The 112,676-nt window shown below is 56.9% G+C and overlaps 1 protein-coding gene across 1 annotated transcript; it reads left to right on the top strand.

The window, feature by feature from the left end:
- The first annotated feature begins 14,126 nt into the window (after window positions 1-14,126).
- ACACB (acetyl-CoA carboxylase beta) lies at window positions 14,127-108,418 on the top strand. The gene is made up of 52 exons (XM_056114498.1): window positions 14,127-14,733; window positions 31,149-31,281; window positions 31,862-32,000; window positions 34,048-34,157; window positions 34,290-34,371; window positions 35,934-36,032; window positions 38,509-38,618; window positions 38,728-38,838; window positions 39,527-39,736; window positions 40,009-40,179; window positions 42,587-42,748; window positions 43,916-44,079; window positions 45,002-45,152; window positions 45,234-45,337; window positions 46,642-46,723; window positions 47,816-47,961; window positions 48,203-48,353; window positions 52,922-53,056; window positions 53,348-53,494; window positions 56,031-56,219; window positions 57,182-57,282; window positions 61,457-61,545; window positions 61,640-61,764; window positions 64,272-64,385; window positions 64,482-64,595; window positions 65,225-65,314; window positions 66,223-66,341; window positions 70,377-70,514; window positions 71,623-71,722; window positions 71,819-71,926; window positions 75,004-75,060; window positions 75,268-75,309; window positions 76,098-76,313; window positions 77,251-77,406; window positions 78,209-78,412; window positions 79,619-79,774; window positions 84,164-84,286; window positions 84,375-84,644; window positions 86,051-86,148; window positions 87,471-87,591; window positions 90,133-90,243; window positions 92,309-92,452; window positions 96,132-96,252; window positions 97,122-97,218; window positions 97,533-97,629; window positions 98,013-98,148; window positions 98,901-99,078; window positions 102,268-102,380; window positions 104,140-104,294; window positions 105,792-105,962; window positions 106,048-106,184; window positions 106,993-108,418. The coding sequence occupies exons 1-52, from the start codon at window positions 14,135-14,137 to the stop codon at window positions 107,117-107,119; spliced, it is 7,323 nt and encodes a 2,440-aa protein (XP_055970473.1). The 5' UTR covers window positions 14,127-14,134; the 3' UTR covers window positions 107,120-108,418.
- Window positions 108,419-112,676: the final 4,258 nt, after the last annotated feature.

The raw sequence follows: 112,676 nt of genomic DNA on the forward strand, positions 1-112,676 counted from the left end.
TGGGTCCGCCAAGCTCTCCTGCGAGGAGTCACCCAGCACCCCCAGGGGTGGCCCAGAAACCCCAATGGAAATGGCAGCCGCCCCGCCCTCTGTGCCGGACACCACTCTGTCGGTTGGTGCAGCTGCCAGAACTATTCGTTGTTGGAAAAGATCCCTACGCAGACAGCAGGAACTGTGGCAGGGGCTCACAGGCCCCCACAGAGGGGTGTGTGTGTGGGGGAGCCCTCCTGGGGGTCCTCATGCTGAGGATATTATGATCCCCAGGCTTGGGCCAAGGGGAGACTGGAAAGATCATGAGGAACAACGGAGAAGCTGTTGTTCCGTCAGGGGCCGGTGGCCAAAGTGGCTTGGGTCAGGTTCACCTTCTCCACCCCCTGAGCTTCCTCCTCCGTAAAGGAAGGCTCTCTCGAGCACTGCTGCCGAAATGCCCCGATAACAGGAGTTGATAGTATCGGGGAGGGTGTTTGCCTTGCATGCGGCCGACCCAGGTTCAATCCCCCGCATCCCATATGGTTCCCTGAGCACCGCCAGGAGTCATTCCAGAATGCAGAGCCAAGAGTAACCCCTGAGCATAGCTAGATGTGACCCAAAAAGCCAAAAAAAAAAAAAAGGAAAGAAAGAAAGAAAGAAAGAAAGAAAGAAAGAAAGAAAGAGGGGCTGGAGCGATAGCACAGCGGGGTGGGCGTTTGCCTTGCACGCGGCCAACCTGGGTTCAGTTCCCAGCATCCCATAGGGTCCCCTGAGCACCGCCAGGAGCAATTCCTGAGTGCAGAGCCAGGAGTAACTCCCAGTGCATCACTGGGTGTGACCCAAAAAGTAAAAAACAAACAAATAAACAAACAAAAAAACCAAAAAGAAGAAGGTAAAGGTAAAGGTAAAGGCCCTCCCGTTGATCGTCGATTTGCTCGAGCGGGCCCAGTAACGTCTCCATTGGAGACTTTGTTGTTACTGTGTCTGGCATATCCAATACTCTCGGTAGCTTGCCGGGCTCTCTGAGAGGGGCGGAGGAATCGAACTCGGGTCGGCCATGTTGGCTGCATGCAAGGCAAACGCCCTAAGAAATTAAAGAAAGAAAGAAAGAAAGAAAGAAAGAAAGAAAGAAGGAAGAGGGGCTGGAGCAACAACACAGCAGGGAGGGTGTTTGCCTTGCACATGGCTGACCAGGGTTCGATTCCCAGCATCCCATAGGGTCCCCCGAGCACCACAAGGAGTTCTGAGTGTGGAGCCAGGAGTAACCTCTGTGCATTGCCAGGTGTGACCCCAAAAGCCAAAAGAAAAGAAAAAAAAAGAAAGAAAAAGAAAGAAATGCTCTGAGGGCCAGATAGTACAACAGATAAGGTGCTTGTCTTGCACACATTCCCAGAGCCCCGTCTAGCCCCCCTCTGCCAGGTGTGACACATAAAAAAATAATAATAATGAAAACCACACAAACAGGGGCTGGAGCTAGAGCACAGCGGGGAGAGCATTTGCCTTGCATGTAGCTGACCTGGGATCAGTCCCCGACATTCCACTGAGCACTGCCAGGAGTGGCCCCTGAGTGCAGAGCCAGGAGTAGCCCCCGACAGGTGTGGTCCCAAAACCAAAAAAATAAAACAACCCCCCCCACACACACACACACCAAACATCATTATCTCCAAAGCATGGCTAACGTCCTCAGCGATGTCTCTGAACAGCCAGACGGTCCTGGTGGTCTCTTACCCTGCATTCATCTCTGTCTGCCAGTTTCTGCGGGGAGAAGGGGATGGTGTGTCCTGCCGAACTGGCCACATTCTGGGCTGGGCCGGTGAAGCTCTTTCCAGGGATCCCTCTCCTGACCCTCTGACCTGCACATCCATGTTTAGAGGCTGGACGGAATCAGGTGCAAATCCCCGGCGGGACGCGTCAGCGGTATTGCCATGCGCCTTCCACGTTCTCGCGAGCACCTGGATTGTGTTACCCCTCGGAGGGACGGTGCCCGGGAGGTCAGCCTGCAGGCTGTGAATTCCCACCCCCTCGCACCTGCGGCTTGCACCCCAGGACCGCGGTGGTCATTATCGCCTTGAGTACTGGACTCTTCCTTCAGCCACCCTGCGCGTGTTCCTGTCACTGTTCCCTAACATCTGGCATTCCTCCGCCCCCCCCTCGAGACTCTGAAATGCTTTTTTCCTACAGGAAAGTCAGGAGCAGGGCTTGGGGCTTAATGGGGGCGCGGGGGGGGGGGGGAGTTGATCTTCGGAGCATCGATTCTCATCCATCTCTGTCGTGGTTCCCAAGAGGGATGAATGAGGCTTGTTTGGGGTCACTCTCTGAACTCGTGATTTTTTGCGGGAGAGGATGAAGGAGTTGGGGCCCCACCCGGAGCTCCTCCGGGCCTACTCCTGGCTCTGTGCTCAGGGGCCACTCCTGCAGTGCTCGGGGCACTCGGTGGTGCTGGGAAAGGAAGCCAGGCGGGCCGCATATAAGTCAAGCACCTCTCTGGCCCGACCTTGTGCAGTTTGAAAGCTTGCGTGACAGATTTCAGTCCACTGCAGCCACCATCCTATTTGTGATTTTAATCCTTTCTTGTTGTTTAAGGGCTAGAGCAATAGCACAGCGGGTAGGGCGTCTGCCTTGCAAGCAGCCAACATGGCCAACCCAAGTTCAATCCTCCGCCCCTCTCGGAGAGCCCGGCAAGCTACTGAGAGTATCTCGCCCGCACGGCAAAGCCTGGCAAGCTACCCGAGAGGTATTGGATGTGCCGAACACAGTGACAAGTCTCACAATGTTACTGGGCCCGCTCAAGCAAATCGGTGAACAACGGGAGGACAGTGACAGTTGTTGTTTAATGGTTTGGGGGCCACCGCCATGGGGCTCAGGGGCTGTTTCTGGCACACTGCTTGCAGGGGTGAGTGGGGGGGCTGTCTTCCCTGGTGATCAGGGGACCCGAAGGTGCCAAGGATTGAACCCAGGTCTCATACAGAGCAGAACATGTATGTCAGCTCTTGGAGCGTGCTTCCTGGTCTCTTAATTTGTGAGTTCTTATTTGACTCATCCCCTCTGGAGGAATTTTGCTTTCTGGCAGGACAAGATTCAACCCAAGAGAATTTTTTTGGTGGGGGGGTTCACAGCCAGCAATGTTCAGGGGTTCCTCCTGGCTCTGCACTCAGGAATCACTCCTGGCGGTGCTCGGGGGACCCTATGGGATGTTGGGGATCGAACCCGGGTTGGCCGCATGCAAGGCAAACGCCTTCCCCGCTGTACTATCGCTCTGGCACTCCAAGAGACCCTTTATTTTAAAAAAATTTTTATTAGTGAAACGCCATGAGGTACAGTTGTAGCTTTACAATTTTTTGTGCTTGGGTTTGATTATACAATGATCAGATACCCATCCCTCCACCAGTGCCCATTTCCCACCACCATGGATCCCAGTGTTCCTCCCACCCCCATCCCCGCCATCCCACCCTGCCTCTGTGGCAGGGCATTCCCTTTTGTTCTCTCTCTCTCTCTCTCTCTCTCTCTCTCTCTCTCTCCTTTTGGGTGCTGTTGTCTGCAAAGCAGGCATTGAGTGGCAGTCATGTTTGGTCTATAGTCTACTTTCAGAATGCATCTCCCCTCCTGGGAGGATCCTCCCAACACCCTTGATTTGGTGCTCCCTTCTCTATCTGAGCTGCCCTTTCCCCTAGAATGCCCGGCTGGCCCAAGAGACCCTTTTGAGGTAGCCCCAACTCTAGATGAGAGCGCAGGCCTCCAAAGTTCCATACTCCCCACCAACGCCGACACTCCTGCCGGGCAGCGATGCCAAAGTTTCGAGATCTGTGACCTGAACTGCATTTTATTTTTGGACGTGGAAAGGGGGTGGGAGAGTGAGTTCAAAGGGCTGGAGCACAGGCTGTGTGTGCAGGAGGCCCAGATGTGCTCTCCAGCAGGACCTGGTCCAGATACAAAACGAAGACGGGGAAGGGCAGGCGAGAGGGGAGGATGCGCCTCTAAAAGTTTCTGTTTTGTTTCGTGTCTGGGCCACACCCCACAGTGCCCAGGGCTTACTCCTGTCTCTGAACACAGGAATCCTGCCTGGCCGGCTCTGCACGGGAGACGCGGTTGGTCCCATTAGTGAACCCATTTCACAGACGGGAACACAGAGGTCTGTGTGAACTCTGCCCATGGTGCCTCCACCCGCTTTCCTCCTCGGCTCTGCGGTGCTGGGCATGTTGCAGGCCCCCTGTGTTCTGCTCCAACTGCCCCCGACACAACGCTTCCGGGGCCACAGCCATAGACGCAGCAGTAAGACACTTGGCCTTGCACTGTCCCTCTGGGTCCCAGACCCACCGGGAGTCATGTATGGGTCAGCACAGAGAGCCAGGAATTAGCCCCGAGCACCGCTGGGTGTGGTCCCCACCCAAACAAGACGAAAGCCACTTGCTCTACCTGCCCTGCCCCCACCCACCTGGCTCAAGCCCCCTGGCAATGCACAGGGGCGACTCCTGGCTCTGCACTCAGGAATTCCTCCTGGTGGTGCTCAAGGTGGGGGGGAGGGGGAGGGCGGGGGACCACACGGGATGCTGGGAATCGAACCCGGGTTGGCTGCGTACAAGGCAAACGCCCTCCCCGCTGTGCTACCGCTCCAGCCCCGACGCTCCTTACCTCTGCGCCCTGCCAGGGGCTTCCTCCTGGAGGCCAGCACGGCGGGCCGGACTCAGCCCAGCGTGCTCTAGTCCCCAGCGGTCCGGCTGGAGCCAGAAATCGCCGCTGACTGGCCGGGGACCAGGCACCGCCAGGGGCCAGGCCCAGAGGGAAGGCGGCTCCGTGGCTCTGTGGCGGCCTGGCCCTCTGCGGGGGATGGCTCGGCGGCAGGTGGAACAGATGAGCCGAGAGATCGGCTGAGACCGGGGAGCAAGTTTTCCACCCGCCGGACAGGTGGCGGCTCCGCTTACATTTCTCCCAGGCAGGGCTGGAGCTTTTGTCCTGCTGGACCAACAGGACCGGGCGAATCTTACCAAAAGTTTGGTCTGGCTGCGTCACGCTCCTGCTCCTGCCACGGGCCCGGCTCTGAGCCTGTGCCCGCTCCAGAGGGCCCCGGACCTTTTCCTCTGCCCCGGGAGAAACAAAGTCACAGGCTCGGCTCAGGTGGGTTTTTCCTCCTTAGCTGGGGGCCTCTGGTGCCACGTACCCGCCCCCTCCTAGACCCGTGTGGTTTGGAATTCGCCACAAGCCCCCAGCAACGTCCTCTGCAGCCTCCAGCCGCAGAGGCGCGATGTCCCCCCGGGATCCTGAGATGCTGGGGTGAGTTTTGGGGACAGCTCCCAGCTCACCCCTTTCCCAAGTCCTCTTGGTCCAAACCTCGCCTCTGGAGTCAGGCTTCCGGGCACGGGAAAACGTCCCTTCCTCTGCGTGACTTTGAGTAGGTCCTCCTTCTCTGCGCCTCGGGCTCTCAGGCCCAATCTGTGAAATGGGCTTTTAATCTACCTATCTATCTACTTTTGCTTTTGGGGTCACACCCGGCAAAGCTCAGGGGTTCCTCCTGGCTCTGCACTCAGGAATTCCTCCTGGTGGTGCTCGGGGGACCCTATGGGATGCCGAGGATCGAACCGCTCTGCCCGCTGTGCTATTCGCGTTGACCCCTGGGCTTTCCCACCCCACCCAACACCCTTTGTTGGCCGTGTGGGGAAATCAAACTCAGAGCCTCCTGCTTAGGAGAAAGAGTCCCCTTTTTTTCCTTTTCTTTTAAACTTTAGTTAGTGGACAAAGGGTTGGGTCGCACCAGGTGGTGCTCAGGAGTGATTCCTGGCTCTGTGCTCAGGAAGAGTCAACTCAGCAGTGCTCCTGCGTGGTACCAGGGATGTGGACCCCTCAGGGCAACTGCCACTACGTGCAAGGCTAGTGCCTTGTTTCATGGACTCTCCAGGCCCGAGTCCCCATTTTTGACAAGAGTCCTCATTTTATTTATTTATTTATTTTTGGACTTTTTGCATCACACCTGGCGATGCTCAGGAGTTCTCCTGGCTCTGCACTCAGGCAGGAATCACTCCTGGCAGTGCTCCGAGGGACCATCTGGGGTACCGGGGATCAAACCAGGAATGGCCTTGTGCAAGGCAAACACCCTCCCTGCTGTCCTGTCGCTCCCAAGAGTCCCCATCTTTGACGATCGTCATGAATATCACCATCTGGCCCAAAGCCAAGAGCAGATTCTGGTTTTTTGTTTATTTTTGTTTTGGGGTCACGCCCTGCACTGCTCAGGGATTCCTCCTGGCTCTGCACTTAGGGATCACTCCTAGCCCTGCTCAGGGGACCCTATGGGGGACCGGGGGATAGTGCCCGTTCTACTGCCACTCTGGCCCCCAGGTTATGGTATTTTGTTGTTGAAGTAGTTGTTCTTTGTTCGGGGTCACACCTGGCTGTGCCCCGGGCTTACTCCTGGCAGGCTCAGGGGACCCTATGGGATGCCAGGGACCAAACCTGGCTCAGCTGCGTGCAAGGCAAAGGTCCCTCCCTGCTGGACTATCTCTCTGGCCCAACAGATTCTATTTGAGATGTGACCCTGCCCAGCAGCCAGTCGAACTCCTACACGACCTTCAAAACCCAGAGCAGCAGTCTACCCCTGAGCTCTTCCTCCTGCGATTAGCATCCCTGGAAGGAGTCCTCTCTGGGGGTGGGGGTGGGGCGGAGTGTTCCAGATAGTTCCGCCTCTTAGCTCAGGATGCCAGCTCAGGAGGCCTGGAGGCTCAGGTCAGCTCAGGATGCCTGGAGCAGAGCTACCAGTGGCTCCCCGCTCAGTGCTCATATCTCTCACCCTCAGTCCCGGCACTCTCGCTCACAGCTACGCCTTTCCCCTACTTTGCAGGTGATCAGCAGGGAGGGCGATGACCTTGCCCAAGCCTCGCCCCGCTTGTGGGCGGCAGAGCTTCCCTGGGCACAATCAGGATATCTGAGGCCGGGAGGCTTATGGGGGAAGGAGGCCTGGTCAGGAACGGGCTGTGGGTGAGGTGCTAGGTGCCAGTCTCGGCTGCGTCCCTGGTTCCCGTGTGACCTCCGACCTCGGTGCTCCCCTTTCCCAGTCCCCTGGGGTCCCGCACAGCCCGTCCCCCGGAGGCCCTGGGCAGGAGCAGGCAGCTTTGGGGGGCTCCTGAGATCCATGACCTCACCTGGGGAGCAGGTGAAAACGTCCCTGGGAGAGTTCAAACGCCCCCGGGGGCTCATGTGGCCACTCTCTTTCATGATCCTGGTTTGCACAAGGGTGTTGCGTCACTGCCCCGTCGGCCTCCGACTTTTGGCCCGGGATTCCGCTGCTTCTTTCCATCCCTCCCAAGTCGCCCAAACCCGGCCTCTGCCGAGAGCGCCCCCCTCCCCCGGCGTCGGTCAGAGGGGCGCACGGGCACCGGACACGGCGGGGTGCCGTGACGGAGCGGCTGGCACACGCTCGGCAGCCACTGAGTTGGGCAAGGAGTGATTGCATGATGACCAGGTTGGCCCGAATACAAAACTGTGGCAAGACGGAGGGGGTGACCTGTGGGCCGCCGCCGAGCCCCTAGGAGCGTGGTCAGGCCCTTAAGTAGCTGAGCTGGAGGTCAGGGGCCAGCTGGTGAGGAGTTTCGAATGGCTAAGATTGGCAGGTGACGGGTCTGGGCGGGTTGCACAAGGTCTGGTCGGGGAGGGGGCAGGGAGGGGACAGCTCACTGGCCGTCCCGAAGCACCCGCTGTCCAAACTCCTCCCCCACCTCTGTGTGGCCTGATGCATGACACCCAGCCTCCTCCTGAAAGGCGACACTCGGCCAGCCAGCTTCCCTTAGTCACCCCCGGGACACCCAGCCGATCGAACGCAGGAAGGGCAGGAGAATGGAACTGGTCCCTCGTGTCCCCAGGGACGGTGAGTGGCAGTGAGCCCCTGGCAGTTTAATATCTGGGCTTCAGGAGCACGGGACGGGAGGGATAGATTCGGTGGGGAGGGCGCTGTGCGGTGGAGGGGTGGAAGAGTGGGGGACTGCCCCTTGTCCCTCTGAGCAGGATGGGCCGGCAGCCAGTGCTGCTTGGAGCCCAGTTGGGGTTTGCGGAGTCTGCCCAGAGCCAGCAGGCCAGGCTCTGGCCCCCGGTAGTTGCCCCTGGGCTCTGTTTGCTGAAAATAGAAATAGCTGTGGTTTGTACACAGCCCGGGGGTTGGCTGAGTGGGGGAGTCACAGTGGGGCAGGACCAGCCCCACAAGAGTCCCTGAATAGGCCACGGGACCCTACACACACAGAACCCTTCCAGGCAGGAGTGCCCCCCACCCCCAACCCCCGCCACTGAGGGCGTGAACCCTGACCTGACCCGCAGCTCTGCGCTGTCTGATTTGAGGGTCCCCTCCGTGGGTTCCCGCACACACTCTGCATTCAGGGCTATCTTTTTCAGCTTATTTTGGGGGTTGGTGGGGGCACACCTGGCAGTGCTCAGTGCTCCCCCTGGTTCGGTGCTCGGGGAACCCGGTGGTGCTGGCTGAGGAGTGAACCTGGGTCCCGGGCAGGCCACTGCACTGTCTCCGTGGCCTGCTGGGATTTATTTCGATCCTGTTGCGGTGGGAACAGGTCTTGGTCTGAGCAAGATCGGGGACCCAAGTTTCTCTCTGAGCCCCCATGAAGAGTGACAACGGAATGAAATGGGGACAACAAGGCAGGGGCAATATTTGGGTCCACTCCCTGGCTCCGAGGACTGGGTGCTTGAAGGCGGTGTGGACTCTCGATGCTTTAAGCGTCGGGGACGCTGTGTGTGTGGAGACCTTCCTTGAAGAGCTAGAACAAGCCTTGGTCCTAGCCACCCTCCTGCTTCCACAGTGGCGGTCCCCTTGCCTTTCGGTTTGCTTTTCCACAGGACCCAGAACATTGAGGATCTTTCCATGAGCTGGTCACTGCCCATCCTCTGGGGAGAAGCGTCAAGTCCTTTGCTCACTTAAAAATCCCCTTGTGGGGGCTCAACCTTCAACAACCTGTTAGTGACCTCCTAGAGAAGGGCTTAATGGCCCCTGGGTGACATACAACAGTCTTCACAACACTTTCCTCAAAGGAAACATTTTGGGATCACTTCCAGTGGTTTATTCGTAGCCAACACAAAATGAATTATTTCCGTCCCGTTTTGGGGCAGGGTTTGGGGTTTGGGATGAAAAAAAATCCCTAAAATGGTGGTGAGAAGGTGTTATGGTGGCGGGATTGGTGTTCAAGCATTAAATAGAATCAAATATTGTGAACTACTTTATTAAAAAAAAAAAGAAGGATGTAAATAGGCAAAAACAAAACAAAACAAAACAACACCCTTCACAGTCCAGAGTGATAGTCCAGAGGGAAGGGCATTTGTCTTGCATGAGCCCGACCTGGGGTTTGATCCCCGGCATCCCATATGGTCCCCCGAGCACCACCAGGAGTAATTCCTGAGTGCAGAGCCAGGAGGAACCCCTGAGCACTGCTGGGTGTGACCCCAAAAGCAAGATAGATAAATAAATAAATAAATAAAATGATTTGGCTTGGAGTTGAAGAGATAGGGGTTAAGGCACTTGCTTCGATCCAGTACTCAGAGCCCGGGACTATTGGCTTGTCTGACTGAGAACCACCAGGTTCCTCTGGCCTTCACTTGGGAGACCCCCCACCCAATAACATTCACTTCTTTGCCTTTATGCTGTTAAACTATGCTCCTTATATATTCTGGATATTTGACAATTTTCAGATGCATTCTTTATGGATCTTTTCTAGCGGTCTTTTGACTTTCTTGGTAATGCCCTCACATGTATAATTCTGAGCCTAATATGAAGCGTTAAATTCTTTAATTTCAGTGAACTCCATTTGATCTATTTTTGTTGCTGTTTCTCATGCTTTGAGTGTCATATCTAGGAATCCTTTGCTAAAATCGAGGTCATGAAAATTTACCCCTGTTTTCTTCTAAGAGTTTCATGACTTTATCTCTTACATTCAAGTTCCACATTTAGTTAATTTATCACATGAAGTATGGTCAGTATTAGGACTACTGGTTCATTCTTTTGCCTGTGGAAGTCATTTGTCCCAGAACCACACGTTGAAGATATTTTTTTCTCCAATGATTGCTCTTAAAGCCTTAGTTGCATCAAAGGGCTAGGCACTTGCTTCGCATGGCATATGGTCTTTGGGCACCACCAGGAGTCATTGTACCCATTGCAGAGGCAGGAGTAATCCTTAAGCACTGCCAGTCATAGTCCAGTCCCTCTGTGCCCCCCAAGGAAAAAAAACAAAACAACTTTTGTCAAAAATAAAGTAGATGCATGGACTTATTTTGGACTCTCAAGTCTATTGTTATATAGTCTTTATATTAGTGCCACACTGTTCTGATTATTGTATATATATATTTTGGCCTTTGGGCTCACACCCGACAATGCACAGGGGTGACTCCTGGCTCTGCACTCAGGAATATTTCCTGGCAGTGCTCAGGGGACCATATGGGATGCTGGAAATCGAACCCGGGTTGGCTGAGTGCAAGACAAATGCCCTACCTGCTGTGCTATCACTCCAGTCCTGATTATTGTATTTTTGTAGTAAGTAGTAAGTTTTGAAATTGGAGAGACTAAAAAGAAAAAGAAGATTGAAAAGTGAAATTGGGAAGAATGAGTTCACCAACTTTTTCTTTCTTTTTTTTTTTTTTTTTACAGATTAGGTTATTTCCGGAAAATTGTGTTCTTTAATCTTTAAAGTAATCTGGCTTTCTTATCATTGTGTTTTAGTCTTTATGGAACTAAAAAAAAGACTAAAGTCTTTTAGCCTTTTATTCATTTAGGTCCTTCTTTCCTTTCATCCGTGTTTTATAGTTCTCCGGATAGGGCACTTTCATTTCCTCTGGTTAAATTTATTCCTGGAGGGGCCAGAGTGATAGTACAGCAGAGAGGGGGCACCTGCCTTGCTCGAGGCTGACCCGGGTTCCACCCCCAGCATTCCATGTGGTCTTCTGAGACCCACCAGGAATGATCCCTGAATGCAGAGCCACAAGTCACCCCTGAGCACTGCCAGGTGTGGCACAAAAACAAAAACAAAAAGTTGATTCCTGGGTATTTCATTCTTCAGGCCGCCCCCTTTTTTTTTTTTTTTAGCCTTTGGGTCACACCTGGTGATGCACAGGGGTTACTCCTGGCTCTGCACTAAGGAATTACTCCTGGCAGGGCTCAGGGGACCATATGGGATGCTGGGAATCGAACCCGGGTGGGCCGCATACAAGGCAAATGCCCTACCCGCTGTGCTATCACCCCAGCCCCTGAAACACCAATCTTTATATGATGATCATGTATTCTGCAACTTGGCTTGCTTTATTACCTTTAGGGGTGTGTGTGTGTGTGTGTGTGTGTGTGTGTGTGTGTGAATTTATCAATTTTTTTTTTTACGTAGGAGTATGCATTCACGGCCGCGCGATATCTTATTGTGTCATTCCTACTTTGGACAAACTGGCAGGCTATTGAATGTAACCTGCCCACACGGCAGAGTCTGGCAAACTCCCCGTGGCGTACCCGATATGCCAAATACCAGTAACAATGATGGGTCTCATTCTCCTAACTCTGAAAGAGCCTTGAATATGGCACTTTTTAAAAAATCTCAGGGCTAGGACGAAGGAGACGTTACTGGGGCCTGCTCGAGGCAATCGACGAATAACAGGATGGTCGTGATCGTGATTGTGATCGTAGGAGTAATGTTGAAAAGGACTTCCTTGTGGGTTTTTTTTTTTTTGGCCACATCCGACAGTGCTCAGGGCTTACTCCTGGCTCTATGCCCAGGGGTCACTTCTGATTGAGGCTCGGAGAATCATCTAGGGTGCCAGGAATCGAACCCGGCTTGACTGAGTGCAGGGCAAGCTCCCTACCCACTGTGCTCTCTCTCCGGCCCTGGCTTCCTTGCTTTCCCATCTGAGGCAGAAGCTCTCACTCTCTCACTGAGGGTTTGTGAGATGTGGATTTTTCCTGAAGAGGCAGGAGAGCATTCATGTTCCCTTTTTTTTTCCCCCTTTTTGAGTCACACCCAGCCATGCACAGGGGTTACTCCTGGCTCTGCACTCAGGAATCATCCTGACGGTGCTCAGGGGACCATATGGGATGCTGGGATTCGAACCCAGATTGGCCGCATGCAAGGCGAACGCCCTACCCGCTGTGCTATCGCTCCAGCCCCCTCCTATTCCCTTCCAGTCTTGGTTTTCTGAATGTTTCTCATTCTGAAGGCCAGCTGGACGTTGTCAAGTTGTTCTTTTCAGTGTCAATTGAGATGATCACGTTATTGGCTTTGTTCACTGGGTGGGGTTTGTGACACTCACGCTCAACCACCTTGGACCAGGCACTTTTCCTTAAAAAGAAACTTGAGACTCATTAAAGGAAAAACCTCCTGACCCCATGGATTACTTCGAAAACACCCTTGACAGCATTCCAGCACACGCTGTCGCCTAGGCTTTGTAAGCAGTGGCCTGATCTCTGACTTCTGGGAACTCGAGAGGGCCTTCCAGCTTCTCTGAAGAGCATTGTGTTGAAATTAGAAAGGAAAAACACTTCAACCGTGTTGAGACACTAAATTGAAATGCTTGAACTTAGTGGTCCCGCTCTCTCTTCCTTCCTTTTTCCCTTTCCACATAAAATCGTGGCAAAATTGGTTCAGAAATCAATGTTCAATTCTGTTCAAAACTCAAAATCCATTTCCACATTGATTTGGGTTGCATTTTTGTGTGTGTGCTTTTTTCGGCCACTCTTCCTTTCGTAATGGGTTCATTATCAGAGCACGGGTAGCGTGGTGGAAAGGGAAATTAAAATGAAATTAAATTAGAAATTAAAATTCTGGGGGCTGGAGCGATAGCACAGCCTTGCTCTGCATGTGGCTGACTCAGGTTTGAACCCCAGCATCTCACATGGTCCCTACAGCACCCCCAGGAGTGATTCCAGAGTGCAGAGCCAGGAGTAACCCCTGAGCATTACCAGGGTGTGTCCCCCCCCCAAAAAAAAAAACAAAAAATTCTATTTTGTGGATATTTTGTTTGTTTGTCTGGGGGACACACCCAGCAGTGCTCAGGACTTACTCCTGGCTCTGTACTCAGAGATCACTCCTGCAGGGCTCGCATGTGGGGATCAAACCCCAGTAGGCAGTGGGCAAGGCCAGAGCCTTACCTGCTGTCCTATTGCTCAGCCCTAAATTTCTGAATCCATGATTTGAACAACATGAATTTTTTTTTTTTTTGGTGGGAGGACTCGTTTTTGCTTATTTTTGCAGGGGACTTCCCAAACAGTGTTCAGGGTGACCCCAGGGCCACACCCAGTGATTCTCAGCCAACTGGGGCAGTGCTGGTCTGGCCCTGTGATGCCAGAGACCACCAGAACCCCCTGGGAGTACTAAGGGGCCACTAGCGCCGCAGCTGGTGGTACTTGGGGGCACAAAGTGAATTTTTGCCAGCGGTTAGGTTTCCACTCTACATCATGAAGCAGGGAACTGAACCCGCGGTCCTAACACGTGCCAGGCGAGTCTCCCTCCGTCCACTGAGCCTCATCCCTGGTCTCTCTCGCAGGCTTGACGCACGTTCCTTCTCGTGGTGGGTCCACGCCACATGTGTACATGCTTCTCAGTATGAACAAGCCGAGGAAAACGAGCCCAGAGTGTCCCCCCCCCCCCCCCCCCCCCCGGCTATCCCAGCGCAGGACGAGGATTGTGAGAATAACAGGACAAAGCAATGAAGGCGGTCACGGTGGCAGTGAGGAGTCAGTGTCACAGTCCCTCCATCCCCTCCCAGCTACAGGCTGTCTCATCATGTAGAGGTTTAATTTTTTGTTTTTTTTTTTTTTGCTTTTTGGGTCACACCCGGCGATGCACAGGGGTTCCTCCTGGCTCTGCACTCAGGAGCTACTCCTGGAGGTGCTCAGTGGACCCTATGGGATGCTGGGAATCGAACCCGGGTTGGCCGCGTGCAAGGCAAACGCCCTCCCCGCTGTGCTATCTCTCCAGCCCGAGGTTTAATTTTTTAAGTGACCAGCTTTAGGGCTGGAGAGATAGGACAGGAGGTGAAGGCACTTGCCTTGCTGGTAACTGATGCGGGTTTGATCCCCGGCCTCCTCTAGGGTCCCCGAATGCCCTTAGGGGTCACTCCCAGCACCAAGCACATCCCCTTGAGCATTGCTGGGTGTGACCATAAAAAAATAACCCCCCACGGTGTTTCTCTCTCCCTCCTTACAGGTTATTGAATGATCCTCCTGCTTCTCCTGTCTGGCCTGCTTTCCTACTGCCTGACCTTTTCCTGGTTAAAAATCTGGAGGAAAATGGCTGACTCCACACCTGGCACCAACAACCCACCGGAGGTGAACTTCCCCCCGATGCAGGAGCCCTCGGCAGCCTCAGGAGCCCCTCAGCTGCACGGAGAGGACCACAGCTCCCCGCCAAAGACCCCCCAGACAGCAGAGTCGGTGTCCCTCAAAGGTGCCAGAGATGCCCGTCGCCAAAAGCCCTCCCGGCACCCCACCTACCTCAAGCCCCCAAGGACCCCCGTCGGCCCCGACAGCGCCTCGGATGCAGGGCCAGCAGGTTCCCCGGCCCCAGACACCAACGGCCTTGTGACGGAGGAGAATCTCCCCCAGGGCTCGCGGGCCCGGACGCTGTCCAGGGAGGACGAGAAGCAGGCACACATCAAGAGGCAGCTGATGACCAATTTCATCCTGGGCTCCTTCGACGACAACTCCTCCGACGAGGACACTGCTGGCGCCTTCCAGCATTCGTCCCGCAAGGGCAGCCGGGCCAGCCTGGGGGCCCCGTCCTTGGAAGCCACTCTGCCCGCGTCTGAGATCAGGTAACGTGGCCTTGTCACTGGGGAGAGGCGGGGCACAGGGGTGCACGGTGAGCCCCGAGCACAGGTGGGTGCAACCAAGAAACACAGCTGGGGGCTTAGGCCTCCCCGTGGGGGTCAGTCTCGCAGGTGTCTGTGAGGGTCTGGGCCTGCTCTGTAGGCCTGTAGGCCTGCTCTGAACTCTGGCCACCCACTGGAATTTCTTCTTGACTTTTCTTTCTGATTTTGGGAGGGGGTTGGCCTACCCAGCGGTGCTCAGGACTTCGTCCTAGAGGTGCTCAGAGATCATATGGGATGCGGGGGATCAAACCCAGCTGGGTGTGAGGCAAGTGCCCTCCCCGCTGTCCTCTGGCTTCTGACTTTTCAACACAGGGTGCCATCGTTTCATTTGGCTTGGGACCCTGCAAATTCTGGAGTGGGCCCGCCTTCCCTTCTAAACCTTTGCCCCCCAAAGTCAATCCTCAGACTCTTCTGTATCTCTTCCCATCTCTCCCTCACATGCCCCTGGCTTCTTGATGGCCACTCTGATTTGTGAGTTCCAGAACATTCCGTTGCTCCTGGAGCTCCTTCCTTAATCACTTCACTTAATCACTTAATCCCCGTTATTCATCGATTTATTCGAGCGGGTGCCAGTAACGTCTCCATTCATCCCGGTTGCGTGCTAGCGTAGCCCAATGGTATCTGTTCGTTCTAGGAACATGTAGAGCCTCAAACCGATCATTTAGGGTCTTGACGAAGAAGTCTGACCATCTTATAGGTGGGCGTCCACGTGATCTTTTGACATCCCGTGGAATCCAATCAGTAATGGCTCTAGTCCAGTGGTTGTCTGTAAACCTCATTACATGTCCAGCCCATCTGATTTTTGATGTCTTGGAGCTCCTTCCTATCTGTATTTATTTGGCTGATACCTTTCTCCCACTGGACTGCAAGAATTATGAAAACTGCACCAGAGAGAGACAGTCCAGGGGTGGACTTACCTGCTATGCACAATTGCCAACCCCAGCTGGGGGCACGGCCATGAGTGGCCCCAGAGGACAGAGCCCGGAGTAGCCCTTGGGCACCACAGGGTCCAGCCCCACCCCTGACTCCCCACCAGAACCAAAATCATCAAAACAGCCTTATTTTCCCAAATACTACCCCCACTACCATCCCCCTCTCTCCTCCCCGCCCCTCCCTACGGCTTGGCTTAGCATGCATAGTAGATTTTAAATAAATGTGTGCCAAGCGCATAAGTGAAGTGAACCACCCAAGCTTGCCAAAGATAGAATTTTGGGTCCTTGGAACGTCCCAAGCACTTGATGAGTCTGGAGGTGGGTGCGTGCAGGAATGGATGCATGAACCGGAGGAGGAGTGGGGGTGTGTTGTTCTTTATCAACAACTGAATTTCTGTTTTCCTAAAATTCTTTTTTTGGGGGAGGGGTAGGTTTGGGCCTCATGCTGGTGTTTAGGGCTTACTCTGGGCTGTGCTCGGGGGTCATTCCCGGTGGGGGCTCAGGGGGCCATATGAGGTGCTGGGGATCAAAGAGGCTGAACCGCAATCAAGGCGATCACCTTACCCTGCATTGTCTCTCCAGCCAGCCCGTTTTCCTCTTTTTTGGGGGGGCACACCCAACAGTGCTCAGTGGTTACTCCTGCCTCTGTACTCAGGAATTACTCCTGGCGGTGCATGGCAGGGGGCGGAGGGCATGGTATATGAAACACTGGGGATTGAACCGATCAGGCGCATGCAAGGCGAACACCGGACCCACTTCCAGCCCCAACCGGCTCCCGTTTTCCGAGGCGTGATCACAAACATCTTTTTGCACGCTTTCGTCAGCTGCCTGGGAGTTCAGCTGAATTTGTAGTCCCTGGATGGCGTTCGGCGGCCCCCTCTCTCCCGCCCTATTCCCACCTGCCAGACAGGGGCTGGTGAACACTGGGCATCTTTGGACTTTGCACCGTGTCTTCTGGTCTCTGTTCTTTGTTTTGGGTTTGTTCCCCATGGCCCTCAACGCTCAGGTTCCTCCCGGCCCTGCACTCAGGAATTATTCCTGGCGGTGCTCAGGGGGCCCCATGGGATGCCGGGGATCCAACACAGGTCGGGGTGCATCACGGCAAGTGCCCTCCCCTCCCCGCCCCCCGTGCTATCTTCTGGCCCCCTGGACTCTCTCCTTGCCTCTGCCCTTTTGAGTCCATCTCAGGCCAGGGTGGGGACTTTCCTGCAAATTTCTCTTCCAACTCGATGTTAATTCCCACGCAATGCTGAGAAACAGCTGTTGGAGCTTTCCCTGCTGGGCCAGGAGGGCAGGTGCTGGGGACTTGCACGAGGACCAAGTGGCCACACACACGGGGGCCTCTGGGGTGGACTGGCGGTTGGCGTGGGGGCACGGTCAAGTTCTGAAATGGGAAGTTGTGGGGGTGTATTATTTGGTGTTTTGTTTGCTTTTGTTTGGGGGCCATTCCCGGCAGTGCTCAGGGGTTACTCCTGGCTCTGCGTTCAAGAATTACTGCTGGTGGAGCTCAAGGGGCCCTTCTGGATGCCAGCGATCGAACCCTGGCTGGCCATGCCTTGTGTAAGGCAAACGCCCCGCACGCAGTCCTATCTGTCTGGTCCTGGACTGGGAAGTTTTAAGAAACTGATGTCCTATGTTGATGAAAATGTCACTGAGCAGCCAAACGAGCTTTGAATAGGTGTGAAGTCTTGAGAGGGTTTTTATTTATTTATTTATTTATTTTATTTATTTATTTTTAAAATTTTATTTATTGTATCTATGTATTTATTTTTTCTATTTTTGGGGTCACACCTGGCGATGCACAGGGGTTACTCCTGGCTCTGTACTCAGGAATCACCCCTGGCGGTGCTCAGGAAACCATATGGTATGCTGGGAATCGAACCCGGGTCGGCCGTGTGCAAGGCAAACGCCCTACCCGCTGTGCTATCGCTCTGGCCCCGGGTTTTTATTTTTATTTATTTTGCTTTTTGTAACCCCGGCAATACGCAGGGGTTATTCCTGGCTCTGCACTCAGGAATTACTCCTGGTGGTGCTCAGGGGATCATATGGGTTTGCTGGGAGTCAAACCCGGGTCAGCCATGTACAAGGCAAACGCCCTCCCCGCTGTGCTATCTCCAGCCCCAGGTTTTTAATTTTGTTTTTATTTTCGGCCTATCCCTGATGGTGCTTAGAGATTACTCATGGCTCTGTGCTCAGGGATCACTCCCGCTTGGTTCTGGGACCCTATGGGGCACCAGAGCTTGAACCAGGTCAGCTCTGTGCAACGCAACTACCCTACCCGTTGTCCTGTAGCTCCAGCCCCTAAATGTCTATTTTCTTCTAGAGGCAGGTGGGTGGGTCAGGCCCTGTGGTACTGGGACTACTCCTGGCTCTGTGCTCAGGAGTGACCCTTGAGGGGACCGTAAGTGGAGCTGGGCATCAAACTTGGGTCAGTTGTGTGCAAGAGCCTTCCCTCCTGCACGGTCTCTCTTGCCCATCACTGTTTGGGTTTGGGAGCGACACCCAGCAGTTCTTGGGAGCTTCTCCTGGCTCTGTGTGCGGGGATCACTCCTAGGGGTGCTCGGGAGCCCACATGATGCCAAAGATCCAAGCTGAACCTCCCACCAATAAAGCACGAGCTCAGCCCTTTTTTTAAAATCTTTTTCTTTTGGGGTCACCGTCCCCCTGCCAAAGAAACTGAAGTATAGACTGAGCCACAAAGGAACCCAGAGAGGCCAGTCCAGAGATTCCCCCCACCGCCAAATGCAGGCGACACCCCTAACATCACATAGCTTCACGGCACACAGCTCTGGGAGCACAGGGGTTACTCCTGGCTCAGGGGACCCTATGGGATGCAAGAACTCGAACCCAGGTCAGCCGCGTGCAAGGCAAATGCCCTACCCGCTGTGCTATCACTCCAGCTCCAGTTCAGCCCTTTATTTTTTTTATTTTTATTTTTTTTTGGCTTTTTGTGTCACACCTGGCGATGCACAGGGGTTCCTCCTGGCTCTGCACTCAGGACTCACTCCTGGCGATGCTCAGGGGACCATATGGGATTCAGGGACTCGAACCCGGGTCAGCCACGTGCAAGGCAAACGTCCTACCCACTGTGCTATCTCTCCAGCCCCCTAACTCAGCCCTTTAAGCAATCTCTGCAGCCCCTGTTCGTAAAAAGTTTAATAACATTCCACAACAAAACAGAATGAAATAGTATTGGCAGTAGGGAATGGAGTGATAGCACAGCAGGTAGGGTGTTTGCCTTGCACGCGACCGACCTGGGTTCGATTCCCAGCATCCCATAGGGTCCCCCGAGCACCGCCAGGAGTATTCCTGAGTGTAGAGCCAGGAGGAACCCCTGTGCGTCGCTGGGTGTGACCCAAAAAGCAAAAAAAAAAGTATTGGCAGCAATGCAGGGGAGTGGGGGGTGTTTGTCATCCAGCTTCCTAGCTAGCTAGATAGCTGTGAGGTCTGTGTGGCGGGGTGTACCCAGTGGTCATCCTGTTCTTTGGCACCGAGTCCCCCTCCACCCTGAGCTCCAGCAGAGGTGCCTGCTGAAGACTGACCTGCAGACCTGTGTCCACGGCTGCGAGCCCTCGGCCTGCCCCTGGGTCTGATGGCCGTGATCTCACAGAGGGCCCCACTTTAGGTGCTAGGCTCCCAGTCACCCCGCAAACCTGGACGAGGCCAGCCACGCCTGGTTCCTTCTCCCCTCCTAACTATTCTTGCCGTGGTGGGGGGAAGCTGGGGGACCGGGCAGTGGATCGGGATGCTGTGAAGCTATGTGATGTTAGGGGTGTCGCCTGCACTTGGTGGTGGGGGGGTGTCTCTGGACTGGCCTCTCTGGGGTCCTTTGTGGCTCAGTCTATACTTCAGTTTCTTTGGCAGGGGAACGGTGGAAGAAAGTTTCGGGGGAGTTGGGAGCATTTGTTACCTGAGAGCCATTGTCTCCGTGGTGATGACCGTGATGGTTTGGGGTCCCGGGAACGTGGCAGGACAGACGCAATGACGAAACAGTCCCAAGGAGAAGCTGGGGCTGGTCCTATCCGTTCGTTAGCTTGGGTGCCCCCATGGCGACCCTGCTGGACGCCTGACCCCACAGGTGGGCACTCCAGGTGCCGCGACAGTGAGACTTGGCCCCACCTTCAGTGGAGACTGGGACAGCACCCAGGGGAGGCGGAGGGAGCAGCAGGGGTTTGAGAGGGAGTCCCGGGCTGCCACTGGCTCCTCCACTCGGCCATCGGCAGCCCATAGCCAAATTCATGCCTCTGCCTCCTCTAGAACCAGGGCTGGGGGCACCTGTGGGCTGACTGTGAGCACAGCACCCAAAGCCCTCTGTGAGATCACGGCCATCAGACCCAGGGGCAGGGGGAGGGTTGGCAGCCCTGGACACAGGTCCAAGCCTTCAGCAGGCCCAGGAATGTGGGAGCTGTGGTTGGCTTCTAAGAGCAGGCAGATGTCTGAGCCGGGCGGGGGCACATGGGCCTGTGCCCCCAGCTGTTGAATGGGCAGAGCCTCCACCGTCATTCTGCGCCCTCCTTTAAGGTAGAGTGAGGGCCAGTAGGGCTCACACTGTGAAGGAGAGGAAGGCCCTGTGGGGAGGAACCCCAGGACTCTGGGGTCTGGCAGCTCCTTCCTTTGTGTCCCTAGTAGCAACCCAGTGGGTGGGCTAGGTAGGGGGCAGCCCCCCACGCGCCCATGCACACCCCAGTCTCATCTCAGTTGCCTCTCTGCTCCTCTGTTCCCAGGAAAAAGTAGGTTGTAAAGCTTCACACTGTCTCTAAAGTTCTCTTTGGCCCTCTACGGAATGCCGTGAACTTTGATTGTTTATACATTAAGAAAGGGGCAGGTGGAAACCCCCTTTTCTAAAGCTCTCCGTGTTTTCTGGGAGTCAGCTATATTTACTTAAGAAAGTAATGGGACCGGAGCGATAGCACAGTGGGCAGGGCATTTGACTTGTATACGTGGCCGACCCAAGTTCAATCCCTGGCATCCCATGTGGTCCCCCAAGCACTGCCAGGAGTAATTCCTGAGTACAGAGCCAGGAGTAACCCCTGAGCATTGCTGGGTGTGACCCAAAAAGAAAAAAAAAAGTATATGGAGGTCAGAGAGATAGTACAGCAGGTAAGGGTCTTGCCTTGGATACAAATGAACTGGGTGCAATCCCTGGCATTCCATATGACCCACTGAGTCCTGTCAGATGTGATGCCTGACTCAGCAGTAAGCCCTGAACACTGCTAAGGGAGGCCTAAAAACAAAAGGAAAAAGAAGAAAACAAAGTAACATATGCATTCAAGGAGTGTCCTGGTAACAGTAAAAATCTGTAGCAATGCAAGTAAATAGTGAGCGTTTCCTCCTAAATCATCCTAATTGACTTGATATTTTTTGGTATGTGTGGTGCTAGGGAAGTGAATTTATTTATTATTTTTAAAATTTTTATTAGTGAGACATCATGAGGTACAGTTGTAGACGTACAAATTTTGTGCTTGGGTTTCAATTATACAATGATCAAATACCCATCCCTCCACCAGTGCCCATTTCCCACCACCACGGGTCCCAGTATCCCTCCCATCCCCCCTTCCCACCCTGCCTCTGTGGCAGGGCATTCCCTTTTGTTCTCTCTCTCCTTTTGGGTGCTGTGGTCTGCAAAAGAGGCATTGAGTGGCAATCACGTTTGGTCTATAGTCTACTTTCAGCATGCTTCTCCCATCCTGGGAGGATCCTCCCAACACCCTTTATTTGGTGCTCCCTTCTCTATCTGAGCTCCCTTTCCCCTAGCAATGTGTGGTTGGCCTCCAAGCCATGGAGTAAAATTCCTGGTACTAATCTCGGCCATTCTTGGGCGTTGGTCTCCTATTTTGTTACTTTATGGGGAAGTGAATTTAGACCCTCACTTGCACAAGGCCAGTGCTCTACCTCTGAGCTATGCCCCAAGCTCCTAATTGACTTTGGGTAGAGCTGGAGAGTTTTTTTTGGGGGGGGGGGGGGTATACACCGGGCAGTGCTCAGAGGTTATTCTTGGCTCTGCACTCAGGGATCACACCTGGCAGGGCTCAGGGTGTACCGCATGCGGTGCCAGGGATCAAACCCAGGTTGATGGAGCACAAGGCAAGTGCCACATCCGCAGTACTATGAATGGCTCCGGCCCTGTACAAGGCAGGGATTTGGTTTGTCCTGGCGATGCTCAGGGCTGGATCTTAGCTCTGCACTCAGGCGGGGCTCAGGGGACCGTGTGGGATGCCAGGGATTAGCTGCGGGCAAGCAAGCCCTACCTGCTGCACTATCTCTACGGCCCACGATCACGTAAAAAAAAACGTGTTTAAAAAAAACACCTCGGGGGCTGGAGCGATAGCACAGCAGGTAGGCTGTTTGCCTTGCACGCTGCCGACCGGGGTTGGATTCCCGGCATCCCATAGGGTCCCCCCAGCACCGCCAGGGGTGACTCCTGAGTGCATGAGCCAGGAATAACCCCTGTGCATCATTGGGTGTGGCCCAAAAAGCAAAAATAAAATAAAATAAAATAAAATAAAATAAATTAAAAATAAAAAAACACCCCGGGGGCTGGAGAGACAGCACAGAGGGTTTGCTTTGCACGCAGCCGACCCGGGTTCGATTCCCAGCATCCCATAGGGTCCCCCCCGAACACCGCCAGGACTCATTCCTGAGTGCATGAGCCAGGAATAACCCCTGTGCATCGCCGGGTGTGACCCAAAAAGCAAATATAATAATGATAAAAAACTAAAAATAAAAAAACACCCCGTATTTCCCACCTCTTCCCCGCTGCGCGGGGACCGCAGCGCTCTGCTAGCTCACGAGTCCTCCCCGGCTTGCCAGCACGCCGGGTGCGCCACCAGCAGCCCCCCAGCCCGAGCGGGGGAGCAGCCCAGGGCGGGCGGCGGGTCCCAGCCGGAGCCCCGGGCCGGCCCCGCTCGGCGATTGGCGGCTCCGGGGGCAGGACCCCGCCGCGTCCCGGGCGCTGTTTGGCTCCTCGGCCGGGAGGGGCGTGGCCAGGGCGGGGCGGGCCCTGTGGGCGTGGCCAGGGGCGGGGCGGGCCTGTGGGCGTGTCCGGGCGGGGCCTCGGCGGGCGCGTCCGCGTCCGCCCGGGACACTCGCTCGCCGGGCGCCGTTCGGGATGGGGGAGGCGCCGCGCGGGGCTGGGCGCGACTTGGCTGCACGCCCGGGTCCCGGGCCCCGAGTCGGCCTCGGGGTGCTGGCGGGGTGCAGGCTTTGCAGCTCGGCGGGGAGCCGGCGGCGTTGGCCGGCCGGGCGGTCCTGCCCAGCGCAAGGGCCGTGTTCTCCCTGATCGCAGCGCCAAGTGAGTGACCCGCCGTTCCAGTGACCGTTGGTTGATTTGAGAGTCCCCTGGCCCTCCTGGGGGCACGGGCCGCGCGTCCTCCTGGCACCGCCGCCGCCGCTGCCCGCCCGCACCTGAGGACATGCGGGCCTCGGTTGGTGGCTGGGAGGTGGAGCCCGCCTGGCCTTGCAAAGCCCCGCGAGTGGGAGGAGGAGGAGGAGGAGGAGGAGGAGGAGGAGGAGGAGGAGGAGGAAGAAGAGAAGAAGGAGGAGGAGGGAGAGGAGGAGGAGGAGGAGGCTGGTTTTAGGAGTAAAAGGAGGAGGAGGAGGAGGAGGGAGAGGAGGAGGAGGAGGAAGAGGAGGAGGAGGAGAAGAAGAAGGAGGAGGAGGAGGGAGAGGAGGAGGAGGAGGAGGAGGAGGAGGCTGGTTTTAGGAGTAAAAGGAGGAGGAGGAGGAGGAGAAGGAGGAGGAGAAGGAGGAGGAGGAGGAGGAAGAGAAGAAGAAGGAGGAGGAGGGAGAGGAGGAAGAGGAGGAGGAGGAGGAAGAAGAGAAGAAGGAGGAGGAGGGAGAGGAGGAGGAGGAGGCTGGTTTTAGGAGTAAAAGGAGGAGGAGAAGGAGGAGGAGGAGGAGGAGGAGGAGAAGAAGAAGAAGAAGGAGGAGGAGGGAGAGGAGGAGGAGGAAGAGGAGGAGGAGGAGGAGGAGGAGGAAGAGAAGAAGAAGGAGGAGGGAGAGGAGGAGGAGGAGGGAGAGGAGGAGGAGGAGGAGGGAGAGGAGGAGGAGGAGGGAGAGGAGGAGGAGGAGGAGTGAGAGGAGGAGGAGGAGGAGGCCGGTTTTAGGAGTAAAAGGAGGAGGAAGAGGAGGAGGAGGAGGAGGAGGGAGAGGAGGAGGAAGAGAAGAAGAAGGAGGAGGAGGGAGAGGAGGAGGAAGAAGAGAAGAAGGAGGAGGAGGGAGAGGAGGAGGAAGAAGAGAAGAAGGAGGAGGAGGGAGAGGAGGAGGAGGCTGGTTTTAGGAGTAAAAGGAGGAGGAGGAGGAGGAGGAGAAGGAGAAGGAGAAGGAGGAGGAGGAGGAAGAGAAGAAGAAGGAGGAGGAGGGAGAGGAAGAGGAGGAGGAAGAGGAAGAAGAGAAGAAGGAGGAGGAGGAGGGCGAGGAGGAGGAAGAGGAGGAGGAGGCCGGTTTTAGGAGAAAAAGAAGGAGGAGGGGGAGGAGGAGGAGGAAGAGAAGAAGGAGGAGGGAGAGGAGGAGGAGGAGAAGGAGGAGGAGTGACATGAAACCTGCAGCAGGTGGATGTGACCGGGCTTCGCATTGGAAGTTGTTCTCTCAGCAGGAGAGTTTAGTATGAGGGTGTTTCTGGGGCCCAGCGCCTCTGGGCATTTCACTGCATGAAGGGTTCAGGTAGCGAGAGAGCGTTCAAGAGGCTGGAGTGTGGTTTTGCATGCAGGAGGCCCAGGTTGGATCTGCAGGACTTCCTGTTCCCCCAGACCCCAGGCGGAGCATCACCTGGTATGCCTGAGCATGCCCCCCCCCCCCCCCCATTTTACCAAAGTGATGGTGTGTTGTTGAAAATTCTGAAAACCATAGCACTGTCCTCCCGTTGTTCATCGATTTGCTCTAGCGGGCACCAGTAATGTCTCACAACAAATTGTGGGACTTGTTGTTACTGTTTTTGGCGTATCGAATACCTCACAGGTAGCTTACCAGGCTTTGCCGAGCGGGCGAGATATCCTTGGTAGCTTGTCGGGCTCTCTGAGAAGGGCAGAGACATCGAACCTGGGTCGGCCGCAGGCAAGGCAAACGCCCTCCCTGCTGGTATCGCTCCAGCCCCTGAGAACCATAGGTAAGCAAAATAGAGAACTAAAAGTCATCCGTAATTCTGCCTCTCTTCCTCAGTGTCTTTGTAAGCACTTGCTGTATACCTTACCATCTTTTATTTTTTTTTCTTTTTGGGTCACACCCGGCGATGCTCAGGGGTTACTCCTGGCTCATGCACTCAGGAATCACTCCTGGCGGTGCTCGGGGGACCATATGGGATGCTGGGAATCGAACCCAGGTCAGCTGCTTGCAAGGCAAACGCCCTCCCCGCTGTGCTATCGCTCCAGCCCCTTGCCATCTTTTTTGAGGTGTGTCTGTAAGCAGGTGTATACTTGCTTATCTATTTTGGTTTGAGGGAAACAACCCGGTACTGATCAGGGTTTACTCCCGGCAGGAATCGGGGTACTGTATCTGGTGCTGGAGGTTGGGTTGAACCTGGGTCAGCCGTAGGCATGGAATACACCTTTACCTGCTGTACAGTCTCTCCATCCCTAGCACACTTTCTTTTTCACTCTGGATTAAGTAATCCACTCTCAGGCTCAGTCCACGGCCTCTTTATAGGTGAGCAAAGAATGGGTCTCACTTTTATTTTTCTATTTTATTTTATTTTTTGCTTTTTGGATCACACCCAGCGATGCTCAGGGGTTACTCCTGGCTTTGCACTCAGGAATCAATCCTGGCAGTGCTCGGGGGACCCTATGGGATGCTGGGAATCGAACCCAGGTCAGCCGCTTGCAAAGCAAATGCCCTCCCCGCTGTGCTATCGCTCCAGCCCCTGGGTCTCACTTTTAAATGGTTGAAGAAACGCTGAAGGGAGAATGCTGTTGGACGCCATGTGAAGATCACATGATGCTCCAGGATCAGCGTCCACAAATAAAGTTTTATTGGAACGTAGCTGCCCTCTAGTTTGTGCATCTTCGAGGCGGCCTCATGTCTCACTTGCAGTGGTGGAACAGACTGACAGTCTGGGCCAACAGAGAACATTCCCCGTCACTGTTCTGCGACGTGTTGTTTACTAGGCCCATCATTGTCTTTTAAACAGAGCCGCTATTAAGATAAGACTTACTGGGGCCGGAGAGATAGCACAGCGGGAAGGGCATTTGCCTTGCACGCTGCCGACCCGGGTTCGATTCCCAGCATCCCATATGGTCCCCTGAGCACCGCCAGGAGTAACTCCTGAGTGAAGAGCCAGGAGGAACCCCTGTGCATCGCCAGGTGTGACCCCCCCCAAAAAAAGATAAGACTTATTGGGGCCAGAGAGAGAACATGGGGTTGGGGGAGGGCACTTGCCTTGCACGCTGCTGATCCAGGTTCAATCCCTGGGACCCATAGGGTTCCCTGAGCACTGTTGGATGTGGCCCCCAAAATTAATGAGATCGAAAGACCTCCTTCCCTCTAAGAAGCGGGTATTTGGGCTGCCTCTCTTTTCCTTCTAACCAGCACCCCGAGTGCACGCTACCTCGTAGCTCAGTCTCTGCTGCACCCTTTGTTCTTTTTCTCAGGATATATATATATATTTTGCTTTTTGGGTCACACCCGGCGATGCACAGGGATTAATTACTCCTGACTCTGCACTCAGCAATGACTCCTGGCGGTGCTCAGGGGACCCTATGGGATGCTGGGAATCGAACCCAGGTCGGCTGCGTGCAAGGCAAACGCCCTCCCCGCTGTGCTATTGCTCCAGCCCCCTCAGGATATATTTTACCTGCTTCATCAGCACTTCCTGACCTTCGTGTTTGGGGCCTCTACAGAAAGGCCCTCTCTACCCGACTCCCCACCCATGCCCTCTAAGGACATTTTTTTTTCTTTTTGGGTCACACCCGGCGATGCTCAGGGGTTACTCCTGGCTCATGCTCTCAGGAATCACCCCTGGTGGTGCTCAGGGGACCCTATGGGGTGCTGGGAATCGAACCTGTGTCGGTCATGTTGGCTGCGTGCAAGGCAAACGCCCTCCCCGCTGTGCTATCGCTCCAGCCCCTCTAAGGACGTTTTTTGGGGGAAGAGTTCTCCACACAGTATGGATTGAGCCCAGGGACAACTTTTGATGATAGATTGTGAGGGTCCCCAGGGGTTGGGTCCCTGGGTGGTGTTTAGGGAACCAGACTGTGCTCAGAATGAAACGACCCTGAGTCATCTCCCTGGCCCTCCCCGCCAAGAAATTTCTTTTTTTTGGGGGGGGGGGGGAGCAGGGAGGGCACAGCCAACAGGGCTCAAGGCTTACCCCTAGCTTTTTTTTTTTTTTGCTTTTTGGGTCACACCCAGCGATGCACAGGGGTTACTCCTGGCTCTGTGCCCAGGAATCCTGGCTCTGCACTCAGGAATCACTCCTGGTGGTGCTCAGGGGACCATATGGGATGCTGGGAATCGAACCTACGTCGGCTGTGTGCAAGACAAACGCCCTCCCCGCTGTGCTATCGCTCCAGCCCCACCATTGCTTTTTTTTTTTTTTTTTTTTTTTTGCTGTTTGGATCACACCTGGCAATGCTAGGGGTCAAGTCCTGGCTCTGCACTCAGGAATTACTCCTGGCAGTGCTCGGGGGACCATAAGGGATGCTGGGGATGGAACCCAGGTTGGCCGCATGCAAGGCACGCCCTACCTGCTGTCCTGTCACTCTGGCCCCTCCCACTGTCTTTCATGCTGTTTCCCCCCAACTCCCACCAAGGGACTGTTGTGTCCTACTTTGCTGCAGGCTTCGTTGCTCCGTTGACTTGCTAGGGATGGGGATGGTTCTGGCAAGTCGAAGCCCCGTGGCCGCAGAACTTCTAAGCACAGGAAGCTGCTTCTTGGGGTCACTGCTGGCTCTTCTCTTCTCTCGGATCTGCTCCCCAGGAGACGTGAACCCCGCTCAGCCTGGAGTCTGTGTCTGTGTGTTGGATCTGGAGCAGGACGTGTCACCCCTTTCCTTCTTCTGGGATTTTGGGCCACCCTCTGACGTGGTGCTTGGAGTGAGGGTGGGAGTGCTCCAGGTGGTGCTCCAGGACCAGGCCGTTGGGGATCAGACATTGAGCCCCGGCAGGCAGAGCGGCACTCGGCCCTTGGAGGGAGCCCAACGGGCTGCCACCGACCCTTTGCGCCTCAGTTTCCTCAGGTGTCCCTAGGTCCTGCTAGGCCTCGGGTTCTGGGAGCGTCCCGCTGCAGAGCACGGCTCTCGGGACGTGCTGGCCTTAGCGCCATCCCTGTTAGCACTGACTTCTGTGAAAAGAGTCACTGGCAAGAGGCCTCCGAGTTGGGGCACTGGGGACCTGGTCCTGAAGGCCTGGGCCATCGGCAAAGGAGCCGGAGCGAAGAGGAAGGTGAGGTCTGAATGTCTGAAAGGACACCCGCCTCCATCCTGGTATGCCAAAGGGGTCAGGGACAGAGACGGGGACAGCGATGAATGGGGGTTGGGGGTTGCACGGGGCTTGTGGGAAGATCCTGGGCGGGACAAGAGGAAGTAAAGTCAGTAGAGGGAGACTCCGGCTGCCCGTTCCTGTGGCTACTCCTAGCTCTCCACCTCTGTGCTTGGAGATGGTTCTCAGCAGTGCTCAGGGAACTGTGCCTGCCAGGGATGGAGCCGGGGTTGTCCACATGCAAGGTATGCGCCTGTATCTCTGTCGTCTCTCCCGGGCCCAAGACCCGATCTTCAGTGAGTCATGCATGCCCGTTCTCCTTCATGGGGTTCGGCCCAGACACAAGTCTGGCGTTTAAGTCCAGATGTTGCTTCTTGCCCTGTGGTTGGTGGCACTCGCCCTCCCTGCACGTCCGCATTTCCGGGGCAAGACCTGAAGTTTTGGGGAAAAAACATAGTTGTCGGGCTCCCTGCCCCCAGGTAATGCTGAGGAGTGCGTCCAGGGAGCCTTGGTTGGGTATTTTGCAGGGAAGGGACAGGCAGAGCTAGGCCGGGGGGCCTGCAGGGCGGGGGATTGACCTGGGGCCTCGTGCAGAGCAAGCGTGGACTCCAGCCTCGTATTTTCCACGAACTCTTCCTGTGGCGATGGTGCATCTTCTACTGTACAGGAGTGAAACCCACCCGCGGAGGCAGAGAGAAGACTTTTCAGAAGGAGCAGGAATGAGGTGTATGAGTGTGTGTGTGTGTGTGTGTGTGTGTGTGTGTGTGTGTGTGTTTAGGGTGGGGGTGGGTACCACACCTGGCAGTACTCCCGGCTCTCTGCTCAGGGGTCTCTCCTGGAAATGCTCAGAGGACCATGGAAAGTAGTAGAGGAATTCGTGGAACCCTACGTGCTGTATTCTTGTTCCAGCAGAGAAAGGGAGAGGAGAGAGGGGGAGAGAGAGAGGAGAGAGGAGGAAAGAGAGAAAGAAAGGAGAGAGAGAGAGGAGAGAAGAGAGGGAGAGAGAGAGACTCGGCCAAAAGGAAATACAGAGGATGAACTTCTGCGTGTGAGTGTCCAGGGAGATGGACCCTGGCAGGTCCTGCTGGCCGGGCACATCCCTTGGAAATGCAGAGCCCAGATGCCGCGTGGGCCCCACGTGAGTCTGCTTGTGGGAAACATAAGCCACCCACCAAGGACAAGGATCCTCCTGGAGGCTACGGCACAGTGAGAGCAAAGGGGGTCAGCGCACCCATGCACAGCGCCCAGGCGAGGAGGAAGGCGGTTTCCGAGCCCTGGGGCTGCGAGTGGCTCTCCCACCGCCCCACCCCCAAGGCCGTTTCCTAGAAAGCTCAAGAGGCTCTTTCCTCTGGTCACGGGAAAGCAACCTGATGAAGAGCAGCACCCGAGCCCCAGTCCGGGCAGGAGGCAGGAAATCAGTTGAAAATAGACTTGGAGAGTCAGTATTCCCATGAGACGGTGCCGAGGAAGTCGGACGGCCGCTGGCCCTGAGACGCGTCAAGGGCTTCCCTGTCCTTCAGAGACGCGGCTCCTGGCAGACGTGTCCGGTCTGGAGAAGGGGAGAGGCATGTGATCCCCCCAGCTGGGGACCAGACTTCGAGGAGAGGCAAAGGGCAGTCATCCGAGGCACGCCGGTCATGGGAAGCTCGGAGCGAGGGTGGCACAAGGGAGTGGACAGCCTCCAGCGGGGAGGAGAGGAAGAAGGGCGTGACTCACGCAGCCTCCGTGTGCTGCGAGGTTGGGGGAGGGGGGTGACTCACGGGGAGAGAGGCAAGGAAAACCAAGGAGAAGAAAACCACCCACTCTGGGGGGAAGGAGAAAGAAGGGAAAACTCGGTCTACTCAACTCTTGTCGTGAATACAGCGCGTATCACCGAGTTTAGCAAATTTCAGTGATCAGCTGACGTTTTGGTGAGGGGGGAGTGAGGTGGACCTACCTAGCAGTGCTCGGGGCTTTTACTCCTGGGTCTGTGCTCAGGAATCACACTTGGCGGGGCCTGAGGGGACCTTATGTGGTTCCAGGGACCCGACCCTGATTGGCCACATTGTCCTACCTGCTGTCTTGCTGTGCCATCTCCACTCTGGCCCCTGGCATCACTCCTGGTGACACTCTGAGTCTGGGGGGCTTGAAGGTCTCTAGGCTGCACCTAGTGATGCTCGGGGGACTGTGTGGTGCTGGGATTGAACCAGGGTCAACGCCAGGGCACGCCAGTATGAGCCTTAATCCCTGTACTGTATCCAGACACCTCAAACTCTGATGGCAGGAGAGGGAGCTTAAGAGAGTCTTTACTATTTTTATTATTATTATTATTTTGGTCACACCTGGCGATGCTCAGGGGTTACTCCTGGCTCTGCACTCAGGAATTACCCCTGGCAGTGCTTGGGAGACCATATGGGCTGCTGGGAATCGAACCCGGGTTGGCTGCGTGCAAGGCAAACGCCCTACCCGCTGTGCTATCGCTCCAGCCCTGCCAGGTATGACCCCCAAACCGAAACACATGAAACTTTTGGATGGACTTGGAAAGGTGGATTTTAAAAATCTATAAAGAGCATTTCACAGGTTGAAAGTAGTACAATGTGTGAACTTGTTCCTCCCTGATCAGACACTGCCCATCCTCGACTTTTTTCTAAAAAAGCACTTTGTGTGGTCAGAGCGATAGTCCAGGGGAGAAGGCCTTGCTTTGCATGCTTGGGTTCAATCCCTGGCATCCCATATGGTCCATCGAGCACCGCCAGGAGTCAACCCTGAGTGCTACTGTGTGTGGCCTCAAACCCCCTCCCCCCCCCCCCCGCCCCTGCAAAAGGTAGTTTTTGAGTCCCCCAAGTCACAGATGCATCAAATACAAATGAACTCCACATGGAAAAGGTCAACGTGTAGCCTGGGGTGGGGCAGGGGTTTGCTTCTGCTTCACCATGGCCTGGCCTTGGGGGTCTCCCTGGGAAATCCAGGGAGGTGGGGAGAGGCAGTGGGGTGTCTGGTGGGCCTCAGTCATTGTCTCACGTCTGTCCTGTGCCGCAGGCCCAGCATGTCAGGACTCCATCTGGTGAAGAGGGGCCGAGAGCAGAAGAAGCTGGACCTACACAGAGACTTCACGGTGGCCTCCCCAGCCGAGTTCGTCACACGCTTCGGGGGGGACCGGGTCATTGAGAAGGTGAGATGGGGCTCGGGTGGCCTTTGAGCGGCTCTGGGGGTGTCCAGGTAGTCCCGCAAGGGGCCCTCATGCAAAGGAGCAGCTTCCTGGCGTAAGACCCGGCCCTGCCTCGGAGGGGGCCCCGGAGGAGCCCAGGGCAGGTGCTGGCACAGCAGTGGCAAAGGCCAACCCCATGCCCACCCTCTCTGAAGGCTTCTCGCCCGGCTCCCCGGCCCAGCCATGCCCCAGCCACACGCTCATTGGCGACTCCCAAGTTTGCAAGGAGGTCAGCGCCCAGAGCTCTGACCCTGAGTCCAGTGTCACTGCCAGGCGCAGAGAGATAGAACAGCGGGGAGGGCGCGTACCTTGCACCCATCCGACTGGGCTCCATCCTCCACATCCCATATGGTCCTTCGAGCGCCACCAGGAGGGATCCCTGAGCGCAGAGCCTGGCATCAAGAACAAGCAAACAAAAACCCAAATCTGTGGCTGGCCGGGAAGCGTGGGAACTGAGCTGACCCCACGGTGGTCTCCCGGCCCCCGGGGCAGTGCCCAGCCCCGAGTGCGGGTCTCTACCTGACGCCTGCTGCCTCCCATCCAGGTGCTCATCGCCAACAACGGCATCGCGGCCGTGAAGTGCATGCGCTCCATCCGCAGGTGGGCCTACGAGATGTTCCGGAACGAGCGGGCTATCCGCTTCGTCGTCATGGTGACGCCGGAGGACCTCAAGGCCAATGCAGGTACCCTTGACCCCCCCCCCCCCAACAACAACTGCCTCCCCAACTAGGCCAAGTTGATCCTGGACAGAGCCCAGCACAGGCCCGGCCCACCTGTCTAGTCACCACCACATCTATCCAGCCTGGGCGCTGCGTTCAGTTCCCGGGGCCCCTCCAAGAGTGATCTTTGAGTTTAGAGCCAAGAGTGAGGCCTGAACAGGAGAAGTGAGGGCCAGGAGGACTGGTTGGGGGCCAGTTAGAGTAGAGAAGGGACCACTATGACAGTGACCATTGGAAATGACCACTTTGGACTAGAAATGAGTGCAGAGAGTAGGTAAAGGGGTCACGATCACGATCATGACCATCCTGTTGTTCGTCGATGGCCTCGAGCAGGCCCCAGTAACGTCTCTTTCGTCCTAGCCCTGAGATTTTTAAAAAAGTGCCGTATTCAAGGCTCTTTCAGAGTTAGGAGAATGAGACCCTTCACTGTTACTGGTATTTGGCATATTGGGTACACCACGGGGAGTTTGCCAGACTCTGCCGTGTGGGCAGGCTACATTCGGTAGCCTGCCAGTTTGACCTACTTTGGACAAACTGGCAGGTAAAGGGATAGACGTGATAACCTGTCAGTACCTGTATTGCTAACCATCATGCCGAGAGAGAGAGAGAGAGAGAGAGAGAGAGAGAGAGAGAGAGAGAGAGAGAAGAGAAAGAACAAAGATGGAGAGAGAGAGAAAGAGATGGAGAGAGAGAGGGAGAGAGAGAGAGGGAGAGAGAGAGAGAGGGAGAGAGAGAGGGAGAGAGAGAGAGAGAGGGAGGGAGAGAGAGAGGGAGAGAGAAAGTGCCTGCCACAGATCAGGCTGGGACAGGAGATGGGCGACGGGAGGCATGTGGGCAGGCGTGAAATGGGGGACATTGATGGTGAGAAATACATGCTGGTGAAGGGATGGATATTGGAACATTGTATAACTAAAACTCAATCCTGAATAGCTTTGCAACTGTGTATCTTCATGGTGATTCAATTAGAAAGAAAAAAAAAAGAAAAGATTAAACTTAAAAAAAAAAACGAGTGAGCCCTGAACACTGAGATCCAACAGTGTCCAACCCTTCTCTCCCACCCCCCTCCAAAAAAAAAAAGAGTAAGACAGTAACAACAACAACAACAGATCATGGGCTGGAGAACCAAGGGTTAAGCCACGTGTCATGTGACCAACCCAGCTCAGTCCCCAGCACTGCATTTTACCCAGAGCGGCGTCTACAGTGCCATCCCCACTCAGCACAGAACTGGGAATGAGACCCCTCCCCAACCCCCCATCAATTAGGGGTGTGGCTGCTCCCTACTCCCCCCAGAGCCCGCCTGAAATCCGCCACCTGCTAGAGGATTATTTTTTGTTTGTTCTTTTGTTTGGGGGGGCCACACCCCCACGGCGCTCAGAACTTACTCCTGGCTCTGTGCTCAGGTTCACGCCTGGCGGTGCTCAGGGGACGATGTGATATGCCAGGGATTGAACCCTGGTTGGCCGCGTGCAAGACAAATGCCCAACACCCTGTGCTCTTTTTTTTTTTTTTTTTTTTTGCTTTTTGGGTCACACCCGGCGACGCACAGGGGTTCCTCCTGGCTCTGCACTCAGGAGTTACTCCTGGCGATGATCAGGGGACCATATGGGATACTGGGAATCGAACCCGGGTCAGCCGCGTGCAAGGCAAACGCCCTCCCCGCTGTGCTCTCTCTCCAGCCCCCCAGCCTGTGCTCTTGCCCCAGCCCCTAGCATGTTTTAGCTTTTCATTTTCTTCTGTTCTAGGTCGAGTTCAGCCGCATGCGTTTCTTTTCCTAATTAAAGCCATGTCCCTGGCGGGGCCGCTCCGAGGGCCAGAGCACATCCCCCCTGCAGGATGGGCCCCCTGAGCACTGCCGGCTGTGGCCCCCAACCCCAAGCCAAGTCATATTTTCCTGAGCTGCCCGTCCACGCGCATCCCCTGCCAGGGGGCGCCGGCGTGGACTTGGCACGGGGGACCCCACGGTGTGGCCTCAGCGCTTCCCTCCCTCCTTCCTTCCCCTCCTTTCTCCCAGAGTACATCAAGATGGCAGATCAGTACGTGCCCGTCCCAGGGGGCCCCAACAACAACAACTATGCCAACGTGGAGCTGATCGTCGACATTGCCAAAAGGATCCCCGTGCAGGCAAGCCGGGCGGGAGAGCGGACGGGACTTGCTCCTGCTTCCTCTGTGGAGGGAGGGTCGTGGGGGGCAGGGGGAGGTGTGTGTGGGGGGCAGGGGCAGAGGGTGCCCGCTAACGCCTGTCTGTGCTTGCAGGCCGTGTGGGCTGGCTGGGGCCACGCTTCGGAGAACCCCAAACTCCCGGAGCTCCTGCGCAAACACGACATCGCTTTCTTAGGTAGAGGGCCCGGCCGGCCGTTGGCTCTGGGGGGCCTGGGGGTCGTGGGGACACTCGACCAGGCCACGTTCAGTTCCTCATGCAGGTGGGGATGGGGGTGAGTCTGAGCTCAGCCCCACACTCGCCAGAGGGCTGCTGGAGCCGTCCGGGGGGCGGGGGAGCCGTTTCTGTGGTGGCAGCGCCCAGCTAGCAGGACCCTCTGCTGGGGCCCCTGCTGGCACTGGCCGGCTGGCACATGCAGATTTCTGACTGCAAGTGGGAGGTGGGTCACGTGTCTGCTACACTTTTGCTTGGCCCTTTGAGGGTGCCGCGATTCCTTGGACCCAGACTCCCACATTTCTGCTTGCTTCTGAAGTCTAATGAGGGTTCTTTGTTTTTGTTTTTTTCTTTTCTCTCTCTCTCTTTTTTTTTTTTTTTTTGCTTTTTGGGTCACACCCAGCGATGCACAGGGGTCACTCCTGGCTCTGCACTCAGAAATTACTCCTGGCAGTGCTGGGGGACCTTATGGGATGCTGGGAATCGAACTCGGGTTGGCCGCGTGCAAGGCAAACGCCCTCCCCGCTGTGCTGTTGCTCCAGACCCTAATGAGAGTTATTTTCTGTGGCATCTACTCACCTCGGGACTTGTTTTTGTATCTGCAGACTGGGCGCAGTTCACACCCTCTGATCGCCCTGAGTGACCGAGGCTCTGAACCCCTCTTGTGCCTCTGGGTCCACGACCCAGGCTTTCTTCTGAAGCAGTCAGTACAGAGCAGTACCCGAGTGTCTTGGGTCACATGGGCCACTGGCCTTATCTGTGCGTGGTCTCCCATGGGTGATTCCAGGGGACTCTCATTCTTTCATGTTGAACACCTCTGGATGCTGATGGTCCAGCAGACGACAGCCCACCGCCAAATTTGGCCAGCTGCCTGGTTTTTTGTGAATAAAGTTTTATTTAAATTTGGCCCTGCCCTTGTCTTTCATCCAGTTGTGTGTCCCCCGTGACTGCTTTAACCCGAGCTTGGCAGATGTTTGCGACACAGACAAGCAGGCTCACAAAGCTGAAAATATTTGCTGGAGAAGTATTTTAGAAATCTCTTCTAGAAACCATTTGCCAAGCACAGTCCAGTGTCTGGAAGTGCTAGCCTGCCCTGCATCGACCCTCTGCCTTCCCTGCTGGTCTCGGGCATGCCCGCATAGCTTGGGTCATGAGTTACGACCTTTGGCCGCCCACGTGTGTGGCAGTTGACTGGTAAAACCGCAGACAAACGCGTGGGTAGTTTTCTTTGCTTCTTGAGGTTATTTTTTTTTCTTTTTGGGTCACACCCAGCAATGCTCAGGGGTTACTCCTGGCTCTGCACTCAGGAATGACTCCTGGCGGTGCTCGGGGGACCATGTGGGATGCTGGGAATCGAACCCGGGTTGGCCGCGTGCAAGGCAAACGCCCTACCCGCTGTGCTATCGCTCCAGCCCCAACTTCTCGAGGTTCTTGAGGTCTGGGACCTGATTGTCTGGTGTTGACTGTGACCTGGTTGACACTGACTGTGAGTCTGATTGTGTCCCCCCACTGCCCTGGTCTTTCAGGCCCCCCCAGCGAGGCCATGTGGGCCCTGGGGGATAAGATCGCGTCCACCATCGTGGCCCAGACGCTGCAGATCCCAACCCTGCCCTGGAGTGGAAGTGGTAAGAGAGCCCGGGTTGGAGTTTTGGGGTGCTGCCTGGCTCAGACCTGCTAATGTCGGGGGGACACCATTACTAATTATTAATTAAAAATAATTTTTAAACCATTGAACAGGTGGTACCCTTTTCTTACTGACAACTTAGAAAATGGGAGAAATTGAAAAAAGAAATAAAATTATCCATAATCCTGGGGCCTGTTGTTGAATATTTGTGACTTAGAAAAGATTCTCAGAGTCTCCTGTGAAAGACACAGTTCTTTTTTTTTTTTTTTGGTGGGGAGGGTCATACCCGGCGATGCACAGGGGTTACTCCTGGCTCTGCACACAGGAATTACTCCTGGCGGTGCTTGGGGGACCATATGGGATGCTGGGAATCGAACCCGGGTTGGCTGCGTGCAAGGCAAACGCCCTACCTGCTGTGCTATCACTCCAGCCCCAAAAGACACAGTTCTTAAAAAGCTCAGACATAAAAAGTTCAGACAGTGTGTTCAAGGTTTTTTGTGATTTGTCTTTTCTCACTAAAGTTTCTGTGTCAGTCCTAGTAAAGGCTGAAACATTCTACTTTCATGGGTATCTATCTGCTCTTTCCGGAAAGTGGAAAAAATATTAAAAAAGAGTATTCCTTCAAAATAAATAATAAAGTTTCTGTGTCAGTCATATTAAATGGTGACACAGGATCGTGTTGTGGATGTATGGTCCTTTACTTATCAGCCCTATTGTTTCCAATTTTTATATGATTTTGTGTTATTTAGTTTTGCTTTTTAATAATTTATTTTGCATATTGAGTAATTTTCTTATTTGATTTGTTTTATTTTTATTCAATTACATTTATTTATGAAAATTATTTTACTAGGTTTATTAAGATTATTTTATTTTATTAATATTTTAGTTTCTTTACTTAACTCTAGTTAACTTATTTAATGTATAACTTACATATTTGAATTCATTTAAAGCTAATCCTATCAATTATTCAATTAAATCTTATTTCATTTTTTTCTTTATCTTATTAAATTTAATTTTATTTTTCTCTTTTCCTTTCTCCTATTTTCTGATAAACTTTTATGCTTTCTTAACAATAAGAAATTTAATCTCACTTTTAATTAAATTCTATTTTATTAAATTTAAATTTTTATTATATATTTTTAAATTTTATTAAATCTAATTTAAATTTATCTATGGTTTGATTTGCTTTATTTGACTCACACATTTAATTTTATATTTATTTTATTTTAAATCATATTATATTTCAGTGGTGCTGGGAATTGAATCAAGGGCCTCGCACAGCAGTGCTCATGCTTGTGTCATGTTTGGTGGTGAACCAAAACCCTAGCTTTCTAGTTTATTTTGTATTTTTTTTTAAATCTTGAAAATAACGTCTCCTTGATTGTCTCACAACTAAATCCATATGTGCATTTATATCATTTCCTTGGGAGAAATTCCTAAAATGAGAAATTCCTAGAACTAGTATTTTAAAGGATGTAGAAAAATAAACAGAAAAAAAATCCCAGGAGTTTCCGATTTAATTTTTTTCCCACCAAAACTAAATTTTAGTTTGTTTGTATTCCTTTGGGTTTTGGGCCATACCCGTGGTACTGGGGATCAAACCTGGGCCTTCTGCATTCAGAGCCTGCACTCAGCCCATGGAGCACTCTCTGGCTTCAAAAATGAATTTTAAAATTGGAGCGGAGGGGCTGGCGCGATAGAGCAGCAGGGAGGGCGTTTGCCTTGCACGCGGCCGACCCGGGTTCGATCCGCCAGTATCCCATAGGGTGTACCAAGCACCGCCAGGAGTAATTCCTGAGCGCAGAACCAGGAGTAGCCCTTGAGCATTGCCAGGAGTGACCCAAAAAGGAAAAAAAAATTGGAGTGGAGGGCCAGAGAGATGGTACAGCGGGGAAGGTGCAAATCCCAACGCAGGTTTGATCCCTGGCACCCCATCTGGTCCCTCAATCCCTGCCAAGAGTGATCCCTGAGGGCAGAGCTGGGAGTAAGCCTCCAGGTACCACCAGGTGTAGCCCAAGCCCCCTCCACCCACACCCCCAAATTAGAACGGAAAGTTTGCGTTTAAAAATCTTCGTGGGATATTTTGAAAACTGAATAAAGATTCCGATACAAATGACTGTCTGCCGTCTCTTTGGCCCCCGAATTTCCGGTTTTAAAAGTCACTGGTCAAACCCGGATCAGCCGCATGCAAGGCAAGTGCCCTCCCTCTTCTCCAGCCCCCAAATAAGTGAGCTTTATTTGTTTTTTTTATGTATTTTTTAGCTCTGGTCCCACTCCTAGCGGGAGTCAGTGTCATGCTGGGGATCGAACCAGGGTTAGTCAGAAGCGAGGTGGGCGCTTTACCCGCTGTCCTGTGCCTCCAGCCCTGCTGACGAGGGTAGCTCCTCCGCTTTAAGCACCTCCTCCTCCTCCTCCCTCCACCGTCCCGTGTCCTCCCTCCCCGCCCGAGGGTTCAGTTTTCCTTTGTGCCTCGCCAGGTCTGACCGTGGAATGGTCAGAAGAAGACCTGAAGCAGGGGAAGAGGATCTGCGTCCCCGAAGACATTTACAACCAGGGCTGTGTGAAAGACATCGATGAGGGTCTGGAGGTAAGGGACGTCGGGGAGGCTCGAGGTTCTCGGGCCTTCTGGAACCATCAGGAAAGATGCCCTGGCTCCTGCTCACCTCTGATGAGCTGCCTGTCCTCTGCTCCCCCAGGCGGCAGAAAAGATCGGCTTTCCGTTGATGATCAAGGCTTCTGAAGGAGGAGGCGGGAAGGGGATCCGGAAGGCCAAGAGCGCCGAAGACTTCCCCATCCTTTTCAGACAAGTGAGCGGGGGTGCCTGGCTTGGCTCTGCTCCGGGGGCCCAATGCGTGCATGGCCTGTGCTCTGCCCCTGGGTTCCCTCCATCCAGGCCCCACGAGATGTCCCGCAGCGTGGCTTTGTCCGTGTGTCTTAGGAAATTGTTTTCCTGCCGTTACTGGCCATCAGTTGGTTTCCATTTTTTTTTTATTTTTTTGCTTTTTGGGTCACACCTGGTGATTCACGGGACTTACTCCTGGCTCTGCACTCAGGAGTTACTCCTGGCGGTGCTCAGGGGACCATATGGGATGCTGGGAATTGAACCCGGGTCGGCCGCGTGCAAGGCCAATGCTCTACCCGCTGTGCTATCGCTCCAGCCCTGTGGTCAGTTGTTTTGCAAGCTTCATGCTCTTCCCTCATACGGGCATGTGAGCTGTAAATGACGGAGCCAGGATCCAGGGGAACCTCCGGTGAGCAAGAGAACGTCACTGTCATGTTTCCAAGCCAAGGTGCCAGGCGGAAGAGAAAGTACAGCGGGGAGGGCACTTACCTTGCACACGGCCAGCGGCACCCCGGAAGGTCCCCTGAGCCCCCCAGGGGTGATCCCTGAGCACAGAGCCTGGAGGAAGCCATGAGCACGGCCGGGTGTGACCCCCCTCCTGCCCCAAAACAACCCTTTGGGCTGGCTTGACTTCTCCCTCCCCTCGCCCGCAGGTGCAGAGCGAGATCCCGGGCTCCCCCGTCTTCCTCATGAAGCTGGCACAGCACGCGCGGCACCTGGAGGTGCAGATTCTGGCCGACCAGTACGGCAACGCCGTGTCCCTGTTCGGGCGTGACTGCTCCATCCAGCGGCGCCACCAGAAGATCATCGAGGAGGCGCCGGCCACCATCGCCACCCCGGCTGTGTTCGAGTTCATGGAGCAGGTGGGCCCCTCCCACCGAGAGCTTCAGGGGTGCCCGGGGGGCGGGCTGGGGGACACGGTCAGCCACGGCAGGGCTGGGTCTGCGTGGCTCACGGCCAGCCAAGAGCTTCGTGGTGTGAGTTGCCAAAGTGAGTCTGACCTCCGAGGGGGAGCTGATGCCAGCCTTGGGGGGGCTTCTCCGTGCCCCGCGGCCCCATAGTCACCTTCTGGGGGAGGAGGGACCCTCTGCCGCCCTCCCTGCAGCCCCCGCGCGCGCTCTCTCTGTCTCTGCAGTGCGCCGTGCGCCTGGCCAAGACGGTGGGCTACGTGAGCGCAGGCACGGTGGAGTACCTCTACAGCCAGGACGGCAGCTTCCACTTCCTGGAGCTGAACCCGCGCCTGCAGGTGGAGCACCCCTGCACGGAGATGATCGCCGACGTCAACCTGCCGGCCGCCCAGTTACAGGTGAGGCCCCTGGCCCGCAGCCCGGGACGGGGCGGTGGGCTCTGCCCTCGGGGAGTTTCCTGCCCATTTCTTGCTGGCTGTCCCTGGGGGCGACTTCTTTTGGGGGGAGAGTATGGGTGGGAGCTACTCCCAGAGGGGCTCAGGGGCTATTCCTGGCTCTGTGCTCAGGAGTCACCCCTGGTGGGACTCAGGGGACCATATACAGCGTCAGGGATTCATCCAGGCTTGGAGGGAAACAAGGCGAACTTAGATCCCTGTACTGTGTCCAGTACTGGAGATAGTATACACCCCCGCCCCCCGACTTTTTATTTTTCGTGTTTTGGGTCACACCCGGCGATGCTCAGGGGTTCCTCCTGGCTCTGCATTAGAAGTTAGTTCTGGCGGTGCTCTGTGGGGTGCCGGGGATAGAACCCGGGTCGGCCGTGTGCCAGCGCTTTCCCCACCGACTTTTTTTTCGAAGTCCCTCCTTTCTCTTCACCGGGCCTTCCCTTGCAGCGTTGTGGAGTGTCAGGGGTGTGGCTTTATCTGTATCGTGCATCCGGTCCCCACACACCCCGCAGCGGGGCCCTCCCGTCCCTTCCTCAGCCCCTGCCCGCAGCCCGCGGCTGACTCGGAGTCTGGGCTGGTTGTGGTTGTTTTGCTCCCGTGACTCTCATTCATCGCACAGACCCGTGAGACCATCTGACCCGTGTCCACAGTCACCTCCACGTCCGTCTGTCCCAGAGGCGCATTTTTGTCTCCGTGACTCAGAGCCATGAGGATCAGGGCCGGCGTTTCCTCCCCGGTCCCGGGCAGGGGGTGGGCAGCATTCTGTGGCTTGCACCTCAGCCCCGGTCCTATCAAGCCCCCATGTTTGCGCCTTTGGGGTTCGTTTGCTTTAAGCCTCGCCTGGCAGTGCTCGGGAGACCGTGAGTTGCCAGGGGTGGAAACCTCCGGTCTACGAATCATTCCTCCCGCCCTTTCCTTCTGTCGGTTGGAGACTGTGAGACATGGGCCTGAGCACTAGCGGAGAGGAGCAGAGTGTGGATCCAACTCAGATTGGATCCGCCGCACCCTCTAGGGTCCCCTGAGCCCTTCCAGGTGTGATCCCTGAGCACCGAGAATAGAGTAAGCCCTGAGCACTGCTAGATGTGGCCCCCAACGCAAACCAAGACGAGGAAAGACCGTGAGAGGCTCTCACAGCTTCGGGGCTAGACTTGGCCGACAGCTCAGAGCCCTGAGCCCGAGCTCTGCGTGCCAGAGCCCTGGGTTTGATTGCCCAGCTCTGCCAGGGCTGGCCCCTGCGTCCCCCCCCCTGGGTTGGGGGTCCTCTCTGCACACCCCAAAAGAAAGAAATCAAAACCCTTCACCTTCGTGGCATGTCGCCTTCAAGCATTTAAGCCTCAGATTCTCCTGAGAACGGGGACATGTTTTCCACTGCAGTTATTTCGTCACAGTAGAACCACAGTGGAAGGCCCCCATGTGGGGACTGTTCTCTCAGCCCCGTGTCCCTCTCGTGGACTTTCTGTGTTAAAAGTCACCCATTTGTCCAGAGAATGTCGGTCATTTGTAGCTGTTGGTCCTTAAGTTTTAAGGTCAGCATCCGGCCCCTGTGAGTCTCTTTGACCTGGAACCGAACTTTCAATCTCATTCTCCTCCCAGGAAGGTTCAAACAGAATGTGCCCCCGTGGGGCTTGGCGTGGTCGGGCCACCCCAGAGCTGGAGCCGGGGCCTCCCTTGGGGCAGCTGAGTGAGACCCTTTGGATCCCACCCACCTTTCACTGCCGCCTCAAGGATGGCGTTCCCTTCCAGCCTCCCCAAACCTCTGACTTTGTACCCCCATCCTCCTCTTCCTTAGCTCTGAGGTTCTGTCGCTTCTGCATGCCGCGTATGGGACATGCATCACTGGGTGACATCACTGTGTGACGGTCCCAGCATCCTCCTGGGGACCCAGATGACACTGCCCTTGTGCATCTGAGCCTTTGGGGGTGGGGAGGGATTGTGCCCCACGCTACCCTGGCCTTTTTTTTTTTAATTGCTTTTTGGGTCACACCCAGCGATGCTCAGGGGTTCCTCCTGGCTCATGCACTCAGGAATTATTCCTGGCTGTGCTCGGGGGACCCTATGGGATACTGGGAATCAAACCTGGGTTGACCGCGTGCAAGGCAAACACCCGACCCGCTGTGCCATCGCTCCAGCCCCCTGCCCTGGGCTTCTGGGGCAGCTAAAACCTGATCTCTCCTGCCTCAGCTTCCCTGGGCGGGGGGTCCAGAGCTGTGTTCTCACTTGGCGGGTGGCCCTCCCAAGATTCTGCCCTGTGCCCCTCCCTCCTTTTCTGCCTCCCTCCCTTCCTCCTCCCCTGTAGACCCAGAGCCCTGGGTGCTGGGTCACGGTGGGACTGACCGTCGGGGTGCACGCTGGGTTTCAGATCGCCATGGGCGTGCCGCTGCACCGGCTGAAGGACATCCGCCTCCTGTACGGGGAGTCCCCCTGGGCCGTGACGCCCATCTCCTTCGACACTCCTGCCAACCCGCCCATGGCCCGCGGCCACGTCATCGCCGCCAGGATCACCAGTGAGAACCCCGATGAGGCAAGTTGGGAGGACCCCAGGGTGCCGGGCGCCTGCTGGGGTGGGCCAGATGCCCCTCCACACTCCGAGACCCCTGCGGGCTGTCCTGGAGGTCCCGGGGCGGGGGGGGGGCAGGTTCCCCACCTGACACCGCCACTGGGCTTGGCTGCCCTACCCTGGGGGGTCAGAAGGGTGGGGTCCCTCCCTATCGCCCCGTGCTGGGGCCTGGTCAGACTGTGCTGGGCTGTGTCCATGGGCCCTAAAGGCCAGCTCTAGCTTTAGGCCCCCAGAGCTTTTGTTTGTTTGTTTGCTTTGTTTTGGGGTCGCACCTGGCAGTGCTCAGGGCTTACTCCTGGCTCTGCCCTCAGGAATCACCGCTGGCGGTGCATGGGGGACCCCTGTGGGATGCTGGGGATCGAACCCCAGTGCCCTCCCCACTGTGTGGCTCCGGCCCCAGGGTCCAGAGCTTTGGCTTTCTGTTTCCATGAACTTTGTCGCGTTTCAGCCCCGTTGCTTTTTGTTTTGTGTTTCGTTTGGGGGACCCAGGGCTCTGCACGCTGGGGTCACGCCTGGCAGGACTTGGGGGCACGGCATGTGATCACGGTCACGGTCACGGTCCTCCCATTGTTCATCGATTTGCTCGAGCGGGCCCAGTAACGTCTCCATTGGAGACTTTGTCGTTACTGTGTCTGGCATATCGAATACTCTCGGTAGCTTGCCGGGCTCTCCGAGAGGGGCGGAGGAATCGAACTCGGGTCGCCCACGTTGGCTGTGTGCAAGGCAAACGCCCTACCCGCTGTGCTATTGCTCCAGCCCAACTGCATGTGATGCCGGGGATCAGACTTGGGTCAGCCGGGTATAAGGCCATTGCCCTCCCAACTGGACCTTCTCGCTGGCATTTCTAGTGTTTGGTTTGGGGGCTACGCCTGAGGGCGCTCAGGGGCTAGCCCAGGCTTGGTGCTCAGAGGTCACTCCCGGCAGTGCTCGGGGGCCGCTGCAGTGCCAGGGATGGAACCTGGACCCGCAGCCACCGAAGCGTGAGTGCCGGCTCACTCCTGGTTCTCCTGGCTGTCTCTGGTCCTATGCCAACCAGCTGGCACACCTCAGTCCCAGGCTCCTGACTGCTTGGTGCCACCCCACCCCGCCTCCGGCCCCGCCCCAACTCTCCTTGTTCTTTCTGGGCTGCAGGGGTTCAAACCCAGCTCCGGGACGGTCCAGGAACTGAATTTCCGCAGCAACAAGAACGTGTGGGGTTACTTCAGCGTGGCGGCTGCCGGCGGCTTGCACGAGTTTGCGGATTCTCAGTTTGGGCACTGCTTCTCCTGGGGAGAGAACCGGGAAGAGGCCATCTCGTGAGTGTCCCGTCCCCTGCTCCTCCCTCCCCCTCCTGCCTGCGAGCAGCCACAGCGTGAGCCTCAGAACAGACCCGGGTCATTGAGTTTGACTTCATTCATTAGGGGGCGCACCTGGCCGAGCTGGCTGGCAGAACCGTGTGGTACTGGGAATTGAACCCGGGCCACCTCCATGGAAAGCACCTCCGTGGCCCCAGACTAGCCGTGTCTGCCCCCTTCCCGACTCTGAGATCCAAGAAGCAAACGGAGGTCCAGAGAGATAGTTTGGGGTGAAGGCACTTGCCTTGCATGTGACTGACCCTGGTTTGATCCCTGACACTGCCCGTCGTCCCCCGAGCTCCTCCGGGAGTGATTCCTGAGTACACGGCCAGGAGTGATTCCTGAGTACACGGCCAGGAGTGATCTCTGAGCACTCAGCCAGGAGTGATCTCTGAGCACTCAGCCAGGAGTCATCTCTGAGCACTCAGCCAGGAGTCATCTCTGAGCACTCAGCCAGGAGTCATCTCTGAGCACTCAGTCAGGCGTCATATCTGAGCACTCAGCCAGGAGTCAGTCCTGAGCACCACCGGCTGTGACCCAAAGGAAAAAAAAAAGGAAAAAGGAAAAAGTGAGGGAAGGGGACTGCAGGGACAGCTCAGAGGGTTGCAGCAAGGCCCCAGGTTTGATCCCCAGCACCGCTGGGTGTGGCCCTCTTGGCACCCAGTACTGTTGGGTGTGAACCTTGTGACCCCCAGTATTGCTGATCATGGCCCCCGTGGCCCCCAGCACTGCTGGGACCTGAGCCCTGACCTTCAGGTGGGATGGGGGTTGGCACATGGCGGGTTTCTCCCTTGACTGACCCCACAGGGGGGACTCGGGAGTCTGAGGAGCTGCGGGGCTCCTTCTGACACCAGGGCCACCCCCGTGCGCGTCCCCCTCGCAGGAACATGGTGGTGGCGCTGAAGGAGCTGTCCATCCGCGGGGACTTCAGGACCACCGTGGAGTACCTCATCAACCTCCTGGAGACGGAGAACTTCCAGAACAACGCCATCGACACCGGCTGGCTGGATCACCTCATTGCCCAGAAAGTGCAGGTGAGTGGCGGCCGCGCGCGGGTGTCGCCCCGAGGTCCTCGGGCCCGGCGGCCGTGGTTACTGACCCTCCGTCTCCCGTAGGCCGAGAAGCCGGACATCATGCTGGGGGTGGTGTGCGGGGCCTTGAACGTGGCCGACGCCATGTTCAGAACCTGCATGACGGACTTCCTGCACTCGCTGGAAAGGTGGGCGCCCTCCCCTCCCCTCCCCTCTTCCCTCTCTCTCTCCCTCTTCCTTCCTCTCTTTCTTTCTCTCTTCCTCTCCCTCTCTTTCTTTCTCTCCATCTCTCTCCCTCTCTTTCTCCCTCTCTCCTTCCACCCCCCCCTCTCGCTGGACCCTTACGTGCTGGACACTGTGGGCTGCCCCTGGAGGGAGGGCGGTGGCCGCAGGAGTGGGGCTCTCGTGGGACATATGGACCCTCCTGCGTCCATCCTGCTCCTGGTGTCAGAGGCAGGACGCCAGGGGCTGCCTCTCCAAACGGCTCCTTCCCAGGGGCTCCCCCAGGGCGGGCGTTCACGCTGACGTCCCTGGACCTGGATCCGGCCAGGGTTTCTGAGCCTCGCTCCCCCGGCATTGAGGGGCCAGCTCCTTATTTTTGTTTTGTTTGGGGGCCACATCTGGCCGTGCTCAGGGGCAACTCCTGGCTCTGCACGCAGGGATCACACCTATGAGATGCCGGGGATTGAGCCTGGGTCAGCCGCGTGCAAGGCAAACGCCCTCTCCGCTGTGCTGTGGCTCCAGCCCTGGTTCTTGTGTGCCGGTGCGGAGGTCTGTCCTGGGCAGTGCGAGGAGCCGGTCTCTTTCCCTGGCTCGTCCCCGGCAGCACCTCCCCAGCCACCCTCAGCAGAGCCAACAGCCATCAGACACCCCCAGACATTGCCCCGTAGCCTGGAGCAGCCCTGAGCACACCTGTGAAGCCGGATTCTCTCAGGAAAACCAGAATCCCCCTCAGCCCTGAGCACATGCAGGTTCCTTGCCTGTATTTGACTTTTAGGATTTTCTTTTTTTCCCCTTTTTTTGCCGGGAGAGCCACACCCAGCAGTGCTTCAGGGTTCCTCCTGGCTCCGCACTCGGGGATCACTCCTGGCGGTACTCGGGGGACCCTACGGGATGCCGGGGATCGCACCCTCCCTGCTGTCCTATGGCTCCGGCCCCTAATTACTTTTAAGCCCCTTTAGCCTTTGTTGAGTCCAGCCAGCCTCAGAGGGACCAGGGCCCACTGCTGACAGTGCAGCCCACTGGGCAATCTGGTTTGGTGCCTGGACCCCACCCCACCCCCGCCCCCAGTCACAACACCCCCGGTCCAGGGACCACCAGGGCCAGGGCCACCCTGCGTCGGGGGTTAAGCCAGGTTCTGGCGCGGCCAGCAGGTGCCCGGGTGCTCGGAGCTCACTCCCCATCTCAGAGGAGCAGGAGGTCCCTGCCGTGGGGCGTGGCCGCAGGGTCACCCCGTCCCACCCCACCCCTCAGCTCTGTCCTCTGTCCCCAGGGGCCAGGTCCTGCCCGCAGACTCGCTGCTCAACACCGTGGACGTGGAGCTCATCTATGGCGGCATCAAGTACATTCTCAAGGTGGGCCCCCTGTGCTGCTGGGGGCGTCCCCTGCACCCCGGTGTGGGGGGACCTCGGGGGTTTCCTTCACGCAACCTCCTGTCCCCAGAGCAAGTGTCCTCCTGCCCAGGCCCCAGGACATCCTGTGCATCTCATGTCCTCCGCCTCGGGGCCTCGGGAAGTGTGGACCGAAGCAGGATGAGGAGGGGGGGCGATGGCCTGGGGTGGGCGCCCTGTGGCCGCTGTCTTCGGTCTCCCCCCATGCGGGGGGTTTTCTCAAGTTCTGAGGCCCAAAGCCTAGCGTCTGGGCTCTCCTGACCCTGGCTCCCCGAAGGCTCAGCAGAACCGGCTGCTGCTCCCAGCTTCTAGGGTGTGTGTGGCCATTCTTGGCCAACAGATGCGTCTCCCTCTACCTCCTGTTGCCCTGGGCTGGGCGTCAGTTGGTGCTGTCCCCTCCTGCCCTCCCGCGTCTCGGCGCTCCCGTCCTCCTCCACGCCCCCCAGGCTGGGGCTCTCGGGGCCCTCTCCCGCCCAGCTTTCTCACACCTGAACTCATGGCATCTGCAGAGACCTGCTTTCCACACGGATCTGGTTCCGAGGGGCCCGGAGGGACACAGGTGGTGGGGGACCCCGTTCCACAGAGCACAGAATGGGGACAGGAGTGCGTGCAGCAGAGTGGACTGAGTGTCCAGGCTCTGCCTTGCCTCTGCCCCGGGAATGGGGGTGCGGGTCTCCAGCTCCTTCCTGCGTGTAGGGGGTATCTGGGAGGTGGGTCCCCATCGGGGTTGGCGGGCTTGCCAGATGCTGTGTCCCAGAGTCATGATCCGTGTCCGGGACCCGGTGTGTGTGTGTGTGTGTGTGTGTGTGTGTGTGTGTGTGTGTGTGTGTAAGTCCCTTGACTGCTCACCCAAGCCCAGAGCCCCCTTCTGCCCTCCAGGAGGCTGCCCCCTCCGGAAGGGGTGCCCTCTGACCCCAGGTATCCCCCCGGCTTTTGTGGGAGCAGAGCTGGGATGGGACAGGCCGGGGGACAGGGCCCTGGCTCGTCACTGGGGCCCGGGGACAAGCAGGCTCAGGCTGCCTGCATCCGGTTGGGGACACAGGGCTGTCCCCGCAGGTGGCCCGGCAGTCGCTCACCATGTTCGTGCTCATCATGAATGGCGGTCACATCGAGATCGACGCCCACCGGCTCAACGACGGGGGGCTGCTCCTGTCCTACAATGGGAGTAGCCACACCACCTACTTGAAGGAGGAGGTGGACAGGTGCGTGCGTGCGTGTCCCCTGCCGGGAGGACGGCAGGAAAAGGAGCCGGGGCTGGACAGCCACGCCCGCCTCCTGGCGCCTCTCGCTCTCCCCCTTCCTGAGAGCCGTCAGACGGCGCCCCGACCCCGGACCCAGCCGGGGACTCCCTCAACACACACACACACACACACACACACACACACACACACACACGGGCCGCCCGATAACTGTCCCCTCCCATCTCCCCCGCCCGCGCCCCAGTTACCGCATCACCATCGGCAACAAGACGTGTGTGTTTGAGAAGGAGAACGACCCCACGGTGCTGAGGTCCCCCTCGGCCGGGAAGCTGATCCAGTACATGGTGGAGGACGGGGGCCACGCGGAGGCCGGCAGCAGCTACGCCGAGATGGAGGTGGGTGTGGGGCGGCCCCCCAGCTCCGCAGGGAGGTACAGACTGGCCCCAGGGGTTCATTCCTCAAGGACCTCGGGGTGCCCCCCGGGGATGGAGAGGGTATTGATTCGAGCCAGGGTGGTGGTGATTCCTGCCCCCAACCCCAGCCAGCGCTGACTCCAGCCCACCCAGTTCTAGCCGGAGGCTCTTGTTTCCTTCTGGGGTGTGGAAGAGGCTGGGGCCACACCTGACAGTGCTCAGAGACTATTCCTTGCTCTGCGCTCGGGGTTCACTCCTGGTGGTGCTCAGGGGACCACGTGGGGTGCTGACGATCAAACCAGATTGGCTAGATACAAAGCAAGTGCCCTACCCACTGGACTCTCTCTCTGGCCCTCCGTGCTTGGGTTCTCCTGAGCAGCCTTCCTTCCTCTTCCCAGCCCCCAGAGCTGGGCATGGATAATCCCCACCTCCCAAGCAGGGCACCAGGCGGGTGAACCATGCATGAGGGCCCAGGCAAAGCAGGGCTCCCCCTAGCCCCCATACTTGCGGCCGAGGAGAACCAGGTTCGGGGCCCTGGATGCACAGCCTTGGGCAGAGCTGAGGTGCTTCCACTTTTTTGGCTTCTTTTCTTTTTGTTTCTTTTTTCACTTTTCACCAAGGCCTTACTGGGGCCACTCTCCACACACTTGGATAAGCCTCAGACATAACAGAACTGGCAGAGGAACCCAGGTGTGTGGGACCCGGGGCTGAGATCTCCAAGCCTGCACGGTTTGGGACTGGACCTGTCAGTAGCTAGACAGTTACACCCTCCAACTGCCGTGTAACCCCAACAACAGCCAGGATCCAGAGATTATCACAACAAGCTCCCGGGAGCGCGCGGCCGCGCGACTATTTATTTGCTTTTCTCTAAGTTTTCAGGGTACCTTAAATATCCAACCCACATGGCAGAGCCTGGCAAGCTATCCGTGGTCTATGCCAAATAGACCAAATTGATATGCCAAATCCAGTAATAAATGGATCTCATTTCCCTAACCCTGAATATGCAGAGTCGAGAAGGATATGGAAGGAGAGGCTGATAAAACACCAAGGCAGACATAGGCTGCCAAAACGCAGAAAAACAAAAATGATTGTCTGTACTTTTAATGCTCGTACGCTGGCATCTGCTGCATCCATTGAAGACCTTATGGTACAAGCGCGAAAGATCAAGTACGACATCATTGGTCTGACCGAAACGAGAAGACATCAATCCCATCATGCTGTTTTCGACACTGGAGAAGAACTGTTCCTTGGAACATGTGATAAAAGAGGCGTCGGTGGTGTCGGTAACACAAACTTAGTCACGAGCATTGATTCATTCGAATGCCTAACAACCCGAATCGGACGATTACACTTGAATAAATGTGGCTCACTACCGGCAGTTTCTATCTTTGTTGTCTATGCACCAACATCCAGTTATGGTGAAAGAGAAACTGAGAAATTCTACATGGAGCTGGAGAAGTTCTATAAAGAAGATCACACCTTCTACAAGATCATTGTCGGTGATTTTAATGCCAAGATAGGACCAAGAAGATCAGTCGATGAACTCCACATCGGAACCCATGGCCTGGAATGGAACGAACAGGGTGACAGACTGTCTGAGTTCATCATGTCAACCAAAACCTTCCATGGTAACTCACAATTCCAAAAGGCTGAATCTAAACGTTGGACATGGGAGTCTCCCGATGGACGGTTCCACAATGAAATAGACCACATCATATTCAATCAGCAGTTTTGCCTAACCGATGTTGCTGTTGTCCCAAAATTCCAAACGGGATCAGACCACCGTCTTCTTCGTGCAAAATTCTACCTCACAGAACGAGGAGAAAAGAATGCAAGGTTTAAGAAGAGGACTCCCAGAACAACCACCAACTGGGAGCTCTTTGGCTCTATTGCGGCAACATGGAAAGATGCCGTCATTGACAACATTGATGAGGAATACGATCGAATGATTCAGCACCTCCATGATTGTGCAAGGAATGCCGAGAGAGATAACCACAAAAAACCGTCTTTCTTCGAACACTCTTGAACTTATTCGCCAACGTGGCTTGGCACATGCCTCAGGCAACCACAAGCGAACATCCGAACTGGCAAAACAGTGCAGAGAAGCCATCAAGGATGACCTCAAAAACAGGAGAGCAGCAGTACTGGTAGATGCAGCAGAAGCTGGGAAAAACATTCGTAATGCCCGCCTGTCCTTCACCAACTACAAAACCAAGATGACTGCCCTCCGACATCATGATGGATCTATCACATCTTCCAGAAGGGCAATGGAGAAGATTATTCATGACTTCTACTCAGATCTCTTTAATAGCCACATCCACTTGCCCACATACCACATACCACATGATGGATATGTCGTTCCCAATGTTCTCCCTTCCGAAATCCAACATGCCATCTCGTCGGTAAAGAAACAAAGAACACCTGGCCCAGACAAGATCAGACCTGAACACCTGAAGTACTTACCATCAGTACTCATCAATACATTGGCTCGACTCTTCACACGCTACCTGTCTGAATGCAAGGTTCCATCCCAATGGAAAACCAGCAGGACTGTACTACTATACAAGAAAGGAGACATCCAAGACATTGGCAACTATCGCCCAATCTGCCTATTGTCTGTCATCTACAAACTATTCACTCGAGTTATCCTGAATAGGATTAGCAGAACACTAGATGAAGGACAACCATGTGAACAAGCCGGATTCCGAAAAGGATTCAGTACCATCGACCATATCCACACAATGACCAAGCTCATTGAGGTTTCTCGGGAGTTCAAGATGCCGCTCTGTCTGACATTCATTGATTTAAAGAAGGCCTTTGATTCTGTTGAGACGGAAGCGGTCATGGAAGCCCTAGTCAATCAGGGTGTACAAACTCAATACATCAGGATCCTTCATGAGCTCTATTGCGGATTCACTACCAAGATCTCACCATTCTACAAAGAAGTAATCATCCATATCAAGAGAGGGGTTCGGCAAGGTGATACCATTTCACCAAAACTCTTCAGAGCCACCCTCGAGAACATCATGTGACGACTGGAATGGGAAAACATGGGAGTGAAGATAGATGGTCGGCAACTACACCACCTCCGCTTTGCTGATGACATTGTTTTAATAACACCAAACATCAGCCAAGCGGCACAAATGCTGAAGGACTTTGACCGTGAATGTGGAAAGGTCGGACTACAGCTGAATCTTACGAAGACAATGTTTATGAGAAACAGCCTTGTTCCTGACGCTCCATTCGCTCTCAACGGAACCACCATCTCCGAATGCAACAGTTATATATACCTAGGTCGAGAAATCAACATGATGAATGACCTGGCACCTGAGTTGCGCAGGAGGAAGAGAATGGCTTGGAATGCCTTCAAGGGGGTTGAAGAAATAACTAAAAGGACAAAGAACCTCCAGCTATGAGCACATCTCTTTGATTCCACTATTCTTCCTGCATTAACATATGCCTCAGAGACCTGGACCCTACGAAAACAGGATGAGAACGCTATTCGGGTCTCTCAAAGAGGAATCGAAAGAACTATGCTTGGAATATCATGATTCACTCAAATGAGAGATAGAATCCGGAGTTCTGATCTTCATCAACGCTCAAGAATCAGGGACGCTGTCTCATTTGCCAAGACATCAAAAATCAGATGGGCTGGACACGTAATGAGGTTTACAGACAACCGCTGGACTAGAGCCATTACTGATTGGATTCCACCAGACATCAAAAGATCACGTGGACGCCCACCTACAAGATGGTCAGACTTCTTCGTCAAGACCCTAAATGATCGGTTTGAGGCTCTGCATGTTCCTAGAACGAACAGATACCACTGGGCTACGCTAGCACGCAACCGGGATGAATGGAGACGTTACTGGCACCCGCTCGAATAAATCGATGAATAACGGGGATTAAGTGATTAAGTGATTCTTTTTTTTGGCTTTTTGGGTCACACCTGGCTCTACACTCAGGAATTACTCCTGGCGGTGCTCGGGGGACCCTATGGGATGCTGAGAATCGAACCCAGGTGGGCTGCGTGCAAGGCAAACGCCCTCCCCGCTGTGCTATCACTCTAGCCCCAACTTCCACTTTTTTTGAGGCTTGAGAGGGGAAGACACGTGCTGGCACTCTCAGAGGGGCGGGGTGTCTGCGCAGGTGTCCAGCCACTGGCAGCCCACCCCACAGCCTCCCCACCCCCACGCCCTTAGAGCAGACTCCCCTCAGGGCCAGCGTCCAATAGCACCCCCAGGGGGTTATGTACCATTGTGAAAGGAGCCCATAGGGCTGCGAGCCCCGGGGGTGATCCCGAGTGTACCACCAAGGAGCACTCATGAGCACTGAGCACTGTCGGGTGAGGATCTGGCAGCCCCCAGTGCTCCCTGATGCCCAGGCAGCACCTCAATACTGGGCTGAGTGTGGAACCATCTGGCCCTACTTTCAGGGAGTGGCCACAGGCCCTGAGCACCGCCAGAGGTGCCCCGTGCCAGGGCCTCAGGTGACCCCTCCCCCCGCCGACCCTGCCCCAAGTGTGGCCCCTGAGTGTCCCTCTCCTGCAGGTGATGAAGATGATCATGACCCTGAGCACGCAGGAGGGCGGCCGCGTGCACTACATCAAGCGCCCTGGGGCCGTGCTGGAGGCGGGCTGTGTGGTGGCCCGGCTGGAACTCGATGACCCTTCCAAGGTGCATGCGGTGAGTCGCCCGGCTGCATGCGGTTCCCCCCTGATGTCGAGCTGAGGCGACCCGAGGGACCGAGGTCTGCAGACGTTCACGTTTCCGTTCCGTTTGTGTCCCAGGCGTGCTCTGCGCTTCCTCCTCTTCGTCCTAACTCAACTCGGGTGGTCGGTGCAGGGACCGTGGCCCCCGTGCGCTTGAGTAGGGTCGATGTGCCCCCCACGCCCGCCGTGTCCCCTCCCCCGGGAGGTGCCGGTGCTCTGTCTCCTCAGGCTGAGCTCTGTCTCACCGCTGGCTCTGTCTCCTCAGGCTGAGCCCTACACGGGGGAGCTCCCTGCCCAGCCCACGATGCCCATCCTCGGCGAGAAGCTGCATCAGGTTTTCCACAGCGTGCTGGAGAACCTCACCAACGTCATGAACGGCTACTGCCTGCCGGAGCCCATTTTCAGCATCAAGGTGGGTGATGGGTGGGTGAGGCCCCCCCCCCCCCCGTGCACTTGAGTAGGGTCCGTGTGGTGTGCCCAAAGGGGCTGCTTCTGCTCGGAAGCCTGCGGTCTCCAGGAGGTGGGAATGGGAATCGGCGAGTCTCGTGTAGCCGTCCTAAAGGACCCACACTCCGGGAAGGGCCCTTTGGTTCCAGACTGTGGTGTATGTTCCTCTGTGGTCTTCTATCAAAGGTCTGCACATCGATATGATTTGCTTGGCCGTTGCGTGTGGTGGGGATTGCTGTTGCCTTTCTTTTACATTAAAAAAAATATTTTTTTTGCTTTTTGGGTCACACCTGGCGATGCACAGGGGTTCCTCCTGGCTCATGCACTCAGGAATGACTCCTGGTGGTGCTCAGGGGACCTATGGAATGCTGGGAATAGAACCTGGGTTGGCCACATGCAAGGCAAATGTCCTTCCCGCTGTGCTATCGCTCTAGCCCCTACATAAAAAAAATTTGAGCATTCCCATGTTACCTGCCCCTTCATGCCCCTTGAAAACAGTAGAGTTTGGGATGGAGAGGAAACCGGTGAGAAGCTCTCAACATTGCCAACCCTCTCCGACAGTCACAGGGTTGTCAGGAGTGGGCTGCGTCCCCGAGCAGCTTGGAACAGCCGCTCATGCTGGCATGGGAACCGTCGTGATGGGGGTGATGATGGGCAGCGTGGGGCTGGTGGGTGGTGGCGACCGGGGTGGCGACAGTGAGGTCATGGACTGGATATAGTGATGACAGTGATGGTGATTGTGGTGCTGATGGCGACGGTGACCACGGAGGTGATGAGGCCGACTTGGATTCTGATGGCGGTGACAGTGTTGATGGTGGAGGTGTTGGCAGTGTGGCGGTAACTATGATGAAGAGAGTGTCATGGTAGTGAGACGGGGATGAGTCGTGTTGATGGTAACAGATGGTGTTGCTGATAGTGATGGTGTCAGACGGCGAGGGACAGTAGCGAGGTGGTGAGAATGGTGATGGTGGGTGAGAATAGTGACAGTGGTGGTTGTTGCATAAATTATATAGGTCAGTTGAGCAGAGGCACAAGGACAAGACACGCAAGAGGAATGTGGAGAGCACAGAGGTCAAGGCATCGATCTGGCTCATGACCAAGAGCGACTTCCAGAGGCCTCCTTTTATTCTGTTTTTTAACAGTTACATCCTAATGACTTTACCCCAGAGAAATAACCAGTAGCAAGCGTACAAATCATTCGTCCAAAGAACATCTGGGTATACATTGTCTTATCAAAGCTACATCGTCAAAGCTATGTTGTCATGATTTAGAACGTCAGAGGAGGCTATGGAGCAGGACCCGCAGGCTCTCCAGATTACGCCCCCCACCTTCTTGTGGTTGGTTACACCCAGGGCAAAGAGAAGGCTCATGCTGACACTTGAGGGCCAATCCAGATTAAGGATGTGTAAGAGGGCGAAACTGCTGCCTTGTACTGCCAAGATAATGTATGACCAGGCGGGTGTCATACATGCGTGCTGTACTTCTCCAGATCATCCGGACTCACGAGTTTTGCTTGCCCACTTAACTCAAAAGCGAGGCCTCGGTTCTGCTTCCTGCTGGCAGGGCGGCGTCCAGAGGCTCGTCCTAATGTCCTGGCTTAGCACCAACAGTGATGGTGTTGGTAATAGTGGTGGTGCTGTTGTTACTAGTGACGGTGCTGGTGCTGGCGTTGACTGTGACAGATGACGGTGATGACGGTGCTTTATTATTTTTCATCACAGTGCTGGCCAGCCCTTTCGGGTGCATAATGTGTTCTAGTTCCTGCTCTGGGCACTCTAAACATGTTGTCCTTTAACCCTCCCGTCACAGTGGCCTTGCTCCCCTTTCACCGATGAGGAAACGGAGGCTCCAAGCAGCTCAGAGCCTGCCCTGCTTCACACATGCAGAGTCTGAGGCAGGCGCTTAGCCTGTCTGCTGGTCTGGGTCTGGGCGCTGTAGACCAAACCGCCCGGTAGTGGCCGCTGGACCCACAGTACATGCCTGCTCTGGGCCCTCGTACATGTGTCACCTCCTGGCTGAATGTCCTGCCATCGTGGGTCTGGCGGCATCGTCACCCTTGCTCACCGGCCGCCAGCCCTCTGCCACCCCTGGGAGCTGGAGGTGTCTGGGGGGCGGGGGGGCTCGTTCACTGTCTCCCGTTTCTGAGGGTGTAAAGCGGGAGGAGGGTTGTTGGTTCCGGCTGCTGAGGGTCACCTGAGAAGGAGAGGTCGAGGAGCTGCGTCTAGCCCAGGCGGGGGTCCCAGAGGGGCCGTTTTCTCTTAGCCTCAGGCTGGATCTCTGGGTACCTGGAGAGGGCGGGAGGGGGGTCTGCCCCCCCCCCCCGGGAAGCCGGGGTGTTCCCCTGTGGTCGGGGCCTGGGGGGGCCTTCCACAGTGAACCATCCCGGAGGCCACTGGGCTGTGGGAGGCGGGGGGTGTGTGGGGGGGCAGCTGGTGGGGGGCCGTGGACAGCTGGCACGACCCGCTGGCTGGGCCGGGCCAACGCCCCGCTCCCCTCCGCAGCTGAAAGAGTGGGTGCAGAAGCTCATGATGACCCTTCGGCACCCCACACTGCCGCTGCTGGAGCTGCAGGAGATCATGACGAGCGTGTCGGGCCGCATCCCCGCGCCCGTGGAGAAGGCCGTCCGCCGGGTCATGGCGCAGTACGCCAGCAACATCACGTCGGTGCTGTGCCAGTTCCCCAGCCAGCAGGTAGGGGGCGCCCCCGCGGGCCCCGTGGGCAAGTGCCTCACGCCCTCCCGAGACCCCGGCTGCCCGCGGCGTGGGGGCTTGGGCGTCTCCCTTCCCTCCTTGTCTGCGCCCTCACTGTCATCTCAAGCAGCGGTCACTAGGGCCGCAGCAGTCGGGTAGCAGGTGGGGGGGCTGGCCTGGCACACCGCTGATGCGGGTTCGATCCCTGGGACCACGGATGGTCCCCCGAGCCCCGCCAGGTGGGATGCCTTAGTGCAGAGCCAGGAGGAGTTACCCTTTTCAAAGAATTTATTTACTTACTGCTTTTTGGACCACACCCAGCAATGCTCAGGGGTTCCTCCTGGCTCCGCACGCAGGAATCACTCCTGGTGGTGCTCGAGGGGACCCTGTGGGATGCTGGGGATCGAACCCGGGTCAGCCGCGTGCAAGGCAAAGGCCCTACCCGCTGTGCTATCGCTCCAGCCCCAGGAGTTACCCTTTTTAAAGAATTTATTTACTTATTGCTTCTTGGACCACACCCAGCAATGCTCAGGAATCACCCCTGGCGGTGCTCTGGGGACCATATGGGATGCTGGGGATCAAGCCTGGGCTGGCCGGTGCCAGGCAAATGCCCTACCCACTGTACTATCTCCCCAGCCCAGGAGGAGTCACCCTGGAACATTGCTGAGTGTTCCCCCCTCCAAAACAAAAGTGAATTACATGAACAGAAGCAGGCTTTAGGCCTCCATCTCTGCCCAGGGTCCGGAAGCGCCTCCTCTGTCCCCAGCTTCGTCCTGGCAGAGAGGGATCTCGCTAGGGAGACCCCCACCCCCACCCCTAGGGCTCGCTCCCCTTCCTGGGATGCCGCCAGCAAATCCAGGCAGGGGACAGGCGGCCGTATTTCCGACCAGCCTTGGGGAGCCCCTGGCGGGTCCCCCCAGGGAATCCTCGGGGGTCCTGACGTGTCCTCTCCTCCCGTCCAGATAGCCAGCATCCTAGACTGCCACGCGGCCACCCTGCAGCGCAAGGCCGACCGGGAGGCCTTCTTCATGAACACCCAGAGCATCGTGCAGCTGGTGCAGAGGTGAGGCCGGGCTGTCTTCACGCTCTCACCGGGAAGGGGCCAAGTGACACCCGGAGGCCACGACGGCTGTGTCTGGGCAGACCCCTGTTCTGAAACCACCCCCTGGACCTCCACCTCGGTGGAGCCCCCTCCCTCCCCCCGGCTGCTTTGCCCAAGGCCCACATAGACGGTTCCGAGGGCCGCGTGGGTCCAGAGCTGGGAAGTGTGAAGCTCTCGGGGACTTGGATCCGAGCTCGGAGGAGAAAGGGTCCGAGGCACCGTGTTCGCCCACCGCCCAGTTCACTCTCCCGCATTTCCGGAGCAGCATCTCTAAGCTCTACTGTAGGGGCTGGAGCAATAGCACAGCAGGTAGGGCGTTTGCCTTGCATGCAGCTGACCCGGGTTCGATTCCCAGCATCCCATATGGTCCCCCGAGCACTGCCAGGGGTGATTCCTGAGTGCAGAGCCAGGAGTAACCCCTGTGCATCGCCCGGTGTGACCCAAAAAAAAGCAAAAAAAAAAATCAATAAACTCTACTGTACCCACACCCCAGTAGGGGCTCCCCAGATGGGATGGGAGGGGACGCAGAAGCCAGCCAATCTTTTTTTTTTTTTTTTTTAATTTATTTATTGAATCACTGTGGGAAAGGTTACAAAGCTTTCAGGTTTATGTCTCAGTCATGCAAATATCAAACACATTTCCCTTTACCAAAACTTATTTTTTACCCTGAAGAACCCCAATAAAACCCCACCCCCCACCCCTCCCCGTCCCTGTGAGGCAGATGAATTCTAGTTAACACTCTATCTGCTTTGATTAGATTCATTGTTTCAATAAGATTCACCACTATTATTTAGAGTTTACCCTCCCCCCAAATCAGACATGCTGAAAAAGCATTGTGAAGTGATTTGCTTTCTACAGCTGGGTTCAAGAATTAAATGTTGGTTTTGGATTTCTGCTATTTTACCTATTGACCCTGGAAGTATTTCTACTGAAAGTCAGATAGTTAAGAAATTGGTTTCTGTGTTCTGGAGTCGTGGCCGTGCTGGAGAGCCGCTCGCGGGGGGCAACCGGTGGCCTCGGTAGGGCGTGAAGGGCGGAGCGAAAGGCCCCCCTTCCCATGAGGTTTTAGTCGCCCCCACACTCCCGGCTCCTACCTGCTGTCCACAAGGCTCCCATGTGGCCGCCATCTTTCTTTCCAGAGAGGAGAGGGCGAATGGGGCAACACCCTTTCCCCTCCGGCAGACTTGATGGGCTGGATCAACGCATAGTCCGTTCACTTTTCTGCTCCAAGCTGCTGGGTTCTGCATTAGGTCATTGTGCTTCTGGGGCTGTGGCCGTGCTGGAGAGCCGCTCGTGGGGGCAACTGGTGGCCTCGGTAGGGCGTGAAGGGCGGACCGAAACGCCCCCCTTCCCATGAGGTTTTAGTCACACCCACACTCCCGGCTCATACCTGCTGTCCACAAGGCTCCCATGTGGCCGCCATCTTTCTTTCCAGAGAGGAGAGGGCGAATGGGGCAACACCCTTTCTCCTCCGGCAGACTTGATGGCCTGGACCAACGCATAGTCCGTTCACTTTTCTGCTCCAAGCTGCTGGGTTCTGCATTAAGTCCTTGTGCTTCTGGGGCCGTGGCTGTGCTGGAGAGCCGCTCGTGGGGGCAACTGGTGGCCTCGGTAGGGCGTGAAGGGCGGAGCGAAAGGCCCCCCTTCCCATGAGGTTTTAGTCGCCCCCACACCCCCGGCTCATACCTGCTGTCCACAAGGCTCCCATGTGGCCGCTATCTTTCTTTCCAGAGGGAGGAGGGCGGAAGGGAGCAACACCCTTTCCCCTCTGGGCAGAAATGATTGCCTGGATTAACGCATAGTCCTTTCACTTTTCTGCTCCAAGCTGAAGCCAGCCAATCTTGACTAACAAAAGCATGACCACGGGAGGCTCAGCTCGTGTCAGCAGTTCAATGACCCTCTGACAGGGACCTTATGTCCCCCTGGGGAGATGCAGCAATTTTCACACATTTTCGCTGACTGAAGTTTTTTTTTATTATTATTATTATTTTTTTTTTGCTTTTTGGACCACACCCAATGATGCACAGGGGTCAGTCCTGGCTCTGCACTCGGGAATTACTCCTGGCGGTGCTTGGGTGACCCTATGGGATGCTGGGAATCGAACCCGGGTCGGCTGCGTGCAAGGCAAATGCCCTACCCGCTGTGCTATCGCTTCAGCCCCTGAAGTTTTACTTATTTATTTATTTTTAACATCATTTTGTTAGCCGTTCAGTGGTCACGAGCAAGATAAAAGGAATTGTTTGGGGCCCGCGACGGGGAGCGGGCTTGAGGGGAGGTTGGGAAAATGGAGTCGGGTGGAGGCAGAGGTGGTGAGATTGGGCTTGGAGGCGGGAGTCCCTGAGACAAATGCTTCGTGAATGACTTTGTAAGCCATGGTGCTTAAATAAAGCGTGTGTATGTGTGTGTGCGTGTTGGGGGCGGGGGGCACGGAGCGATAGTACAGCAGGTAGGGTGTTTGCCTTACACGTGGCCGACCCAGGTTTGACGCCCGGCATCCCATTTGGTCCCCTGAACACTACCAGGAGTCATTCCTGAGGGCAGAGCTAGGAGTAAACCCTGGGCACCACTGGGTGTGACCCAAAAAGATAAATAAATAAATAAATAAATAGCGCAGGGGTGGGAGATAGGGAAGAATGAGAGACCAAATGTCCAGGACCCTACAGCTCCTCACTGGAGACGTTGTTGAGAAGGAGGTTGGCAGAAGGATTGTTTCCATTGAGCAGATCCTGGGCAAAAGGAATTGTCCTGATGATGAAAAGAAAGAAGGGCCCTCGGGCACAGAAGCACCCAGGGAGGAAACTTTGCTGCCGGAAATGGGATTGAAGTGTTTCCAGACTGGAAGAAATTCCTTCGCCACTGGTCCACCATGCAGTCCAGAATTCCGGGGGACACGGGTGCTGGTCCTTCCTTCTTAGGGAGCTTCCTGTCTCGTGGGGACTCGTGACGCCTAACGGGTGACCTCTGGGGAACAAGCTCTCAGCATGGGTTCCCCCAGAGAGGAAGAGGAGGGTGGGGAGGGGAGCCCTTGGCCAGAACCCTTGAACCCACTAGCCCAGAGCAAGTCCTCCAGACACAGAGAAGTGCCTTGAAGGCGTGGACAGGTGATGCACGAATTGAATTCGCTGCAGATTTTTTTTTCTGTGCACAGAAATTGTCTTCTCTCTGTGTTGGGGAGGGGGGCGGGGTGTCAGGAGGCGTCTGCATTTCACTCGCCTTTTAGGTTCTTACTCTCTCACTGGGCTGGAGCGATAGCACAGCGGTAGGGCGTTTGCCTTGCACACAGCCAACATGGCTGACCCGAGTTCGATTCCTCTACCCCTCTCGGAGAGCCCGGCAAGCTACCGAGAGTATCTCGCCCGCACGGCTGAGCCTGGCAAGCTCCCCGTGACGTATTCGATATGCCAGACACAGTAACAACAAAGTCTCCAATGGAGACGTTACTGGGCCTGCTGGAGCAAATCGATGATCTACGGGAGGACAGTGACAGTGACAGTGACTCTCTCACTGGAGGTGATGCTGGGATTAAGCTGATTTCCGTAGTCTTGAAAACTCATCATCGCATCTAAGAATCCCAGTCCGGCGGGTTCAGAAATGATTGAGAGGAGGAATGTTTTGGGGCAGCAGCCAGGTTGAACTTTGGTTCCGTAGGAGATGGGAAACGAGGTCTTTGGGCAAAAGTCTGTCAAGGAGTGTGGTGTGTATGTGTGTGTGTGTGTGTGTGTGTGTGTGTGTGTGTGTGTGTGCGCCCAACTGTCTTCAAGCATTGGACCGCTGGTGGAAAGTCTCTCTTTCCAACCACGCGTGCAAGGCGGGCTCTTTTCCACATCTCGGTGCTCGGTGCCTTTCCTCCTCCCTGGAAAGAGCCAGCGCCCTCCAAAGGCCCAGCCTTGGTCTCTGCCTCATCTCGTGCCCTCGGTCGGTCTCACCCCTGCTCCCCTCGGGGCCTGCAGAGTGGGCCCCACCCATCACCTGCCCTTCCCTGCCCTTGGATTGGGAACACCGCCCCTGACCCTCTGCTTCCCTCCCGTCGAGGTCAGGCGCCCCTGGCCGGCATCCCGGCATCCCGTGCGAGCAGGTCGAGCCGGTGGCGAGGCCTCCGCCCTGTGGGTCAAGGCCTCCTTCTCCCGTCCTGCAGGTACCGCAGCGGCACCCGCGGCTACATGAAGGCGGTGGTGCTGGACCTCCTGCGAAAATACCTCCAAGTCGAGAACCATTTCCAGCAAGGCAAGAGCCAGCGCTGCCACCCACCCCGGGACCCGCGAGCCCTCGGGCTGGAGGGACCCAGCCTGACCCCGCGCCACCTTCTGTGTCCTTCCAGCCCACTACGACAAGTGCGTCATCAACCTCAGGGAGCAGCTGAAGCCAGACATGTCCCAGGTGCTGGACTGCATCTTCTCCCACGCGCAGGTGGCCAAGAAGAACCAGCTGGTGATCATGCTGATTGTAAGTGGGGACCGTCCCCGGGACGGGGGCGGTGGCCATGTGGGTTGTGTGCAGGGGACCGTCCCCAAGGTGTCGGGGCCAGCTCAGAGGTTTACAGGAGCTTGCTGGAAAGGATCGTGGACTCGGTATTTGGTGCTGCCCTTCCCGGATTCTCTGACCAACCCCCTCCCCGAGGCCCTGCTGCCTTGGAAATCCAGCCCCCGCCGTGGCTGTGGTGGTGATGGCCCTAACTCCAGAAGCAGCTCCCCCATGCCAGCCCCTCCTGACAGCAGCTCACTCACTCCTGTGGCTCTCCGAGGGGCCGTTCTTCCCACTCCCAGGGCAGGGCGCAGAGGTGGGCTCACTTGTCTCAGACCTCAGAGTTCTCCAGTGTCCAGCCAGCGCGAAACCCTGCCTGGCTCAGACTCGGGAGCTCCTTGGGGACGGGGGGTACCCCAGCCTCGTCCTTCCCTGGGTCCTCCTTGGGGAAGCTTTCTCTCTGCTACCTTCTCCCACTCCTCGCTAGAGTTCCCACTAGTTTCCAGTCATTTTCTGCTTCTGGTTAAAGAATGCCTTGGGGGCTGGAGCAGTAGCACAGCGGGTAGGGTGTTTGCCTTGCATGCAGCGGGCCCGGGTTCGATTTCCAGCATCCCATAGGGTCCCCCGAGCACTGCCAGGAGTGATTCCTGAGTGCATGAGCCAGGAGTAGCCCCTGTGCATCGCTGGGTGTGACCCCAACCCCCCACCAAAAAAAAAAGAATGCCTTTCGGGGCCGGAGCAATAATACTGTGGGTAGGGCACTTGCCTTGCCCACGTCCAACCGAGTTCCATCTCTGGCACCCACATGTCCCCCCAAGTCCCATCAGGAAAAAGCCCTGAGCACTGCCAGGTGTGGACCCCAAATTTTCCTCCCCACCCCCCCCGAAAATGAAACTGAAAAAGAAGGTCCCTGAGCAGTCACGACTCTCATCATAGCCCCTGAGCCCGTTAGTGGTCAGCAGGAGACTCAGGGGTCGCAGTGTCCCTCCATGGTGTGACCCCACAAAGCCGACCTGAGTCCGGGAGAGGGTGGCCAAGATGCGGTTCCCGCGAGACGCCCTGCACCCTCGGCCCGGCCAGCACCGTGGTGGGGCAGGCAGGCGGCTCACCCCGGCGCACCCCATTGGTCAGTGGCCAGTCTCCAGTGGGATTCAGGGAGCCCTTCCCAGGCCCCTCCTGCATCTCAGGCCATGGAGAAGCAGAGGGCATTCAGACACTGCCCTGGCTCAGAAGAGGGGGCGGGTGCAGGGGGCCCCCATCTTGCAGAGAGCCAGCACCCTTCCTGCCACCTATAGGAAACTTCCCCCGCCCCAGGCTCAGGCATCCCAGCAACAGAGTCCCGACTCAGTTTCCCCTGTGCCTCTTGGGACCTGGTCAGGTGGCGGAAGGGGATGTGGGACAGACGGTTCCCATGTGGCTCTGCCTTACTCGGGCACGAGGTCTGGGGCAGGGCACCCACCATGCCTCTCCCACCCGCCTGTTTTCTCATGCCCTAGCGTGGGGTGCAGGGGAGGGACCCCTCGGCGGGTCGAGGGGACTCAGGGAATGACCCTAAAGAAAGAACTGGAAGCCCACTTGCTCACGGATGCATGTTGGTGATCATGAGTGAGGGTTTTGAGTCCAGGGCCAGAGTAATAGCACAGCGGGGAGGGCATTTGCCTGCCACGCGGCTGATCTGAGTCTGATCCCGGCATCTCATTTGGTCCCCCGAGCACCGCCAGGAGTGTACCCTGAGCGCAGAGCCAGGGTCAGCCTTGAGCACCAACAGGTATGGTCCAAAATTTTAAAAATTTGGACCAGAGAGAGAGTCCAGTTGGTCAGGGGCTTGCCTTGTTGTGGCCGACCCAGGTTTGATCCTTGGGACCCCCGTACTGTCCCCAGGCAACCACTAGAGTCTGCCTTGAGCACTTCTGGGTGTGGCCCAAATTTTTTTTTGTTTGTTTTTTGGGTCACACCCGGCGATGCACAGGAGTTACTCTTGGTTCATGCACTCAGGAATTACTCCTGGCGGTGCTCGGGGGACCATGTGGGATGCTGGGAATCGAACCCAGGTCAGCTGCTTGCAAGGCAAACATCCGACCCGCTGTGCTCTTGCTCCAGCCCCGGCCCAAAATTTAAGAAAAAATAATTTGGACAGCTGGTTGTATCTTTGTTTTTTTTTTTTTGCTTTTTGAGACACACCTGGCGATGCACAGGGGTTCCTCCTGGCTCTGCACTCAGAACTTACTCCTGGCGGTGCTCGGGGGGCCATATGGGATGCTGGGAATCGAACCTGGGTTGGCCGGGTTTGCAAGGCAAACGCCCTCCCTGCTGTGCTGTCGCTCCGGCCCTGGTCATGTCTTTCTTACAGGAGGTCTAGGGCACGACTGGGGGTGAGAGAATGAGTCAGCGAGTGAAGGAATGAGTGGTGGGGTCTGTGTGGCAGAGCTGGGGCAGGCCTGGGTGCGAGCCGAGAGCAGCATCTGGACTCCGTTTCTCTCCCCGTGAAGGATGAACTCTGTGGCCCCGACCCCTCCCTGTCGGACGAGCTGACCTCCATCCTCACCGAACTCACGCAGCTGAGCAAAAGCGAGCACTGCAAGGTGGCCCTGAGGGCCAGGCAGGTAGGGACGGGTGTGGGGGTGCCACCCTCCCAAAGCCCCCCCCCCCGCCCCTGGGAGATGCTCAGCCCTGCCCCTCCGTGCGCCCTCCCCCCGCAGGTCCTGATTGCCTCCCACCTGCCCTCCTATGAGCTGCGGCACAACCAAGTCGAGTCCATCTTCCTGTCGGCTGTGGACATGTACGGCCACCAGTTCTGCCCAGAAAACCTCAAGGTGAGGCGGCCTCTTCTCATCACCCCTGGCTGGGGCCCTGGGGTGCCCGGGAAGGAGGCAGCTCTCGGGAGACTCCAGGTGAGGGGGCAGAGGGAAGGGGCAGCTTTGGAAACTGTAAGCGTTCCTGTGCAGTTGTGGCTTCGTCCCGACCCCGAGCTCATTTCGCAGCCCCTGACAGAGGTCAGCGGGGGCCTCCGGGAGCGTCTGGACAAGCTGGAGCCCCCTCGGCCTCCCACTGGCCGCTTCTCCCCACCCGCCTGGCTCTTGGTTTAAAAACCTGAACAGGTGGCTGGGGCGATAACACAGTGGGGAGGGGCTGGAGCGATAGCACAGCAGGTGGGGCGTTCGACCTGGGTTCGATTCCCGGCGTCCCATAGGGTCCTCCGAGCACCGCCAGGAGTAGTTCCTGAGTTGAGGGCACAAGGCAGGAGTAACCCCTGTGCATCGCCGGGTGTGACCCAAAAAGAAAAAAAAATGGGGAAGGACCCTCACTTGCCCAGGTTCGATTCCTGGCATTCCATAGTGTCCCCCGAGCACCGCCAGAAGTGACCCCTGAGCGCCTCCCAAACAAACAAAAATAAGGAAAACCTGAATTGAACTTCTCCTTTTCTCCTTTCTGTTTCGGGCAGAAATTAATTCTTTCAGAAACAACCATCTTTGACGTCCTGCCCACGTTCTTCTACCACACAAACCAGGTCGTCTGCATGGCGTCCCTGGAGGTGAGTGAGAGGGGGTCCACGGCCCGTCCCTGCTGCCACCCACCCGACCCCACTTGGCGGGGGAGGACTGAGAGATCTCTCTTTATTTCAGGGCGCGACAGGGTTTGGGTTGATGGATTTGGGGGAGGGGGCTCCCATGCAGGACAGCGGACACAGGCCACACGATCCCTTGAAATGCACCTCATTGGCCTCTGTGGGCTTTGTTTGGAGAATTTTAAACATCTAGGGGCTGGAGCGACAGCACAGCGGATAGGGCGTTTGCCTTGCACGCGGCCGACCCAGGTTCCATCCCCAGCATCCCATATGGTCCCTTGAGCACCACCAGGAGTAATTCCTGAGTGCAGAGCCAGGAGTATCCCCTGTACATCGCTGGGTGTGACCCAAAAAAAGAGAAAAGAAAGAAAGAAAGATACATCTAGATTGCTGTTTACATTGATGACACATTGAAATGCTAATATTTTTAGATACTAAGAGGCCATGAACTCTGTTCATCAAATCGTTTTTGCCAGGGCCTTTTTTTACAACTCCTTGAAGATCCAGAATGACATTTAAATGACTCTAGATGACTCGTCTTGCATTCCTATGGAATAGCCCCACGTTAGAGCAGAGCAGGACTCATCAGCTGTGGCCTGTGTGCCACAAGGCTGGCCCGCTGCCTGCTTTTGCAGATAAAGTTTTATTGGGATGAAGCCACACCCCTTCACCTGCATGGTGACTGAGGTGGGTCCCTTGCTGTGAGGCAGGACTCTGCAGCCACAAAGGAGGACATAGTTCCCCCCGCAGAGCCTTAAGGAGTCTCCACCAGGCCCTCGGCGGAGAAAGTGGCTTTATGAAGTGTCGTTTGCGCATGGCGGGCCTGGGTCTCCGTGCCTGGTCCCGGAGACGCCCACCGCGCCCTCACCCCGCAGGTGTACGTGCGGAGAGGCTACATCGCCTACGAGCTCAACAGCCTGCAGCACCGGCAGCTCCCCGACGGCACCTTCGTGGTGGAGTTCCAGTTCATGCTGCCCTCTTCCCACCCAAACAGGTACGGGGGCCAGGGCTTCCTTCCCCCTCGCCGCCCGTCTCTGGAGGGGACCAGCAGGGCTCTCTGGAGGGCACAGGGCACGCCGGTTTCCCCCACTGTGTGATCGCCCCACACCTCTGCCTTGTTTTCTGTCACCCTAAGGAGAGCCCACGGCGAGTGTGTGTGGGTGTTGGCGCTCACCCCGGAGTACTTAGAATCAGAGGGGATGGAAGTTAACCTCATCCTGCAGTTCCTTAGTCGCGCAGTCCAGCGTCATTTAAAATTACCGCCAGGGGGCTGGAGCAATAGCACAGCGGGTAGGGCGTTTGCCTTGCACGCAGCCAACATGGCCAACACAAGTTCGATTCCCAGCATCCCATAGGGTCCCCCGAGCACCGCCAGGAGCAATTCCTGAGGGCATGAGCCAGGAGTAACCCCTGAGCATCGCTGGGTATGACCCAAAAAGAAAAAAAAAATTACCGCCAGGAGTAATTCCTGAGTGTAGAGCCAGGAGTAACCCCTGTGCATCACCAGGTGTGCCCCAAAAAGAAAAAAAAAACCCATAAAATGCTGGAGGGCTTGGGGGGGTGGCAGGAGGGATAGTAAAGCAGGTAGGGCCTTTGTCTTGCACATGGCTGACCCGGGTTCAATCCCCGGCATCCCATAGGGTCCCCCGAGCGCTGCCAGGAGGAATTCTGAGTGCAGAGCCAAGAGGAACCCCCGAGCATTGCCGGGTGTGACCCAAACAGCAAAGAACAAAGTGCTCAGGGGGCCGCTGTCCTGGACAGGGCCATTCTGAAATGTTTCATCCTCCTCGGGTAGTCGCGAGGACAGGGAGGTCCTAGGCCATGCTCTGCCATCCCTGAGCCAAGAGACACACAGGGTTTAGGACAAGAAGTTGCCGATGAGCGTTTCGCATGAGCGAGTGTGAGCGTCCGCTGCCCCACCCCGTGCTTTAATTCAGCTTGCCCCGAGGTGTGTGTGTGTGTGTGTGTGTGTGTGTGTGTATGTGTGTGTGTGTATGTGTGTGTGTGTGTGTGTGTCTCTCTCTCTCTCTCTCTCTCTTGCAGACAAGGACCCTGGGGGACTTCACCTTGCCTGGGGTCCAGCGGCTTGTTCACAGGAAGCAGAAATCCGGGGTGGGGAGGGTTGGGGGGGCACCTCCCCCCAGTTCTTTCCACAGCTTTCCAGGGCATCCAGCCAGGGCAGGTGGCCGAGAGCGGGCCCTGATCCTCGGTCGGGGGTCCCCTGGGGTACCTGTCGCTCACTCACCGTCTCTTTTTTTTCACCCGTCTTCTTTCAGGACCCGGAGCACCGTTCTGCTCAGGTAGAGAGAATGCCTCCCCCGCCGGGCTCCACTCTCGCTGGGTCTGGGACCACCCCACCCCCTTCCTGCCTTCTCCCACCCCTCCCCGATCTCCTGGGCGTTCCCCAAGGCCTTGCTTGTGGCTAGGATGGTCTCCTTGTGACGGGGCTTTCCGCTGATCCCCTCTGAGCTCTGGGCCGGCAGGTCCCTGCTTTCCGGGAGAGAGGGCGCCTCCCGCGTGACCTCTCAGAGTGACGGAGAGCGAAGCCTCTTGTGGGTAGTGTGGAAGAGCGGTCGGTTCCGGGGGCTGGAAACGCTCCCTGTGTCCTCCCCGAATCCCCCTTCCGTCCCACCCTTCTTAGTTCCCGGAGGGACACTGAGACAAAAGGGATGCTGGTGGCCTGGAGATATCTGGGGGCTGATGTGCAGGTTTCGTAAATTGTCTGCCCCCCCCATTCCCAGGAAGAATTCTTTTCCTTTCTCCTTTTGGTGCGGGGGCTCCCCGGCAGTGCTCGGTGTGGCCTGGGGGTCTCTCCTGGCCCGACGGGGTTGGTGCTTGGGCCGAGCAGTGGTTGGGGCCCACAGGATCATCACCCAGTGGCGCTGGTGTCGGGGACAGTGAGGGGCTGGGGGTCGCGCGGCCTGCCCAAGGGGCTGCAGTTGTAGCTCGAGGCCCCGTCTGAGCGGCGCCCCACCTTTGGGTGACTAGGCAGCTGGGCCAGGCAGGAATGAGGCTGAGCTAGCACGGTCGCCACAGCCATCCCCGCCATGAGTGACCTCTGACCCTGGCACCCAGGACCACAGGGCTGGACTGTGATTGCAGGGGACCCTGACAGCGCCACACGCCCTAAGAGTCCCCCAGGGTCTGCTGACCGCTCTCCGGGAGGATTCACTCGTGTCTAGCAGGGCTTGCGTTGGGATCAGGGAGCGAGGAGACGGGACATGCAGGCAGGGGTGGGGTGGGGTTTGGGGGCTCGGCCGGGTCCCCCTTCACGCGTGGGAGACCCAGAGCTGGGCCCTGCCCGGAGTCGCTCATGTGGGCCCGGCACGGCAGCAGTTCTGTGGGCATTGCAGGGGGGGCTGTGCTGCGCCCCTGTGCCCGGCCGCCAGTCCTGGTCCCCACCTGCCTCGCAGGCCCCTTCCCCCGCCTGGCTGTTCGTCTCGAGCAGGTTTGCTTCTGGCCAACAGCAGCCCCAGGGGCTGCTGCTCCTACGCTCTGCTGGGCCATCGGTGCTGGGGCGCGTGTTGGTTACTTACTCTGTCCCCCAGGGCGGCTGGCAGGAGCGGGAACAGGGAGGGAGCTGCCACCTGGAAGCGGGGCTCGAACCAAGCCCAGGGCTGGCACTCTCGGGCACACTGGTCTAGAGCCTGTCTGTCCGCTGGGTGCCCGGGGCTCACTGGCACAGGGTGTGTCTGTCCTCTGGGGCTCCAGGCACACTGGCCTATGAACGTGTCTGTTCTCTGGGGCACGCTGGTCTAAAACGTGTTTGTTCTCTGGGGCACGCTGGTCTGAACATGCCTATTCTCTGGGGCACGCTGGTCTAGAACATGTCTGTTTTCTGGGGCACGCTGGTCTAGAACATGTCTGTTCTCTGGGGCACATTAGTACAGGGCGTGTCTGTTCCCTGGGTCTCTCCGGTCACCGGTACAGGGCGTGTCTGTTCTTGGGACTCCGGGCACTGGCACAGGGTACATCTGTTCCCAGGGTTTCTCTGGGCACACTGGTCTAAGCGTGTGTGTCTGTTCCCGGTCACCTGGTCTAGGGCGTGTCTGTTCTTGTTGCTTCGCTCACTCCCTGGGGTTTGCCTTGCAGGACTCTTGCTCCAAGTGTGACGTGCTTTTCCCCACCACCGCCGTGCCGTCCTCCAGGGCCGTCTGGGTGGGTGACCTGCCCGGGACCTTGGGTTCTGATTCACAGGTGCAGGACCCCATCCTACCTTTGAGATGGCATCAGGAGTCCAGGGGCCGTCTGGGAAGCAGACCTCGGGGCTCTCAGCTGGACTGGACCTTCCCCCACCTCCCTCCTGGGGTCTTGCTAGAGACTCACACAAGGAAAATGTTAAAGGGGCCCGAGTGATAGCACCGCGGGGAGGGCGTCTGTCTTGCACGCGGCCAACCTGGGTTCGATCCCCGGCGTCCCATAGGGTCTCCCAAGCACCACCAGGAGTAGTTCTTGAGTGCAGCGTCAGGAGGAAGCCCTGGGCACACCAACTGTGGCCCAGAAACAAAAAAAGAAAGAGGAAAATGTTGCTACTGAGAGCCCTTCAATGGAAGCATGAAAGGGCGAGACCCTCAGTTCTCTCCTTGGGGGGTCCAGGGACGTTTCCGGACGGGAGCGAGTAACTCCAGGGCCCAGGGCATCGAGTAGACCTCTGGGCCGCTCTCCAGGACACGGGGTGGGGGAGAATGAAGCGTCTGGCCCCTGGCCCCCTGCCAGCGGTGGTTCCTCCCTTGAAGTCCCTACAGACTCAGCCCTCCTCCCACCGTGGGGGGCGTTTCCCGAGTTCCCCGCTTCCCCGGCTCCGGCTCCGGGTGGGGGCTGAGGACCAGGAGGGACCGTGTCTGCTCCTGAGTGCGAATCGCAGCGTCTCCCCTTGGGGCTGGGCTGGGCTGGGCTGGACGCGTCGGTTCCCCTCGTGCCTTTGCTCCTCGGTTGGGCCCGCGTCAGGCCCCCGGGATCAGCCGGGAGTCTCGGCTCCGGGAGGCCTCCGGGGAAGGCGCAGCCTCACTGCCCGCTTCCGTGCCCGCAGGATGGCCGTGCCCGTCAGCGTCACCAACCCCAACCTGCTGCGGCACAGCACGGAGCTCTACATGGACAGCGGCTTCTCCCCGCCCTGCCAGCGCATGGGGGCCATGGTCGCCTTCCGGAGGTTCGAGGACTTCACCAGGTACCCCGCCCCCTGCCAGCGCCCAACACACGGTAGAGCTGGGTACCCACCCCCCTCCTTGCGTAGCTCTGGCCCCATGCCTGGCCTGGCACATTCTTGATCACAGGATAGGGCACATGCCTGGCGTGCACAGGGCCCTGGGTTTGCACCCCACAACAACTCCCCAAATCCTGCCAGCGCCCCTCTTCTTACCCCTGCACTCGAATTGTGGCTCCGTCTGTGTGTCTGGGTGTGAGACTCCGGGCCTGTTGTTTCAGCTCTCTCTCCCTCAGTTTCCTCTTCCGTACAATGGGAATGAGATTACCAGCACCAGGGCTGGAGCTATAGTACAGCGGGTAGGGCATTTGCCTTGCGTGCGGCTGACCTGGGTTCGATCCCCAGCATCCCATAGAGACCCCCCCGAGCACCACCAGGAGTAATTCCTGAGTGCGGAGCCAGGAGTGACCCCTGAGCATTGCCAGGTGTGACTCAAAAAGCAAAAAAGCAAAAACAGAAAAGATTACCAGCACCCCATAGAGTTCCCCAAGTCCTGCCAGGAGTGATCCCTGAGCAGAGAGCCAGGTGTGTCCCCCGAACCAAAAATGCTTGAAGAATATGATAAATACTGAGTTTAGAACATAACGACCAGACCGATGAGGGCTGGGTTAGTGACAGCCTTCGGCCCTGCCATTCTTTCCTGATTTTGTCCCTGTGTGTCATGCATCTTGGGGAGGAGGTGCTGTGGACCGAACCCCATGCCCTCTGTCCCTGAACCCGACTCCTCACTCTGCGTCTTGCACCTCTGTGACACCCTGTGGGGGGCTGAATGATTCCTCCTCCGTGGACTTGGGGGGGGGGGCGGCGGGAAGAGAGGTTCCCAGAGGACTCCAGTACCAGAAGGGAGAGCCCAGCTGACGCCTTACCTGGCGGGCACCCCTTCCTGCCTTCCCCACCTCCGCCCCCCCGCTTCCTTCCTCCCTTGTGGGGTGCCCCTCAGCGGCGCTGGTTCCAGGCCCCCGCTTTGCTCCTGGCTGGTTTCTCTGAGCAGGATGGGCCAGCGAGGGGGCGGCTGGTGAAGGTGGTGGACAGGGGCTGACCCAGACACTCTCCCTCCCCCCGCCACCCCCAGGAACTTTGATGAGGTCATCTCCTGCTTTGCCAACGTGCCCAGAGACACCCCGCTCTTCAGCACGGCCCACAGCACCCTGTACTCCGAGGTGGACAGTAAGGTGAGCTTCTGAGCAGAGAGGGGCAGTGGGGCAAGGGTGGGGGGGGTGGCCAGGTCTGGGGCCGCCCGCTGCCCGTGGGGTGTTCCTCCTCTGCAGGGCCCCCGGGAGGAGCCCATCCACATCCTGAACGTGGCCATCCAGAGTGCTGACCACCTGGAGGACGAGGAGCTGGTCCCCATCTTCCGGACCTTCATACAGTCCAAGGTGGGCCGAGCGACCCCGGTACCAGGGTGGGGGTGGGTTGTGCCGGGTCCCTGTGGCATCTGGGAGGCACCCCTGCAAGTGGGAGCCCCCCCCCACGCAGTGTCCCTGCTAGTTCCCTTTTGTCCTCCTGTGGTCGCCAGGGACCTGGGCGGAGGTGCCCAGGCAGCCATTTCTGTGTCTTTCCCGGCATCGTAGTGGCATCATTACAGCCACGTGTGGGGGCACAAGGGTCTCTCTACCTGTGGCACTAGACATGCCCCGTAGGTCTTTGAGGAAGGCTTTGTGGGGACAGCCCAGAAAACTCGCACCTGTGAAATGCTAAAAGGCACACAGTCCGAGACACAGTTGTGACACGCTCCGCCGAGAGCCAGACCAATGGATTCCTCTGCTGCGGCAAAGACTTGCTTGGTGGAGCCCCAGAGAGAGAACCGCGCTGGAAGCGTGCGCCTTGCACACAGTCGACCTGGGTTTGAGCCTGGGTGAATCCGAGCACATCCCAGCTGTTCCTCCCTGAGCACTGCCACGTAGCCTAAACACCAGAAGTAGGAGGACGTGCTTTCTGTTACACGTGTCTATGTTATTTATTTATTTAGCTCTTTGAGTCATACCCCGTGATGCACAGGGGTGTGACTCCTGGCTCATGTACTCAGGAATCATTCCTGGCGGTGCTCGGGGGACCCTATGGGATGCTGGGAGTCGAACCCATGTTGCAAGGCAAACACGGCGTGCAGGGCAAACGCCCTACCTGCTGTACTCTCTCTCCAGCTCCGTCTATGTTATTTAAATTTATGACACAGGATGTAAGTGTACTGTGCAGCACATAAAGCAACATAGAGAATAACCAGTGCCCAGAAACTGAGATCTGGTCTAGGACATTTACCAAGGGGGATGGGGGTGGAATCAGACTGAGGGCGACACTGGGGACAGTGGTGGAGGGAATGAGCACTCAGGTGGAGGGCGTGCTGCCGGAATGGTGTTTGCAAGAAATCCCGCCGTTATTATAAACGGGCCAGAGAGATAGCACAGCGGGGAGGGCGTTTGCCTTGCATGTGGCAGACCTGGGTTCCATCCCCGGCATCCCATATGGTCCCCCGAGTCCCACCAGGAGTGATTCCTGGGTGCAGAGCCAGGAGGAACCCCTGAGCACTGCTGGGTGTGGCCCCCAAACAAAAAACCAAACAAAAATAGTATTATCAACCATGGTGCCTAAAATTTAAAACAGATGTCTAGATTCAAGCCATAGTACAGTGAGGAGAGCAATTTGCCTTGCACCCGGACGAATCCAGTTTGATCCCCAGCATCCCATAGGGTCCCCCAAACCCACCAGGAGTGTTCCCCAAGCACAGAGCCAGGAATAAGTCCTGAGCATCGCTGGGCATGGCCCCCAAACCGAAATAAATAAATAAAATGTCTGTGCACATGTGCACACACTCGCACAGTCCGGACTTTGAGAGCCAGCACCCAGGCCCGTTGCACACGGTGCAATTTGTCTCGCGTCCTCTGCCCGCTACGGCCCCTTCCTGGCGCGAGTTTTCCAGTCCATCACTATTTTTGGGGGGCTGTCAATTCAATCTCATTGGGAAAGGGGCTCGGTCCATCCGTTGCCCTGTGATGGCCCTTGTCAGATAGAAAAAGGAAGCAGTAACTTGACTTTCGTGTCTTTTGGGGCCTGCTCCCCCATCCCCCTAAAACTGTTTCTAATAGCCTTTAAGTTTGTGGTGGAATCCACTGAAACTGGTTTTGTGCTTTTTCTTGGCTAACCTTTCTTGAAATCTGACATACCAAAAAGGGCCCCAGTCGTCAGCATACACGGCTGAGTTTTCCCGGCGAGTACCTGTGTTTGTGGGTGCAAGAAATGCAGGAGTTTGTGGGTGCAAGAAATGCAGACACCCAGCCCCCCACCCTTCACTGCGCCGGCTGGGTACCATAGAGATCACTTTCGTCTGCTCTCAGATTGTGCATGACCGAAGCTACACTTAGTACTCTTTTGTGTCAGGTTTTTATCCTTTTATGTTTTTTAATGGTGCTACACATGCACACCCGACCTTGTTTCATTATAGATTTCCTGACCTGTTACGTATCTGTGTATATTTTATTCATTATTGAGGTTTTTGTCTGGGGGTCACACCCATCATTGCTCACGACGTATTCCTGGTCTGTAGTCAGGAATTACTCCTGGTGGACTCTGGGGACTGTATGGGGTACCGGAGATCGGGCCTGGTTCTTTTGCGTGCAAACTCCCTTTCTGTTGTACTATCGCTCCAACTCGTGTGTGTGTGTGTGTGTGTGTGATTTATTTATTTTACCTCAGTTTTCCCTTTAGTCTATATTTTAATATAGCAGCAGCTTTTTTGAATGTCATTCATTTGCCACACGAAGTGTACACTTCAATCCTTTTGAGTGTGGCCACAGAAGTTGTGCGACCACCATTATTGTTATGTCTTCAAGCATTTTTGCCACCACCAACCCAAGACTGTAGCCCATTTTCCTGCAACCTCAGACTCAGTCCCCAGGTGCTTTCCTCTGTCCACACTTGGGTTGGGTTTTGTTTTGCTTTATTTTTTGTTTGGGGGCACACCCAGCGATGCTCAGGGCTTACTCGTGACTCTGCACTCAGGGATCACTCCCAGGGACATACGGGGTGTTGGGGATCGAACCTGGGTCGGCTGCATGCTAGGCAAACCCCCCTATCCTCTGTACTCTCCGTCCGGCCCCCCGTCCACACTTGGTGACCCTGAATCTCCCACCTGTCCCTCTGTGATCAGGTCTTGCCTGGAACACCAAGCACGCGTGTCAGCACCTCCCCCAACTTTGCTGCTGACAAATGCTAGCTCAGCCTGTGTTTGCTCTTTCTTTTCTTTTCTTTTTTTCTTCCTCTTTTTTTTTATTTTGCTTTTTGGGTCACACATGGCAATACACAGGGGTTACTCCTGGCTCAAGCACTCAGGAATTACGCCTGGCGGTGCTCAGGGAACCCTATGGGATGCTGGGAATCGAACCCGGGTCAGCTGCGTGCAGGGCACACACCCTCCTTGCTGTGCTATTGCTCCAGCCCCTGTGTTTGCTCTTTCATGCAGAAAAATATCCTGGTGGAATATGGACTCCGGAGAATCACCTTCCTGATTGCCCAAGAGGTCAGTGCTCTGTGGAATGGTTCCCTTCCACCTTGGTGTAAGACATCGGTCCCTGCAGAAGACTTTGCAAATGTCCCCCCTGCTGGGGAACCCTCGGGGGGGGGGGGGGGCAGCATTTAAAATCCACTGGAGGAAGGTCCAGACTTTGACACTTGGACACGAGCCTTGGTTTTTAACTCTTTCCTGTGGGTTTCTTTTGATTTGCAGAAAGAATTTCCCAAGTTTTTCACCTTCCGGGCCAGAGACCAGGTATGACCATGGCAAAGAGGCTGTTCGCTCTCCCCCAGCCTCTGCGACTGGGATGAAGGGCTGAGGCCCCATCCTGAAGGGGGGAGGGTCCGCATCTCAGAACATGGCCACGCTGGGAGACCCCCACCTTCCTCGGGGCTGCATTTCCGGGGGTCGGGGAGGCGGGGGGCGGCAGGTGTCCAGCCTGCCTGGGACTCTGACCACCTGCTTCCTGCCCACTCAGCCGTCACTTGCTGGTATGCTTGAGGGACGGTTCACCGGGCCTCTTGGGCGTCTGTGCTTCCAGAACAGTCATCGCCGATGATGGCTTGCAGGCTGCCACCTGTTGGTCCAAAATGTCTGGGACTCACCCACCCATTGGCCCTGGTGTCCACTGTGGCTTTCTTGCTCCAGGCTCTGGCGCACCTCCACAAAAGCCCAACGCCTTTATTGGGGGCGTGGGAGGGGCCACACCCAGCAGGTGCTCAGGGCTGACTCCTCGCTCTGCACTCAGGAGTCACTCCTGGTGATGCTCAGGGCACCCCGAGGGATGCCGGGGATCGAACCCGGGTCAGCCATGTGCAAAGCAAGCACCCTCCGCGCTGGACTATTGCCCAGCCGGCCCCCAGAGCCCCATAGCTCGAGCTCTGGCTGCAGTTCCCACTCAGGGGAGGCCACCAAGGCCCCATGCCTGCCTGCCTGCCGGCCCCGAGCACTCCAGGGGAATCGCAGGCCACCCTGGGTGGGGTGGGCCGGCCCAGGCGTCAGGCCCCACGTGCGTCCCTGTCCTTGCTGCCCTCCGCCCACAGTTCGCGGAAGACCGCATTTACCGGCACCTGGAGCCCGCGCTGGCCTTCCAGCTGGAGCTCAGTCGTATGCGCAACTTCGAGCTCAGAGCCGTGCCCTGCGCCAACCATAAGATGCACCTGTACCTGGGCGCCGCCCGCGTGAAGGAGGGCACGGAGGTCACCGACCACAGGTTCTTCATCCGGGCCATCATCAGGCACTCGGACCTGATCACAAAGGTGGGGTGCCTGTGCACGGGGGTGTGTGTGTCTGGTGTGTAGGTTGTACGTACGTGAGCGGTATGAGCAGCGTGGCGGGGGTCTGTGGTCTGTGCGTGATACGCGCGTTGGTGGTATGCACGGTGTGACGTGGGTGCGGTCCCCCCCGGTGCCTGGCGTGTCTGTGGTCCACGTGCTTGTAGCGTGTGCACTGTTATATGTTATGTGTGGTGGGTGTGTGGCCACTTGGCTGGGTTTGCTCTGGGTAGGGTGCTCTCAGAGACTGAGAGGGTCAGCCCCGGGCAGGGTCCCAGCACTCCGAGCATCAGGAGAGACAGAGCTAGCTGGGCAGCTGTGGCCTCCCGGCCCTACCCCCTGTGCCATTCTTTATTATTATTATCATTATTATTATTATTATTATTATTGGGCTGGAGCGATAGCACAGTGGTAGGGCGTTTGCCTTGCACGCAGCCAACATGGCCAACCCGAGTTCGATTCCTCCGCCCCTCTCGGAGAGCCCGGCAAGCTACCAAGAGTATCTTGCCCGCACGGCAGAGCCTGGCAAGCTACCCGTGACGTATTCGATATGCCAGACACAGTAACAACAAAGTCTCCAATGGAGACGTTACTGGGCCCGCTCGAGCAAATCAAGGAACAACGGGAGGACCGTGACTGTGATTATTATTATTATTATTATTTTGGGTCACACCCAGCAGTGCACAGGGGTTACCCCTGGCTCTGTATTCAAGAATGACTCCTGGCGGTGCTCAGGGGACCCTATGGGATGCTGGGAATCGAACCCGGGTCGGCCGCGTGCAAGGCAAACGCCCTCCCCGCTGTGCTATCGCCCCAGCCCCTCCCCGTGCTGTTCTTGGCTGGCACACGTCCTGGAGGAGCGGAATGTTCCCCCCTGCGCCCCCTCCCCGCCTGAGCCTCTGGTGTCCCCCCTCCCCGGCAGGAAGCATCCTTCGAGTACCTGCAGAACGAGGGGGAGCGTCTGCTCCTGGAGGCCATGGACGAGCTGGAGGTGGCCTTCAACAACACGAGCGTGCGCACGGACTGCAACCACATCTTCCTCAACTTTGTGCCCACCGTCATCATGGACCCCTACAAGGTCTCCCCGCGGGGCGCGGCTTTCCTGGGCACCAGATGGCCTGGGCGGGGAACAGGGGGATCAGCAGACTCGGCCTGCGTCCCGCGGAGCCTTCACTCTCACCCTCCTTTGTGGACCCCCCCACTCTGACATTCCCCCCATCGTGGGCATGCTCCACACTCGGGCCCCCACGGACGCCCCCCAGACCCCCGGACAAATCTGGTGAGACGAGACGTCTTCTCCCAGGAGCCCTGGGACACCCTGCCGTGCTGGGCTCTTTCTTCATGGGCCACGCGCGTTCCAGGAATGACTCCTGGCGGTGCTCAGGGGACCCTATGAGATGCTGGGACTCGAACCCAGGTCGGGGAGGAAGGTGAGGGGCAGCCCCTGGGCCTCTGTGGGGTGTGCAGAAACATCTGTGCAGTGCCCCAGCTGCCATGGTCCCCGTGGCTCCAGGGGAGAGAGCGTGGAGGAGGCAAAGGCCAGGATAGAAGGAAGCGCGTTGGGGCTGGAGCGAGAGCACAGCGGGGAGGGCGTTTGCCTGCACGGGGCCGACCCAGGTTCAATCCCCGGCATCCCGTATGGTCCCTGAGCACCACCAGGAGTCATTCCTGAGTGCAGAGCCAGGAGGGACCCCTGAGCATCACCGGGTGTGACCCAAAAAGCAAAAAAAAAAAAAAAAATAGGAAAGGTGTTGGGGGCGCCGTGTTCTCTCGCCGGTCAGCTTGGGGTCCACCGTCCACGGTTGGGAGCGGCAGTGGCTGGCCCCGAGCCGGTCAGCCGTGCCTGCTGCCGCTCCTCACACCCCTGCTGGGCCCGGCAGATCGAGGAGTCCGTCCGCTCCATGGTGATGCGCTACGGCAGCCGGCTCTGGAAGCTCCGCGTGCTGCAGGCCGAGGTCAAGATCAACATCCGCGAGTCCGCCTCGGGCAAGGTCGTCCCCATCCGCCTGTTCCTCACCAACGAGTCCGGCTACTACCTGGACATCAGCCTCTACGAGGAAGTGACCGACCAGAGATCTGGAAACGTAAGGCCGAGCGGGGCCCTGGGGTCCGCGTCCTTGCCCAGGCTTTGGGAAGGCCAAGGGGTGGCAGACAAGACCAGGGTAGCTCCTGGCTGGAATGTGAAGATTCCGATGTTAGGGTCTGAATCCTCCACCGAACCCCAAGTTTAATCCATTCTGGGGCATCTTTGGAAGAAGACATGGGCTGTTGTGCTGATTATAAAACGGCACTCAAATGGATATTTTTTTTATGTTTCATGTTAGATACTGGGGCCCAAGCGATAGTACAGCGGGTAGCGCATTTGCCTTGAATGTGGCCGACCCGGGTTCAATCCTCGGCATCCCATATAGTTCCCTGAGCACTGCCAGGAGTAACTCCTGAGTGCAGAGCCAGGAGTAACCCCTGTGCATTGCCGGGTATGACCCAAAAAGAGAGAAAGAAAATAGCTGCTTTTTTTTTATTATATGTTTATACAAATTTATCTGGACAATGGTACATGCATTTTCTGTTTGTCTCTCTCCCTGTCCACACACACACAGACACACACACACACATATATTTGGATTTGGGGGTTCAAGTCTAAGCCTCACATGCAAAACAAGTGCTCTTCTGCTGAGCTGCACCCCAGTCCTTGATTTAAAAGCAGACTTGAAAAATGACAAAGTCAAAAGACTTCTGTAGATCTGGGATGTGGCCCAGTGATTGGGCACGTGGCCTGGCGTGGTTTGTCCCTGGACTGGATCCTGGCACCTCAAGTGCAGGGTCCTTTTTGGTGGTTTTTTTTTTTTTTTTTGCTTTTTGGGTCACACCTGGCAATGCACAGGGGTTACTCCTGGCTCTGCACTCAGGAATCACCCCTGGCAGTGCTCAGGGGACCCTACGGGATGCTGGGAATCGAACCCGGGTCGGCCGCGTGCATGGCCAACGCCCTCCCCGCTGTGCGATCGCTCCAGCCCCTCGCTGGCTGATTTTTTTCTGTGCACTCCTGTCTGAGTCTGCAGTGTCACCTCCATTCCGGTTTCCCAGCTGTGCCTCCACCTCGCCCCCGTCTCTCCTTGGCGTTTGACCCCAGTGGCCAGGCACGAGTCCTCCTGGGCACTCTGGTGGTCATGGGATCAGCAGGCCTTGCTCCTCGCCCCAGTCCGCTCTGTTGGCCTCGGGGCCTCGACGAGAGCACTTGAGCGGGAGCAGCGCGCCTCCCTCTCTGCTTCTCTCTCTTCCTGCTCCAGATCATGTTCCAGTCCTTCGGCAGCAAGCAAGGACCCCAGCACGGGATGCTCATCAACACGCCCTACGTCACCAAGGACCTGCTCCAGGCCAAGCGGTTCCAGGCCCAGTCCCTGGGGACCACCTACGTGTACGACTTCCCGGAAATGTTCAGGCAGGCAAGTCCGGCCGCTGAGGGGCAGCAGCCCCCCGGGACCCCCTAGCGCCCCTCCAGCCCTCATCGAAAGAGCGAAGAAAGAGAAATCCATGTCGGGAGTGATTTTATAGTTTTTCTAGCTAGACCTTGATCTGGAAACGGGGCCCTGGGGTCCGCGTCCTAGCCCAGGCGTTGGGAAGGCCTGGAGGCAGATGAAGACGCTGGGAGGCCAGGCTCGAGCAGGCCAGCTCCTGGCTGGGAGTTTGGAGATCGAGATGTTAGGGCCTGACTCCCCCGCCGAGCCCCAAGGTTAATCCATCCCCGTGATCCGAGGGATCCAAGTCATCCTCCCGGGGATCCCAGGAATCGGGCAGAGAAACGTGGGGAAATGGAGCAGATTGGAGAGGGGCTTATAAGGAACATGCTGGAAGGGAGTTAAGAGAGAGCAAGCAGGTGGGGGGCCACAGATGCCTCCTCTCCTGGGCGACCACCTGGATGTGCTTCCGTTAAGCGTGTCCCCCAGGCCTTTGTGTCTGCGCGGTTAGGGTCTTGGCAGGAGACGGAACTCACAGGCATTGGCTGATGGTGTCTTGTCAGCCCGCCCCTTGCTCTGTGAGTGACATTCTTGAGAGCCAAGGCCGTGGACCTTGCTGATAGCAGGGGAAGTGTCAGAGGGAAAAACGGCTGTGCAGACCCCTTGGGCCAGGACCGGGATCCTGGGGGCTCGCCCTCCCCCCCCCCCCAACTCTGTGCATCTCCAGGCCAGTTCTTGCACCTCTCTGGGCCTCAGCTTCCTCCTCTGTAAACCGAGGATGATAATGGGACTTACTGGTGGTGGGAACTCTCTGTATTCAGTAGGGGCCTAATAAACGGGAACTTTCATGATGAAGCATGTCATCGTCTGTATCCTTTGCCTCTCACTGTAGGGTGCAGACAAGGCGGGGGCAGATCCGTCCCCTTTCCTTTAGGCAAAGTGGGAAGTTTCTCAGAAACAAAAAGTGATGTCCTGTCCGAGCCAGTCCAGGAAGAAATAGGAAATCTAAATAGATTAGCAGCATTAAAGACAGTGAGTTAATAGCTTGAAAAAATTGCCAGGTACACTGGGTAGGGCACTCGCCTTGGACCCGCTGACCTGGGTTTAATTCTTGACGTCACACGTAGTCTCCTGCCCACCTGCAGGAGTGATCCATGGTGCAGAGCCAAGAGTAAGCCCAGACGGCTGCCAGATGTGGCCCCCTAAAAAGAAAATTAAAAATAGGTGCTGGGGGGGGCTGGAGCAATAGCACAGCGGGTAGGGCGTTTGCCTTGTACGCGGCCGACCCGGGTTCAATTCCCAGCATTCCATAGGGTCCCCTGAGCACTGCCAGGGGTAATTCCAGAGCACAGAGCCAGGAGTAACCCCTGTGCATCAGCAGGTGTGACCCAAAAAGAAAAAAAAAAATAAAAATAGGTGCTGGAGTGATAGCACAGTGGGGAGTGTGTTTGCCTTGCACGTGGCCGACCCAGGTTCGATCCCCAGCATCCCATAGGGTCCCCCAAGTACAGGCAGGAGTAATTCCTGAGTGCAGAGCCAGGAGAAACCCCTGTGCATCGTGGAGTGTGACCCCCCCCCCCAAAAAAAACCTTTTCAGCTTGTTGTTACCATACTAATCTTAGATCAAAGGATTAGGAGAAGGACAATTTGTCACTTACTTATGAACACGGACATAAGAATCATAAATAAGGTAGTAAATAAAATCTGGAAACTTCTTTTTAAATTCACATCCAGTAAGGCTTATCTTGTAACTTTATTATGATTTAGTGTAAGAAATTCTATTTATATAATTTGGCATATTTCTCAGTAGGAACAAAAAATATTTGACACAGTAGCTTCTATTAAAAATAAAAACTTGTGGGGCCTGGAGCACAGCGGGTAGGGCGTTTGCCTTGCACACGTCCAACCCGGGTTCGATTCCCAGCATCCCATGAGCACCGCCAGGAGTAATTCCTGAATTCAGAGCCAGGAGTAACCCCGGTGCGTTGCCGGATGTGACCCAAAAAAGCAAATAAATAAATAAATAAATAAATAAATAAAAACTTGTTAGAGACTAGAAATTGAGGGGAATTTTCTTCTGTTGATAAAATATGTCAACCTAGAGTCAGAATGATTGGCAAGGGGTCGGGCATTTGCCTTGCACACAGTTGACAAGTATTGGTCCCCTGAGCCCCACCAGGAGTGGCCCCTGAGTGCAGAGCCAGGAGAAAGCCCTGAATACCACCAGGTGTGCCCCAAAACAAAAACAAACAAATACGTGTGTGTGTGTGTGTAAATAGGTTACCTAGTGGTGATTATCATTGCCACCACCTCTAGTCATTCGTGTTTTGTTTTGTTTGGGGGCCACACCTGGTGGTGCTCTGCTGGGCTTCTTCCTGGTTCTGTGCTCAGAGATCGCTTCTGGTGGGGCTCAGGCGTGCTGAGGCTCAAACCTGGGTTGGCCACGTGTAAGGCAAATGCCCTGCCCACTGTGCTATCTCTCTGGCCCATTTCTTCTCTTGTCATTTTGGACTGACGTTCTGTAGCCAGTTCTGAAAGATGAGAAAAAAGAAATAAAAGGCATAAAGACTAGGAAAGAACAAAAGCAAAAGGGCGGGTTTTGTAGATGATATAAATACGGATCATATAGTATAGGTGATATAAATAAGCAATCCAAGAGATTCTATAGACTCAGTTAGGTAACACAGTCAGCTTGCTAGTTGGAAGATCGGTATACCCAAAACACAAGAGAAATCGGTTGTCTCTTCCCTGGCACCGTCTTGCCTCTGTGTTACTATGACCGGTGGAATTGGTCCACCTGAAGTATGAGAGGACATCGCTTATCTCACTGGAATGAAACGGATTTCTATTTCTGTCTCAACTGGCAAACAAAATCTAGGCTCGTTAGAGTCAGTAGAAAGATAGCTAGAAAAAAGACCTGGAAGTTTCACTCTTCATTTTATAATTTTTGTTTTGTTTGGGGGCCACACCTGGCGATGCTCAGGGCTTACTCTTGGCTCTGCACCCAGGAGTTACTCCTGGCGGTGCTCAGGGGACCCTATGGGATGCTGGGGATCGAACCCCAGTCGGCTGCATGCAAGGCAAGCACCCTTCCCGCTGTACTATCGCTCTGGCCCCTGCTGTTCAAGTTTTAAACTTCTTTATCCAATAGAGCTAACAACAAGATCAGGGGTCGGACACCTGTCCGCATGCTCGTTTCCGGCCTGGGGGCGGGAATAGGTGGTCTGCGGCATGATTCTAAATCCAGGGGAGCAAAAAAGGCATGCAAACCTGCAGGCAGAGGGGTGGCAAAGAAGCAGACTCACGGGGGCCGTCAGTGCACTCAGAGGCACTGCTCCCTCACTCCAGGGCACAGTTCCTCAGAGAAATACAGCCCAAACCCAGTGCTGAGGAGTCTACGGAGTTGAGGGGTTTCTACACATTCTGCTGGGACGGCAAAGGCTTTCGACAATAAAAAGGGGGAAGAAGTCGCAGCTGCACAGGTGGCAGAGATGAGAGCTCCCCTCTGAAGGGGCCTCCGGCGGGGCCCTGCGAGGAGGGTACCGGGAATCCCAGAGAGCGCGGAGCAAACTAACTGACCCTAAAAAGAGCCCCAGCGCTGAAAACAGAGCAGCGTGGAAAAGAAATGAACCTGAGCTTAGATTGTAGTTTGTGGCTACAAATACGTCTCTGCCGGCATACCTGGGAGTCTCCAGGGCACCGGATGGAAGGACGTGGCTGTTTAAACATTAAGTCGCCCGGGCCTGGAGAGAGAGCACAGCGGGGTGGGCGCTGGCCTGGCACACGGCTGGCTGACTTGGGTTGGGTGTCCGGCACGCCATATGCCTGGCTCAGCACAATCAGGAGTGTCCCCCCAAAACAAAACAAAACTCCACGTGCCATAACACATGCAGATAAGGAACTGAAAATGTGAAGGCAGATTGCACTGGCCCGGGAGGCGCTCGATTGGGTTTAACATCTAGCCGGGGGCTGGAGCGTGGGGTGGAATGGTGAAGGGGTGGAGGCCACGCACTAGGGGGATTCACCCCTCTTTTCTTATTTCTTTCAAAAGTTCTTAAGCGGGCTTGGGTGATTTACAGTGGGGAGGGCATTTGCCTTGCACATGGCTGATCTGGCACCCCGTATGGTCCCCCAAGCCCGCCAGCAGTGACCCCGAGCACAGAGCCAGGAGTAACCTCCGAGCATCGCCGAGTGTGCCCCAAAGCCCAACACCACAGAAGGTTCTTAAGCAACCATCGGCACACTTTAGTTGAGCTCAGTCCTTCCTCTGCATTTGTGAGTTGCTTTGCAGAGTCTGTGAGTTTAAAGAGAAAAGGGAATCCTCTCCAACTCCCCACTGATGGCGGCAGGGGTTTCTCTCTCCTCCCATCTCTCTAGGCGCTCTTCAAACTGTGGGGCTCCCCAGACAAGTACCCCAAGGACATCCTGACCTACACAGAGCTCGTGCTGGACCCTCAGGGCCAGCTGGTGGAGATGAACCGCGTGCCGGGAGGAAACGAGGTGAGGACCCCGCAGGGCCAGCCCTGGGCCCCGGTGTCTCCGCCTGAGACCCCCGCCCGCTGCCCAGGCACGCCCATCTCGCCGCCAGGTGGGCATGGTGGCCTTCCGGATGAAGCTGAAGACGCAGGAGTACCCCGAGGGGCGTGACATCATCGTCATCGGCAACGACATCACCTTCCGCATCGGTTCCTTTGGCCCGGGTGAGGACCTCCTGTACTTGCGGGCCTCAGAGTTGGCCCGGGCGGAGGGCATCCCCAGGATCTACCTCGCCGCCAACAGTGGGGCCCGCATCGGCCTCGCAGAGGAGATCAAGCACATGTTCCAGGTGGCGTGGGTCGACCCAGAAGACCCCCACAAGGTATGTGATGCAGCCGGGCTGGCGGCGTGTGGAAGACAGAACCGCCCCCTTTCATCATCTCCGTGTTTTCCACGTGGGGCCACATCCAGTGATGCTCGGGGGCTGTTTCTGACGGACTCAGAAGGCCCCCGGAAGTGTGGGTGGTGGAGTAGGGGCATGCATGTACCTGGGCACCAGCTTGGGCTGGCCATGTGTGAGGCCAGCGCCCTGCCCTCCGTCCTGCTTCTCTGTCCTCCTCTATTTTTATATTTATTTATTTTTTCTTTTTGGGTCATACCCGGCGATGCACAGGGGTCACTCCTGGCTCTGTACTCAGGAATTACTCCTGGCGGTGCTCGGGGGACCCTGTGGGAGGCTGGGAATCGAACCTGGGTTGGCCACGTGCAAGGCAAACGCCCTCCCCGCTGTGCTATCGCTCCAACCCCTATTTTTTAAATTCTAAAGCACAGGTGTTGATGCTGTGCTGCACATGTTGGTATTAGCATCTCACAGGTGGCCGTGGCCATTACGGAACTAGGTCTCCAAAGGTTCCTTAGGGCGAACAGCTTGAGCAACCCCAAGCTAACACACCTCAGGACCCTCCCAAGGGCAGGGCCTAAAGAGAAAGTGTGTGGGAGTTACACAAGAGCTCTTTGCCAGGGCCCGGGGAGTGAGCACCACACGCAGGGTGTCTGCGTTGCGTGCAGCCAACCCCAACACCCCGATATAGTCCCCCCCCCCCCCCGAGTGCAACCAGGAACAATTCCTGAGCACCCCCAGTTGTGGCTTCGAACGGAAAGAAGAGTTCCGTGCCGCTGCGCGTTCTCAAATTGCCAGGGATTCTGGATGTCCACCACAGTGAAGGACCAAATCGAAGGGAGAAAAAAAAAAAAGCAACAAAGCACCTTGGGGGGGGGGGGGGGTGGAGCCGCAGGGAGCATCATCCTGTGTGGGCAGAGCCCGTTTTCCTGGCGCGATACTGCCTCTTGCCTCGAGGGGGCAGGAGAGAGTCCATGCAGCCGTGTCTGGGCCTGCAAGGGGCCCCTGGCATTCAGCAGGGAGGGCGTTTGCCTTGCAGGCTGCCGACCCTGTTGACCCTCTTCGATCCCCAGTGTCCCATCGGTTCCCCAGGGTGCCGCCAGGAGTGATTCCTGAGTGCAGAGGCCCACCCTGAGCATCGCTGGCTGGGTGTGGCCCCATAACAAACCCAGAAAATCTCTAATGAGGCAGCAGGACCAAACCCGAGAGCAGGAAGTGCGGAGGAGTGGGGGTGCTGGACTTGGTTACCCACTCGCCTCAGTGAGAGCAGTTCGGTGCTCGTGGTGTTGGCGCGGCTGGGTTTGGGGTTGGTATGTGGCTGTGTGGGACAGTGGCTGGCAACACAGGGCCCTGGGCTCCCAGCCTCACTTGGGTCTGGTGTCTTTCAGGGCTATAAGTACCTGTACCTGACCCCGCAAGACTACACCCGCATCAGCCCGCTGAACTCCGTGCACTGCACCCACGTCGAGGAGGACGGCGAGTCCAGGTGACTCTCCTGATGCCCGGCGAGCCCCTCGCTGTGCCAGGAGGCTCGTGGTGGCGGCTGGGGGTGGTGGTGTATTTGCATAGGGGACCCCCAGCCCTCCCCCACTTTCATGGTGCCCCTGATGACTCAGTCCCCTTGAGAAATCTCTGTCCTGGGCCTGCCACAAGTCTTGCCTTTTGCTGGGAAACAGAAATTAGATTCGATTCCTTGTCACTAGAGCTGCAAACATACCCTACTTAGGGCTGGGTTGTTTGTTTTTGTGTGTTTGTGTGTGTGTGGGGAGGGTGTTGGGGGGCAGGGTTTTTTTTGGGGGGGAGGGCACACCTGCAGTGCTCAGGGCTCATTCCTGGTGAGTTCAGAGGACCATCTAGAGTGCCAGGGATCAATCCTGGGTCGGCTGCATGCAAGGCAAATGCCCTACCTGCTGCCTGTATTATTACTCTGGACTTTGATTATTTTTTTTTTTTTTTGGTTTGTTTTGTTTTTGTTTTGCCTTTGAGTCACTCTGGCTCTGAGCTCAGGGAACCATGCAGTGCCGGGGCTGGAGCACAGGCCTCCCGCGTGCTGAGTCTGTGCTCCCGGGCCCTGCACTCACATTCTCTGACCTAAGACAGAGTGGTCAGAGTGGTGACAGAGTGGTGATTCGTGAGCTGAAGTGGTGGCTGGGCTCCCCAGGAAGGTCCAAGGTGCCTGGCCCTGTCGGACAGGAAAAGTGTGAGGTTTGATGTTTGGTTGTTTTCCAGTGGAGCTCACCAGAATTACCCGGGCTGGGTCTTCTGGAGAGTTCTGGGGGAGGGATGTGGAAGGGGACACTTCTGTGGTTGGGGCCAGTGAGATCTGACTTGGGCTCTGTGGCGTCTAGATGGGCGGATGGGGCTTACAGCCTCCCGTTTCTCTGTAGGCCAGACTTTGGGGGAAATTCGTGAAGAACCTCGGGGCAGGGGTGCAGGTTTTGTGTTGCAGTTATTAATGCTTGTACATCCCTCTTAGAAATTCTTAGGGCCAGCTGTGAGGGTCCTGGGCCCCATCTTCCCTTTCCCCATTTATTTAATTTTTTTTGGCCTGTTTTTGGGCCACACCCAGCAGTGCTCAGGGCTCACTCCTGGCTCTGCATTCAGGGCTCACTCCTGGTAGACTGGGGACACCATAGGGGATGCCGGGAATTGAACCTGGGTCAGCTGCGTGCAAGGCAGGCACCGTCCCCGCTGTCCCATCTCTCGGGCCCTGGCCTTCCCTCTCCCCTCCCCCCCTGCCCCGGGCCCTGTACCTGTAGGTTCTCCCAGGCCAGAGCTGGCCCTGGAGCCTGCGTTGGGTGCTCACAGGTACGTCATCACGGATATTATCGGCAAGGACGACGGGCTCGGCGTGGAGAACCTCAGGGGCTCGGGCATGATCGCCGGGGAGTCCTCGCTGGCTTACGAGGAGATCGTTACCATCAGCTTGGTGAGTCTGTCCCCCACCCCCCACCCCCGTTTGATTCCCCCTCGAGCCCCAACTCCTGCTCGCGGAGACTCGACGACAGTCGTGAAAGGAAAGAGAAGGGACGCAGAGCTGTCGACCTGGGGCCACTTCTGTAGCCTCAGGCCCCCAGCCTCGGTTTTGCAATGTGTTGATTTTTTTTTTTTTTGAGTGGGGCGCCATGCTCAGGGGTGTTCGGGTGAATCCTGGGGGTTCTTCGTTCAAAGCCCGCACTGTGTCCCCTGAGGCCTCTCCCCAGCCCTGCTTTGGGACGGTGTGACGCCCCTCCAGGCTTCCCGTCTGTCCATCTGAATCTCAGCGCCCATCACGGCCAGAGAGGTGCCGCCTTACCTGCCCAAGTAGCTGTCACTCTGCCCGGCCACACCCACAGCCAGTTTGTAGGGACTGTCGCCTCCAAAGCCTCTTTCCGTGCTCCGGGCTCAGTTTCCTGGTATTTATTTACTTAGTTTTTGGTCCACACCCGGCGACACTCAGGGTTTACTCCTGGCGATGCTCAGGGATAACTCTGCACTCAGAGATTTCTCCTGGCAGTGCTGGGGCACCCTTTGGGATGCTGGGGTCAAACCTGGGTCAGCTGAGCACAAGGCAAGTACCCCACCCACTTGTCCTATCTCTCTGCCCAGTTTGCTCATGTTTAAAAGACAGCAATTCACTACAGTGCTCTCTGCCTACTCTTCTTGACTTTCCGAAAATTACTTTGACTTTCCTTCTTTTTTTTTTTTTTTTGTAGTGGCAATAGTAGTAGCAGCGCTTCTTTTAAAAATGTTTTGTGGGGCTGGAGCGATGGCACAGCGGGTAGGGCGTTTACCTTGCACGCGGCTGACCCGGGTTCGATTCCCAGCATCCCAGCATCCCATATGGTCCCCTGAGCACCGCCAGGAGTAACTCCTGAGTGCAGAACCAGGAGTAACCCCTGTGCATCACTGGGTGTGACCCAAAAAGCAAAAAAAATAATAAAATAAAATAAAATGTTTTGTGGGGCTGGAGTGATGGCACAGTGGGTAGGGTGTTTGCCTTGCACACAGCTGACCCAAGTTCGATTCCCAGCATCCCAGAGGGTCCCCCGAGCCTCACCAGGAGTGACTCCTGAGTGCAGAGCCAGGAGTAACCCCTGAGCATCGCCGGGTGGGACCGAAAAAAGAAAAAAAGGTTTTGTTTGTGTGTTTGGGTTTGTTCTTCCCAGCAGTGTTCAGGGCCCCAGATGCCACACTGTGCCCTGGCCAGCCAGGTCAGACAGTTCCATGATTGGAGCTGGTGACACAGTGCTGCACCGGCTTTGGACAGCTGGACCACACCTGTCCCTGCTTGGGGGACCAATGTGGTGCCTGGGATTGAGCTTGGGACGTCCACATGCAGACCAAGCATGCTGTCCAGCTGATTAAGCTGTCTTCCTGGCAACCTTTTTCTTTTGGGGGGAGGGGCCCACACCTGGCGATGCTCAGGGGTTCCTCCTGGCTCTGCACTCAGGAATCACTCCTGGCGGAGCTCAGGGGATCCTATGGGATACCGGCGATCGAACCCGGGTCAGCGACGTGCAAGGCAAATACCCTACCTGCTGTGCTATCACTCTCACCCTCTAACATTTTATTTTCAGTGTCACTGTCACTGTCCTCCCGTTGTTCATGGGTTTGCTCGAGCGGGCCCAGTAATGTCTCCATCGTGAGACTTGCTGTTACTATGTTTGGCATCTCGAATACGTCACGGGAAACTTGCCAGGCTTTGCCATGCGGGCGAGATACTCTTGGTAGCTTGCCGGGCTCTCCGAGAGGGGCGGAGGAATCGAATTCGGGTCGGCCTTGTCGACCGCATGCAAGGCAAACGCCCTCCCGCTGTGCTATCGCTCCAGCCCAACATTTTAACTTTTACATTTTTATTTCTTTTTTGGCTTTTTGGGTCACACCCGGAGATGCTCAAGGGTTAGTTACTCCTGTCTCAGCACTCAGGAGTCGCTCCTGGCGGGGCTCGAGGAAACCCTAAGGGGTGCCGGGGACTGAAACTAGCTCAGCTGCGTGCAAGGCAGACGCCCCCCTTCACTGTACTGTCGCCCCGGCCCCAACCCCAACGTTTTATTTATTTATTTTTTATTTTATTATTTTGCTTTTTGGGTCACACCCGGCGATGCACAGGGGTTACTCCTGGCTCTGCACTCAGGAGTCACTCCTGGCGGTGCTCAGGGGACCCTATGGGATGCTGGGAATTGAACCCGGGTTGGCCGCATGCAAGGCAAACGCCCTCCCCGCTGTGCTCTCTCTCAAGCCCCCCCAACGTTTTATTTTCCATTTGGGGTGTTTTCCTTTCCCATCCCTGGCCTGCTGCTGTGCTCACTGGGGTTGCACACGTCCTGGCAGCCGGATCAGGGACTCCATGTGGGTGTCACACCTGCAAGAGGCACCACATGTTCAGGCTTTAAGCATTCTCCGCAAATGGCCGGCTTGCGTTTATACTCCGCGGCCCCAACGGTCCACACTGCCGAGGGCAGATCATGGAGCGGCTCCATCTCCACAGGTGACCTGCCGAGCCCTGGGCATCGGGGCGTACCTGGTGAGGCTGGGCCAGCGGGTGATCCAGGTGGAGAACTCCCACATCATCCTGACAGGAGCGGGCGCTCTTAACAAGGTACCTTGGCGGTTGGGGCAGTCGGGAGGGGGATGGGGGACCCGAGTGGGGCCTGGGACTCAGCCCTCAGGATCCCCCCAAGGGTGCGCTCCCTACTGCAGTGCGGCTTCCCTTCCTTCTGATGCCAGGCAGGCTGGTGTCTCATTGGCAAGAACATGAACTTCATAGATGAGCCCAAAGCAGCACTGTGGCACTGTCCTCTCGTTGTTCATCAGTTTGCTCCAATGGGCACCAGTAACGTCTCACAACAAATTGTGAGACTTGTTGTTACTGTTTTTGGCATATCGAATACCCCACAGGTAGCTTGCCAGGCTTTGCCGTGCGAGCAGGATACTCTTGGTAGCTTGTCGGGCTCTCCGAGAGGGGCGGAGGAGTTGAACCTGGATCGGCCGCATGCAAGGCAAATGCCCTACCCACTGTGCTATCGCTCCAGCTCGCCGAAAGAAGGAGGGAGGAAAAAAAAAGTCACTAGGGGCCGGAGTGATAGTACCATGGGTAGGGTGTTTGCCTTGCATGCTGCCGACCCGAGTTCAATCCCCGGCCTCCCATATGGCTCTCCAGGCACTGCCAGGAGTAATTGCAGAGTGCAGAGCCAGGAGTAACTCCTGAGCATTGCTGGGTGTGACCCAAAAAGCAAAGAAAAAAAAAAGTTAACTATTTCCTGGTGGAACTTACTGCATTGCTAATGTTTGCACTTTGAGGTATGATTTAGGAAGGCCGGAGCAATAGTACAGTGGGGAGGGCGTTTGCCTTGCCTGCAGCTGACCTGGGTTTGATCCCTGGCATCCCATAGAGTCTCCTGAGTACTGCCAGGAGTGATTCCAGAGAGTAGAGCCAGGAGTAATGCTGGAGCATCACCGGGGTGTGGCCACAGAAATCAAATCAAATTAAAAATAAATGGAGCAATATTGGACAGTGGGTCGAGCGCCTTTTAAGTGGTCAGCCCAGGTTCGCTCGCTGGCTCAGTCCTTGGTTCGAGCCTGTGCACGGCTTGGTGTGGCCCCAAACCCAAATATAAATAAATAAAAGATGACTCAGGCAACCAGGAGATAGCACTGTGGTTAGACACATGCCTGGCATCCACCAGACCCCGCTTCCATTCCCAGCACCGAGAGTGCCCCGAGCTTTGTCGGAGTGGTCCGAGGATTCCCCAGCCCCCCAAAGTCCATGCAGCATCATATCCTGGGGCCTTGCATCGAACTGGTTGGCTCAGAATTACCAGTGGGGCTGTGGGGCCTCCCGAACACTGTGGGGAGGTTCCTCCCACCCCTGCTCCCGAAAGAAGAAGAAAAAAGAATCATTCATTCATGTTCTGGTTTGGTTTGTTCGGGGTCCACATTTGGCAGTACTCAGGGGCTACTCCTGGCTCTGTGCTCAGGACTCACTCCCACTGGGGCTTAAGGGGGCGTGTGATGGCGGATATGGAACCCAGCCCTCCTACGAAGGGACTTGTCAGGCCAGGGACCCATCTCCTCAGGTCCTGGTTGGATTTCAAGCTTTACAAATTCTCCGCCAATGACTGAAATGGCATGATAAAGAGCAGGCTAGCAGGAAAAGACAGGAGGGGCTTTGCCTCCTCCTCCGAGTCTAAAGTTCTCTGTTTCTCTCTCCTGCTTTTCACGGGGAGACTCCTGGGTGAGTGAGCTCTTTGCTATTTGCTCTTCTGCATTTTAAACGTTAAGTAAAACGTTTCCCGCATGCCCCCAACAAACCCCAACAGTCTAGTGCTGCTGCAGCAGCAGCTGCCCCTGGGGACTTGTTGGAAGCGTGGGTTCTTAGGCCCCCCAGGGAGCGGCTGGCGGGGTGGGGATCTCCGATGGGGATTTGCCCTGGATGGAGGTGAACTGAGTCAGGAGCTGGCTCGTGGGCTGGTGGAAGGAGGAGGTGAAAAGGAGAAGCCTTTAGATTCCTTGCAGTGGGTGAGGGTGCCGCCCCCGGACCATCAGGACTCCGGGGCAGGGGCGCGTCCCAGGGGCAGCCAGGGGGGGTGGAGGCGCTGTGAGAGGTGCTCTCGAACAGGTGGCTGGGCCCTGAGCGGGCTGACCCGGCCTTGTCCACCACGCAGGTGCTGGGCCGGGACGTGTACACGTCCAACAATCAGCTGGGCGGCGTGCAGATCATGCACAACAACGGCGTCGCCCACATCACCGTGCCCGACGACTTCGAGGGCGTCTACACCATCCTGGAGTGGTTGTCCTACATGCCAAAGGTATGCGACTGCCGCCAGAGCCCCGCCCCTCATCTCGGGGCCACGCCCCTTCACCCAGCCCCAGGTACCAGGTTAGAACCACGCCCAACCTCCCAGAACCCCGCCCCTCCACCCAGGGCCACGCCCACATCAGGACCACGCCCTACCGCCCAGAACCCCGCCCCTCCACCCAGGACCACGCCCACATCAGGACCACGCCCTACCGCCCAGGATCCCGCCCCAGACCAGGGCCACGCCCTACCGCCCAGAACCCCGCCCCTCCACCCAGGGCCACGCCCACATCAGGACCACGCCCTACCGCCCAGGATCCCGCCCCAGACCAGGGCCACGCCCTACCTCCCAGAACCCCGCCCCTCCGCCCAGGGCCACGCCCACATCAGGACCACGCCCACATCAGGACCACGCCCTACCGCCCAGGATCCCGCCCCAGACCAGGGCCACGCCCTACCGCCCAGAACCCCGCCCCTCCACCCAGGGCCACGCCCACATCAGGACCACGCCCTACCGCCCAGGATCCCGCCCCAGACCAGGGCCACGCCCTACCTCCCAGAACCCCGCCCCTCCGCCCAGGGCCACGCCCACATCAGGACCACGCCCTACCGCCCAGGATCCCGCCCCAGACCAGGGCCACGCCCTACCGCCCAGAACCCCGCCCCTCCGCCCAGGGCCACGCCCACATCAGGACCACGCCCACATCAGGACCACGCCCTACCGCCCAGGATCCCGCCCCAGACCAGGGCCACGCCCTACCGCCCAGAACCCCGCCCCTCCGCCCAGGGCCACGCCCACATCAGGACCACGCCCTACCGCCCAGGATCCCGCCCCAGACCAGGGCCACGCCCTACTGCCCAGAACCCCGCCCCTCCACCCAGGGCCACGCCCACATCAGGACCACGCCCACATCAGGACCACGCCCTACCGCCCAGGATCCCGCCCCAGACCAGGACCACGCCCTACTGCCCAGAACCCCGCCCCTCCACCCAGGGCCACGCCCACATCAGGACCACGCCCTACCGCCCAGGATCCCGCCCCAGACCAGGACCACGCCCTACCGCCCAGAACCCCGCCCCTCCACCCAGGATCCCGCCCCAGACCAGGGCCACGCCCTACCGCCCAGAACCCCGCCCCTCCACCCAGGACCACGCCCACATCAGGACCACGCCCACATCAGGACCACGCCCACATCAGGACCACGCCCTACCGCCCAGGATCCCGCCCCAGACCAGGGCCACGCCCTACTGCCCAGAACCCCGCCCCTCCACCCAGGGCCACGCCCACATCAGGACCACGCCCTACCGCCCAGGATCCCGCCCCAGACCAGGGCCACGCCCTACCGCCCAGAGCCACGCCCCTCTGTTAATAGCCACGCCCATCCCCCCCCTCCCACACACACACCCGGGTCCAGAAAGGTTCTGCCTGGATTCACCTGTTGTAGGTTGTGGGTGGGAGGCAAACGGGCCCCTTGCAGACCGGGATGAGAATGATTTTTTTCTTTGCTCTCCCCTCGTTCTCTGACAATTAGCCCGGCACGGCTTATGTTCGGGCTTTTTGGTTTTGTGCGGGGACTGTACTCGGGGATCACCCCAGGTGGGGCTCCGAGGACCGTTTGGGGGTGCCAGGAATCGAATCTGGGTCCGTCACATGCCAGGCAAGCGTCTTGCTCAATGTTCTGTCTCTCCAGCCCCTGACTTTTGGGTTTGGGGGCCACATGTGGTGATGCTCGGGACTTGCTTCTGGCTCTGGGCTCAGGAGTGGCCCCTGGAGGTCCTGGGGAGAACATGCACGTTGCCTGTAAGAGCCCAGGATGAACTTGCACTGTGCTCTGTTCATGCTGCCTAATGAGAAGTCAAGAACTCGGAGGTAACTCAAAGGACGCGTGCACATGCTCTGCTCGAGGGAGGCCTGGGCTCATTCTCTAGGACTGCATGGCCCCTGATTACTGCCAGGTGTCGCCCAAACCTCTCCCCCAAATCAGAAGAATACTGTCCTCTGCCTTTGTGTAGCTGCAAGGGTATAAGGAGTTGCGAGTGGGGGTGGGGTGACACACAGCCATGGTTGGGGATTATGCCTGGCTCTGTATTTTGTAAAAGCCACGGTGTTCTCGGCCAGGCCCACGGAAGGGAGTGGGACTGCTCTCAGCAAAAGAGGTGGTGACTGCTGGCAGGGCCGCCGAGAATCCTTAACTTCCGCAGTCGAGCTGGGTTTGGTTCCCGGCTTCCTCCTCGCTGGCACTGTCCCCTCTCAGCAACCTTCCTTAGCCGCAGCTTCCTCCTCCGGGGGACTGGGAGAGTGACCACCACGCTGCCCTGCAGAATTGTCATGAGGATTAAGAGAGCTGGTGTTGGGCCAGAGTGATAATACAGTGGGTCAGGTGCTCCCGCCTGGCACGGATCAACCTGGGTTTGGTCCTCGACATCTCAGATGGTTCCCCAAGGCTGCCAGGAGTGGACCCTGAGCACAGAGCCAGAAGTCAGCCCTGAGTATTGCTGACTGTGGCCCCATCCCCCTCCAACAGTTTTTTAAAACTAAGGTAGGGACTGGAACGATGATAGTACAGCAGGCAGGGCACTTGCCTTCGAAGTGGCCAGCCTGCGTTCGATTCCATTCCATATGGTCCCCATGGGTACCACTAGGAGCAACCCCTGAGCATCACTGGGTGTGGCCCCCAAACCCCCCCAAAAAAAAACTAAAGGAGAGGGTAGCGCTTGGTAGGTTCGAAGTCACACAATTCTCGAAAAACGTTGCAGCGAGCTTGTCTGTACGCACTTTTCTCTTCGGGTGTTCACCACACAGCTGTGTGAGTCTGTTTCCTGTCCCCTGCACAGGGAGTGCCTTTCGCCTTTCTGGCAGACAGGGGGTCTTCGGAACAGAGGAAGGAGGTCCCAGGGGCCAGGCAGACTCTGGCTGACTGGAACATTCCATGAAGGCCAGGGGGATAGCTCAGTGGGGGGACATTTTTGTTTGTTTTTCTTTTTTGCTTTTTGGGTCACACCCAGCGATGCACAGGGGTTACTTCTGGCTCTGCACTCAGGAATTACTCCTGACGATGCTCGGGAGACCATATGGGATGCTGGGAATCGAACCCGGGCTGGCCGTGTGCAAGACAAACGCCCTCCCCGCTGTGCTCTCTCTCCAGCCCCACTTTTTGTTTTCGCATGTAGGAGGCTTGGGTTTGATCCCCAGTACCAACTCCCTGTCCTCCAAGCATGTCCACGAGTGACACCTGATCCCAGAGCTAGGAGGAGCTCCGAGCACTGCTGGGTGTGACTTAAAAGACTGGGGTCTGCCCCGCACCCCTGCTGTCCCCCCACCTGCCCTGTGGTCAGTCTCTTGTGCTCTCACTGGGAATGTTTCCTCCTGTCCAGGCCTTCGATGATAGGAGTGACCCCTTCCTGCCTTGCCCCCTTCCTGGCCTCATCGAACCCATCGGAAGTGGGTTCTGGAGTCCCTGAACTAAATTTCTCGAGATGGGGGCCGGGGGGAGGCTTGGGGGCACAGCCAGGCTCTCGGGGGAACCCGAGGGGAAGCAGAGTGTTGACTTCAACCCCCAAGTGGGGTCTGGATGCTGTGCCAAGCCTAGTTGCAGCTTCACAAGGCACGTGTTCGGAGCAGGCCATGGGCACCGTGTCCAGCACCGGACCCTGAGCCGCTGGCCACCCCGTGGTGGCGTCTCTTCCAGGACAACCACAGCCCTGTCCCCATCATCACACCCACTGATCCCATTGACCGGGAAATTGAGTTTCACCCGTCCAGGGCTCCCTACGACCCCCGGTGGATGCTGGCAGGGCGGCCGCACCCAAGTAAGTATAAAGGCTTTGACCAGAGGCCCGAAGCTTCTGTCAGCCTCGAGGAAGAAGCTGAGCTATAACTGGGATCTCTGTTGGCCTTGATGTGGCGGGGGGTGGGGGGGTCGTTCTCTAGGGCTGGGATTCCTGACTTGTTGTGTCTCTTGCAGCCTGATTTTGATCGTTGTTGTTGTGTTCTTATTATGTGTTAGTGTTGGGGTTACTCCTAGCTCTGAGTTCAGGAGACTGTCTTGGCAGTGCTTGGGGGACCATGTGGGATGCCGGGGATTGAACCCAGGTCAGCCGCGTGGAAGACAAGTGCCCTCCCTACTGTCATGTTGCTCCAGCCCCGCTGGGTTTCCTTCTATAGTTTGTTTTTGGGTGGTTCGGGCCAGGGGCTGGTTTTCCAGAGTGTAATTTTCCAGAGTGAAAGGAACACGGAGCCCCGGGAGGCCCCATGGGCTGTGTACGGGGAGGCCCTGAGTTCGGTCCCTGGCTCCAAGTGACCCTGGATGCCCCGGGTCCTCCCACGTCTCTGCTGGGAGTGACCTTTATTAATTTTTTTTTTCAAAATACAAAAGGCGGGCTGGAGCGATAGCACAGCAGGTAGGGCATTTGCCTTACACGCAGCCGATGCGGGTTCGATTCCCAGCATCCCATATGGTCCCCTGAGTACCACCAGGAGTAATTCCCGAGTGCCTGAGCCAGAAGTAACCCTTGCGCATCACCGGGTATGACCCAAAAAGAAAGAAAAGAAAAGAAAAAGAAGAGGCACGTGGGCTCTGGTGGCCAGGCTGTCCTTAGGCTGGGGAGCTGGTGTCCAGGGAGCACGGGGCACCGGCCCAGCAGCCATCCTTCCCCTGGGTTTCATCTCTCACCCACAGCCATGAAGGGCTCTTGGCAGAGCGGCTTCTTCGACCAGGGCAGCTTCCGGGAAATCCTGCAGCCCTGGGCCCAGACCGTGGTGACGGGACGAGCCAGGTAACCCCTAGCTGCAGCCCCACGCGGGGTGTCAGGACTCCCCAGTATCTGGGCAGTGACCTCCACCCCAGGACACTTCCCCTGCGTGGGGCCTGGCTGGGGGGAGGGAATCCGGATCACTCAGCGGATTCGGGGGTCTCCGCCGAGCTTGGGCTGAGGGTCAGGCCCCAGAACCCGCTGTAGTGTCCCCCTCGGGGGATCAGAGGGCAGCCCCGGTGCTTGCCCCAGGAAACCTCAGGACTGTGCCCCTCAGGCACAGGCAGGGTCAGGCGGGGCTACCACCAACACTTGGTTCCCTGCACCCCACCTTCCAGGCTGGGGGGCATCCCGGTGGGAGTGATCGCTGTGGAGACGCGGACCGTGGAGGTAGCCGTGCCCGCAGACCCCGCCAACCTGGATTCCGAGGCCAAGGTGAGGGGGGCTGGCCCCGCTGGTGGGGGCGAGTGCCCTGGGCCCCCGGTTTTCTCTGGTTGTTCCCGCCGTGCGGGTTGTGGAAGGGGCTGTCACCGTCTTTTTCCTCCTGAGAGAAGAGCAGGGCTCTGTGAAGCAGTGCCACCACGGGGGCATGGCACAGAGGGAGGCAGGCCCTGCCCCAGCCAGGCAACTGCCCACCTGCTGGGCACCCTTGAAGCCTGGAGAGGGGCTCCTGGACCCCCGTGGGGCTGCGTGGGAGGGGCAGACAGCCCCTCGGGGCAAGAGGTGGACCCTCCCTCCAAAGTCCCCACCCCTGCCCAGCTGCTGTCTCTGGTCCCCTCGGGCCCCGACACTCTGACCCTGGCGACTCCGTGTTCTAGATCATTCAGCAGGCGGGCCAGGTGTGGTTCCCAGACTCGGCCTTCAAGACGGCCCAGGCCATCAAGGACTTCAACCGGGAGAAGCTGCCCTTGATGATCTTTGCCAACTGGAGGGGGTTCTCCGGGGGCATGAAGGGTAAGGGATCTGCGCCCCCTGGGTACCCCAGAGACCAGGACATCCCCCCCCTCCCTGCCCCTCACTCAGACCCTCTTCCCACTCCCCGAGAACAAGAGCAGTTCCGGGAGTGTGCGTCCAATTCCCAGCTGAGGAACGAAGGTTCCCGATGTGACCGAGCGCGGGCCCCACCGTGAGGGGGCAGGTGCAGGAGGCCTCCGCGATCTTGGGCAGACAGAGTCCCTGGTAGTCACATCCTCGCGGGGAGCAGGGGACAGAGCTGTCCAGTGTCCTTAAGCCACTAAGCTCACTTCAAAACGGCGGCTCAAGACGTGGCCCTCAACGGCGCAGGGGAAGGAGCAGTGAACAAGCCGGCTGGGACTCCTTGCAAGCCAGTGACCACTCTGAGCCTCAGTTTCCCTCCCCTGCACAGGGTACTTCTCTGTGGGCTGAGCCTTCCCTGGTTTTGGGGGTGGTTCTATGCACTGACGGGTGAGCCAGGAAGGCAGCCCAGGCGAGGACATCTCCAAGGCAGAGTTGGAGGGAATTGTGGGGTCAGGTGTCCTGTTATAATGGGAACACCCAGGCCCCTCCTGCGCCCGCGATGTGCCCACGGGCCACCCCCCCCCCCCCCCATGCTGGGAGCTGGGAGCTGCCGGGATGCGTCTGTGTCCGGGCCCTGGAATGACAGAGGCAGTTGCGTATGACTGCGTGGACCCGTGCGGGGGGCCGGAAGACCCCTCCGCCCAGCAGGCGGCCACTGTGCTTTGCAGACATGTACGACCAGGTGCTGAAGTTCGGCGCCTACATCGTGGACGGCCTGCGGCAGTACAAACAGCCCATTCTCATCTACATCCCGCCCTACGCTGAGCTCCGGGGAGGCTCCTGGGTGGTGGTGGACCCCACCATCAACCCCCTGTGCATCGAGATGTACGCAGACAAAGAGAGCAGGTGGGTGCCCTCCTGCCCCACCCCTGCCCGGGCATCACCCAGCACCCGGAGCCCCGCCCCCCTGTGCAGGACCTGCTTTTGTCAGGACAGTTAGTGGCCGGTGCACTGGGAGGTGCTGGAGAAATGGTTCTTGCTCAACGGAGACTTACCTGCTTCCCCAAGAAACTTGCAATTAGGGGCTGGAGAGATAGCACAGCGGTAGGGCGTTTGCACGCGGCTGACCCGGGTTCGATTCCCAGCATCCCGTATGGTCCCCTGAGCACTGCCAGGAGTAACTCCTGAGCAGAGCCAGGAGTAACCCCTGTACAGCACCGGGTGTGACACAAAAAGCAAAAAAAAAAAAGAAAAAAAAAGAAACTTGCAATTAAAGGGGAAAAAAAAACACACAACTATGGGCCAGAGCAACAGAACAGCAGGTAGGGCGATTGTTTTGCATGCAGCCAACCCGGGTTCGATCCCCACCACCCCGTCCAGTTCTCTAAGCACTGCCAGGAGGAAGCCCCAAAGAAAGAAAGAAAAAGACTAAGAAAAGGCCAAAAGCACCTGCATGCCAAGGCAACTGGGCGGAAAAGGGAAATAGGACAGGGTCTGCCTCTCGCCTGACTCTCAGATCCTATAAACCGAGTCCCTCCAGGGCTGTGTGGTTTTTTGGTTTGTTTTTTTAATTTTTAATTTTTTTTTGTTTGTTTGGCTTCTTGGGTCACACCCGGCAGTGCTCAGAGGTCCTCCTGGCTCTGCACTCAGGAATTACTCCTAGCGGTACTCAGGGGACCATATGGGATGCCAGGATACCAGGGATCGAACCCAGGCGGGCTGTGTGCAAGGCAAACACCCTCCCCGCTGTATGATCGCTCTGACCCCCAGGGCTGTGCTTTATTCTGTTTCATATTGGTAAGGGCCTGGCTCGGTGCCTGGGTCCTAGTGGATGGTGGGGAACTGCTGGCTAAACTGATGGCCAGATCAGAGTTGGCACGAGAGGGTCCCAGTCCAAGAGGGGAGGCAGTAGGGATGTGTGCGTGTGTTAGAACCCTAGGGTGTGTGTATGTGTGTGTGTGTGCGCGTGTGTGCATGTGTGTTAGAACCCTAGGGTGTATGTATGTGTGTGTGTGTGCACGGTGTGTGTGTGTGTGTGTGTGTGTGTGTGTGTGTGTGTGTGTGTTAGAACCCAAGGCAATCTACTGATCTCTCTCTCAAGACCTCCCCTCTTCACCTTTTTATGGGGGAGGGCGCTCCCAAGTAGTGTTCAGGAGGCCCCTCGGCCCCTCCTCCGGGGATTCTCAGCCAGTGAGGCCAGTGACTTAATGCAAGGGCCTGCGGATGTGGCACTCTCGGGCCCCGCAGTGCCCGATTACCTGGGCCAGGCGACTCTGCGGTGCCCAGGATCTAACGCGTGGCGGGCATGCCAGGCTGATGTGCCCTAGCACTGTCCACTCTGCCGGTCCTCTTAGCCCCCTGTCGGGCGGAATCATCCTTTGGCAGCCTCCCGGAGGGCTGCCCAGAGCACAGTGCCCCTGGCCCTCATATCCGGCTACGTGCTGTGCACACGTCAGGCCTGAGAGCGGCTCAGCCTCGGGCCTGGGCCCCCGTGTCCGCCCTCTGACTCAGGCTTTTAATTCAGTAAGGGTCAGAGCACGCCCGTGTACCAGGCATCACGCTCGGCCTTGTGATGGGGGGCCCAAGGGAGAGGGGAGCGAATGAGCCAAACCCTCCTGAGGGGCGCTTTGGGGAGTCTGAGGGCATGAGCACCGAGAACGAGCTTTTTACACTGGCCACCAGGAAGCTCAGCTGCATAGAGAATATTCCTCAAGGGCCCCGAGCGATAGTTCAGCGGGAAGGGCGCTTGCCTGGCACGCGGCCAACCCGGGTTCCATCCCCAGCATCCCGTAAGGTCCCCTGAGTCCCATCTGGAGTGATTCCTGAGCATCACTGGGTGTGGCCCCAAAAATAAACAAATGGGGGGGAAGAAGCCTCCAGGCTAAGAAAAGGGAAGAGAGTGGGGGTGGGGAGTGACCAAGGGACCTTGGTCAGAAGGGGCCACTGTCTGGGCAAGGCTGAGGAGCCCATCTTAGATGTTCTCATGAAGCCGTGAGGGGGGCAGCTCTCCTGGGACCCTGTTGGATTCCTCGTGGTGCCTTTTTTGTGTGCGGAGGGGACCAGGAGCACTGTAAGGGGAAGACTGCAGAGCAGGGGCTGGGCTCCACTGCCTCCTGAAGCCAGAGGGCCTGCCAGCATTAGGGGAACTTTTACTTATTTTTGGAAAGTTCATTCTAACGGGTACCAAAGTCACAACTGTCGATGCAAGTTGATAATTTATTAGATAACAAAGCTCCAATATGAAAATCAAGAAGTATAAAAAAATCACGTTTTTTTAATTTTAATTTTAACTTTTTATTTTTTACTTTTTTTGGGAGGGGTCACATCCGGCGATGCACAGGGGTTACTCCTGGCTTTGCACTCAGGAGTCACTCCTGGCAGTGCTCAGGGGACCCTATGGGATGCTGGGAATCGAACCCGGGTCGGCCGCGTGCAAGGCAAACGCCCTCCCCGCTGTGCTAGTGCTCCAGCCCCGAATCACATTGTTTAAATGAGAAATTTGTTGTATCTCATCATGAGGTTCTTGAGTCCCTGTCTGAGAATTTGCCGGGCTGTTTGTCCTAGTTGAGTCTTCTCTTTTTTATTTTTTTTTTTCCTTTTTGGGTCACAGTGATGCTCAGGGGTCACTCCTGGTTCTGCACTCAGGAATTACTCCTGGCGGTGCTTGGGGGACCATATGGGATGCTGGGGATCGAACCTGGGTCAGCCTCATGCAAGGCAAACGCCCCACCCGCTGTGCTATCTCTGCATGAGCCTTCTGCATCATTATAATTGGGGGAGCTTTAAAGCACAGCTCTAGTTGCTTTTTTTTTTTAATTCTGCACTCATGGGTCACTCCTGGAAGGGGTGCCAGGGATAGAACCCAAGTTGGCTGAGTGCAAGGCAAGTGCCTTACATGCCGTTCTTTGTTGTATGGGCAGAGAGGTAGATGATCAGAGAGGGACACTGTCTTGCCCGGGATCACACAGCCAAGTCCTTGGAAAAGTGAATCCTGAGCCCCAGATTTCCCAGCTCTCTTGCCTTCAGCCCACGTCTTCTGGCTGTCATTTGGGAGAGTCGCGGAGACATTCCCACCCCCGCCTCTTCTTTTTTCAGGGGGGGTGTTCTGGAGCCAGAAGGAACCGTGGAGATTAAGTTCCGACAGAAAGATCTCACAAAAGCGATGAAGAGGATCGACCCAGTTTACAAGAAACTTGTGGAGCAGCTGGGTAAGAGGCTCTGACCGGCGTCTGCCTTGGGTCCGGATTCGGAGGCACCTCAGGGACGCAGCTGGGCGTGGGAAAAATCCCTCCCAAGCACAGCTGCAGGACTCGTGAGCACTGATCAGCCAGGGCCGTCGCGGCCCCTGGGGCCCCAGGACATCCCCCTGGGGGCCACAGCATGAGGCTGGCCAACTTGGGGCCACAGGAAGGGACCTTGGTCAGAAGGGGCCACTGTCTGGGCAAGGCTGCGGAGCCCATCTTAGATGTTCTCATGAAGCGAAATGCCTGAAACTCTGCAAACAAGAGTGATTCATTTCCCAGCACACACAAAGTTCCCAGAGGAACGTCAGCGTTTCTCACGGCGAAGCGTCTCTCTAGAATGTCCCACCATCAGACGTTAAATTTCCAATCACAGGACTTGACCAGTGTTGTGGAAGTGAATAGCTTTGCGTTCACACATGACTTTAGAGGGGATTCCTTTGAAATGGCCGTTACTGGGGCTGGAGCGATGGCACGGCGGGGAGGGCGTTGGCCTTGCATGCGGCCAACCTGGGTTCGATTCCCAGCATCCCATAGGGACCCCTGAGCACGGCCAGGAGTAATTTCTGAGTGCAGAGCCAGGAGCAACCCCTGTGCATCGCCAGGTGTGACCCAAAAAGCAAAAAAAAAAAAAAAAAAAAAGTTCGTTATTACTGTTATTAGTTGGCAGTGATTAATTCAGTAACGGTGCTGGCCACTGTATTTTCACTCCTGTCTTGTGTGTGTGTGCACAGCGTATTTGCACGCACACGCATGTGTGTGTGTGTGCGCGTGTGTGCAGTGTGTTGTACGTATGTATGCATGTAGTGTCTGCATGCGTGTGTGTACGTGCGTGTGCTCAGTGTATTGTATGTGAGCATGTATGTGGTGTCTGCGTGTGCGTGTGTGCACGTAGGTGTGTACCGCAAGCATGTGCAGTCTGTGTGTGTATGTGTGTGTGTGTGTGCGTGTACGTCTGTGTGCCTGCATGTTACATTGTTTTTTCCTGGCTTGGTGTGAGGATATTTCTGACTTACGAGACTGAATCCAGGAGTATTTTTTCCTTCTGTTTTCTGAGTTTAGGTGGAATCTCCATTATTTCTTTATATTTTAAAAAAAAGTTTTTTATTGGGGTCAGAGCAATAGTGCATTGGGGGGGCATTTGTCTTGCACGCGGCCAACCCAGGTTTCATCCTTGGCGCCCCAAACGGTCCGCTGAGCACATCCAGGAATGTTCCCTGAGTGCAGAGCCAGGAGTAAGATCTGAGCACCACTGGGTGTGGCCTCCCCAAGGGAAAAAGGGGGGGAGGGGATTATTGAATCATTGTTAATTAGTTACAAAGTCATTAATGATTTTCAGTTGTGCGTCCGGGGCTGGAGAGGGTGCAGCTGGGGGCTCTGCCTTGCACATTGCCGACCCAGGTTCTGCTGTCTCTGGCATCTCATATGCCACCCCCACACCCCAGCACTGCCAGGAGGGAGTGATCCTTGAGCCTCGAGCCAGGAGTGATCCCTGAGCACAGCCAGGTGTGCTCCCCCGCCCCCCCAACAGAGACTCAGCGGTCATCCCAATAAAGGGGGTCACACGTATTTTCGTTTCCCGGCTCACAGAAGCATCCGGTGGCCGTGGAACTCGCTGCGGGCGGGGAGTGTGTTTCCGGGCCCCACAGGATGCCGGGGTGCAGGTACCCGGGCGCGGGTCCTGATCTCCCCAGGCCTAACCCCGGGCAACCCTCTGCTCCTGCAGCCTCCAAGAAGCTCTCGGACCAGGAAGTGCGGGAGCTGGAGGCGCAGTTGAAGGACCGCGAGGAGCAGTTGCTGCCCATCTACCACCAGGTGGCAGTGCAGTTCGCCGACCTGCACGACACTCCCGGCCGCATGCTGGAGAAGGGCGTGATCTCGGTGAGAGCCCTGGGCGCCCCCGGTCCCAGCCTCCGGAGTCCCCTCCGGCAGGGTTGGGGTGGCTTTAGTTGGACACCCGGGGCCAGAGAGAGTGCGGGGGGGAGGGCGCTTGCCTTGCACAAGGCAGATCCCGGTTCCAGCCCTGAGCACTGCCAGGAGTGACCCCTGAGCACTGCCCCAAACAAAAAGAAAACCAAACGGCAAAGAAAAAGAAATCATATGGAGAACTATTTGTGGATTTATGTTGGGTTTGCGGTTACCTTTTTTTTAAGAACCTCAGGGCAGGGAGACATCATTGAGCTGGAGCTCAGGGTTCTAGCCTCTGAGCACCAAGCTGGGAGTCGCCCCAAATCAGAAACACAAAGAGGACCAGAACTATAGCACGGCAGGAAGGGCGTTTGCCTGGCACGCGGTCGACCAGGGCTCGACCCCCAGCATCCCATAGGGACCCCCAAGCACCGCCAGAAGTAATTCCTGAGTGTAGAGCCAGGAGGAACCCCCGAGCATTGCCTGGCGTGACCCAAAAAGCCAATCTAAAATAAACAAAGCCCCTCAGTGGCCAGTTGACTCTCTGAACCAGTAAATTCCAAATCCCCAGGGCTGGGACCAGGTATCAGCCGTATTGAAAATCCGCAGTCAGGGCTGGAGCGACAGTACAGCGGGTTGGGTGTTTGCCTTGCACGAGGCCGACCCAGGTCAGATCCCCGGCATCCCGTATGGTTCCCCCGAGCACCACCAGGAGTGATTCCTGAGTGCAGAGCCAGGAGGAAGCCCTGAGCATCGCTGGGTAGCCCTGCACTGTAGCACTGTCCTCCCGTCGCTCATCGATTTGCTCGAGCGGGCACCAGTAACATCTCACAACAAATTGTGAGACTTGTTGTTACAGTTTTTGGCATATCCAGTACGTCACAGATAGCTGGCCAGGCTTTGCCGAGCGGGCGAGATACTCTCCATGCTTGCCGGGAGGAATCGAACCCGGGTCGGCCGCGTGCAAGGCAAACGCCCTACCTGCTGAAGCATGGCTGGGTGTGACCCTGTCACTGACACCGTCACTGTCCTCCCGCTGTTCACGGATTTGCTCGAGCGGGCCCAGTAACGTCTCCATTGCGAGACTTCTTGTTACTGTGTCTGGCATATCGAATACGTCACGGGGAGCTTGCCAGGCTTTGCCATACGGGCGAGATACTCTCGGTAGCTTGCTGGGCTCTCCGAGAAGGGTGGAGGAATCAAACCCGGCTCGGCCGGGCTGGCTGCGCGCAAGGCAAACGCCCTACCGCTGTGCTATCCCTCCAGCCCCAAAAAAGAAAAAAAAAGGGAAAAAAAGTCCGCAGCCAGCAGCCAAGCTGGGAACATACCCCTGCACGTGTTTAGCACCATCAGGGATCATTGCTCCTCCCCGGGTCCACTGGTGACCCCCACCAGACGCCCTGCGCCCTCGTGGCGGCCACTCCCCCTACCCCGGCCCTGGTGCCAGCGGGTGTGACCTTGCCCGCGCAGGACGTGCTGGAGTGGAGGACGTCGCGCACCTTCCTGTACTGGCGCCTCCGCCGGCTCCTGCTGGAGGACCAGGTCAAGCAGGAGGTCCTGCGCGCGTGCGGCCCGCTCAGCCACGTCCACATCCAGTCCATGCTGCGCCGCTGGTTCGTGGAGACCGAGGGCGCCGTCAAGGTGCGCGGGTGCGCGCGGTGGAGGGGTGGCCGCGGGCGGCGGGCGCGGGGCGGCCCCCTCGCTGACGCCCCTCCGCCCCACCCAGGCCTACCTGTGGGAGAACAACCAGATGGTGGTGCAGTGGCTGGAGCAGCACTGGCAGGTGGGGGACGGGCTGCGCTCCACCATCGGGGACAACATCAAGTACCTGAAGCGCGACGCGGTGCTCAAGACCATCCGGGGGTGAGCTGGGGCCCCCGGGACGGGGAGGGACTCGACTTGGCCGGCTCCGCCTCCAGCCGCCCGCCCAGTGGCCTCTGGGACCCGCCACCAGCGCCAGGCCCAGGTGTTTGCTTAACACCCGCTGCCCAGTGGGGCTGGAGAGAGAGTCCAGCTGGGTGGGCGCCTGCCTGGCGAGCGTGGGGCAGGCCTGGGTTTGCTCCCCCAAGCCCCATCGGGTCCCCTGAATCCCACCAAGAGTAATTCCAGTGCAGAGCCAGGCGTTATCCAGGAGCACCGGAGGGTGTGGCCCCTCCCACTTCTGTTGGGGAAGGGGACCCAGAAGGGGGTTTCTGGGTTCACATCAGTCTCTCCTGGGGGGGTGCTGGAGCGGTAGCATAGCAGGTCGGGCGTCTGCCTTGCACATGGCCGACCCAGGTTCGATTCCCAGCATCCCAGAGGGTCTCCTGAGCACCACCAGGAGTAATCCCTAAGCATCGTCGGGTGTGACCCAAAAAAGAAAAGAAAAGAAAACAAACCCAGTCTTTCCTGGGGCGGGGGTAGGGTTGCCCCCTCTTCTGGGAGGCAGGAACCACCCGCCTCCTTTGGGGCCTTGAAACTGAGTTTCAGGGGAAGCCTCAAATTGTGGCCACCCTGCTAGTGACCAGCAGGGTCAGCTGTCGGCCCTCGGGGCACCCCAGTCCTCTCCCCCCACAGAACCATCACCCTCCCGGGGACCCCCACGGGGAGACGCTGGCCTTTCTGGGTTGCACCCCCCCAGGAACCCTGTGCAGGAATGACGTCACCCCTTCTCCTGCCCCCCTCCCCACAGCCTGGTCGAGGAGAACCCCGAAGTGGCCGTGGATTGTATGATGCACTTGAGCCAACACATCAGCGCGGCCGAGCGCGCCCAGCTGGCCCAGCTCCTGTCTACCATGGACAGCCCAGCGTCCACCTGACCCCAGCCCTCTGGCCACTCCCAGGACCACGGGCAATAGAAACCGCAGCGAACCGCCGGCCGCAACGTCTTGCCAGGATTTGGGGGATTTGCTTTAAAAGAAAAAAAAAATCTTGGGGCCAGGTAACTGGCCCCAGACTTCGGTCTCAATAAAAGGCTCCCGAGTGACCTGCCGGGCAGAACGAGCCGCGTCTCCCCGGGCCGACAAGGAGCGACCTTGGCTTTGCCTGAAGACAGCGTGGCAGCCGCATCCTGGAGTGGGATCGACCCGAGCACCCCCACATCCTCCTCCCACCCTCCCGGGCCTCGTGCGGGGGACCCGGGGCTTCATCCCCTTTGTATCGCGTGGCAGACTCTTATATTTTTTTAATTTCCAGGCCCGGCCTTGACGTCCGTGGCTATCTTGGCCCAATAAACAAGCCGAGGAGAGCTTGGAGATCAGATGAATATTTTTTTTTTTTCCCAAATTGAAGACTGAAATGCTCCTGTGTTCCCTGCCAGGCCCCTGGTGAACCATGAGGGTGTCAGGCGCTTTGAGCGGGGACTTGGATGGATGGAGGAAAGAAACCAAAGAGAACTGCTTGGCCACGGCTTCTGGCACATTCTGAGACTTCCTGTGGCCCCCGGCCCCCCGGCCTGCTCATCCCTTACCCTGGAGAACAAGGACAAGGCTGAGTGTGGGCGCAGGCGCAGCTGGTGGGACTTGCGGGGTGTGCGGAGGGCCTCTGCGAGTCCCCAGGCTCACCCCCTTACCCGCTGGCTTCTGTCCGTGACCGGATCGGACCCCAAGGGGCAGGGACTGGGTCGTGAGAGCCACCCACCGTCACCGTTGGCACAGACAGGTCTTTGCAACAGGCTCAGCCGCCAGTACTGGCCCCTGGGGCCAGCACACTCTGGGCTTCTGCGACCCACGCCGTCCCGGCCACCTGCCTCTGGCCAGAGGTGGGGAAGGGAGCGGGCCCCTCCGTCTGTGATGGGCAGTTCGGGGGTGCCACATGTTATGCCAGTTTGGAGGTCAGCGACGTGGCCCCCTCAGCTGGGATGCTGGAGGGTGTCCGAGATTTGAGAAACCTGGCGACGGCTCTGGTCAGGGCTGTGGTGTGGGGGCTGACGGGAGTGGGGTGGGGGGGAAGAGTCCTCCCCTGAGGGGAAAGAATCACGCTGCTTGGGGGTCCCGTGCGTCTCCTGTGTGGGGGAGGCCTCCCAGTCTTGGAGGGACAGTTTGATGACTATCTGTGACCCAGGAACGGAGATGGCAGAGGAACCCACCAGGAAATGGGTGAAATAAATTATTTTTGGAGAGAAACACTTTGGCCTTAATTTTTTACCTGGGTCCCCGAAAGCAGGTCGCCTGCCTGGGAATTCCTGGGGCTCTCCTTCCTCTGGAGACAGACTGACCGGTCCTCTCAGGAGTCGGCAGCTGGGGTCTGAGTTCTAGTGCGAAGGCCGCGTGTGGGGTCCAGGTTTGCCCAGAAGGCAGCTGGGACCATCTACAGAGAACCTTGCAGAAGGCGGGGGGTCCTTGTGATGTTGACGGGCCCCACGGCTGGCTCGCGGGAGTCGGGCAGGAGAGAAAGGCGTTCACCTCCCAATCCGCCTCTGCCAAACGGGATCTGCTAGGAAGATCAGGGGGTGGGGTTCCCCCTCTCCTGGGAGGCAGGGAGGTCGTCTCCTTTGGGGCCTTGAAACTGAGTTTCAGGGGAAGCCTCAAATCTTGGCTGGTAAAGTCTGTGATGAGCCCCTGCTCGGCACTGGCCCGAGCCCCGCCAGCCCCACCAGGTGGCCGCCAGGCCACACCCGATGTTCACTTGGTCTGCCACGAATGCCAGTTGATCCCCGCCACCCATTTCTCAGGAGCCACGAACTCAGGTTGGGACAAGGATTTACTCTTTGCAGGAAAGGAGAAACCAGTCGCAGGCCTTACCCAGGGCTTTCGGGGTTCTTGTCTTGCCTCGCACAAAAGAATTTTAGGAGTAGACAAGCTGTGACGTGAAACATTTTATTTGGAGGGTTTTTCATGGTGTGGGCTGGAGCGATAGCACAGCGGTACGGTGTTTGCTCTCTGCGCAGCCAGCCCGGCCGAGCCGGGTTCGAGTCCTCTGCCTCTCGGAGAGCCCAGCAAGCTACTGAGACCTACCGAGACCCAACAACAAGTCTCAAAATGAAGACGTTGCCAAACACAGTAACAAGTCTCAAAATGGAGACGTTACTGGGCCCACTTGAGCATACCGATGAACAACGGGAGGCCAGTGTTTGTTATTTTTTTTTTTTTTTTTTTTGCTTTTTGGGTCATACCTGGCAATGCACAGGGGTTAGTCCTGGCTCTGCACTCAGGAATTACTCCTGGCGGTGCTCAGGGGACCATATGGGATGCTGGGAATTGAACCCGGGTCGGCCATGTGCAAGCCAAACGCCCTACCCGCTGTGCTATCGCTCCAGCCCCGCAGTGTTTTGTTGTGTGTTGATGGTGTGGAAGGGGGAGAGAGAGAGAGAGAGAGAGAGAGAGGAAAGAGACGCAAGAAGAGCCTGGTCTTCTCCAAGGGCAGATAGAGCCCCTACAAGAGGGAAGATGTGGGCAACACATGTGCTTGGCCACGTGGGCGCAAGCAGCACATGGGCTCGGGCGTTTATAGGGTTTATAGGTTCAAGGCGGCCTTTATAGGGTTTCTCCAACCTGCCCCAGCTGGGGCTTCTCCCTAGGTAAGAGTGCCTTGCCAAGGCTGTTGCTGAGCGGGTAGCGCCTTTGAAACTCCCTTTCTTGACCTTTGTTCCTGCTGGATCTTCTCTCGGAGGATGGGGCCAGCCTTCTCTGGTCTGGGCCAGCTGAGGGTTAAAGGGATCCAAGGAAGGAATTGAGGAATTGAGGGTTCTCGAGTAATTTCCTTCAGGCCCTCTCTGTAGGGAGGGGTCCAGTCTCCTCAGGGTCTGCAGCTGGAGGTCTCAGCAGGCCTTGATTTCTGGATCCACAAGGTGGGTCAGACTTACAGCTGGTGGCTTTACTTCCCAGGAATTTCATTGCCATCATGTGTGTGGGGGGAGGGGTGTGGCCTTCCCTAACCCACCTGCCTGCTTTGCTTGCCTCCGGGACTTGGCCTGTGTGCCTTGCACACAGCTGACCTAGATTCGATCCCTGGCCCCACAGTGTCCTCCCAGTCCCGCCAGGAGTGATCCTTGAGTGCAGAGCCAGGAGTCAGCCCCATGACCCGCTCGCTGTGATGCGTGAGTATCTGGAGCAGGAAGCACGGGCCAAGGCACTTAAAGTCTGTGAGGGGAGCTTCATGGTAATCACAAATCACAAATCATCCTGTTATTCGTCGATTGCCTCGAGCAGGCCCCAGTAACGTCTCCTTCATCCTAGCCCTGAGATTATATTCAAGGCTCTGTAGGAGAATGAGACCCATCGTTGTTACTGGTATTTGGCATATTGGGTACGCCACGGGGAGTTTGCCAGACTCTGCCGTGTGGGCAGGCTACATTCGGTAGCCTGCCAGGTTGTCCCAAGTAGGAGTGAGATAATAAGATGTCATGAAAAGATGGTAAAATAGGAGTAACAAAAATGTGCCTTTTGAGCATTCACGAACAGCTGCGTGGCGCTGAGTCCTGCACAGGACTTCACAGCCACCCCATCCTCTCCAGAACATTTTCATCCCCTAGCTGGGGCTGGCCCCACCCCTGGTCACCTCCCTCTGCCACGGGTGACTCCCAGTCTCGACTCAGTGCCTCCGCTCTGCCTGCCTCTGCGGTGGCTGGTCTGTTGGCTTTGCTGCGTGTTCAGCCCCAAGGCAACAGGCCAGGACCCAAACTTTTTTTTTTATAGTGAGACGTCATGAGGTACAGTTGCAGACTTACACATTTTTGTGCTTGGGTTTCAATTATACATTGATCAAACACCCATTCCTCCACCGGTGCCCATTGCCCACCACCACGGATCCCAGTAGCCCTCCCACCCCCCAGGACCCGCACTTTGAGCCAGAGAACGTCATCAGCGTCCGGACGAATGACCGTCCTGGAATCCCTCCCACCAGGCTCCCCCCAGCTGAGGGCGTGACTCCTCCCTGGAAGGAGGGCTTAAGTTCAGCGCCTGAGGAGTGGGAGGGAGGGGCGCCAGGTACACAGGGGAATTGAATTGGTCATTTTAAATCGCGCTTCTGAAAAGGAGGCCAATCCAATAATGGGCTGGCTGGGGGGTGGGGGTGGGGGAGGTAGTGGGAGGTGAAAGGAAGCCCCTTCCTCTTTTCCGGCCTCACCTACTCGCTGGAGCTTGGTACGTAACCCTCAGGGAGAGGGATCCTCTCGGGGAGAGCCCAGACCCAGAGACAGATTTCAGCGCTCCCGGGAACTGTGTTTCAACGCGCCGGCCTCAGATTTTAGGCCAGGGGCCTCCTACCCAGGCAGAGAACAGCGTAGGGACAGCCAGGCCGATGTCCGTTGGAGATCAAGCAAGGACGGCTGAAGGGGCGGCTAGGAATAGAGGCAAGGGGCCAGGGCTGACGGGCAGTGGGGAGGACGCTTGCCTTGGAACTGACCCGGGGTCAGTCCCCGGCACCCCATGTGGTTCCCCAAACCCCGCCAAGAGTAATTCCTGAGCACAGAACCAGGAGTCTTGAGCACTGCTGAGCGTGACCGCGAAAAGAAAGTAGGGAGGGATCCAGATAACCTCTTCTTATATTTTGTTTTTTTGCCTTTTGGGTCTTACCTGGAGATGCTCAGGGGTTCCTTCTGGCTCTGCACTCAGGAAATCACTCCTGGCGGTGCTCGGGGGACCATATGGGATGCTGGGAAATTGAACCCAGGTGGGACGCGTGCAAGGCAAACGCCCTACCCGCTGTGGTATTGCTCTATCCCCCAGATCCCTGTTTAGACTTCACCCTGGGGGCTGGGTGGTTGGGCCACACCTGTATCCTGCACCCCGCAGGGATCGGGCCTGGGTCGGCCATGGGCAAGGCAAACGCCTTTACTGTTTCATCTCTGCATCCCTAAACTTTACCTTCCCCCCCCCCCCAAGAGGGAGGGCAATCCTGCCCGGTGGCCCTGGCAAGGCTTGGCATCATATGATGAGCTGGGGATTAAGCCCAGTCCGCTCCAAGCTCCGAAATCCACCTTGCTGGCTGTGAGGAATCTCAGTGGAGTTCCAACGTCCCCACACCTTCCTCACCACGCTGCAATCTTTATTTTATGAAAGCCAACCTCGGGCTGGAGTGATAGTGAAAGAATCCCTATTGGGGCATTGAAGGGTTAAACGTTTTTATACACGCTTCAGCTAACTTTGCTTTCTGTAAACCGCTTGGCTGCTTTGCACCTGGGGCGGAACTTGAGCAAACAGGATATAACCTTCTTGCCTGGGCTGGGAGAGTGTAGCCTAAGAGTGTCACCAAGCGTTCCTGGAATTTACTGTGCCAGGAAAGACCAGACGCGCCCTAGCCACAATGCCTACGTACGTAAATGCTGACCATTGAATCTATAGGCCAAGGAGTGATGCACTTCTAAATGGATTGGTTAAGACACGTTTGTTACAAATCTATTGGCTATGAAATGCGCCGGCTTTGCTGTAAGGTCCA

The sequence above is a fragment of the Sorex fumeus genome, unplaced genomic scaffold (genome assembly GCF_029834395.1).
Source record: "Sorex fumeus unplaced genomic scaffold, SorFum_2.1 ptg000025l, whole genome shotgun sequence".
NCBI lineage: Eukaryota > Metazoa > Chordata > Mammalia > Eulipotyphla > Soricidae > Sorex > Sorex fumeus.

Excerpts from the sequence above, each read along its gene's own strand:
- ACACB (XM_056114498.1), top strand. The coding sequence starts at position 14,135 with ATGATCCTCCTGCTTCTCCTGTCTGGCCTGCTTTCCTACTGCCTGACC. Across the intron at positions 40,180-42,586 it reads TGCCGGCCGCCCAGTTACAG|ATCGCCATGGGCGTGCCGCT; the intron begins GTGAGGCCCCTG and ends GCTGGGTTTCAG. Across the intron at positions 102,381-104,139 it reads GAAACTTGTGGAGCAGCTGG|CCTCCAAGAAGCTCTCGGAC; the intron begins GTAAGAGGCTCT and ends CTGCTCCTGCAG.